At 39.3% G+C, this 105,718-nt stretch overlaps 1 long non-coding RNA gene across 1 annotated transcript; it reads right to left on the reverse strand.

The window, feature by feature from the left end:
• Positions 1–22,071: 22,071 nt before the first annotated feature.
• On the reverse strand, positions 22,072–67,203 carry LOC112951242. The gene is made up of 3 exons (XR_003250162.1): positions 66,911–67,203; positions 24,413–24,565; positions 22,072–22,896 (listed from the first exon to the last, which is right to left on the reverse strand). It is a non-coding gene; the product is annotated as an uncharacterized LOC112951242 (long non-coding RNA).
• Positions 67,204–105,718: the final 38,515 nt, after the last annotated feature.

Raw genomic sequence — 105,718 nt, forward strand, 5'->3', positions numbered from 1 at the left:
CGGCCGGCGCCGCCATGGCCGCGCCGCCAAGTCCCGCGAGAGCTGCCGCGCCCGCGGTCTCGGCTCTCGCGAGAGCGGCGGCCGCCCCCTCGCGGCGCGGAGGGGCCGCGGGGTCGAAGGCCGCGGGTTCGAGAGCCGCCTCCGCCCTGTCCTCGCCGTGGGGACGGCGGCGGCCTCGCTTTCCCTGTCCCCGCTTTGCGTCACCCCAAAATGACCGTCTGGCCACAGTGTGTGTGGGGAGCTTCCCCTCGCCTTGAGCAGCGAGGTGTGCGGGGACGCCTCTGCCAGTGACCACGCAAGGGTCGCTTCTGTGGGGAGAGCCGCCTGTGAGCGGCCATAAGGAGCTGCTCACGCCTCAGCGCTCCCTTCCTTTGTGCTTCTAGCTTTTCCATTTCCTTTTTGGCTTTAAAGAGCTGAGGTACCAGAGCTCTGGATAACCCGCTCAGGGCTCTGCTTTTCGTGTTCCACCACTAGATGATGCCATGACACTTCACTATAAGTACGGGACTGCATAGAGCCCCTTCCCTCACATGAAATCGCTTTGAGTCGTCCTTACATTACATTATTTTTCTCTATACAAACCCCTCACAGGTGACACCTCTCCTTGACTGTAGGTCTTCCCGTTAATACTGAGAACATCGTGTTGCTCTAGAAGCTGTATGTGCCCCTGTGCTGGGTATATGGTCCCACAGATGGAGATGTGCACTGCTTTGATGAAGACTTCGGAAAAAGAAGTCAAAGAGAACACACTTGAGATGTAATTCTTCCAGAGACATTTGTTTTCTGCCATAGAATTCCTATAGAATTAGCTAATACTGTGCCTTTAAATGCCCATTTTTGGAAATTGGGTTTTCAAAGGTGACATTCACCATTTTACTGATGTTCTTCCCAGAGTGTTCTCAAAAGAACAATATTCTTTCCTCACTTGAGCTAACTGTTTGCTCCATTTACCATTTTTATGAACTCCCACAAGTACCTTTGAATAATTTTTATGTTAATTCCTTTGTCCTTTAATGCAAAACATTAACCGTGTAACAAGGTTAAATTGGTAGGGGCTGTCAAAGCAAACATGCCCAGCCAACCTCCTCCTGCACAGGAATATATTGATATGATAACAGGTTGTTAATCATTTTGCCTCTGGACATAAACTTATTGAAAGATTTCTAAAATGCCCTTCCAAAAGAAATCATCGGACTCACATGGAGAATGAATATATAAAGTAAATATTCATAGGCGTGGAATATGTGAATTAAAAATCCCTAAATGAAAACATCCCTATGTGAAACATTTGACATTTCCCAAACCTTGACAAGTCTTGGGCTGTAACTGTCTTCTGTTTTGCATATATGTGATATTAAATTAGTGGCTTCTTACTTTCTTCTCTGTGTCTGGGCTCGTTTTTAACCAGAATAGGTATATTTCCATGTATTCTGATGGAACCTCATTGGTCAGAAAAAAACTTCCCCTCTGCAAAAGAAAAGTCACCTGGAGATTTATGGATCTGAATTACAGCAGCTCACTTAGCAGTAAAACTTAGCAGAGAGCACAAGGAGGATGATGAATTTCCTAGGGGAACAGAGTGGATTTCAACCTTGGCCATTTATTAATAGAAAAGCTCAAACAGTCATTAATATTAGATGGATGGAGGTATTTTATATATTGGCACCACCAAAACTCAGCCTGAGAATGGAGTAAAGTCAAGTTTAAGAAGTAGATCAGCAGAGAGGAACACACTAACCTAAGTAAAACAAGAACAAAAAAATGATCATTAGAGGTTAAACTGCTCCCAATGCAGACTGCACCATTGCCTCGTTTAAGACCTACTGTAAAATGCTGTATTTCCCCCTAGTTCTTCTCCTTGTACTACAATTAGTGTTTCTGCCCACGCTATATTAATTATTCTGAGTCCACTGAATAAGAGCATGCACTTTTGGAAAGGTTTCAAGTGCACAGCCACTCTCATATGTTTGCTTGCTTTTTCTGGCATTAGCAAACACAGTCATTCTTACGTTTATAGGATGATATTCATGCATTAATTTTTTCTCACTTTGAGAAAAATGTGCCCTTTTCCTATTTTTTTTTTCCTGTTTTTTTTTTTTTTTTTTTTTTTTTTATGTTTTGGAGGCATAAAAAGAGTTATGGGGAAAAACTGTGGGGTAACAAAGCCTTTTCTTCCTTTACAGCAGTATTTTCGCAGTACAACTTTGATAAAACCCACACAGCGAAGCTTCACGGTACCTTCATCTGCACATTCTCAGGCTGCCCTAGCAGAGGCCTTTTCAAGTGGAAAACATGCAGCCTTTCATCTCTATTCCTAGACTTTTTTTTGTTTTTTAGAAATAAAAAATTTTAAAATCTAGACTACCTTAGACCAAGAGCATGCCCTTCTGTACCACTGAATCCCAACAATATCAATAAAAAATTATAAAATATTTCAATATTACAGCTTGCCAACCATTTCAGCATGCGTGGTGCTCTGCAGTACTCCATTAAGCCCAAGTTACAAGTGCATTAACAGTGTCATTAATTCCCAGCCAGATGGAGGTGGCTGTGCCCAGCAACCCCATGGACCAGCTGCCATCTACAGTTTGCTAAATATTAAAGCGGAGGGTTCTTGCTAATCACTTGGGCCAGAAAGATTCAAAAATTAGTCACACCTACCAGGAAAAAGCAGTTATTTTCTTAACAAGGAAACCAATGCTGTACCTGAGCACTGCAAAGATTCCCATGCTCTCGGCCACCACAAATCTGCACTGGTGCAAAATCCCATGCTGTTGCTGTAGGGCACTAGTCACACTATTTTCTAGACATAGCCCTTTTCTTTGCAAATCATTTAATCCGTGTGGAAAATAAATGCTAGCACTTGGCAAGCACCGCCGGCATGGGTTTGGTGAAATCTTCTGATAATGTTCCCATATTTTGGCAGCCGCCTGATGGAAGGAGCGAAGCTGCCGAGTGACAGATTTTCCTATTTACACTTTGCATCAGCGTTGGTTCGTGTAGGAAGCTTCTGGTGTGCTGTGAAAGAAATGAGCTTGTCAAACGGCACATTTACGGCAGAGCACATTCTTCCAACTCATTAGTCATTTCAAAGCCTTGGCCCACAAAAGCCTTGTTGACATTCTCCTTTCTGTTGCTTTAGCTCTTTATTTTTAATTTGTTGAAACAGCTCGGGTTTTACGTGCAAATTTTGAAAGGAAAGGCTTCAAGTTTGTATTTCTAAAGTGCTTGTGTAAAACAGAACTTGGCAGAGTTATGTTTTTTAGATGTAACTGCGAGTATATACTGAACTCACTTCCTAACTCTCGATATTTTCTCTCACTATTCATTTATTCCACAAAAGGCTTCTGATTTATCTTGTGAGATAACTGATTTCTTTATGTACGCATGGACTTAGGGACCTTTGTTTTCATCAGAGTGCTCAAGAAAAAGTTCTACTGAAGATCATTGGTGCTGACTCACCATTCAGTGGTGAAACGAGCAAGTTGAGCAAAGGAAAAGATCCAGGGCCAGGAAGCTTCTATGAAAACAGGGGCAAGGAGAAAAGAAAAAAATGAAGGTTGAAGAGAGGGGAAAAAAGGGGCAGAAAATCAAGCAAGGAAAGGGAGGGATAAACCTTAAGAAAGATCATCTACCATCGCATAAGGAGAGGTGCATCCAGGAGTCCAGGCAAGCAGTGGGGAGTGGGCAAGTCCTTTACCCTTAGAAGAAGAAATGTGGACGTGTGGAGAGGAAGGCTGACCATGAATGTGAAGAGCTGAGACTCAGCAGAGCACCAGAAGGGTTGATGGAGACTAGAGAGGTGATGGGTGGCCAGCCTGCCTACCTTCTGTATGTCCTTTCATGAGCTGCAGGTCAATGCTGCACATTTATCACGTGTGAAGTTTCAGAAGGAAATTCCATGAAGGGAAAGCTTCACAAAGGACATTTTAAATGGATGCAAGGTCTCAGATACTATTAAACATTCTTCTTGTTCGGTGCATGCCGTGATTACAGATGCCAATTTCACCCATTCTGGAAGCCATCTTGAGCCTTAAACTGAATCTCTTTAATCATTTATTTTGAGATAAATGAGTCATTCAACACAACAAAATACTATCCTAACTGCAGTCCTCGTCAGTCTCCCTAAATGAACCTAGTGGAGGTAATAACATTAAAATTTATTTAAAACACAGCTTTAAAATGGACTATCTCCTGTGCAAGAGATATTTTTCAGATTTAGAAAACATTTTCAACTTGAATACACAATTTGGCATCTTGAAGGACTTCAGGGAGACCTGAAGTGCTCCAGCTCAAGAAGTCTGCAAATTGTACAAAGGGAGTAGAGCTGGTATGGTATTCTTTGGTTATATAATATGTTTATAGCTGAGTGCTGTCAAAGTTACTCTTTTGTTCCTTAATGATAATAGATTCAAAAACACTTTAACTCTTGGTTCATTATGGGATATGTCAGGTCTCCTTGAAGATCATTGTTTTTGGATTAAAAACCTGCATTTTAAATTTCAAGCCTCATTCCTGCTGAGAAAAATTAATGTAAACCGACAGCATAGCCAAGCTCCTGAGTCATGCATCTGCTGTCAAGGAGTGATGTTGTTTTCTTTTCCAGATTTTTTTTATAGACTCTTGTAACATCAAAGGTAAATCTCTATTCAAAAATTCTGCTGCAAAAATTTGTGATGGCTCCAGGAAAACATACCCCACTTCCCAAACTGACTTTGCTAATCAAAAAGCTAAAATGACCTTGACATTTGCAAGTCTTTTAAAATGTACCATCTAGCCTCAGGATATGAAATTCCATTTTAGAACTAATTTTTACATTAGGAGCTAATAGGCACCACTTCAGCCACTTTAAAATGAATTTAGCGTGCAGCAAAAATACTTCAAAGTATCTGAAAAAAGGGAGCATATATCAAATGTCACTGAAATGGAGGTGATAGTAGTAACTGGAACTGCATACAAGGGCAGGTTTTAGTCATCTGTTTTCTTTTGTGCTTTCTGTGACTACAAGTGTGGCATTAAAAGCTGGATACTTACATGTTCTTAGTGAAGCAAAACTCCCCCTGAAGTCAAGTGCAGCTGTGGAACTGGACCTGAAATGTGTAAAGGACACATTTTTCTTGCTGTGTTTTGAGTCTGTATAATGAAACCAGAGCACTTAATTCTAATGTAAAATGATTAGAAGGAAAGGTTTTAAGTAGTCATGGTGCAGTCATCTCCATGAAGTCATCACCCTCCATCTGGCACGTGCCACAGCTAAGTTCTTCCAGAAACTAAGAACAGCCAAAAAGCCCAGATGGTCTCCTGAAGGGAAGTAGAAGGCACTTTGGCTTTACATCCCATGTATTTGACAAAGAGGAACCAAAACCAGCCCTTCATCTAGATCCTAGAAAACAGGCCATTCCACTTTGCACAGGAGGACAATCTGAAGATGCTGCATACAGAGCAGATGTACCCAGGCTGTGTCAACACCAGCACAAAGAGCTGCTGTACAATAAAACTGGGCCATGCCAGTGTCATTAATGCCATGCAGTTGTTCTGCTTTTCCATCAAGATTGAACAGATAAGTCAAGCAAAGGCCTCAGTTTCCACTCCTGAAGAGGGATGACTCTTCAGTGTGGAGCATCAGCTGATAGAAATAACAGGTCACTGTGTGTCAGAAATACATATTGAACGGCTTTGAGAGAAGTAATGAGATAACTATGGAAAGGCACAGAGGATATATGAAAGACAGGGCATTTTCTTGACAGTTCTTAAATTTTCTACAATCCACTTAAGCCTTTTTTGAGCAAGCATTGATATATTTATGAAGGATTTTTTGTTTTTACTTAGAGTAGACCAGTAGACCATAGGAACAGCAAACTAAAAACTCCACAGCAACTTTATCAAAAAAAGTCTTTTTATTCAAAATTCTATCCTCCTCTTCCCTTAAACATTCATAGGGGTCATGCTGCAGCATGCTGAATCAACTATAAATATTTCCGGTGAGTTTGGTTTTATTTCCAAAGTTGCTGACCTGACTTCTATGTGTGATTTTGTTCTGAATAACCATCTGGAAGACATCTGTTCAACTGCAATCTCTCCCGGACAGGGAACATGTTCTACAGTAGGAACGTGAAGTGCTGAGTAACCTTTCTGCACAATACAAGCGTTGTTTAATGAATAACAAACAGTAAATAGCAGAAGTGACTGAAAACGTTGCTTGGATTCTGTGCATAAACTGTGAATAAGAAATATTTATGAACTTGGTGACCTTATAGTTGATAAAAATTCATCAATAGCTCAGCATTTTTCAGTATCTGTATGACCATTGTATATCACTATATCCTTAGAAAAATCATGTTGCAAACTGAATTGTCCCATTTCCTTAAGCTATCCCAGCAGGATTTAAGAAATTCATAGTAACTTAGAAAGTGACTGTATTGGGGTTTGCAAGATTTTCAACGATATATAATTTTCACTTTTAAAAAGAGTAAAAGTTATATTTTTTTCCCTTTCTCAGAGCAATGTGCAAAATAAAAGCAAAAAAAAAATCCTTCAGTGGCGATAGAGGCTTCACATCCATAAATGTTGAGTTTGTTTCTAGTGTTTAAAATCTCTGTTAGCTCTATTTTCATTTTAAGAGAGCCCTCTGTAGTCCAACTCATGTCTCCTCATTAAGAGTCCACTAATTTGGCTTATTTTATTCTAGCATTATAAAAAAGAACTAATTAGAAAAACATATAAAAAAATTGCACAAATTGCCTTGCTATACAGCAAACATTGTAAGGCCTAGATATATATAGATGTAGACCTACATAATAAGATGTATCTTTTCAACTAAAACAGCATGTTTTTAATTAAGGAAATCTATCTTTTGCTTGAGATTATAAACTTATGACCCATCTTATGACACTAGGTAGTCACTAAGAGCCTGGTCTTTGTCATTAACAGGGTATAATACATGTTTTTTCACATTTAAATCCTTCACCACTGAAGAGGGGTAATTCCCAATGAATATCATGGAATTAGAGTAATTCCTGAGTGTATTACATTAAATAAATCTGTCATTATTGCATTATTAGGATTAGAATCCTATGCCACAGAAGCAACAGACTTACTAAGTATGGATGATACTACTTATCACTTGAACTTCACTTTTAATATGTATAATATGTCCTGCTTGCTTGGCTTGCTAGGATTAGGAAATGAATTAGAGGAATATATTCTTTTTAGTAATTGTGCTCACATATGATTATGCTTAAATAAGGATAAATCCACAGTTGAAACATCTGTCAAGTTCTTTTCACATATAGAGACACTTTTATAACTTAGAGCAAGCACACTGCAATATCATTATACAGAAATAAAATATTATAAAATAAAATTATAGAGAATATTGTAAAATAATAAAATAACATTATACAGAAAGAAATAAAGCCATCCATCCCAAGAGGCTTGAAAATCCATGACGGAAAACTGATGTAGTTCCCTCTTATTTTAGAGCTTGACCTTATGGGCCACTGGGGAAAGCAGCAGTTTAGAAAAACATTATGTCTCATGTCTTCATCACATCTTCATAATGCGATGTAAAATCATTCTCAGAAAACAGCCTCTGTTCATATTCTTGAGGCAAATCATGCCTGAAGCTGACACATTGCCAGAATGAAAGCCTGTAATAGGCTTCATCTTGCTTTAATAGAGGGCTGAATCATCTCTGAAGTTTGCTGCTTTCGCATCAAAAATGCAATCAAATAACATATTCTGATCCATCCAGGAAAAGAGCTGGTTCTGCCTTCCTTTATGCTGCAGGCATCCAGAAGTGACAGGATATTGGGTCTGCAGCCCCGTCTAAACCAACGTTGCATCTGAAAACTGAGGGAGGCCTCAGGAAGCCCTAACTGAGTGAAACCAGACACATCATGCACCACGTCCTAAAATGCAACATCAGCTACAAACTCTCCCAAGAAAGTTGCATCCTGCTGGTCCTCGTCTTTTTTTTTTCTGACTAGGTCGCAGCCACAAAAATCAAAGATGTCTCAGCAAGATCTAGAAAGAGTTACTGCAAATCAGGCTCATCCATCAATGCCATTAGTTTGGGCCAATTGATGCTGGGATAAGTCTGTGCAGGATTAAAGATTGCAGGGGATCAGCACCTTACAACTGTAAGATAGATACATATATTACAACAAAGTACAGTATGTTTATGGCAGGAACACTAACCTAAAGGTGAGAGAAAAAAATCAGGAAGCAGGTAGCCAAGTCTGCTACTAATTTTTATTTTTCTTAGATACAACCTTAAATATAATCTCTGTTATATATAACTTCTGACCTTCAAAGATATACAGATACTCCAGATCTATATGAATACGCTGAATTAAACTTTGGGCAAGATCTAGGGAGTAAAAAAAAAAAAGAAAAAAGATTTACTATTTTAAAAACAATCTACCATTTCTAACTAGACATTATTTTAGCTTTAATAAAATAAATGTATGCATTTACAATATGGTTGTTCTCGAGTGGATATAAGTGAATATGTATGTGTCATTTGTCTTTGGATCAGAATATAACAGGTAATTTTACTCAGGAAAGTTGCTTTTACTGCTCTTCACCATTTGAAACAACAGCTGATGGAAAATGAAATTGATTCTCTTCTGAATTACCCATCCTCAGTTTAACTGATAAAGAGACCTGACAGTTTAATGGTATTTTAATACTGTTTGAATGAATATCATTGACCCTGACTTAAAACTGCTCTCCCATTGAAAATGACTGTTTTGCATGAAAGAAATTGAGCGTATATTCTGATATCAGAAAGTAGTTGTTAGTGGCAATGCAGATCCAGAAAGAATCCCAATTAGGATGAATCCATAGGGTCTGGAATAAGCAAGTTAGATCTGCATTGCTTGGAAACCTTTCAACACTGATATGCATATCAGAAGATATAGTAAAGCCATGCCAATTTTAGGAGGATGAAACTGTAATAGATTTGCTAGAAAAAGTTAAAATGAAAAGTACAACATTTTTATTCCTCATAATGAACACAACTTTTTACATGCTGATTTGATGCTAAAAAAAAATCAAAGAGGATGTTCTTATTTTGTGATCTGTGAACCTCATTTTTAGATCAGAAAACGCTACGTCAGAAAGCTTGTCAGTCCAAACAGTCCCAAGTAAAGAAGATTAATTTCTCTTCATTTCTTTTCTGACACTTTGACAGAAAAGGTGATTCTCTGTTCTCAAAGTCCAACTCTGCTTAGCTGGACAGCATAAAATGTGAGGATTGTCACACTTTTCTTGGCAGGGATGATTGTTCGCTGGCTATTATGTATATATGATCTGACATTAAGGAGGAATTAAAACACATACGTTATAATACACATTACTGCTTAAGAAGGAAAGTGAGAGGTCAGTTCAAGAATGATGGATCTCTCTCTGTCAAGGTCAAATGAGCACAAATAAATATCTTTACAGTGAATATCCGGACTGCTACAGTTATGCACATATTCTCCTCAACTGCATCATTGCACATATGTTAGGATGTCTTCTCTCTCTTAACATTTCACTGCTCAGTTTTAACTGCCTGAAATTTAAGACTTGCGACTCGGGGTGAAAAGAGAGCGCCTGAATGGGAATCATCTGTATGAGCAACTCATGTATGTCCCTGTCAAAGAACATATCGCAGATAAGGACCGATAACGAGGCTGGATGAATGAGTGAAGTCGCACAGAAGTAATGCAGGATTCAGCAGCAAAGATGCTGCAGACAGAAGTACTGTTCATTGAGGAAGATACTGGGAAGCCCCATTAAGAAAACAGACCACCCTGCTGTTGGGCCTCTCTTCTTGCTTGCCGTGCCCTGCTCTTCAGTCCACCAGTCCAGCACCTTCAAAGAGGCCAACATTGCTCTCYTCAAAGCTACAGTCTTGTATAACCTAATAGTTACACCACAATAACATAAAATTTGAGTGGAAGAAAGACTCTGCGGCACAAGATAGGCCAGTGAAGCAAATGTTTAATTTCTCAGCTTTATTGGCTGTGCCTCACATTTTAATTATTCTGGGATGTTTAATTACAGCTAAGATTTTTTTGGTAGTGAGGACAAAAATCTGAAAATCTACCAAACTATGTAAAGCAAAAAGCAGGACAGACCCAAGTCGGCTTTTAAAATTTGCAGTGACCATTTATGCTTGTAATCAACTAAACCAATTAACATGCTAAACATTTTGATTAATCTTCAGGTACTCTTTAACTACAGTGCTGAAACAGAACAGCAACAATACAGCTAGAAATAAGCTGTTTAAACTATGGGGGTGAAAATTAAAGCACATTGGTATATAAGCCTGTTCATTTAGGATGTTACAATGCATTTCAGCTCCACTAGTGGGTTTTTAATCAACATCTACAGCTGGTCCTGCTACAACTCTACAGTCCTGGTAGGGGGGATTCCTCTGAGCAAACGGAGCATCTACTTGTCAGGGAGTTAAAGTGATATTTGGAAATGAAGAGGGTTGCTTAGAGTTGGGATACTCGGACTCTAATCCTGCTTCCAGAGAGAAATAGACCCTAAGTTTACAGTTGTCACACACAAGTGTATGGGGGGAGAGCATTCATTTTGACAAGCAGGAGTTTCTTTTCCTAAAGGTATCACTGATGGATGTTCATATCCCCAGCTCCTGTAACAGTGTTAAGTGAAGGAACATTAAGGAAATGTAGCGATGAGAAGATGCTGCCTTGTCAGTTAAACAGGGTTCCCTGGACATCAAGAGCTTGAAGGAACAGCTCTCAGGCAAGCAGAACAAGCAGGTTTAAGCTCAGTCTCCATTACAGGCAGGTCGGGGCCTGTTCCTGGTGGCACGAGCCCTGCTCCAGCCCCAGCAGCGCGCGGGGTCCCTCGCGGGGCCCGGCCGAGCCAGCAGCGCCTCCATCTTGGCGCAGGCCGCGCGCAGCCTTTGCCAAGCGCCGCGTCCCACTCGGACAAGCCCTCGGGCGCTTCCGTGCCTTCCTGTCCCTGCCAGCGCTCCCACTTTGGCAGCAGCAAACACCACACTCTTTTGCGCGTATGCCAACATATCATTAGAGCCGTTTCAGCAGGGTTTATGGCAGTGTGTCATTGAAACACGGTTTCTTTTCAGGGAGCCTTTTGGAATGGGGCCCTCCATGCAGGACAAGCTAGAGCGCCAAGAGAGGCTGCATTGCCTCCAAAATTCTCATAGGAGCTCAACAAGTCCTTCGGCTGAGCAAGCCACCCCAAAGTAATATTCTTTATAAGTCACACAAGCAAAGTTGATGACAGTTTCAGCGGCTCTGCTATACAAAGTCTATATTAAATTTGTCTGGCTGCCTGTGGATGGATTGATAAAGATAAAATTTTCTCTTTACTGACAGATGAGATGTTCCTGCTCTGTATAAGGGCATATCACATTGGGAGTACGCTTAGCATTAAACAAATTTTTCAGTCAAATGCATTGTTTGCCTTTGTTATTGCTTATATTACTTAGGCAACACAAGACAGAAAAAAACACTAAGGATTTCAGTCTTTTGCCTGATTTGCCTCCAAAAAACTTTTATTTCCTCTTTTTTTTGACAAAAAATACCTTATTAGCCTTATTAGGCTGTATTTTTTAAAAAATATATGTTTAGACATTTCTTTGAATATTTGTCTATGTAAGTTTTGGTTTTATGGTTAGAAAACTGCATTATTTAGAGTTTACATTTTAGGAGTTTAAATGCTCTCTTAAGCTTGGCTTTGCAACTCTGATATTGGGTGGCACTTAACTACCACTTAAGATCTATTGTCTCCCATGTTTCACAAGTGTTCCAGTATATGGCACCCAGAAAGCACTTTGGTTGTAGAAGTCCATAATTATCTCATTTTGAACTTCCCAAGGCTGTAGACCCTCCTGTGAATATTTTCAAAGCAAAACATGTTTTGTTACAGTTTAAATATCCTGAGATCTAAAGTTGGTGGCCACACTCTATGCTCCTCCAAGGCATGATTAAGGCTTATTGTCTTCAAACATCATGATTGAATATTCGCTCACATTCTAAAAACAAAGATTGAGGAACAGAAAAAAAAATCAAAATTTGAATTCTTCAAGCCAGAGCCCTTATAGGAAGTTGAAAATAGATAACATCATTAGCCCTTTTTTCATTGCTAAACCTGTGTGTGCTTCAGAGAAGATTTGTTGAGGGAATTTACCCAGAATTATCTAGATCTCTAAATTAGTCACTGATCTTCGTCTTCACATATAGAAATGTCCAAGTTACTTGGGCTCCTCAGCAACAGAACCTCTACAGAACTTCCAGCATAAGGGAGTAGATCTGGGTAATGTTCATGGAAAATATTGCTAGCATTCCCTGTTCACACTGTTTCAGGATTGAGCTGAAAAAACATTCTATAATGGTGCAATAAGCTGTGCAGATTCACTGGATTCCATCTCTCCAAGAAACGCTGCACAAAAAGTAACAAAAATCCATGCAAAACACTGTGGGAAACTGCAGCTTAATTCCTGCTCACTCTCCCGAGTGCCTGACATCAAAGGTAATCCATGGAAGACATTTCAAGAAATCCTGCACATTTCAACAGGAGCTGGATCAGTACCTGGTTAAACAGCAGTTTTGTAGCTTCTCCTGACAGAGCTGTCCAGTGTTTTATGAAGCAGCTCGTGCTCCATATAGTATCACAGTGTCTCACAAGCTATGGGCTTACTTGGTGGGGTGGAAGACCCTGAGCAGGACCCCAGACACCTCATGGGTTTGCAGCAACATCTGAACTGGTTCTTTCACTGCCAAAGGTGACAGGAAGAAAAAGAACCACCCAAAGCCCACAGGACATGGACTTCATGGGACTATAAAAAGTGCTCATTGCAACCAGTGACAGGGACTGGCCTTGCATCAACCAACCATTCAGCCAACTCATTAAGAGCATTTGCTGAGCACCATCACTCTGCGCACTGCTGGGCGCATGAGGTTGCTGCCCATGTTCCAGGTCACCAGGTCCCGTCTATAGAGGACAGAAACATTCCCACCATATGCTCCTTTACAACTGTTTCAGCTCCGAACAAAAGGAAGATTCAGCTTTATAAAAAGGACTTGTGTAAATGGGCATTAAATAGATTTCAGCTGATTTCTAATGGACTTAAATAACCTGAGAAATATATGAAAAGTAAATTAGCTTGCCCCCCTGCTGGTTTTAGGCATTATCTTAGAAACTTAATCATCAGAGCATCTGTGAAATACCATTTTACTTTAGATATGCAAAAATGCTGATGAGGAAAGTAGATCTTTCCATGTTTTCTCCTCAGTCTGTGTTATGATAAAGAATTGACAGACCTCTCACTATTAGTAGTCTTTTATCATTTTTCATGTTTTATCCAGGTTTGCATATTCTGCTTTTAAAGATTTTTTTAAAAATAATAAATGCAGAGCCTCAAGTCAAAGAGATGCCTACACTTGGTAGGAAAATGAGAGATTTTTTTTCCCCCACTCTGTTATGTGATGGGAGAAGACAGGTAAGCATACCTTCTGCAGATTGCTTAAGGTACCACCTGGAAGATCCACCATGTAAACGTGGTGCATTGTTTATCATGCAGTTCTAATTGAAAAACTTAGAGTCATTTCTCTAGGCAGCATCTTTCTGTGTTTGGAGCCAGAACTTCCTGCTCACCTTGCATCTGCACAAGGAGAGTCTTATGGTCTTGGTTTAACCATTGAAAGGTCTCATTTTAGGAGCACTAGGAAGAAAGTCCTTTAACAATTCTCCATTTATTTATTTAATATATCTTCAGCTAGTGGCTAGGTTGGCTATAAAGAAGTTGTCCCTTGGCAAATCCCCAAGGAAGAATATTCATCAATATGGAATGGGGATCTGATTCCTCAAACCCAAAGTTTAGGGTGAACTATCACCGACAAAAGATGGCAAACAAGGTTATAGGCTTCTTGAATGGGATCAATCTGGCTAAATATAGGTGTCTACTTATGAGCTAGCTACCCAGACTTCTTAGCCCATGGAGATCTAGATGGAGCTGAGGGTGCAATTTGTATTCCTATGCATTCACTTTTAGCAGAGAAGAATTGCATGGGAAGCCAGGTTGATGAAGCAGATGGCCAGAATTAGTTTTGTGGATTTGAGGCATGTTTTGCTGATTGACATTCCTCATGCTAATCTATGTTAAATCTCTCAAAAGAAAGGTGTTGTGCGCACTGAATATTGTTATTTTCATGTAACTGTTCTTAGGATCTTAAGACCTACTCAACTGTGATCTCATAAACAATTGTAAAACTTTCCTTTCATTGTGTTCTCATTAGACTGAATTATAGTAAGAGTTTTCATATCACTAGTTGAACCACTGACCGCAAACGTTGTGCACTCACCAGTCCTAACGACACAGTGCCGGTACTAATCACATGAACTGCATTGCTTCACAACATGCAAAGCAAATCCGATCATCCCGTAATATGTAAAACTTTCCAGTTTATCTGTTTTCACTATGTGTAACCTATAAACTTGCAGAACACATTTCCAACAGCTACAATAAAAGCATGCTGGCAGTTTGGAAGAAAACTAATGTGAATTTTATGCACAGCAGCTATCCACGAAGCACAGAAGATTTAGACCGTGCTGCCAGCCAGTTTTTTTCTGCTGTGCAGCAAGAGGACCACTTTGCTAAGAAGAGCAGAGTAGAAGTGAGCTATGCACTGGAACACAGTTAGATTGGCTTCTGTTGGCTTTTTTATTTATTTATGCATTGCATTTTTTATGCCAATGGATTTGTGCCAATTTAATATTGCCAGAAAATCTAGCTCTGCTATATGTCTTGTATATCTTTGGGTTTCCTCTTTTTCTTTTTAGGGAATTTGAATGTCAGGTGCACACAAGATGTAAAATTGCAATGAATATGAAGGTCTATGTATATTGTTATTGAATATCTTGCAGCTTACTGGTTTTGAATTGAGATTAAGTTATGCATATATCCAAAGTTATTGCTTCATTTTTAATATATGTAGTGTATGTCATTTGTTAAATCAAGGAGCTCAGTCTATCACAAATAAATTCTGATTAGTCCTATCCTGCTTATTGAGATGACAGAGAATATTCAGATCTCCCTAATTCTCATGCAGTTCTTTAATAGCAAACATATTTTTGTGTATTATTATGGCCTTGCTTGGAGGAGATAAATTATTACTGCTGAAGCTCCCTCAAGGGGAAAATGTAACTAAGAAGCCCAAAAGTACAAAAAGGAGTATGCTACCATAAAGCTAACTCAGATGCAGTATATCTACATACGTTATGTGGTCTTGTACATTAAATATATTCAGATGCAGTATTTCTTTCTAGATCTGTCTGGTACAGGTGAAATAATGAGCCCTGCATTACAGTATCAAACAAGGTATAGACAGGAAAAGAAGGGAGTAGGTTTTTTTCTCTAATGTATCTGCACTGAATATCTTACAGATGGGCCGTTAAAATTATAATACCCTTAATAGTTTCATAAAGTCAAAGGAAATAGTGAAAGCTGTCACCTTGAAGGAAGCAAATTAGTAAAAAAACATTTTTTTCTGTGATCAGCGAGATAAATTTATACCTTATTTCATACATTGACTAGTCAGAGAAAAGGCAAAAGTATTTTTAAAAACTTTCAATAGTCCGTATCTCTGCCTTTCAAATCCCTTGACAAACTCCTCTTCCCCAATGTTACTGAAGCCCAGGTGATACCACCACAGTGCAAGAAAAGATTGGTCTGAGAAGCTGGTCTGGAGAAGCTTTTTCTTATGATTGCCCATGACTATTTGCTCGAACACATAAAGAGGCTGACTTAGCATGAAATACTCAGACAGCAGCAACATATCTCACCTCAAAGAGAAGCATGACCTCTCCCAGCACATGATCCCAAGGTGAAAGGAAGGCTTCCTTCTGTGGCAGGGTGGATTTAATAGCAGTCTCATTAGCTTCTCACCTTCACAGGTGGCATTGATGGCATGGACAGCCCATTCCCTTGCAATTTCCTAAGCACATACAGCCATCCATGTGCTTCCTTTTCTTCTGAAAGAGTATTCTCAGAAAATCCTTTGAATCTGTGTTTGCATTGAGCAATTTGCCTTCTGAGCTCTTACTTTGGTTGCATCATAAGAGTTTAAATTTTACTTTTGATCACTCAGAATACCCATATACTTTACATAAAGGTCTCTCAGCCCTCCAAAGAACAGTTCTAATTATCTTTATTTCTTCAAGGAAGACATGAAACTTAAATGATCATCAGTATGTTTTATTTATTTAAAAATTCTATGGAGTATAATAAATATTTTCATTAAAAATGCCGGAAAACTAACTAATATACAGTTAACAAAATACCTCTGTTTTTATACATAAACTGTGACTATCTACAAGATACTGGTCTCAGATATTTTATAGGACCTGTACTTAAATACTAATATTGAAGAATATTTATCTCAAGAGAAGCATATATTAACAAGATAAAAACAAAAGAAACAAACCTCATTGACGTGTCATATATAAATGTGTGTTTGCTCATGTATGTCTGTATAGGATATACTTTTCTGGCGTTCACAGAATGTTTTAAGGAATAATTTTAGTGTGAGACAAGAGAACTGGAGCCAATGGGGATGATTAATACTGAACTCCAGTTCCAAGAGAAACTTTATTCTAGGAGAATATCACCCTCTTTACAGAATTTTTAAAAGTTTAGCCGTTAGAAAACCAGGAATTTACTATGCAGTAGTATTTTATTTTGCTTCAAGCCCATGCATCAGATGTCTTCCGGTAATTTTTCAAATACTACACGCTGCTCTTTTATTGTGATTTCTTTTGAAAATTGCTAACGAGTCTTTTGCAACGTCTCTGGTAATAACTGTAGGGTACAGCAGCTGTCCCACTTGGAAAAGAAATGTGTGTCTGCTTTGAAGAGCTCTACAGAGACTCCCTGGAGTTCAAATGGGAAGTGGAGGAGTCTGCTGGACTCCAAAAATCTCCCTCCCAGTGGCAGAAAGTGTTTAAGCATATGGAGCTTTCTAGTATTTTCTCATGTTCTGGTTTCCATGAAATTCTGCGGGAGGAGAAGGATGAGGTGAGAGAAACTCACAGGAAGATGCATTTAAAATGAGAGATTTTTCATTGTACCAGCTAGTATGAATATAAAATAAAATAAAATAAAATAAAATAAAATAAAATAAAATAAAATAAAATAAAATAAAATAAAATAAAATAAAATAACCTAGTTTAGGCCACAGGCCACAAAAAATCCTTCTTCAAACCTAAGCCGGAAAACCAGAACTCTGTTGTTTCACGAGCTTTTCATTGAAAAGTCCCTCTCTACGCCACCCCCAGGACACTCTGCAGCTGGTTAGATGTTCTCACACAAGCTGAGGAAATATGAGCAAGAATGGAAAGAAGGAAAGATGCAAAGCTCCACTGGTGGTTAAATATTTTCAGATTCTGTTTATGAACTCTTAGGAGATTTAATTTAAGTAATAGACCCAGAGGAATGAGGAGAAACAAGAGCTATAGAGTACATACTCATGCAAGAAGTTTGTGACAGAAACAATATATTTTATACAAGTCATAGAGATGTAAATATATGCTCCTTCTTTCAGCCACAGGAAATGTCAAATTTGTCAGTTCTCGGCACAAAGACATTCAGGAATTTCTAAGGATCTGCATGTGACATTTGCCCTTCCAAATGTACATCCTATTCAGGAGCCAGTGCAAGACATAAGAGATTAATAATCACTCCCAAGCATCAATAAAGTATGTCCCAGTAAACTGGACCATTAATTACAATGGCCACAAGCAGATGTGTACTAAAGGTAACTTTGCTTGTTCAGACACAAAAACTAAATAATTTGGCATCTTCTCAACTGAGGATCAAGCTCATAAACTCACACGTGCCTTTCATTTCCTGCGATGAAACCTAATCTTTTAATTCATGGCAAATGTGAATGTTTGTAGAAAATGACATCTTCCCGTTATTCCAGGTCCATATAAGTCATCCTGTCCCCTTCTCAGTGTTCAGAACAGATGATGCAAACAAATTCTCAGAAGAGGCACAGGACACATGACTTCCTTGCACAAGATTAAGCTGAGTTAATGGAGGATGAAAGATCAAAATAAGGCTCTATTCTTGTGCAGACTTGAAAGAATCAAGGGAACCCAGGGTTCTTGGGGACTATTCTCACTTGTTTGCTAAAGTCCATTTAATAGCAGAAAGTATGCCTGTTCTTCCAGCTGAATTGATGACATTCCCTGGAGTACATCTACATCTAAGTCCTACATCTAAGTCCTTTAAGCAAGACCACCAGCAAGACTCAAGAAGAGGAGTTTTGACTAGTGCAGGTCAAGTCAGATGCTTTTATCTATTAGACCATCTTCTGTCAGAGGAAGCACATGCAGCACTGCCAAGAGCACAGAGAAATTGCCTTGAGTTAAATAATTTCAGCTATTGTTTCAGTTTTGTAGTGCTCCAGCTGATAAGAAGCAGTATCACTATCATTAATACTTTACCCGTTCTGGAAAGACGGAAATGATACTGCAGAAGTTATTGTTAGGAAGTGCCCAAATTCCTTCCTGCTGAGAGCCTGCAAAACCAGCATAATTTCAGAGACAGTGATTTGTTCAGAATTTGCAGTGACAAGATAAACTTCTTCCTACTTCTCCGCTCTTTTCTTCCTCTCTGTTAAATTTTAGGTTTTTTTTTTTTTCCTTTTTCCCTGTTTTTCCTGATCTCTCTAGGCTTGGCACAATGCTGTTCTCCAAAAGAGTGCAGTTAAGTTGTGCTTAGCATGATCGCATGAGCTGGCAGCACCACGAATCACCCAGCGACAAGCCAAGCCTCACGGTTCGGAAAAGATGAGTCCTACTAAAAAGTATCATAGAAATGTGTTTTCCAATCAACAGGCATTCAGCACAATCATAGGCAAGAAGATATTTCTGCTGGGATATTAATATCCCTGGAGTCTTCCTTGGGGTATTTTGGTATTTTCAGACCTATCTGCTTTTCCAATGTCTGTGTTTATGAATACCATCTTTTCCTTATGACATTTCTCACCTCAGATGTAAAATCATACAGCTGAAATAAAGAATCCATTTGAACTATCTTTTGGATTAAACCAAATACACTGTTAACTGAGATGATGTGAACAGTGGCTCCCAGATAAGTAGTAACTGCATTGTATCATCTCCAGTTTTGTGTGTGTGTGTCCATTTACTTCAAGTATCAGCTAATTCAGAGCCATCAGAAACCAAGGAAATGTCTCTTTGCTTCCTTACCTCATCTTTAGGAAGGAGGAGATAAGAACCCTACACGTGAACCCCAGCAGTAACTCGCTATTGGAATCATTCTCAATTTAGCCTGAGCCTCAGAAGTTCACAAATCCTCATTAACATGATTTTGAAATACGAGGGCATCAGAGAAGCCAGGCTGCCATATTCCTATGGGCTTGGCAGCTGTGATAAGACTTAAAACAGCCTGTGGTTATGAGATAACACGTCCGCATGGGCTGCAGTGGTCATTGCTGTTGGGCAAACGCTGCCTCGGAGCTGCAGAGTTCTGTGATATTCAGATGTGCAACCATTAGAGGTCACTATTAGCAGGGAAATGCAGGACGCTCCGGGAATATGGGGAGACGGGGCTAACGGGGGGTTCAGTGACCTCGGCTCGGCCACATTTGGTGTTTGTGGGGCATCACAGGGGTGTCACCCTGCAGGACCGCACTGCCTGATCCTCCCCTTTCTCACATTTAATGTTTGAACCTGCAGTCCCCGAGCTTTTTGACTTTGCAACAGTTTCGGTGAGTTGCTTCTCTTTGCATAGACGTGCCCGGCTCTTGCAGTCCATTGGTAGGAATGTTGCTGCTGTGAACAGAAAATCCGGGAGGAGAAGGAGAGGCAGAGAGTCAACGAAGAGCTGGAGCAACAAAGAGCTCATCCCGGGGACTCCTGGGCTGGAGAGGAGGTAGAGGGGACCTCCTTGACCACTAGCGTTACTCAACTGTTCTCACACTGAAGGCAATCTGTCATTCTGTGTAAATTCTCTTCTGCTTCTATAAACACAGCCGTAATCAATTAAAGACCTGCTAGTGAAGGAGCTATTGTGCACAGCCCCATTCAGCCTGCGCGAGTCCTCCCGGAGGCAGCCTGGGGGAAACACTGCTAAGGTGATGGGAAAGTTCAAAGTGCCCAACTTTTCAATGTGGATTTTGTTATTGAGACTTTTTTTTCTCTGTGTGTTTTCTTTTTTCTTTTTTTTCTTCCTGCCCAAATCGCTTATCATAGTCAGGGTGCAAAAATGGGAGGTATCTCGCCGTGCATCTAATGTTATTAACGTGCTGCGGTTGGGAGGATCTCCAAATATTTCAGAGATTCCACAGTGTAATGGCAGCAAATCAGTTGTTTGCTCACAATATTGAAGGAACAAACAAATCCTATAAAAACTATATATCCATATGTTTATATATTTATGATTATGCACATAGGCCTAGTTCTCCTCTAACACAAGGTAGATGCCATTCTAATAAAATTTCCTTCAGCAAAATTTATCTTTGATTTACAATAGCATGAAGATGAGAAATAGTTCCAGTTTGACACACAGGCCCTTCAGAAGTCAGTTAGATTTTCTACTAAAAAAAAGTTAAAACAACCATTCTGACTCAAATTAGGTCATTATTTTTGTTATCTCTCTCTTGCCTTTCATCACCTGTAACTGCAAAGTCCATGAATGCTTGACTGAAGCAACAAAAATAAACAAAAGAATACTTGAAGAAGAATTTTACCTTGGTTAATTTATTTGTTTTGTTTCTCTCAGTGAAGGCAAAAGTAAGATTAAACACATAAGTACACGTGTATGTCAGGAGATCAAATCCTCACCTATGTTTTAGCAACTTATTTTCCCACCCTGAACTTCCTCAAGGATTTTAGGGAAATGAGTGAGGATGAAAGAAATGAAAGAAAAATGGAAGTAAATTAAAATTGCTTCTCCCATTCTTCATGTTTCTTTTAAGAATAATTGGCATGGAATAAAATAAAAAATAAATCTTGTAAAAAGAAACAGGAAGAGAATTTAGAGATAATTGTGAGAAGAAAAGAAAATAAAAGAGTAGAACAACTCTTTTTGTAAACCATGTGTAAAAGCTGCACTTTGGGATTTCTGCAATACTTGCTTCTGAACCCAAACTCCACTGGACAGTCTGGTAGGGATAAGAGACCCACAGAAAAATATATTTATTTCATGGCTTTCCAGAAATTCCTCCATTCTGCCTGAGGACTCAGGAACGACCGGGAAAAGCCACTTAAAACTTGTATTAGGCCAAACAATGCTTTGGCATGTTGCGGATTATTTTGAAGAGGTGGTGAGTAAAGGAAGAGATCGGGATGATCATAATGACATTCTTTTCCAGAGAAATGCAGTAAAAAGTAAAAAAAAAAAATCATAGACTCGACCAACATACTCCCCTTGCAGTGCTTTAGCATCTATGAATCAGCAGGAGAAGGAACAGCTGCTTTTTCCAGGGGGCTCGGGACAGGCTGAAGGCCAGTGTGTGCTATGCCATCCGTAGCCAGCAACATTTCCAAACTTCATTTTTCCCTGAGCGACAGCTTTTTGGAAGGCAGACAGGAGAGCCTTGGTGCCCAGGCCAGGCGCTCCGCAGATGAGTCGGGACACCTTAAACTAAACCCATTCATTGCCCCGTCCTCACCGGGACACGCGAGAGCTGCCAGTTCAACGTCGGTAACGTGGCTGCTCCAGTCGGGAATTGGCTGAGCCTGCCAGAATTCATTCCTGAACTTTAGCGGCCACAAAAGAGTGTTTCTCCGTCGTCTGCAGTTGATTCGGAGCCAGGTCCTAAAGGACAAGCTTCCTTTTGTGTGCCATCTATACCAGGGTCTAAGGACAAACAGTGCTACAACTTTTTTTTTTTTTTTTTTTTTTTTTTAAAGTAGATCATAGGAAGCATCTTTAAAAAGGACAGAACAAAACATCAAAATGTCATAAATTATTTTCCTGACTTTTTGAGGATCATTATTTATCAGTTTTATTAGCCCATGCTTATAGAAAAGAGTCACAGTCAGTGTGTTTTAACCTGAATATTTAATGTCAATAAAATCTTACTGCTTTGAGATTAAATGAGGTCTGAAATGAAAACAGAGAAGAAACGTATTTGTATAAAAAAAATAAAATTTCCAGAGTTTCGGCTCACTGAGCACAGTACTTATTATCATCAGTTCATATTCAGGTCAGATTCCTCCTTCCTTTGAAAAACAGGTTGGGAAGCCTTTGAAGGCTTCGCCCCTCGTCCCCTTGCCCGAGCCGGTTACAGATGGACTGAGATTATCCATCGGTATTGTGTCTCTCACACGGGCACGTCCCGCATCAGGGTCAAGCCTTGGAGATGCTGGGATGCTGGATCTGATGCTTCCCACCAGGCCTGGGACAGAGGCGAGGATGGTGCAGGCCGTGTCTGCAGGGTTCATCCTTGCCTAGCGCCACGTCTTGGGACTCAACCTTCCTCTTCCTCACCAAGGAGGCACCAAAGGGACCCAGAAAGGAGGCCCAGTTGCCACAAAGCTGGGCCCGACGTCCAGGCGGTTCCCGTATCCAGGGCAAGGCCTTCGCGGGCAGGCTCCACATTCCTGCTGACATGAGGACTTTCTTCCCCGGCCCGGCCTGACATTCCTGGGAAACAATGGCCCTTTTCAAGGAGCCTCGGAAATTTCGCAGGTGGAGGGAACGAACAGGGTGGTCATTTGATCCCATGCATGAGGACCCTGCTAGTGCCCTGGGAAGCGAAGGCAGCGGCTATCGCGGCCACACTGGGTTGTGCCTAGAAAGGCAACCTAGATCCACGGCCTAACTTCAAGCCTGTTCAACAGAATGGCCAGCCTGGGTTTCCATCTTGAGGGTGAAACCTGTTTTGAGGCAAATCTCTATGAAAAAAATGAAAGATTTCCACACATACCCACCATCACCTTATTCCTACCATCCCAGATATCCCTCCCTGCTCCTGGCCTTTCCCTGTACATAAATATTGCACTTGTCATCAATAAGACATAAAACCGCACTGATATTTGCAATAACACTTAAAATCTTGTGAAAAGTACCCAAACTTTCCAAATGGTGACATTCTCATGCCATGAAGCTGCATCTGCTTTCCTACGCTGAGCTGCCTCAGCATATATTCTCCCCAGATTTGTTTGGCTATATAAGTTCCTTGATGGGCTTCACCAGATTATAGAAACCAGTATCAATTTACCTACACACACAGCTTTGGAGAAAGTGTCTTGCTGTGCACACAGACACTAACCCTCTGAAGGCTCAATAATTCACCATAAGAGGTATCTGTAGCAGCAAGTACCTCTATCTAGGACCCATATTGGCTAATTCACTGTATTATTTCATCCTTCAGTCCTGAAAGCCTCATGGCAATAGCTCTCTGGTTGAAGATGTTTGAACAGAAAATGAGGTATTAGCTAAGTCTTTTGGTTAAAATGGACAGAAATCACTACTCACGTCTGGCAAGGCAACAGGACACAAACAAGTAATGACCTTGTTCAAAATCAGTATTTTATTCCTTTTCTATGAGGAAAACTTTGTGAGCTGAAGCTGAAATTCTCTGCATTTCTCAGTGGACTTATTCCTATTATTAACATTAATACATCAGCCAAAATGCACATGGCATCATTTTGCTTGCACTGTAAGTACATCACCTTGCTGCCTCACTGCACAGCAGGAAGACATACAGTTAGTGTACAGAGCTGGAGGCATCACACAGTATTTTGCAGATCCGTCTAAAGCCCAAGAGTGCTGATGAGCAGCACAGAGATGCTCAGGCTACCGTGCGGGAGATGTTCTGCAAATGGTAAAAATCTGCAAGATCCGGTTCAGCTGTTCTACAGATTTATGAGTATTCCCGGGGTAGTTCACTACTGGATTTGGACTGAAGGAGTTTCCTGAAAGGGGGGTAGCTGTGAGAGCAGAAGCATGAGGAGAAGCTGCTTCTTGGAACAGAAGGGCACAAAGTCTCATGGAAAAGGCTGGCACTCGGAGGTGCTCCAGAGGGAGAGCAAGTGCCTCGGCAGTGACACTTCTCCATAGGTTGTCATAGGGAAGGGACACTTGGTGCTCGGCTCTGCCTGGGCAAGGCTGGCTGAACGGGGCAGGCACAGCTCCTGCTGATGGAAACACCAGCACAGAGAGGAGCGGGAGGCAAAGCCTGCGGCCACAATATTTATCTTCTCAGCTTCAGAATAGATTTTGAGACTAAGATAGAGGGTAACACAAGGGGTTTTTGAATGAAGTGGATGGCTCTTTTGGCAGCCTTGGTCTGGAAATCCTCAACTTTTACATCACTGTCACAGCTCCCTTTCAGTTCCCGTTTTCTGCAGGACTCTCCCTTAGTGCCGAGGAGAGCAGGAGGCGGCGTACCTGGCTATCTGGAGCATCATGAGTCCCATTCAGCTTCTCTCTCTGCATGGGTGGAAGCTGGGGTTTGCTCCTTTACTGGAACTCCCTTTCACCACACTGCTGTTTTAGTTGGCAGCATTATCCTTTCTGTTAGGACAAATGCAGGTCCAGAAACTGGAGAAACATAAATAGAAGGTTCACTGTAGTCTACCCTTTCCAGGGAAAATAAACACCATAGGATGTTAAAAAAAATAGCCCGATGGTATATCTTTCTGATTAGCAGCTAAAACCTAAATGACTTCTCTTATAAGGTAGAGTAACCAGAAATATTATGCAAAGTTTTTTTTGAAAGAAATAGTCTCTTTATGACTCTTTCTATTTTATTCCCTGTTTTTTCACAAGTTCCTACTACTTCCCATACCTTCCTTTAATGCTGTATGTTTCTATAAAGTTCATTAATTAGAGAATGAAATTCTTGCAGCAGGATTTTAAAACGTAGCTTCCTGCAAGGAGATTTCTTTTCCCTTTGCTTTTCCTTTATCTTCCTTTAAAGAGTGATTTTCTTGCCTTTAAAAGAAGGAAAAACATCATGCTCCATTTAGCCTTAAACCCTTAAAAAGCTACGTTCAAGCCCTAAGGCTCCATAGGAACTACAACTAGCCAAAGATAAATATCAGAGATGATATCAGTAATAATTCTGGCACAGCGCACTGTACATTAGTGTTCTCAGGGAGGCACAAACGCCTCTCTGTTAGCAGCCACTTTGGATACTCTCCTTCCCCGCGGTACCCAAGACCAGCTATTCTCACTTTGGAGAGCCAGCCACTAGAGATGGGCTAAATTGGTAGCCCCCGTTACCTGTAAAGAGAACCGAAATAGCCACACGAGGCAGGAACCACGTGGAGCATGAAGAAGCCAGGGCAGTGTCTGCTGCTGGGACCCGCAACGTGCCCTCCTTTCTGCCTCAGCCCTTCCCCTCTCTCACGAGGGTAAATGGGGCCATTCATGCAGCAGAGACAGAGCAAGAATTCTGAGAGCTATAAAAATCCCCTAGTATGTAACGATACCTCCTACAGCGCTAACCACTATCCTAATGATGAAAAAGCTACACCCCTGCATGGCAAACTCACATCCTTTCTACTGTAAATTACTTTTTTATACTTCCATGGGGTTTAAAGACTCCCATTTAGTCTAGTTTCTGTTAGATTCCTGCCACCACGTTTAGACTTTAAATATACATAGGCATTTTTCAAGCACAGAACTGGGACATGCAACCAGTGCCTTGTACTTTAGTTGCCCCCTCCCTTGCTCTTTGGATACTATTTAATGGGTTGCTCCAGAGCCACTCTGGATCAGGCTGCAGTGTCTCCCTGCATGTACATGCAGGCAGCACTAGGCTTATTGTGAGCAGTGCCAAAAATCTTAATAATACACCATGCAACAGAAATGTCTAGTCTAAGATTATATCAGCCTAAGCCTGTTATCTGCCTCACATGTGGGTTTGTCCGGGTTGGTCTAACATTTTGGCCACAATGAGCAGAGAAGGGCTCTGCTCACAAGACCAGCTCTGTTTTCTACAGAGATGCTTAAAGCTTAAAATAGCTGAGTACTTTTCCCTTATTCTTCCTCTCAGTCCTTTTTCCTTCTTTCCCCCTTTGGTAGCCACTCAGGAAGTCAAGTCAGGTTAGGGATTAATTGCCATCTTACTTGCAAATGTTGTATTTTCAGGTCTTAAAAAGTAGAATTTAGATGATCTATAGAAGAAAATACAGGATTAGAGCTTTTCTTTTAGCACTTAGAAAGAATATAACAGCTGTGATTCAGAAATTTTGTTTTTAGGGGGAGGAATATTAGCTAGAGGGTGGGAGAGGTGTGAGGAATAGAGCAGCCCTTTGAGCGAGCGCTACAGGCATGAAATGAAGCACTCGGGAGCAGGGAAGGGAGGAGAAGGGGAATAGTTGCTTCATATGATGATCTCAGCATAGATGTTATCTAATGGCTACACAGGTTTGCTTTTAAAGCTAACTTTTCAAAAGGAGTGAGTATTTGGGCTTTGCTGACCAATTCTTGCCCAGCTTTGCATTAATAATTTACGAGCGGATGCCCATCTTGGTGTCAGGCACTGGATACAAAGACTTGCAAAAAAGAACCACCTCCCACCCCACAGAGAAAAAAGGAAAAAGGGGGGAAAACGGGGGGAAAAAAGGAAAAAAGAGGAGGGAGAGGAGGGAGAGGAGGGAGAGGAGGGAGAGGAGGGAGAGGAGGGAGAGGAGGGAGAGGAGGGAGAGGAGGGAGAGGAGGGAGAGGAGGGAGGAAGAAAGAAAAAGAAAAAGAGAAAAGAACGAAGGAGGAAGGAGGAAGGAGAAAGAAAAAAAAAAGAAAAAGGAGTTGTTCAGTCTGAGTTGTGTTGGTAACTCAAGGAAATCTGTTGGAGGATGCAGTTAGCAATTACAGCCTGCCCAAACAATAGGCCAGGAACAAACTTGCAGGACATAACTGATCCACAGAGCAGCTCACATCCGTTCCACGCAAACAACATCAGACTAAAATCCTTTTATCCCTCTGCAGGAATGAAATACTTAAATAATCTCCGAATCAACTTAAAATGTAAAACATTCTTAATTTATTACAAAAGCCCAAGGACATTTTGACTGAACTTCATCCTTTGTCAACAGCAGAAACTGCCTCAAAATTAATTACGAGAGCCTCTCTCATTTCAAAAAAGCTAGTGTAAAATTTAATTATGATGAAACTACAGGGAAACTGCCATGACTGTCCAAGAAAAAAGAGGATTTAGAATACGTTATTGTACATGATTATAAAACATCAGTGGGATCTCAAATTGTGATCAAAAACTGAATTGGAAAGTTCTGTAAATTCCACTCAAACATAAGCCTCTCATCCACCATCCTGCTTTTAGAAAGCAAACAAGTAATCTTTTCTTAAAGCTAGTGTATTCCAACGTTGAACAGTAAACAATAGCTCTGTAGTGCAAGAAGGATTTATGATGCTCTAGAAAGATAATGTGGGTGGCAATTCTTTCTGATCTTCTCCTAAAAATGAAGCAATACCTCATTAGATCATTCCAATAGGGGCTTTCTGTGTAAGATATTGTTCCCTGAGATTTATACACTTATTATTCTTACCCTGCAATTTCATCTGTTTCTTATTACATATGATGTGAATTTGGTGACATCAGCTATAAATGAACAATTAACACTGCTTTTAGCTAGTTAATATGACATTAATACTGTATTGCAAGGCTGTCGTAATGGTATAATGGATTGTGTCTTTTAAAGGAAACACTGTATTGAGGAGTGGGAATACTGTCCAACCCTGGAAAATGTCTTCTAAAGCACTAGAGAACAGGAATGCAAACTAAGGCTAGATGTTTTCTTCTTACCCACACGAGTCCCCTCTTGATTACATCAGATTTCAGTGCATGTCATCTCTATTAAGAACAGAAAGGCCATTGGTTTCCAGTGACGCAGGTCTTTAGAAAAAGCCTGATGCAAAACCTACTTTGTTCTTGGGGCTCTTATTTTGTCTCAGGTCAAGGAGGTCAGAAATCAGTACAAGATGTTAGAGTCACTGCCAGCTAATTGCAACTGAGAGAGCTGCAGAAAACTGAGCATCCTAGTGCTATCAAAGCAAACAAAAAGTGGAACATTGCATATCCTTCGCCTAATAGGAAATAGAGAGGCTTTAGCATAACACATTTCAAAAAGATCACATCATCATTCTAACCTCATGACCACATTTATAATCGCTGTCATGCATTAAAACTGAGGTTGTTGTACTGCAACCTTGCTGTCAGTAGAATTAGTGCTGCAGGCACAAGTAATGACCATAACCATTTTAATGAAGCACCTTAAGACCGAAGTTGATTATTCCCCGCAACAAAATATCTCAAATTTTGAAGCCATCTTCTGAAGGAGAAAGGAGAAAAAACACAAGCTACCTTAACATCTTAAATATTCACAGAAATCTCCATGCTTCTAGATACATAAACAACAATAATGCTGAAACAAATTAGTGCTATCAGCATTAATGCTAGAGGCTATTTAAGTGACAAGAGCTCAGACTGAAACCACATTTCACATACGTAAGTATTAGTACAGGCTTTAGTACATGATGAGAACCATAATTTCTTGATTAGCTGCCAGGAGAATATCACTCTCTGTAACCATGTTTCTCTATATGGGTAATTGGTTTTACCCTGGGAATTGTGAAATCATGCAGCACATACATCTACCATGCAACATTATCAAAGCAAATACGCTATGTGATCTATCAGAGTGCTGAACTGAATGCCAGTGTTTTATTGCTGCTTCTCCCAGCACTGTGCTCTCGGCAGCCTTGTGATCCTACAGCCCTGGACACGGACATGGCATGGAAAAGGAAAAAATCCCAGGGTTTATGTAAAACAAAATTATCTCAACCAAGATACTTCTTACATAGACTGTATCCCAGGTTAACAAAATATTTTATGCTAAATTGATGTATTTTTCAGAAGTCCAACATCCTGAACATGAAAAATTATTAATTTAAACCCCAAGTTTTCTCTGGTTTCTCCGCATGTCTAAACTCCAAACCATTTACTAGCTTCCCAACTGTATATTTGACACAGTTGAGGCACTGTAATTCAAAAGTTTGGCCGTTCTGTCTTCTCCAAGATAAACCAGCTAGCCTGAATCAGAAGTAGGAATAGAAGTAATGCCCCAAAGCCCCTTTATTGCTATTTTCTGGTGATACTCTTTTGACTATTCTATGCTATCTATAAAGGATCCTATAAGCATTCATCTAAAATACTGGATGCCTCTTTGACCTCGGGAACCATGAGGGTTGTCGACTCGAATTCTTCGCAGTCTGAAATTAGGCAGCAAAGGCCTGGTAGGACGTTGTACCCGAGCGAAGACTGCAGTAACCCCGGTAGCCCATGGCACATTCTCCTCATTCATAGGCACGTGGCAGCCTCCATGGCCAAGAGAGGAAGCCAAATCTGCTTTTCTCCAAGAGAAGCAGGATTTTCCCTCAGCATCCTCTAGTCTTGCAAAGCTCATTCAAAATCCTTCAGATATTCCACCTTCATAGAGCCAGCTGAGCTGGGAAATTAAATAAGCGTCTCTAGACTCTCTGTTCTCCAAGCTTGCAAGGAGAAACTGAGCCAAGCAAACACTGTTCTTGCAGTATTAGTTCATGATGTATCCCTATTCCATAGGGAATTCCCTTGAGGGAACACTCTGTGGGCAGCCAAATTGTAGGAAACCTTAGACTTTTTCCTCTATAAAATTCACAGTTGGGCTTTGAGGGGATCCTGAGATAACACAGCAGCAAAGCTCAAACGCTGCGTCCTGGTAGTGAGGGAATGGGAGTGTAAATTAGCATAGATAGGATCAGAAAACTCCTTTTAAAACACATTTTTAAATATCACAGTCCCCACCTTCACCCCTCCACAACTTGGCTAGCTTTATGAAAGCCATAGGCCTGAATCAAAGAAAGTACAGATTTTGCTAGGCAGATAATGCACAAATGACACACCTGTAACTAAACCAAGGTTCCAGAGAGCAGCATGATGAAATGTAGTGTCTCCAAGGGGAGATGGGGACCAGGAGTGCAGGACACTGAAGGGACCCTTCCCTTCTGCTCCTGGGCTGGATGGGCCCCTGAAGGGAACAGGCTGGAAGCCACATCCAGAGCCTGCGTTGATGTGGCCAACAGAAAGATTCCACTTCTTTTTTTATGGACATTCAAGACAACCATAGATACCGCTAAAAATCACAGTTTGATTGCCAGTTGAAAACCCACACATCACCAGCCTTGGTCTGTGTGCTTTTAAGTTACCTCTATTACAATCTCCTTGGCTCATCCATATTTCCTTTTCCATGTTAGACTATGTAGACCTCTTTCTCTTGATCTGTAAGTCATATCAGCAACCAAAGACGGACACAAACCCCTTGTAGATGTGGTAGGACATCAGGCCTGCCATGCTGCCCAAAGCATTTATAGCAACATGCTGCGGGTGATTATTGGTCAACCCTCCAAAGGCCTCAATTTCACACCAATATAACCAGAAAGCAGGAATTCACACCACAACCACCTAATTCTTATAATTTTGCTAAATAAATCCTCATATGGTTTGAATGAGGAAATAAATCACAGCGACACCAAAACTTCACCAAATTTCAATTGTGTGCAACCAAATTTCACTTGTATGGTCTATACCCTTATGAAAACCATCCATTTCTTAAATCATATATGCTGGAAGGAAAAACAAAAACAACAACAACAAAAAATTGGGTCTCTGAACAAGATGCAGGATGAAAAGGGCTTAGTCCTTGCACTGTCATCACTGTCACTGCTCCAATGTTCCTTGGCAGAAGATCACCCGTCATCAGCAGTGCATACGTGAGGGTTCATGGATATAGGCACCCCTCACGGGTGGGTGCTAAATAAACACCCCTATAGCAAGGGAGCACAAGATTTCACTGACTGCAGAACGAAGCACGAGGTTATTGGCAGACTTCAGTGATGCCAGACAATAAAACACTTGTACGTTTTGCTGCAGACAGTCTGGCTGGCAGTTTCAGCAGCTCTAATTTATTGTGAATAAATAATTTCCTGGAATCTCAGAGGAGTCGTTTTAATGCTCTGAAAAAAAAAAAATCTGGCTCACCACTACGGTTGTTTTCTGTTGTTTTGAACCAAAAATATGTCAAATGAAAGAATAACACTCCCCACCATGTTTTAAAGGTAGTGTTTTGCAAATGTCAAATCTCCCGGTTTCACATTTTTTTACACATAAATAAGTTTGTGGGTGTTTCGTCTTAATATTTAGAGCATGCCAAATGCCATCTGTTTGCAGTTGCTTTTTCTGTGTGTTAGTTCTCAGTGCCAGGCACAGAAACTGCCCAGGTTGAAGAACTCCCACATTTCTGCAGAGTATATTTAGACACTGTTTGTGTTTCTATCCCCCATCAATTGATTGTAACTTGTAGCACAGCAGTGATCAGACCCTTTTCTAAGGCAGTGCATTCTTGAAGCAGAAACAGCAATTCAGAAAGGCAGGGTAAAAACCAACCTTTAGAAGCCAATTGTAAAAATATAGATGGAGTCAATTACCTGATTCAGTTTTGCTGCTGTCAGCAAAAAAAAAAAAAAAATATATAATAATAATACAAAAAGCAGCTTTAGTTTCCACAGTTGGTTGCTCAAGCCCATGCTCCCCTTCCTGAATACTCCAAGAATACTCCTCCTCTCTTGCCCTTTGCCAAAGCACTTGGTAACTACAAGGGCAGATTTCACTCCGGGACGTCCCAGGGGGACTTTAGGAGGCAGCACGTGTGCTGTGGACTCCATGTGGGTCCCACGTTCCCTCAGTTCAGCGCAGCGCGGGATTAAGGCGCTTGAAGGTGGAATGTGGATTGGCAGGGACAAGCACTGCCAGCTGTGGCTTTCCAGGAGTGTGTTTCTGTGTTGCTTCCAGCATCTCTTGATGGCTGGGGCAGTGGCACCCGGTAGCGCTCAGTAGTTTTCACCTGAAAATCAACAGCTTTCTGGACACAGCAAAGTAAATCTTTACTATAAGTGGCATCTAATCTAAATTCAAATTAGTTTGAAAACATGCATTAATGCAACTATTCACAAGCCTAATATTCATATTGGTGATCAACATCCTTCACAGATGAACGATTCATATTAATGTTGTGGAATCTGAGCTATTTCTAGGTAATGAAACACTCATGTTCAGATACAAAGTTTCTGAACCTTATCTGTCAAAGCTGGCTCATTATCCTGATTTTTTTTTTAAAAAAAATCTGAATTATTTTGTCAATTTATGCATTAACATTGATATATTTTAAATTCTTGCATGATACTGCAAATGTAATACAAGTTGTACAGATGGATCAAATAGAAGCAGACAAATCTCCGCACTGATAAATTCCTGTATCTTATAATGCAGTGCACTGGCTCTGTGCTGCTTCATTTCCAGATATTTTGCAGTCAATAAGCAAATTCTTTATACGAACTGTTAGCTTGCTATTAAAAGCTATTTGTATAAGCTTGTAGGACACTTGCATTTGTTTTAAGTTACAATGTGTACCGTATTGAAGTCCTACGAAATCCCTCAGTTACTCTGATGAGTTCCTGAGACAGGGTCTTTAGGAGAACTTCCTCTCCTTGTCCTTGAAGCCAACACCTCAAAAGACACCAATTTGACACCTTTTCTTGTCTTGCACAGCAGCTTTTGCTATCAGTGAAAAGATCTTTGCAAAAAAATGCTCTCAGATCTTATCCTTGAGTTTAACCTATCCCTGTTAGCATCTTCCGTTGTGTCACAGTACTCATTTTTCTGACTTTCTCATCCCAAAATTCATGCATGGCCTTTTTATCACCCCTGCAAAACTACACAAGATCTTCTGTTTCAGAGATGAATCTTGTCAAAATATTTGCTTTTTGATACTTTTTTTTTTGTCTCAGAAACATGAGCGCCCCTGTTTGCATTTAACATTTCAAATTTGGACAGGGTCTTCAGGATAGTGAATTGTCATGGAACAATAACACAATAAATGTTGTTAAAAAAGAAAAAAAATGCTGGTTAAGACCTCCACAGATGAAAGACATCAAAGTGTCTTTGGGCAACAAACCCACTTTTGAACCTGAAAAAGATCATCGCCTGAAAGGTCACAGATTAAACGCACCCTCTTGATTGCCAAAATCAACATTCCTTCCTTCCCCCCATCCTGATACTGCGAGAAGAGCTTCTATTATGGCTCTTCACCAAGGCATTTGCTGCAATAGCAGCAATTGGTTTATATTAAGGAAACACTTCTAAAACCTGGAACTTGGGAAAAAAAAAATCAACTCCAAACTCACCAATTGCTTATTTAATAAAAAAGATTAAAATTAGCCTGAATTCAGGAATAAGCCCATTTTCTAGTCCAGAGTGAATTTTCCTTTCTCTCATTTAGCTGCTCTGTTAATTGCATTCTTTTCTCCTTTATTCTGTATAAAACATAGTGTAAAGCATATGTAAGTCTATGGATTGTCTATTTGATACGAGTGATTTTGCCCAAGGCAGTGTCTCTTTACAAATCCATTTGCACTGCGGTGCCTAACTGTATTCTTTACCAAATGCTATGAAAGCCTGAGGTGTTCTGAATACGTTAATATGCAAAGATTTACGCTGGAAAAGGTGAATGAGAGCCCTAAGAAAGAGCAAGAGTTAAATTCTTGAGATCTTTGACTCTGTCTTTGAAGTTAAGCTCTTGCCTTACCATGACTGGAGCTGTGCAGAAGGTGGGTGGGCCAAGAAGCAGAGATATCAGAAGGGCAGATTTAGATCTACATCAACTCAGATTAAAATTTTAAAAACACAAAGAAAAAAAATCTTTCTATACCATTCCTATTTATTAGTTTCAATATTTCCCCCAAAATGAGAAATAATCCTGTAGGTATACAGCTAGGTTTCGTAGTCCTGTCAAGATATGATATTGTCTTAAATCATAAGGATCAGTGTGATCAGTTTTGCAAGGAGCAGATAAAGCAGCTGCCTCTCCAAACTTACAAATCCTAGATCTTGGTATCAGTCAGGCTAGGTTCAAAAGGCTGGAAGGGAAGAGCTAGATTAATTCAGCCTAGAAACAAGTCCTTCATTTTAACCAGAAGATAATTAAAGCATGGAACAATTAAGCAAGGAAGCTAATTTGGAAGCTAAATTTCATCATTGGAAATTAAAAACAACAACAAAAAAAAAAACCTTTTTTTTTTTCCAAAACAAACTAACAAAATTAATTCAGGAAGCCCTTATGGCAATGCAGATTAGCTAAATGAAAAACTCAGTTTCTCAGTTAACTGAGGGGAGTGAAGTGCCTATGACTGGGATTAGGGGAGTCTTTGGCAGACCTGCAAACTGAACCCCCACATCCTAGTTTTCTCTTCCATGCCTTACCTGCAGATTTTCTGCACTTTCCCCAAAATGCAGAGAAAACACCTCATCCTCCTCCCTCTCCCAACCCCTCCCAAAAAAAAAAAAAAAAAAAAAAAAAAAGGACGTTTGCTGGCTAATATCACTTCCCAAGTATGAAAAGCAGACCAGAACAGTCACGTTGTCTGCTTAATTTAACGCTGAAACCCATAGTCCTGGCACTGCAAACTGGAGCCCGTGCCTAGTGCCTGAGCGTGCCACCTACTAGCATTTAATAGCACGGGCACTGGTCCCACAGGAACAGAAACTGGGACCAGGGTAAGATCTGGCCCCAACTGGATTTCATCGCAGTGACGTACAGAACTGACGGGGGTATTTCTGAAACTGGAAATTACAACCCACAGGAATTAGAGGCTTTTAAAAACCCTGGTGAGAAGCAACGTTTCTTAAGAACAATAGAGTACAACATTTTCCTTTCCTGTTCTGCTTTGGATAATTAGGTTAATAAGTCATTTGGTTTGTCATTCATGCACTTAATATGCACATTGTTTTCTTATCATTATTTTTTAATTCAATAAATGGATAAAAATCCCTTTCCTCCAGCAAATAAACTTGAGTAGAGATGACTGCCAATTAGTAATACATGGCCAGCTCCAATGAAGAAACGTGCTGAAAGCAGATACCTTTTGGATGACAAAATGTTTATTTCCACTCTTTATGGAAATAAACATATTTCTGGTTTATTACATGTGGGAAAGAAAAAGCTTGTTCCATCTTCTCCCTTCTACCACTTCATGTGCAGCTGTTGAGTAGAGCCTCAACACAAGATGTCTGTGTAAATCAGGATCTTCACTATGTCTGGCAGGTTACATTGTGGTTTCAGCTACACTGAGCATGCTTAGTTGAAACGGGATGTTCTGCATCTCTGTATCTGTATTTTATAATAAATAACAAGCGCCCACCTCAAGCCTCTGTTGTCATTCCCTAGCAAGGTGGTCCACAGATGCAAGCCAACAAGTTTTAGGCCATACTCCCTTCCCTTCTGCGCTAAGAGAAAGCATGATATGGTGCTATCTGGATGATAAGATCCTCAGTTTTGTCTGAAAAGCAGTTAGAAGCCCCTTAAGTTCAGTCGGACACTACTGTTCAAAGCAGAACTGCCATCGCTCAAGGTCAGGCCAAAATGGCTCAGCAGTTGGTACACACATTAACTTTAGTTGGTGGTCTGGTAGTTACAGCATTTTCCTCCAAAGTTTCCACCAAAGCCAACAGCTTCCGGATGCTTTCAGAGCTGAGATGCAGATCCCAAGTTACAGTCTCTCATGGATTATTTCTTTTAAACGTTTAAATCCAAAGATTTTCTTTGTGGAAGTTCATTGCATTTGTTACAGACAGAAACACTATGTTCTGCAAGGCTAATCCCACGAACTACCCTTTCAAACCACAGCTGTCATTCTCATTTCTTCTTGTCTATTAGAACAGAATACTTTGTCAACCACTAAAAAAAGGGAAAAAGGAGAGACAGGGATCAGCAGACAAGCGGAAAATAAAATTGTGAAATTCTGCATTCACAAAGAACATAGTAAATTCACCCTTTAAAAGCTCCCCCATGCTAACACAGCTCCGTGCAAATGACCTGCAGGCCCTGCAACATTCACTCGTGCTGGAGCTGGTTCAAGAAGTCCGCTAGCAGAAACACAGCACAACTCTGCACCCGCACACGTGGGACCTTCAACCGAGGTGACCCGCTTGAAATTGCCAATTTACAGACGTAATGTCAGTCGGCCAGAGGCTTTGTAGCGAGTGGGTAACAAGGTATGAATACTTGGGCTGCGGATGCGCTCTCCTTCCTACCACAAAATAACACAGAAAGTACATTTCAGACATACCTTGGCAACTGGAAATAGAAGCACTGCATGCCAAATATCTAAGTCATTGCCAGACTAGGGCCTTATGGAGCACTGGTCTTCCCTACTGCAAGCGCTTCCTAAATTGGCAGAATTGCCCTGACTCTCCAAAGCTTCAAGCTCAGCCCTGCTAGGCTCATACTGAGCCCAGCTCAGTGGAAGCAGAGAGCAGTTGCTCAGGGCTGCTCTACCACAGATCAGCTCGAGCTTTTGCAGCAGTGTGGTCTACATTCCCCTCCCTCCAGACTAAGCCTCCAAGTACCTCAAAAGGAGGCAGGGATGATCAGTGAGGATAATAGGCAGCAGAAATCAGCCTCTTGCTTTCTACCATCTTCCTTGGTCTGAGGAATCTGCAGCTCCCCTGTTAGTAACATATTAGGCTAAATATAGTAATAAGAAAAGGGCTTTACCGTAAGTCAAGGATCTTGTTTTACTACAACCACTGTATCATCTGCTTGCAGTACAGTGAGAAACTAAAGTTCATAGTCTCTTCAAGCACAAGACAAAAGGCACATCTGACAAAATAAGGAGGGAATAGGATCAGACCAAATAGAGCAGCAATTCATCAAGTCCATGACTAAAGGGCCTTAGCATGCTGTGGACACTAGAAATCCACACATTAATCAGTGGAGATGAAGGCCACAAATTTACACAACTGCTGTTCATATTAGAAGCAATAAATCATCCAATAAATTATATTTAAATATCAAGAGGTTCCTTCACTCCACACTGAAGGAAAAAAAAAAACCTCTTTTGGAATACATGTTTGCCCAAAAATATTTTGATGATAAACAACAAGTGAAATAGCATTAGCAGAAACATGTAACTTCAAGGCAGGTAAGCTTTAGAGATAAAAGATGCTCCAGAGATTAAAGATACCATAGGTCTCACACCTCTTCCCTTTGATTAAAGGGTACAAAGAAAACCAAGTCACATCAGAGAGATTTGTGCCATGCAGCTGCTTGCTTAGAACAAGCTCCAGCTCTCCAACTACTAACCCAGTTTTGGTTAGTTTTGACCTTCATGTTCTGTCCTCCCTGTCTGCCAACATGAGTCACTCGGGCCACCAGAAGACCTTGAGGATTTAGGCCCTTCAGCTGCCTGGCAAATACGTGTTTCCTCAGTCCCGAGGAAACACATTTGAGGAGCATTAGGCACAAATGGAATTACTGCTGCTCTTGTACATGACCCCCTTGTCTTCTCCTGAAGGAAAGGACCACTCCATGGCTCTGCTGCTCCCTCCTGGTGGGTCCACGCAGGGATCAGAAGGTTCAGCCTTGGTTTCAGTAATGAAGACCAAGAAAGGGACCAAGGGAGAGCCAGGAGGTCTCTGCCAGGCCACATGTCACAGCCGAGAGCCACTGACCTGCGTAGCCAAGGAGTCACATCTGCTCCTCCCTGCCATTCCTGGATATCCCTTACCACCCGGCATGAGCTTCCCACCGCACCAGCCCTACAAGGCAGCCTTGTTCTTCTCCAGACTTGTTGAACTTCGGTGCCTGTGAGCTTTTGTGGAGCGTGCCTAGATTTAGGACACCTCATAAATGCTCCGTTTCATTGCAGGAGGCCATCCCAGTGCTGCGCTACCCATGATGGGCACAGAGGGTGAAAGAAAAACCTCTGCAGCCAGGAGGCTTTTTGCCCTTTCTGCCCTTCTCCATCATTGGCCCTGATCTCACCCTTCAGCACTGATGTCTTGTAAACCAAATAAATCAATAAATGCCAGATTAGTCCAGACAACAACTTTAGCTGTTCTCTTTCGCCTTTTCCCCACTCCTTTTGTCTAGTTAATAGTTCAGTTCTACATTTCACTGGGAACAAAATAAGACAATCTTTAACTTTGGAAAGTTAGAACATTGAACTAGCACAGTCTACCTACCATTAAAGGCATTCATTATATTGTAGGACTGAATTTTACACCCTATGTAAGTTTGTCCACAAAATAATTAATATAATGGCTGAAGTGCAGGAAGCCCTTTAATACCAAGAGAGCCTCTAATAATTTCACCATTTTACTTATTGCTTTCTGACTGTGCTTTTTAATAATATTTGTAAGTTATCTAGGAACAAAACATCAATCGTTTTGCTTTTAAATTACTAAGAAGTCACACTCAGGGAAAATATGATATTAGCAGTGTTTTCTTTCCTAAATGAAACTGAGCTCATAAAAATTGTGGTTCGTGCTGTCTCACAGAATGATTCCTTCACTATGGACTGCTGCTCTAATGTAGCTCTCTCAATCTGATGGCAACTTCTGTGAATAATCAGCTTCTCCCAGTCCGTCTGAAAGCCCAAAGCCCCAGAGGCTGCCCCAGAGACATAGATGAGGGCAAAATGTCACGTTGCTTCCCACTGAAAAACAGATTTGAATACAAAGCAATAAACACAAAGCACATAGACAGTATGTGGAGCTAATGGTGATCAAAAAGAGGTTGTTTTTGAAGCCAGGCTTTTCTAAAAATTTGCTTTGATCATATAATGGTTTAAAAGAAACTTTAAAAGAAAGCACAATTTTTTTTCCTTAACATCCCAGTTCGGATACATGAATCCGGCACATGGGACAACAATTAGTGAACAGAGTCACCATTATCCTTTGCAATCCCTTCCAAGCAAACGCAGAAGGAAAGCGGCCGAGCCATATGGTACATATATTATCAGGTAACCTGTTCCATTCAGTGGACTTGCTCTTGCCGCTTTTGACACAGCTACAGGAAATAAAAAGCTCCAGGAATGCAGAGCGGGAAGGCCTATTCCCGGCAGGCTTTGCAAGCCCAGAGGCTGGAATCCTTGAGTGGAAACAGACTTTGCAAAGCAGCCTCCCAGTCCCGGCAGCCGAGAGGGGCTGCTCGGAGCAAGAGGCTCTGCCCACAGCTTGGAGGAAGGAGAAGGGGAAGGAGAAGAGGAAGAGGAAGGAGAAGGGAAAAATCACGTCCAACATGCCTTTCAATCTGTGTGTGCTGAAGAAATTAGCAAAAAAACTCTTGCATCTCTAATCATAAATACAGCTTTCCATCAACAGTAAAAATCTTAGAATGAATCATAGAATGCCGAAGGTTGGAAGGGACCTCAGAGGTCATCAAGTCCAGCCCCCTGCTCACGCAGGGTCACCTAGAGCACGTGGCACAGGGCTGCATCCAAGCGGGTTTTAAAGATCTCCAAAGAAGGAGACTCCACAACCTCCCTGGGCAGCCTGTGCCAGGGCTCTGTCACCCTCACTGTCAAGAAATGTTTCCTTAAGTTCCTGTGGAATTTTGGTGCTTCAGCTTGTGGCCNGGGTCACCTAGAGCACGTGGCACAGGGCTGCATCCAAGCGGGTTTTAAAGATCTCCAAAGAAGGAGACTCCACAACCTCTCTGGGCAGCCTGTTCCAGTGCTTTGTCACCCTCACAGTGAAGAAATGCTTCCTTAAGTTCCTGCGGAATTTAGGTAATTTTGATTAATTTAGGTAATTTTGATTAATAAAATATACATTTCCGTAAAGCAGTAATAGCCTGTACATGACATTGTTATTGGGTCATTTGTCATTAATATGTATTGATAGTAACACAAAGCTTTCCAAAAATGACCACAGTGCCAAAGTTCAGGTTCTTTATACGTCCACAGCAAAGAATTTAGACTTGCAAAAATGGAGATACTTTGCTGACTTATTTAAATCCCTAATCAGGTTTTCCACCTAGTCAAGCTGGTTCAACAAGCTAAATGAAAATGATTTGTCTTGACCGTTGTACACCAAAAGCCAACCTTCACTGCTCATTCCCTGGGGAAATGAGCCTGCAATATATCAAGACAGACAAAAAATGGGAAGTTCAGCTACCCGAGGGTGAAGGAAGACATTGGGGAGCTCTCCTTGGGAAAGTAATAAAAAACTTAAAAAGAATTTCATACAAAAAAAAAATTGTTTCCCCTTTCTGTATTTCCAAGGGGAAAATAGGAAGGAGCCCATTGCTAAGCGTTATGGGAAGGAGAAAAGCTAAGATAGTAAAGAGGAGGCAAATGGAGTAGTAACGAGAGATGCTAAGGAACAGAAAAGGAACTGGAAGGAAAATCGGGCACAGAGGCAAAAGCAAATTCTGTTGTGTGCAGCTACTTGAAGGTAAAAATAGGAGAAGGAGGTGGGAAGTAGATGGAAAGTAAATTAATGGGTTCAAGATGGTGCAAAGGTAAGGAATTTAGAAGAGAAGATTACAGTGATGATTTTGGCAGCAAAATCTTAAGTGGACCAGAATGGGGAAGAATGCAGCCAGGAGGAAGGCAAGAGTTGTCAAGGAGATGACAAGGATGAAGTAACAGCACAGAAAAATTAAAGAGAGTAAGTCTGCAGAAACCCGTAACACTGGCCAGATTCGAATCCACTTTCCTGGAACGTATCCTCTGGCTTCTGCGGTTAACGTGGATCTGTGTCAGGGCAGAAGACATTACTCTTTAGTAGCACTTAGATTTATTTTTTATAAAAGAATCCCTTTTTGGCTGTGCTTCTACACTCTGTGAAAATGGCAGCAAAGACCTGGAAAAGTGTGTATTTTTTCAGTTAGTGGAAAAAATTCCAGTAGGACAGATGTGTACAAGTTTACCGTTTGTTCAAAGGAATGAAGTGTCACCTTCTTTACAACAAAATCTCAGATTGCAAAAAGGTGAAGTTTCTCTTGCTTGCCGTCAAGGAATGCTAGTGATAACTAGCATTTTATTTTTGCATCCATACCCAGAGTTAGTAGGTCAGAACATCTGCTGCTCTTGCTCATATTTCTTCTCTTATTTTAGCCACTGTAGCCCTAGAGGTGCCAAACCAGCTTCTCTGGCTAAAAAACCTAAGCCTGCAAGAAGCAGAAGCTATAAAACCTTACAGCTAGTGATGGGTGTCTTGGGTCTGATCCTACAAACACACATGTAGGTAATTTTACTTATGCAGTGAAACCCACTTACTTTCCTGGGATTGTTTCTGTTAGTAAAACGCCTCCTATAGATATAGAGCTTCAGAAACCTGGACCCATTCCTCACTTTTTCTGCCACATGCTGGCAACATTTTAGTACAGGAGACTCTTTAAAAATAACTTAAAGAGGAGCTTGAAGTCAGGGGGGAGTAATTAACAATGATCCAAAGCACAACCAGGTCCAAAGGTCCAAGGTAAGAATCGGGATGAGAAGGTTTGCTCTATAACTGGAGTCGGTGACTCTTGCAGGAGATCCATAGGTGGACGGAGAGCCCTTTTCCAGCTTTGCTGAGCCCTTTCCCTCCTCCTCGTGTATGAATGGGCCTATTCATGTCAATGGAGCTTTTGTGCTCTGCTTGGCTCTGGAAAGCCGTCAGTCTGTCTGTCTGAGCGGCCGCTCCAGGTAGCGAGCGCGCGCAGGGTCGCAAGGCTGGGCTTAGCCAGCCTCTAACGCTGCTCTGGATGGCTGCCGCACAGAATGTGATTCAGTGCTGATCGCTGGAGAATTAAGGGAGGCAAAAACAGCACGAACAGTCGTGGCACGTAGCTGGATAATTTTAACACGTCAAAAAAAAAAAAGCCTCAAAAACAGAGAAGGATTGATCTTCCCTTGCCTAAGCCAAGGTGCAGCAGGAGCAGCAGAGCTAGGAAAAGGTTCACAATTTCTAATGGTAAGTGTCAAGAAAGAAAATCAATGCAAGGAAGCCTGTCATTAAAGATTCAATGGAGTCTTCAGTAACTCAATAAAAAAAAGGCTCTGTAAAACTAAGCGTTTACCCTCAAATACAGCATAAATTTAAAGAGCTGACTCTTGCTTCCATATGTACTTAAATTCAACAGTCTCGATACCACTTATGAACAGGATTTGATGAAACATTCCTTAATCTCTGAAAAAATCACCTCAAAGGTTATCACAAATAACTCCTGCAGTGGAACCAAGGGCCCCTGTAACTTCACATCATTTGTTCATCTTGCTCCTCATAAGCTGCTGCTGCTGTTTCACATCTAGTTAAATATCTTCATGCTTCAAAGCCAGGAATAACCTGCCTCTCTGTCCATCATTGCCTCAATTCATGTTGTCCCTTTCTGGTCCCACCACTTTTGGCAGCCTCTCCCAAACATTTGTCATTTCCCTAAGGCCAGCCAAGGGCTTGGGGCTTTGTTTCCTTTGCTCCTCCCAAATCTTGGAAGTTTTCAATGAGGACAGGTCCTCTCCGACCTGCCACTAAAGCTGGTCACTAGTGACTAAGAGGTAGAGAGAGCTAAAGAATGTTTTAAAAAAAGTTAATATAGCACGGTCAATACTCAACAATTCAATGTATATGTTGAAATAACCTTTATTTCCTAACTTTTTTTTGTCTGTTAACCTGTGGTTTCCTTTCTGCCTGTGTATTTCCTAATACACTGCTGTCTTTACCATTAAAAGCATATTTTGAAATTACTTCAGTTCTTAAGTTATTCCTTTACACAGGAATATTTTCCCCTAATATATAATTGTCCTGTAAGGAAAAACACTGAAGTCCCATGAAGCAGGAAAAAAATAGCATCTTCATGGAAATAGCAAAAATACATAAATAAATAAATGTTTTCTTACTAGATCTTAGCTTGATGGTCACTTGTGCAACCATCTTTCTGATACAGAAAGGCACCTGTTGTTCCAGTGAAAAATGATACCTTTTGTATTCGCAGTTGGCTTTCAGTGGAGCAGAATTTAGTTACTTCCAGCGAGTCTTTGCAAGAACATGAAGAACTTTCCTCCAAAAGGAATCTAGGGATATTCAGGAAATAGCTTTAACAAACCATAAATGGAGGCCTGTGAAAGCTGAACCTACTGGGTAGCCTAAGGCTGAGGGGACAGAGGGCAACATGGGTTAAAACCAAACAACTCGCTGTGCAAAGTGATTCAAAAAAAGCAATGATTACTTCAAAAATTGTGCTGAAGCACCAAGTACACGAGACCCAAGGAAGGTCTCTTCTGGGGTGGGCACATGCCTTCCTCACGTGTGTCTGAAGTGGAGCAGACAATGCTACATGCACCAAGTGCCATGTGAAAAACCAGGCAAACACAGATGTCTTGACGTATTTTGCCCAAAGCGGCTGCCTTCAAGTTCAGTCCCTCCTGCTGGCTCAAGAACATCCATGTTTCCTACGGAGAGGCCAGGAGCAGCTCACAGGTTACACACAAAGAAGCGCGAGTCCCACAGGCTTTTCCTGCCTTTTTCCATACTATTGCGGGCCTGTTTCTACCCTAGTGAGGAACAGGCAATCTGCTGCTGACCTACTGCAGAAGAGCTGGTGAAAAACTACTGCTTTCCACCCAGAACTTGCTTTTCAAACTATTGATATTCTCAGCATATGAATTAAACTCCTAAGATGCTTTAAAAAAAATGGGGGGAAAAATGGACATTTATAAAGAATATATGTATTTTTTTTATATAAGAAAGGAAGATTCTTCTTTCCTGTAAGGCGAGGCAGGAGGTGAGCTCCAGCTATCCCCACATAACCTGCCTGAACTTGATCACTGGGGTCGCAGTGCCGCGGGCCAGAGCAGCGCTTAGCCCACTGTGTAAATTTTGGGAAGAACAAACCTTCGTCACAGAGCTCAAAAAGATCCTTGTGCTCTCCGAAAGGAAGGTATAAAGGGGTGCTTGTTAAGGTGAGTCAACACAGCCCGCTTTCTGGAAAAAGGGGGGGATCTTGGGAAGAACCTGCGACTCGCAGAGCTAGCGAGGAAGATTTTCTCCAAGAGAAAAAATAGCCAGCTAGAGTTTAAAAAAAAAAAATAAAAAGAAAAGAAAACACACACTATGTGCTCTGTACATCTTTAGAGTTGTATGACACGTTCCTACGGGAGAGAACTTCTGCAGGAAAAATTTAGCAGCTCCCTATGTAACCCTCCTATGCACTGCTTTCAGCTCTGCAGCGTATTTCTCCTTTAAATATATTCTTTTGGGGACTCAACATACAGAATATTTTTGTCTCCAAGCCCTGTTCAGTGACTAATGATATCTCATTCCTTCTGCAAGCCATCTAGTTCAAATCCTAAAAAATGCTTTGCCCACAGTCCTGGTGTGATGCTGGGGTAAGGGAGGCACAGAGGGCTCCCATGGGCACGTGTGTGAGGAAGGGAGGCCAGAGAAGCCTTTGAGATTGCCATGAGAGATTAGGACCAGAGTCCTGAGGCTCCCGGGACCGTCCGCACGGGACACTGAGTGCCCAGGCTCACCCCAGGTCCCGTTTGGTCCCGTTTTGTCCCTTGGAGCACAGCGTGACAGGGCTCTGCTCCTTGGGCCTCACACGCCTGCAGAGGGGGCCCCAGAATGTAGCAGTGGGTGACTCTAATCCCAAAGAGCAGCGTGGTTTAGGAGACCTGCATCCTGGGCAATGCTTCAAGCAGGTAGGACACAACCAGAAGCACAATGCACCTCATTGCCTTGATGAAACGTTGTCCTCTTTAAGGCAATACCCAACTTGCTGGTCATGTTTTTTACTCACAGAACTCTCTAGCCATTTGCAATGAATCTTTACAAAGTCCTCACTCTGCTCATCATCAAGTATTTAGACTTTTTTGCCTCAGTTTTTGTGGTGAGCGCATCAAGAAATCCTCAATGGTCATTACCGTTTTCAAAGAACTTTGTCAAAAGTTAAATGCAGTATAATTTTTCCAAAACAGTGTGGAAAAAGAAAAGAGAAATCATGATCCGTCTGTAAATTCTCTATGCACCACAGTCATTTATTACTTCATACTGAAATTTGAAATATGAGAACAAAGCAGAGGCTAAGCCAAATAAAAAGCCACACCAGAAAGGAACATCTGCAAAATTCTACGAAAAAAATGCACAAATGTTATGAATTAAACCTTATTTGGCTTTCCTCTGCAGCTGCACAACTTCACACTCAGCAAGAGAGGAAGGACTATCTAAATATTTCCTACTCAATACTACGAAGCAGAAGCCCCCACCACTTTTTGGAAATGTTAAATAGAAGTCCATGTGCCGGCATATTTAAGAAAATGCAAGAGCTGATAAGATAAAGAATAAGAAGGGAATGGCAAAATTCAGTCAAAAGTAATTTCAGCTTTCAGCTATAAAATAGTCTTTGCTATAGCTAACACATAATAAGGACCAGGGGGAGAGCTGAGGTATCTCACACTGAAATGGCACAAATTTTGGCAAAAAAAACCCGTTACTGGAAAACACCAACTGTGGTATTTAGAAGTGTTCACACAACCGGGCAAGTTTCAGTGACTTTTAATTTTGGAAGAGAGTCATATGGAACAGCCAAACATAGTAGCACATACCTTTCCAAGCACCTCACATTTTGACATTTCTAACTGTTGTTAGAAAATGGAACAACAGCTTCAAATGGAAAAAAAAAAAAAAAAATCAAATGTCTATTAACAAGTCACTTATATTGAGCTGTAAACTCTTTGAGGCAGTTGATTTATGGACCTTTTCCAGAATTTAAGCTTTCTCTTTAGGAAAGAAAACCTTTAAAAAGAGGAGAAATGCCCTAGATCGCCTGCTTCACAAGTGGTAACCGACTGTTTGCAGCAAGTGGCACACGTCACTGAGGTGCATGGGTGCAGAGTAAGGGCACAAAGCAGATGTCACAGCTCAAAGCCCATCCCAGAGTGGTTTTCATCTGGAGAGTTATTTCATTTTGGTAAATATTACCTTGAAATTTTTCTGATGCAATGTATTACCTACTTTTGATTGTAAGACTTGGCAAGAAGGTATTGTGCAATGCATATGGGCCCACTCTGTATCTGGAAGAAAAGTCTGAAAAGGAATATATCACCGAAACCACTGTGAAACCTCACACTTCTGATGGAGGAGGAAGAGTTGCTCATATAAACTCCACACTAAAGGGTACCTCACACTTCATGAGTGTCATGGCTTTTCCCTCAGTGCACATTGCTTCAGGGCCCTTTCTGGAAGAAAACATCTTGCCAACAGCAGCAAGAAGAAATGGGAAATCTAGCTGAAATCTTTCTAGGTAGCTGCCCAATCCCCAAGAAAAGTTATGCATTCCAATAGTGCAATATAGCTGTTGATGTCATGGGGATGAAGATAGGAGAAAAGGGGATTTCTCAAGAGTGCATCACTTCTCCGGAACGCTAAAGCTACTGGTGTTGCCAGATGTGACAGGCAACAGGGAGGGAACGTCACCAACTATCAGATAAACTTTGCACATACTGAGCAGCGCGAGTTTGTGTTCACACATTTGATTACTTCACCGTTGCCATTAAATACACTAAGTGATGAATTTGCATTTGGGTTTATGCGTTTGATAAAAATAGATCTGTTTTTAAAGCCAAAGGCTGAATCGTAAGTTTACAAGGACTGTGCTTTTGCCAACACTGAAGGCACATATCTTTTCCTGAAAAATTAAGCCGATGAAAGATTAATAAATGCATGCATCAAGTGCAAAGGCTTTCAGAATCTAAATAATTAAATACAGAGTGTAACAAGTATTTTTCCAACATATTAAAATCACACATAGAAAAGAGCTATCCAAGAGGAGAGGACTCCTCTTCAGGACACTGTATCACGTCCTTTTCACCATGGATGGGTGAGAAGGTGCTTAAGTGGCTGTCAACATACAAAACTGCTCAAACCCTCCATCTGCTACCTCAAATTTATTGTTGCTATAAAACAGCTCGCTGAGATCCAAGTAGCACCACATTAGGTAGGTTATATTTAAACCTGCACAAAACCACATTTAAAGAAGCAGAGAGTAGTGACACCTTTGTCACCAGCTGTTAGCTGCACCTTGCTCTATCATTCAGTGACCTATCTAATTCCTTTGGTTTATATGTGCTTTTAGACTATATTGGCTTTTTTAAAAAAGTAAATTAAACTGAACTAGTAGAGAAAAAAATTAAAAACACTTAAAAAATAATATTTTGTCCTCTCTAAAGCATAGCTTTCAAGTATTGGCTGTGTTATACCTCCACCATGCTGCAGCTGTGCTTTCTACTGTATGAGAACAACATATATGATAAACTTTTTCAGAGAGACATCTACTGTCTTACAGGTTTTGGTCCTGTGTCCGTATCCATCAGCCTTATGCTGTTACTTCCATTTCTTTCCTGCCTCAAGATTATGCAGCCTGAGCAACATTTAAATCTGGGTAAGTCAAAGAGAAATCTCCCCCCTCGGATATTTGCCAGCTGAGACTGACCATTATATATTGCCTTGCAGTCTCATGATATTAATTTTTTCCTAAAATCCTGGAGGAAAATTCAGTGCTACAGACTCAAGAAAACATATATAGACTGCCCGAGCTGAAAGGTTCACATTAATTTTCACGAATGGGGACATCCTTCAGCTGGCTCTAGGCTGACGTGCTTTGTGGTCAAGGGAAAGAGAATCGCTGTCTGTATTTGCAGCTCAACTTGGCACCAAAGCAGCCAATAAACTTTGCCTGTGGCTGCTATCCAAAATAAACAGAACTTTTATCTCTACTTGAAACTTTTACTAAAACAATGAATATCACTGCTAGAATTTCCTTCAGTCCTGAGCTCAAAGAGTAATATAGAGGGGGATCATTTGGGTAATTAGCTCCACCGAATCCCAGGACAGAAACAAATTTGTGCGCAGGGTAATGTGCTAAGGTGGAGGAAGGATCAGACCTTGGGCTCCCCTTCTCACCCCCTAAACTCGGCAATCTCCAGAGGAAACCTGACTCAGCTCCAGCTCTCCCGGGAACACTGCTCTTGCATGGCTCCTTTTCTTCCATTCACAGCAAACCTCCTATTTAAAGTCATAATCTCTCTCGGAATCTGGTTTCGTATTTGTGAGTCAGAAAAATACTAGCTTATTCTTTTACTTATTCCACAATTTGAAATAAAATTTTCCAGATGCTACCAGGTACACTTAGCACCCCATTGAAGGGCCTGGGGTCAAGCTTCCGAATATTTAACTCTTGGTTTACAGCTTAGAGTCTTCTGTGCGTAGAAAGCACATTCACTCACACTCGGGCCCTGGATATTTGACACTGCTCATACGCTATTCACCGTTTCCAACCACATGTGGACGGGATCCAGTATTTCCCCAGCACATGAATTTTATTTTCTTTGAATACTCTCATAGTAACTAGCAGCATTTTTCAACAAAGGGCCTCACTAAGGCGATATATTTGCTGAACAGGCTTTCCAAATAATTCTTCATGAGCCTGTCCTATACTACTATGTCCTGATAACACAGATGTCAGCACAGATATGTCACCAATAGAAATATTTCAAACTAAGAAATTGCCTGCCATTAAAAAAACAACCCTGTTTTATCTAGCAAGCCACCTTAGAACAGCTTATCTACTTTGACCAAGAGAGTAGTAAAGCTGAAATAAATAGTATCACACTTTGAAAATTAAGTCAAAGCAAACTGCCTGGTTTGCAGATGGTCAGGAGAAAGACTTTAGGGAAAGCCAGCTATAATTTCTTGGCTTCTCTTCCTTTATCAAAACAAAACCAGACATTTCAAGGGCAGACAGGCACTTGGTTTGCTCACAAGGTACGTTCTCCTGGCAGGACAGAGCTCGGCAGCGCCTGCTCCCTTTCACATGGCAAAAAAGCAGCAGGAGGGCTGCCCAGCAGCTTGTCCAGCCACAGCATCCAGGAAAGCTGGGCTGAAAATGCTCCCCAGGTCCATTGCTTTTGTCGGGTACTTCCTTCCTTCATCAGCCAGGTCATTTGGAAGGCTAGGAAAGTTTATAAAAGTCTTCTTTTTTTTTTTTTTTTTTTTTTTTAAACTCCAGAATTCTTAACTGCTACATCTATAATTAGCAATTTCCTTGTACCTGGACAAAAATTAATTTTGTTCTAGCTATAATCCACAACAGCAAAGCAGGGTCAGCACAGAATCTTTAACCGGTAGAGGCTCCAATGCTTTTGCTGTAAGGTGAGTGTTGCCAGCAGGTCAAGGGAGCTGATCCTCCCCCTCTGAACAACCCTGGTGAGGCCTCATCTGGAGCGTGGTGGCCAGCACTGGGCTCACCAGTACAAGAAGGACATGGAGCTACTGGACAGAGTCCAGTGTAGGCCTACAAAGACTGTAGCATCTCTCCTATGCAGAGAGGCTGAGAGAGCAGGCCCTGTTTAAAGAAGTCTGGTTATAGATAATTTATCAAGGTGCATAAATATCTTGAAGAAGAGTGTCAAGAGGATGGGACCAGGCTCTTTTCAGTGGTAGCCAGCAACAGGACAAGAGTTTTACAGTTACATTGCTTGTTTTTTTTCTAGAGGGGACAACTAAACTGGAAGGAAGCACAGACCACTTCTGTGATCTGATCCTGACAGTTTTTCTTAGAAAACTTTAGCATGAAACAGTCTATGAAGAGACGTTTTCATCCCACAGCTAACTGTACATGAAAGAACTCCACCTCTTTCATCATCTACTCTGTTCAACATAGGAACAGGAATTACCTCTGAATGTCACAGACAGATAAATAGAAACTACAAAGAGCACTGGCTCAGTTCCTCTTCTTTTGTGCAGAACATACAGCTTCTGTTGTCCTTTCTCCTTTGTGTTATGGTATTGCCAATACTGAATGAAAGAGCTTGCTAATATATAAAAAGATTTGGATGGAAACACAATATCTACATTTTTGTAGTTTGTCATTTCTAAAACCCCAAGCCCCACGCTTAGCCTTCTGAAATTGAAGTCTTCAGTTGTGCCCCAACCACAAAAACATGCCTACGCTATCATCTGGATACCAGCAATTACAGATTGTTTCTATGATCTTAACTCTATAAAATCTCCAAACAGTTATTTTGGACAAAACATATTTCTGTGTTGTTATTAAACCTTTTTCAATGGCTTTCTATGGATTGTGTTATTTCACACAAACAGGTTGGTATTTCAGAGAAGGTTAGAAAGTATCTGAAGAGCTTAGTAGTACCTCATTAGCTCCGTATTGAACGGTACATTGTTAAGGGATAGTCTTCAATAAAGCAGGTATTTAAATAAAGGAGATTTTATCACCACTGGAGAAGGTACCCAATGTCTCTTCCAGCAAAAATAATCTCTGGTAATGATTTATGGCACAAACTTTTCTATTTCTTCTTAAGTTTGCATCTACATACCCATTTTTCCCCCAAGAGAATCCATTGTTTCAGTAATGACAGATATTCTTAAAAGGGGAGATTTCTTCTCTGTAAGTAAATAAGATCTGCATTTGATAGGCCTGTTGCCAGAAACAAGGTAAGATTTCATTTTCTTAGTCTTGGCAGTGATCTTTTTAGAGGAAACGTGCATATATTTTTCTTCAACAAGGACTTTGGTATTTGCTTGCTCAAGGAAGTGCAAACTTTGGATAAATATTAAGCTATTTTTTATGCAGAGTAATATCAATATCTCTTTAATTTGCATTCTCTTATCACAGAATTTACCTGCAATCAGTTAGTCATGTTTCTTTCTAATCATACTATAAACTTGGACTTAATACCATAAAATAGTCTTGAATTAGGCATGCAAATCTGGAAGTATACTATTCATAAATACAAGTGAAATAAAAGGTGCAGACTAATAAAACTTCACAAGTGACCTTAAGACAATAAATGTGTATTTAACTCTACTCTTGGGAAGCATAAGATGGATACTACATTGACCTACTCAAGAGTGGTACCAGATCACCATACACACAAGCACAACACAGTACTTTGATCAGATACTCAAATACTTTTTGCCTTTTAAGGGAGAAACACCTGCCTCTGCTTTTTTAAAAACAAGCCTAAGTCTGAACCAATTAAACAATAGAAATTTTCAGATGAGTTCTTCTTAGCCTTTGACACTCATACTGTATTTCAACCTCATCTGACAGGGGTTTAAGCAAAGGCCCTCTTTGCTCTGTATTAAAAAAATGCCTGCATAGCCCATAAGCCACAGGCATCCAGGACTGAGTGAAGGAATAAGTAGTACCTGGTTAGGATGGAAAACAAACTGTTTATGAAAGGAATGATGAAGTTTTTCATGGTGCACAGTTTATTCAACTGTAAAAATATTAGTTGGGGTATTACTGAGCTAGCGCTTAGAGCTCTTTTGGCCTCTGACCAGGATAAATGGTCCAAGCAGAGGAGCCAGCTGCAGATGGGTCACCTCTCCAGGAGGCACAAGGGAAAGCAGCACAGTTCAGGAGTGGGAGGCATGTGGGCCAAGAGCTTAATCCAGCACTTCCCAAGTTAGATTTCCATGTCCTGCTCCTTAGTGGACTTCTTTGCACTGTCTCGACTAGTCTGGATGCAGTGTCCCAAGGGACACCACCACTGTTTGTAGTCACAAATGTTATCACATCCCTCCTGACCATCTCTCCTGTCCCTTTCATCAGGATGTGCCTTCATTTGAGAAGCAGGGATGTAATTAGTAAGAAAAAGTAACCTCAATAATAGCCAGCCACAGTGCTCAAGTATATTGTCCCATCTTTTCTTTGAAGAAATTTCAAATAAAGCAGGAATTACTTTCTTCAGTTATTTTGACAGACTGGAGAGTGCCCTGTGTTCTAGGATACTCCTTTGTACAGTAATATTTTGCCCTGCTCATGTCTGACTAAACACTTTTGTCACTACAAAGCCAATATCCTGCCACAATTAGCATAAACAATGCCTAAGTAAATATTTAAAAATACTTTAACAAAATTATACCCTAAAAATAAAAGAAAACTGATACATCCCAAAATCTATGTGGATTTCTTTTGTTGATGGATGGACCACAAACAGAATTGTAATTCCTCATGGGAAGCACAAAGGAAAGGACTTCGGAGGGAGTGTCATTATTGAAAATCTTCTTTGCTTTCCTTATTAGTTCATCCCTTTACTCTTCATTCTCAAATATTTGTTTTCTTGTGCAGTTACAGTGGTTAATAGATCCTTTACTGCACCATTGTTACTAGATGCATGATATTGTGAGTTTGGGTGTTTTTTCCAAGTGGAAGAAAAAATGGAATCCTCTTCATTTTCAACTTTTGAAGTTCCCTTTCTAGATTGCTTTTATTCAGAAAAGCTCATTTATTTTTCATACTATTTAGAAAGTTCATTTGAAAGGCCCAAATGAAAATTTGTTGGCATTAAATGTCTCCTCTAAATAGAAGCACACAGTATTCCTGCTTAGTAAAGCATCTTAGGCATTAAATTATTGGTTGCTAAATATTAAACCTGAAAAAGGAAGTGGTCCTTTACATATAGCTAAGGTTAGTTGCTGAAAATTGTGTGTTTGAAAGGTGTAGTTCTATATTTATTCTAATTCAAATCCACTAAACCACAAACAAATAGTTTGCTTGGGTCTGGTTTCTAGAAAAAAAGAGAAAAAGTAATAGAACTTGCAATTACTTGAGTTGGCACCACTTTCTACGACATATATATGCACACCACCTTTCAAAGGGAGTCAGAGCAACTAGAGGAAAAGGTATAGGCCTGAAGTAGATTAGCATTCTTGAAGCTTAATTTGTTTCAAAATAACTATTCTTGTTCAAAAACATTGTTTAGGCTGCTGGGGAATTGAGACAAAGTTTAAGATGCGGCAAGAGCTAGTTCTAGGACAATAATGAAATTTCTTGGGCCTACCAAATAAGCCAAAATGAGAGACATATAGGGAATCCTTCGGGCTCTTACTGTCAAGAGTCCTCAACACAGAACGAGAGTGAAGTTTTGCATTAACTCATCTGATTTGGATCCAATCTTTGGAAAAATAAGTTCTCAGTTTCTCCAGAGATTCTGGATTTTTTGACATCATTTAATAAGTTTGTTTCTCTTTACCTGATTACATATTCTTGAAAAGTTATTTCACCAAGTTCACCAGTAACAGTAGTAAAACCATGTAAAATTTAAGACAAGCAATGGCAGCTGCTTGCCAGTGTTTGGTTAGCTTAGAAAGCTCAGAAAAAGAGCCAGCAGCAGAGAAACCAGGTCCACAGGGGAATATCAAATGTCTATCTGAATAAATCAGGGGAATGGTCTCAATGACACAAAATGGCAGCAAAATATCCTATATTGGAGGCTTGGTTGGTGTTGGAAACGCCAAAGAAAATATGATAAATAAAAAAGTGTGATTGAATATTTACCAAATATACACACACAGGGATTGAATATATAGCAAAGAGTCAAACTCAAGATGTTCCCTGCTTTGGCTATTTAGTCTGACTGATATTTTTTTCTCTGTCAGTTAACCTGTTCTGTACCTAATAGACAATTACTTCAGTCTGAGATATCTTTGGGGTACCTATTTATATTTGCATTTACTTAAAAAATAACATGAGAATAATAGCAGACTCAGAAAAAAGTTAATAAACTTATTTCAGAATACAGAATTCTTAAAGTTCATGGAAGGACTAGAAAGGAAGGACTTTCATTACTTCTCACATATTGTATTTTCATGAATAATTCCAGGCTTAGTGCTCAGATTTATTTTTCTAAAAGTTTCTTTTCTGCATCAGACAAAATTCTTCACCTTCAGTTAGCTCATGGGTAGATCTCATAGAGATTCCACCACAAAACTTGATGCTATTTGCATTCTCTTTTTAACTGAACTTTTAAGATCTGGCATATTAGCAACCACATTCAAAAACTGGAGTGAATAAAAGAATCTTCATCAGCTGGGAAATCCCAGCATTTCAACACATAAATTGTTCCATCCTGATAATGGAGGCCCCAGTGGAAAATAGCTTCAGAAGGGGAAATTCTGAAGAAATTCAACATAGAAATATTAGTGTTTTCATACTATTTTTGTAAAGCTAAATGTTTTAGTTCAGCTTGTAAAATATTTTGGTGTTAAAAGGATTACTAAACTATAACTAAATATTCTACCACTATATCTGCAGTAGTAACTGCAGTCCAAGATCTTGCTAAAAATACATGTTCATAGAAATAACGTGAGCTGTAGTCCTCCAAGAAACCCTGCTTAAAATGATAAAGACTTATAAAACAGGGGACTGAGAGGGCAGCGCAGTTACATAGTGGAAGTGCTTTGAATAAAAAAACTTCGTTCAGAAATAAAGCTTTATATATATATATATTATACATATAAATACATATATATATTCTGATCTAGTCAAGCAGGTTTTAAGAGGTTGGATTTTTTTTGAGTTTTCCTCACATAAATCAAGGGGAGAGAGAAATCACACACTTACAGAAGAACATTGGATCTGCCTAGTTTACAGAAATTGCATCATTGACAGAGAAAATGCCATAAATTTCCAGCCATTTCCAGTTTAATCATTATATCAGACATGCATCAGTCCTTCAGGGCTTCCGCATGTGCTGCCCTAAGGCCAAAGGGATGGTTTTCATGGAAAGAGCACTGCGCTCGCCAGAGGGAATATTTAGTTATTCTTTAGGTAGTCATTTGTGGGTCTATGAAAGAACAAATGTTAAAAAGAGAAAGGCGTTCTCTTGCAAGGAGTGAGGGAGACAGATGATTACAATATAAAATTCAATATAATCATATATTTCCTGCACAGAGACACCCACATGAATATGGAGCAGAAATATATACATCCATTTTGAGAGCTACAGCAGATGTTCACCTACTTGAAGCACAAGCCAGCAGCTTTCTCCACCCCCTTAAAGCCCTGCCTAAGGAAAAGAAAAAAAGGACATTTTTTCCCATATACAGATCTCAGTTCCCCAACTCTTCAACTCAACTTTGACTTATAGCCTAAAATGACCTAGAAGAGCTGAAAATATTCCCAGAATCCAAGTAATTGTTTCCCAATTTCTCTGAACCATCACATTATAAAAGCCTAGGAAATTGCCAAGCTGCATTATTACCCTCACCTTCTTTTTAAATGTGGCCCACAAAGGAAAAAGTTGATGCTCCCTCTTTACGCCTTGAAGATTAGAGTGTTTGCCTAGCAAATTCCACCTAGTTTCCTCTTAAGCCACAGGAGAAGTCCAAGGGCTGGCTCCCAAAGGTGAGGGATTCAGGATCGTGTGGCTATGGAGCCCACGGAGCCCCAAGTCTCCCTGCATCACTGCATGGATGGTCTGCAAAGCAGCAATGAGGATTTATAAATGTCCCCAGGATTTGTTGGGAGCTGACTCCCAGTACAGCACACTGGGCTGATTCAGACGAAGCACTCAAGACTTCAGCTGGAAAAAAGCAGCTGCCCCATGAAAAACTCTCATATTTTAAATATATAGGTTGATATATAATACATATTTACAACAGGGTGCCTCATAGTTTGAAATATAGAAGTATTAAAAATGCATGAGCCGGATTCTAACTCAAGTGAAAAATATCTCACGTTGGCATCAGTGGGGCTATTCATCCGAGTGCTGCTGGTGCTAGAAATTGTCAGCACTGTATTTTTATGAGTTAGCATATGCCTTCGGAAACTGCATCTAAAACATGAACTCCCAAGTTGTATGGGATATTTGAGCTTTAAGGCACAGCCAAGAATAGTAAGAACCAATTCTAAGACCCTAAATGCTACTGACACATTTAAATAAGAGTACTCGTGCTTTTAACAGCAAGTTATTCGGAAGAACCTAAGAAAAAGGAGACTATTTTCCTCCCTTGTTTTAGTCTTTTTGTAGTCTGAACCTCAGTATAGTCTCAGTATAATTGTCTGGAGTGACAATGCTGTTCAGTAGAAGCAAACCCCAAACTTCATTAGTGCTTCTGAGTTGAGATTATGCAAAGCACATTAGCATCTCATACGAAATTACACGGATAAAGTTGGGCATTTGTGCAAGGGTCTCACAGACAGTTTACTGTATTCATACTCATTTCCAAAATGCTCTACTAGTCTCTACTGCCTATACCCCAGCATTAGCTCTGACAGGCATGCAGGGGGATGTTGCGTGCCCAGGTCTATATTATAACAAGTTTAAAGAAAAATCCAAAGTAATTCTAATTATTTCCGAATTTCAAAAGAGTATGGTGTCTTGTGCCAGTTCCCACCACAACTGTAACTCCTTCCAGCCAGCAAGGTCTGAAAATGATTCTTTTGCAAACCTAACTATTCCCAAAAGGAAGGGGGGACTTTTGCAGTAATCTGAGAGCTCTTCTGCATGATCAAGGAGGATGTCTTCTTTGGAAGGACAAAGGACAAATTCAGGAAAAAAAAATCTTGACTAAAAATGTGAGGGGAACATTGATGTGAAATGAAAAGGAGTGCTTTTTTAAACAAAATTTCATGTTTCCTTATTTTTTCATTTTTACAAAAAAGTGACAAGATGGGCCTGTTCAAACGGGTTAATGCATACTATGGTGCACTATAGAAGATAAGTCAGTAAAATACCAGTATCATTCTCCACTGCTTGCAAGCAACATAGGCAACTAAGAAATCCTGTCACTATTGCCACTGCCACCAAGGTCATTGGTAGGGCCTCAGTTGCATCTATGCAGGCCTGTAAGAACAAGAAGTTCCTGCACATTTTCCTGCTTTTCCCTATGGGCCTTGATATCCATCTCATTATTTTAAGACCACGGTGTACATTTACAAGGAATGTATTACCAAAAGTATGTTTTTCCCATGCTTGCCTTTACTTACCTGCTTTCCCATAAGACACAAATAATTGCAGAAACAGGTTGGACTCTGTTCATATATGAATCATGAGATATATACATACTGAACACTTCAAAAAATGGCTTTTCAATAACCAGTTTCAGCATAATCAATTAAAAGATGTTGCAAGACATGAAAAACAGAACATTTATTTGAAGGAGAAAAACTGCTTTCTTGTCACTAGCTGTTTCTATTGCCCTTTAAAAACTCTCAGAATAAAGAGTTTAGAGAAAAGGGAAGGCAGGAAAAGAGAAAAATACTCAATGTGGAATAGATTTTCTGAGCCAGACAGTGACAATATGCCATGTAAATCTAATTTCAGTCCTCCCTTCTTACTCCCACCGCCCAAAATGTGAAAATGCTGCAGTTGCAACTTATTCTGCATCTCTATTCCTACAGGAGAGCTCTCCCACTCATTAAGAGTGGTACCAATGGCACTACCCCAAAACACAGACTCTACCTATTCAGAGAAAAAAAAAATCACTCCCAAGGGAAAAATCCTTTTGGAAAAAAAAAATAACACAAATTTTGGAGAAGATAGTCTGGAAATACTGTCAGATTCCTCTTAGATTAAAGACAGAGGTAAGCACTCACATTCAATGAATCATTTTAAAGGGCAAGGAGTAAGCAGTTTCCATCTATAGAAACAGACTTTTTTGGACATTATGAGTATTAAATATGTCCTGACTGCTACAAAGCAGAGGAGGCAACAATCCATCCCAAAGTATTTAGCTACTTTACTTTAAAGCATGTACCCAATGTTAACACTTTGTAGACAGCATCAAGTTTACTTCCAAGGAAGATGATGCAAATGTTTAGGGTAGGAAGATTAGATCATATGCTTCATATTGCTTTCAAGAGGAGATAAATTAAGAGAACTTAATTTCAGGAGAAATTAAGTAACTCCTGCAAACTCTTGTTCATGTCAATTAAATGGTTCATTATTTGGAAAACACTTTTAGTTTTTCTCCTTTTTTTTTTTTTTTAACCCATTAGGTAGTAGCAGTGTCCTGTTATCAATGGATATTATTCCACCTCCATATTTCCTGTCTAATAAGACCAGAATACAGGTCCTCTTATGACAAAGCTGATTCTTTTTTGATTCCGAAAACTGCTTTTCACTTAAGAGAAAATCCTGACCACTCTGGAAATTAAAGAGGGGGTTATTCTAAACTTTAATTGGAAGGTTTTAACCTCAGTTGCTAAAGGTTTCTTTATTAAGGTGTTATCTAGAGAGCTGATACCTTTCTATAAAGCTAATGAAATAGGTTCAAACAGTTCTTAGATATGCAAAGCCCAAGAGATCAATTAGAAGCCGCTTACCCAACAAAAAATATTTTTTACCAAGCTGACACAGATATATATTATAATTTTGACAACCAAGCATCAAGAAGAAAATCTAAACAACACGATTAAAAAGAAAAATTCTTTAATATAGAGGACAGTTCCATTTTGGGGGCTTTTAAACTCCTTTCTCTATTCACATTAGCTGAATAAACCATGTAATAATCTCTAAAGATTTTCCTTAAGTAGGGAAAATAGCAGTGTTTATTTATGCTTCTTTTACTAATTTATTCTACTAATAATCTCACTAATGTGAGATGATGCTAATGGTGAAGGCCAGTAAAAGTTTACTTCTAAATGCGGAGAAACACACAAAAAATTAATTATTCCTTGGGCTAGGGTCCCTCTAACTTACAAAAGGAACCAAACTCAGTGCTGTTATTTGACTGCCTCTTAAAAAAAAAAAAAAAAAAAAAAAAACATTTCTTGGCACCTCTACAGCCACCTTATGCTCAGAGAATGAATGATCTCTAGCACGAGAAGCCCAGGCTGGCTGCACATTGGCATTACTTCAACAAATACTGGTTCCTCCTGCCAAGCTCACTTGCTCAGGTTTCTTCTGCTGCAACTGAGATGGAAAAATAAAAATAATTAAAAAAAATTGGATCTCCAAGCAGAGAGCCTGCAAAATTCAGAAGGTAGCCAATAAAGGCACATAGAAGATAACACAACTTTTTAGGTGAAAAGCTCAGCTGAAATGGAGCTCAAGATAGGAGAAAAGGAAACTGAAAGGGAGCAAAAAGACAGCTAGGGTGGCTACGCATATCACATAGGAAAAGTTATAATTATTATATCAATCATAATGAACAGAAGATGACCAGGGATTATGAGTAAAAGTACTAAATAAAGTACAGTTTTTACACATGATCAATAGCAAGGCACGCTTCTCTCAAACCCTTGTTGTAAAGTCAAAGTATTCTAGAGAAAGGCCAAATGCTAAATAACTTTTTGGCAGTTTGTTTGCCCTCCAAATGATCACTCCAGGCTTTCTAAATCTATCCTTCCCTCTACTTCTCCAGTGTCTCTTGTTGCTATATTAGTTACTTCAACCATTTTGCCATACCAAAGTCAAACAAATGTTATAATTTTTAATGTATAAGTTAATAAACTCGAAGCATTTCACATCACTTTTTCTCATTAAAAAAAAAAAAAAAANAAAAAAAAAAAAAAATGGAACTAGCATAGGATGTTTTTCCACAGAGAGAATTTGACTTCCTGGTGTGAGTTTTCAGGAGAAACATAGTGACTAACTCAGACTCAGACATGAGGTGAAATCAGATAATCTCCCAGGTAGGAAGAGATTTTAAAGCCCTCCTATCACTTCTTCTATGAATCATTATTTCAGAGAAGTAAAATATGTCAAAACAGAAAATCTGGAAATAATCACTGTCAAGTACAGTGGCCAAGCAGGTAATTTTCAAACCAGACTGTTGAACTGCTACTTTTGTCCTCTTCTCTCAGTAGTTGGATCTGGGCAAAGCGCAGCAAGTGTGTGGCGCTGGGACAGCGCGGGAATAATGAGGTGCTACCGCCCAACAGGGAATGTAGGTAAAGAATTTAATGGGCAAGAAAGCAAATTGTGAATGGCTAATGCAGGTAAGTCTGTCCGCCAGAAAAAGTAGTCGTCATGTCAGGAAAGGCTGGCCAGACCTCGCTCAGGAACACGGCCAGTAATCCAAGTATTTTGAAGTCCAACTTCAGTTAAACCTTTGGTAAAACCGAACCAACAAGTCCTGTTCACTGGGCAGTGATTTTCTCTGTTGTAGAACACTAGAGCTGTGGTATAATCCACCCCAAACTTTAATGGCTACAGGGCAATAACAAAGGAAGGGTTACTTATATCCTTAATAGGTCATGCCCTAAAGTTACTCATGCACCTATAAGAATCATGGAGCTACAACAGAAGATAAGTTGAGAGAAAAGGTTTACAGTAGCATGTATTAACACGGCAATATGAGGTATATGAAAATATTTATTTGGATTATTTGATCAGCTGAATTCTTCCTTCTTATTAGAAGAATAATATTGAACTAGATGGAATCCTGATGCAGATTTGGAAGCACAGGAAATAAGAGGGAAAGTAAGATCCTAAAGATAGATGAGTGCAGCATGGAGAGACAAAGATTTAGATCTACAGTCAGCTGAAAAGAAATGCAGATGTTTTTCTTTATTACCCTACCTCAGCTCTCAAATTCTGATTGGGTTCCTGAGGAACACAAATATGTTGGATGCATGTAATGAGTTCTCATACACGTGAGATGGGTTTGGGCAAACTTTCTGGGGGTGTGTGCCCATGGCCTGCTTGCTCCCAAGGCAAAGCAAGGAGCCTACTGCCTGCATTCAGGAATCATGCCCAGGAGAGGGGAAGAGCATCTGTCTATTTCCAAACAGGGAATTTTTTCATTTCCAGAGGCTCTGGTTATCCTTCAGTTCTAGTTGTTCACCACAATTTATAAATTATTAGCACTGAGATGTTATTGTTGCTAGGCATTAAGAGACAGGCGCTGGCTCTGTACTCTTGCACTCAAAAGCACCAAACAAGCCTAGAAACAAGTGCAGAGGGTAACATCAGAATGAGTAGGGCCACAAAATACCGAACAGCACTGCTACAAGCTTTTCTTGCCCTGTTACCCAAGTGTGCCAACCCAAATACAGCGATGGATGTGAGTTTTTTGGCACTGCCTAAATGCAGCTTAACATTGCCATTCTTGTGATTTGGACAGTCCAGCTGGCCTAACTTGGCATATTCTGCAGTGAAGCTCTGCAGAAAAACTGGTATCTGCCGCCGAGGTGGAGAGGGCAAACAGATTGCCAGATTAATTTTTAGAAAACTTGGGAAAAGAAAAAATATAAAACAAGGCTAGATATAAATGCAAATGATAGTGGGGATCTTGTAATGATATAACTTAAGTGACTTGGATTTGTGAGCTGAGCTGTACAACAGAAAAATAACCTCTCGTTATACTAGAGCTAGGGATGGAAATGGTTCAAGTGACTGCCTTAGGATCATCCCAAGAAACCATTTCATAGGAATTATTTTAATAAAGCATCTCCCCAGTTGAACAGGGCAGAGTCATACAGAGATATAAGATATTAATTACTATAATTGCAAAGGTATCCATGAATTAACGTTCCATACCAAAAGAAAACCCGTAACTATCCAGTTGCTGCCAGCCATCCCAGAAGCTGGCATTATTACAGAAGTCACTTGCAAACATTTTGCTACCCTACTGGAATATCAGAGGTGTGATGCCTTTCTGTGCAATTTACAGCTCTTCCAAAGAGCCCAGCACACAGAATCGTCTGCTTCTAACGTTGTTTCCAGATGTACTCTTGGCCAGCTTTCTTCTTCTATTTGAATGACCTGAACCTTGGGAACACAATTATACTCTGAATAGAGATAGAAGTGCTATTCCCTGCTAATAAAGAACAAAGGGTTGCAGGGCAAAGATGGCTGGTGACTTAACATCTAAGCTGTTCTTCATCCCAGGATAAAGGGCAGCAGGAATTTGGATGACTCCACCCATGCTCCAGTTTCAGTGCATAACACACTCCCAAATATCCAAGGGGTTAATCAGATGGCTTCAGATCCGTCTCACAGCAACGCATCTACTGAATTTCCTATATGTCAATGGTATTTACGTATGTATTATTGGGAAATAGCTGGAGAAAAACAGGATTACGGCAAATAACTAAATTGAAGCTGTAGATTGTATATTTGCATGGTGGTACCTCCCTGGTAGGGCAGGCAGGACACTTTCATGTTGTTATATGTTGTATGTTATATGTGATATATATGTATATATATGTTATATATACGTATATATATTCCCGTATATATATGGCAAATAACATATATGTTATATGTTATATATATGTGTATATATATATGTTATGTATTCATATGTTATATGTTGTCTACATATATATATATAACATATATGCTGTGCCCTTAGTGTGACGGGCTGGAGCTGCTGATGTGCCCAGAGCTGCTCCCAGCCCACACCCAAACCCCTCTGGCCCAGGAGCAGCAGGGGCTGGGAAGAGGCTGCAAGAGCCAAGGCAGTGAAACGTGGCTGCTTCCCAACTTCCATCACTCCCAAGGGCCCCACAGCTGCCTGCCAGCCCTGCCACATGGCCAGACCATCCAGGACACGATAGGACGGGACTGTCGGCTTCCCAGGAATAAGCAGCATGGATCAGAGACGTTATCCCACTGAGCCACAAAGACTCTGCAGGCTCGTTTAAGTAATATTGCTTTTGACTATTCACATTTCAAACAGCTGGATCTCATCTTCTAAAGAACCACTGAACTACAACATCTCTTGGTTCAGTGGGAGAGCATTTCTTTAGACCAAGTGGAGAAAATAGTCACTTGTAATAAAGAATCCTGTCCTGCACTTACATCACATTCCAGGTACTTTGTTTTTATCTAATTAGAAAAATAAACATAACATAAGCATACAAGAGATCATGCCAATATTGGGAGCAATACAATACCAAGTGCCAACTAAGGCACTTCCTCTAGCAAAATAATGAAATATAGACAACCAGCACTTCCATACACTACTAGACACTCTATTTGTGCCATTCATACTTAACATGAAGTGCCATTTTACAACTTATGACACTAATATCTAGAGAAAATTTGTGATCCTGCCACCTTAAGCTAGAGAAGGTAAGTGGTTTTTAAGAGGAGGTTGTTAGGATTTGGTGGTTAAACTCTAAAAATAATATTTAAGATGAGTGGCACTGAGATGCTAACCTTGCTCCTTCCCTGCTATGTGGCTTGAATTCATTTGTTCTCTACATTATTTTTGGCCTTTTTAAGTAAGAATTTCCCAGCAATGAAATTGTTCCTCACTGGTGTCTTTACCTCATGTAGGTGTCCTAGAGCTTCTGTCTTTTATAGCAGCCACAGCTATGATAAGCAATTCAAATTAAGGATTCACCCAGTAGCATACAATAACAGTGGCTGGTGTATCTCTTAGGATCTTTTGTGTAATTTTAGAGTGAATAATAATTTTGGAATGTTAAGCTAAAAGACATGAAAAAAAGACTATAACAAAGGAGGAGGAAAAAAAAAGATAACCATGAACATAAGGTTATTTACACCAGCAGTTAAATAAATTATTCAGTGCTGTTGATAACTAAATAAATATAATGTTAAGCAGAAGCAAGTATAAAACTGCTACATAATGCATCCCATAAAATGCTTGGCATTTAAGCTCTAATTGTGCTTTTCCTCAAAACTGTGTGGGAGACCAGTTTTGACTTCTAAGCTAATGGAGGTTTTTACCTCTGGCGCCAATAAATGCATACTTTAAGGTCTTTCATGGTCCCAGTTATTGGGGCAAACAAAAGCCAAACAAAATGCACTCAAGAAACATTGGCTCTCTGAATACTAACGCTTGTGGATTACTACCTTCAGCCACTTTCAGTGCATCAGTAGAACAAAACACTGAGAAAGAACTTCATCTTATTATTTCAGAGCTAGCAATCACTGGAAAGACACCTAGTGAGTTTGTACTGGATCTAGGACGTGCAATGAGCTCAAAGACAATACAGGAATTATTCTAAAAAATATGCAGCTCCCTAAAGGGGAAAAAAAAACACACCGGAGGAGGCAGCAAGAGCAGCAGTGAGGCTGGCAGAGCATCTCCCCCCAGCCCAGGCCTCATTCCAAGGACACATCGAGAGGAGATGCCCAGCACTGGAATTCCTACCCAGCATCTTTCCTCTACCCCTGCACACACAGAGCTGCCCGGAGCACCCTGACAGTCACAAGTCAGCAGTATTCAGACCTCTGACAACCAGATCTGCAGCTTCTGGCTTCCCTCACAAACAAGTAAATAGGAATTCACTGTTACATAAGCATCGTAAAAACCCCATGTTTAATACACACACAATGCACTAGTTTTTTGACAATTAACTTGAAAAGATGAAGCATTTGTTGCTATAAATACATTTCATTTGGTTACTTGAGCAGTTGTCCTCTGTGATTTTCGTTTCTTCAAACACAAACGCTCTTCCTTCCAGTGGAAGGTCACAGGGAGGGCAAACACATTTTGCCTCTCCCATTAACTACTGATGTTTTCTTTTCACTAAAGGCAAACGATAACATTTGATCACCATTATTTTTTCTAAATAATATTACTATTTAACTCCTTAGGAAAAGGCACCAAACTTGCTTTCTAAGCATTTGGGGAGGAAAAAAAAAAAATCCAAATCTAGTTGCTGAAAGTGGTCACTGTTCAACTTCATTACAAACTCAGGTGGCATTAGAAGTACAGAAGAGCCTCATAGCTCAATGTGTCATTTCTGCACCAGGCAAAACTGGGAAAGTTTCTGACCTCCTGCCAGCAGGACTCCACCATGGAGGAAGTCGGAGCCTACAGCTGTGCGCTCCCATATGGCTCTTTCTGAAGTACCTCTTATATATTCATTTTTGCAGTTTTGTTTGCTGCTTTTTGCAGGAAGAGCAAGAATTTCAGGAGTTAAGGAAGTTGTATCACAAGAGGGAGTTTTACTTACTAAAATCTACCGCCTTCACATCAGTTAGCTTCATCTAGAAGAAGGCAGCCTTTCACTCCCCAGACACAGAAGCTCTCACGCATCGGCCAACTGTTGCAGCATTTCACCTGGTTGTCTGGATTATATTGCCAAAAATAAGAGAGGCAAACAGCAACGCAACCCATATGGACAGGAGCCAATTGACTAGCGTGCTTGTTTTGCTTGGGTCTTTAGAAATGAAATAGGCAGATACGCTTTCAGTAGTCAGGAATCAAACACTAGAACAAAGAGTCCAAGTTAGATAAGTCAACAAAATATATCAAGAGAATCTAAGTCCCTGGCCGTGAATTCCAGTGGAGCTCATGTCTGGAAAATTGGACTCCAGGGCCCAAAGGGATTAAACTTTTCTTATTTAGTTTCCTGTTGCAGATTTGGAAGGTTGTGTTGTTAGGTCTCTCCCTCATTTTCTTCCTTCCTCCCTGAGCTGGATAGCAGCTCAGGAAAGAATTTTGAAAATATGTACTAATTACCCAGTAGCCTGAAAGAGCTCCTTTCAGCTTTTACTATAAAGAAAGCACAGATAGAGCAATGGACATTATTCACTATCATAAAGGAAATTATAATCTCTAATGAGTCAAGATACACAAGTATCTCTAAAATGGTATTTTAGGTGCCTAAGAACAACCACAATATATAATGAGTAACCAATTCTGTCACGGTATTGTCATTGAATATTATTTCACAGCATTAGACGCCTGTTAACAAATATTCCCACTAAAAACAAACAAAAGAAGTGAATACTTGCATATGGGAAGGCTATTTACTAACAAAGACTTGATAACAACATCTTTCTGGGACACAGGCCATTGTTTTGGGAAACTAGCAATCTCAAATCCAAACTGCAAATTATAATGACTGCTGGCATCCCATCAAAGTGAAGTCTCTGTTTGCAAGCATAACTATTTTGGTTTTGTCTATTGGATTATCAAAGCACTAGAGCGCTGGATCCTCTACAAAAATAGCTAATCGGAAAAAACATGACAACTTTCAGAATGACAAGCCAAAAAAAAAAAAAAAAAAAGGAGAATTGAGGTTCATGCTTTTTAAAAAGCTTCTATTATAATATCTGGATTTCTTAGGTACTAAGAAAACCTGTTTTTGGAAGTTTTATTTGACTGCTAAAAATTCTATCTAGTCCTTTTAGCATGCAAAAGCAGGAAAAAAATAGACTATCAAAATAGAAGTTTCTATACGGACTTCATTTAGCTCTCACCTAAAGCAAAGGAAACTCTTCACTAACTTCATTACATCCTGAATGCAGCTCTAAATGAATGCAAGTTGGCACTTGCTGTCGGCCACAAATGAAAATTCATAGTAAAAATAATAAATTCCTACAAGATGATTCACATGCATATTTGCATTCACTTAACTAAAGTATTATTTTTAAGCCAAGTTCAGGCAGAGGCAACACACATTATTGCACCCACCAGCTCCCTAACACAGGGGTAGTTCATTCTGTGCTGAGCAAAACTTCAATCGGCTGCCTAGAGAGCAAAGTCCTTCACCAGGGATACTAAAAACCAGCTCTAATCCTCAAGCTACCTTGCTAATTGGAAAACACATGTTGTCCATGTGTTGTGTTCATAACAATGTGTGAAGATTACCACACATTGACATAAATAAAGACTCTGTGCCATGCTCATAGCTTGTAGTTTTTAAGGGAAGACTTAACAGCTCCCTTACCTGCAGAGAATAAAATAGCCACAAAATATCCTGTCTTGGGACTGGGAGGTCCTCAAGAGCAGAGTTCTAGGCCTCAACACTGTATAGTAACTTAATCTAAGCAGACCCATATAATATAAGATTTGCAGCATTTCATTCCGGAAAGCAGCAAAATATAACCAAGCCTGCTACTTAGCTAAACGTAATATTCCTTATGGGTGAAGCCAATAAGCAGAAGAAGGAAAAAAGAGCAAATAAGGGAGCACTTTTACAAGCTAGTTTGCTGCCATTACACAACACATTGCTTTATCATTACAGAGCATGGTAGGGGCACAGTTATATTGCTTCTATTTTAGGCACTACCTTATACATTTTTGGGGGCCCACTTTTGTGGCTCACTGAAATCCTTGCCCTTTAAACAGGCTAGGGAAAAAAAACAGGAGGGCACAATGAACCACCATTAACATTTGCTTTTATTTTTTTTTTCCCCTTACAAATACTTCTTGACACTCATGATTTACTGCACCTCTTAGAATTAACAGATTCAATATATGTCTTACCTGTCCCAGTAGTTACTGTTTCCTTACAGGGACCACTTTGCAGGGTAGCGATGAGAAGCAGGGAGCAGAACTGTTGCTCCTAAGACCATCAACATTGTCTTAAAATCACTTACCCCTTTTGGAGTCCATGCTGCTTTGGCTGACAATACAGAAGAACTGCAAGTTTCCACTGCAGCATCCAGAAAGTTCCTTTGGATAATTCAAAGAAAAGTAGGGAATTCTTCAAAGGGAAAATAAAAGACAGCTATCAGCAAAGAAAGAATAAAGCACTCATTCGGATGATTCTGCTTGGCAAGCAGCTTCATGCTATTGTTAGCAAAGAGCCCTTTACAAAGGAAGAGCAAATGGCAGCTAGAAGGAACACAGGCCAAGCAATAGTGGTTAGAGAAGGAGAAGGAAAGAAAAGGCGGAAAGAAAGAAAAAGGGGGTGAGGAAAAAAATGATGGTGGATTCCTTCCTATTTGCACCTTTCCTATTCCCAAGGGGGGGGNGGGGGGGGGGGGGGGGGGCAGAACCCCTGGGAAAGCCCACACTTATATCCCCTACACAGCTGCACCAAGTTTGTCTGTACTTAGGTAACTAATTAATGCATATGTATTGCAAAATCACTTTTTCCTACCCTAACTTGTGATTATTTGAATCCTGAAATAAAAGCTTTTTTAAAAGTTTTCCTTACCAACAAGCATGATAAGAAATAGGGTTGTATGAAAATAACTGAATTTATTTTCTGTTTGCTAATTCTTCCCTTAGCTGGTCGAACACCCAAGCTGTGGCAACACTACTTAGCTTGGGCAGTTGAAAAATGTGATTTGCATGACCTAGAATGAGCAAATACTCAATGGACTGAGTGGTCCAATGTAAAATCCATGTGAAATACATGAGTACTTGGCAATGTATACTGATACTTAAACATCTACTGAATGTATACTTAACCTAAATATCTACTAACTTCCATTTTGATACAAGATTTTTCTTTAATGAACTATATTACATGATTAAGTTACAGAAACCAAAGGTAATGATGCTTTCACCATTACCTTTACAATCCAGTCTGCAATGAAATATCAAAAATCCCAACACAAATATCACCTGTTCCAACTGCCTGCTCTAATTAATGTTGTAAAAGCATGTCTGCTTGATCAGCTTGTCTAAGGGAACAGTCATCAAATAGTAAATGAATTTATAAGTGAGTGATACAGTTCTTTGACTATAATAGGGCTCTTACTATGTGCTCTCCTGACTTTTCTCACTCAGAGAGATTGCAAAACAGTCCAGGTTTATGTTCAGAAAAACATCTTCAGAGGAGTTAAGAAAAACATCAAAACATCAATAGATTTACAAATAAATTAATTTAGCAACACTGGTAATAAGGTGGCTTTCTTAAGCCAATTATAACTTTAATACAATAAGAACAGCAGATGCTCAATGAATTACCCACAGAATGGGTTTTTCTGCAGTAAGAACCACAAGTTCAAGTTTTCCCAGCTTTTGTAAAAAAAAATTCCTTTTAATACTTTTATTATTATTACACAATGTTACTAAATTCTGGTAGAAGCAATTGGCTGTTTCCCTCATGCCATATAAATTGTTTTCTTAGCCTTTGTCATGTCCCTTTGGCTACCATTTATGGTGAGTGCTAGATGGTGGCATTACCCCAAAACCAGATTATGGAATTGTCAAAGATGCAGTCCAGGTTGCAGCCTGTGTCTGATGGGAAACTGATAAAGTTTGCAAATTGTAACTCTAAATCTAAGATTTGTAAAACAAAATTGTTTAAGCTGTGTTCCAAGTCTCACATCTGAAACTTCTGCTTGATTATTTAAGAGGATCTTAATAGATTTCTTATGTATGCATCAGTGGCCTGTTGCCAGAAGTGAGCAGGACTGAAGGAGCAGGGCACATAGCTGGTTTCTTTGCCTGGTTAACATATTTCACACCTCTGGTCCATGCACAAGCACATCCTGGATATTTTAAAACTGGTGATATTTGTAGTAAGAATGAGTGTGTGTCCTTCTCAGTTTTTTGTCCCCAACTGTTGTGTGCCACACAGGTTATATGGCCAGTCTGAGGAGGCAGGAATGACTGGATGGTACGTGAAGGACAAAGCAACTTCTCTGCACTCCTTAATCCTTAAATACTTAAGCACATTGTGAAGAGAAAAATGAAGAACACTTAAGGCCATATATGCTTTTTCTCCCTAAAGTGTCTACCCCACTGCTTCTTGCAATGACATACCTTACACTCTTAGCTATATTTAAAATGCACCAAAGTACAGGGATTGTTTTTTAAGTACCATATTTAGTTCACACATTTTTTTTCTTTCAGTGATTTACTTAAAGCAGTTGAAAGGTACAGCAGTGGTTTTGCAGTAATGAAAATTCCACTTCTCGTAGCACTTGTGTCTTGGCTCAATAGTTGCTGATTTGCTCCAAAATATATTACATAATAAAATGGAATTTCCAGACAGAAGTGAGTATTTTACAGCTAGATATATATCAGGGAAAACCTCTTCTATGCTTTGGCTGCTAATTATATGCTATTGGTTCTTGACATAAATACTTTCAGAGTTACATTTATTTTTTGTTACCCTGAAGCCATTTAGGGAAGATTCTACCCTATAGCATACTTCTTCCATTTTATTTTCCACACTCCTGCTAATGAAAAATCTATCCTGTAACTGGAGCAAAGCAAAAATTTCTAATGAACAAGTAAATTCATACTCTAGACAAAGCAAGGTTTTCCCCCCCTCCCCTTTTTCCTAGAATTGCTTATCTGGGGGGTTAAAAAAGGTAATTCCAGAGGAAGGCATACTTAAAAATATCAGAAAGAAGCAAGCTTGGTGACCAGAACAATCCAATATTTGTTAGCTGATGGTATAGTAGAAAAGAATCATCATTCCTAAGGAACCATGGAAACCAGTGGAGTGTTCAAAGTTAAATATTGGAGCCATATGAAATTCAAAATTATAAACAAACACCCTATAAAAAATTAGTGGAACTTAATCAGATTTTGTATATCAAATACATCTAAGACATCCATAGGAGAAGAGAGAGGAAAATACTGATTTTACTTAATGTGAGAATCAATTATGTTTTAAACAAACATTTGTGTTGATCACAAGAAAAGCTGCTGCCTCTTCAAAATATGTCCCACTGAAGAGTCTTATAAGGAACATAGAAAAGCCAGAGCAAAATGGCATAATGTCAGCGTAAACGATCTAATTAACGGTATGAAATATGAAAGTAAAAATTAAAAACCCGAATGTACTCTAGCAAAATCACAGATTTCTGGCCTGAAGACTAATTAATTAACATTGGTAATAAGAATGAAATAAATCTACTACAAAATATTCAAGTTCAGGGCCTGGAAAAACTTATTAAAACTGCAATACATCATATATCAAATTGGAGTGTTACATAAAAGCAAATTTTACATCATCAGTTGAATCTTCTACGTTACCATCAGCCTTCAAATTAATTTTCTCACAAAAAGGATACTGTTACATTCTCATTGAGTGCTCTAATTTTTCTTACCGCAAACAAAAATCCATAAAGTAGGTTAGTTTCCTAAAAAATATGTTCTGATTATTCAGAAAACAAAAACAAAAACAAAAACATTGCTTTGGAATGATTTTCTCAGAAAAGCAACCGCAAGATACAAACTTAATGATAATAAAATCATCACCATTTTATTATATTATGAAATATATACCTTATAGCTGTAGAAAAAGTGTCATGCCAATAATTTTTCAAAGATTTTCAGGAAATAATTAAAATAGCAAAGGAGAAACTTAACTTCAAAAATTACGTGATCAATATCTGGTAGAAAAGAAACCAAGATATCTACATTTGTATCAGGAGTAAGACAATATTGGGGAGGAGAAAATCATGAAATTTTAAGAAACCTCACTTTATGATAAAACTTCAAACTTTCTGTATTTGTTTTTGTATTATTTATATTTGTCAATTTGATATTTCAACTTAAAGAAAAAACCCAAGTTTTCCTGGGTTCAGTATTTATATTGAGATCAGAGCTTTTTCTTACTTTATTAGACATCAGTTGACATCATTAGATTTCGTTTTTCCTGTTTCCATTTTCTTCAGGATACGCATCTTGTTTGAGATCCTTTTTCCTGGACATAATACTGCCGAAGGATCTTTCAGGACGTTCCCAGTGTGCAAGAAAGAGACTTGGCATTTCATCCTAGCCAAGGAGAAAAGATTCTCGATGATGAAAAGTCAACACTTTTCAACAGAACTTCCATGTGTAGCCACCCTCTCATACATCTTCTCAGTATAAGCAGCCACAGCAGGCTTTTAACAAGACTTTCTCAAATAGTTAACTTAAAATATATTTTATAAATTAAATTAGAATGTTCTAATCAACAGGAATTTATTCATACTACCAGCTCATTAGTTTAAATTAAATCTCCAGCTGTTCTAAGTACAAAGGGGCTGCATCAATTGGCATCTCTTGGAACAGGGCATTTTTTGATTGAGTAAAAATAGACATAATCCTTCAACTTGTGTGTGATAGAGAAAAGAGTTCTGGCCATTTTTCCACAGTTAATGCCATCTAAAATGCCATATAAATCTCTGGCATGCAATGTAATCTAAACATATATAACATAGTAAATAGGTCTCACTTTTAAAGAGGAACACTTTGAAATTGTACTTAATTAAAAAAATGAAAGTGCAATTCAGGGAATAGAGTAATGGAGCAACATTGGTAGATGCTGCTGGTGTGATCTCACATACAGATGACACAGTTTTTGCATCCTGTGCTCCATCTTTCCCCTTTTAACACATGGTACTGGCACAGGGGCCACGAGGAGGTCTGGGGGCTAACTACCAAGTTTATGTTTGTAATCCTTTCCTTGGGATTTACCATTATCTGAAATCTTCATGCATGAAACTAATGTACATTATTCTGAAAAACTCCATTTATAATAATAATGATGCTTTACAGACCCAGCAGCTCTCTGATTCTTTTAGGAAAACTTCCCTTTCTATAACCAGAACTCTGGTTCTCTTTTACCCCAAAGTGCGAGTCAAGAGGAAAGACTTTATTTTTAAATGTACCCAACTTCAAGTCCTCCTCACGTCTGAGAAATCTATCAAGAGTCCACACAGTGTTCCTTGAAAAAAGAAGTGAAACTTAAACATCTTTATGGGACCCAAATGTTTAATGCAAAATGATATTAAAAAAGAATGAGCCACAGAGATTTTCCATGCATGTTCCCATTCTTTCTCTTTTCGTTTGCTCTCATCCTTCAGCATAAGAGCCCGCTGGAAGAGCAGTCCTGCTGACGACAAATACAACACTGCATAGAATAATAAAAGTGCATTTACTTGGGATTAGGTCATGAATAAAGAATCTGAACTGAGCAAGTGACATCACATTTTGTGAAACCTCTCCATAGCCCAAGGGGCAGAAGAGGCAGCATTCCCTCCCACATCTGCTTTTCCTTCCTTCCCCTCTGAATCCGCCCCTTTGACCTCCAACCTGCAGCTGTCAGAAGCAGTTAAAGGCATTTCGGAAAGTAGGCAAAATTGATTTTTGCTTCCCTGGGAATTTGGACAGAGAGGTGATCCTGGCAACAGAAGAGGTAGAGGGAGCTCTTGCTGTGTGAAGAAACAGGTCTCCTTGCAGCAGCTACGGCACCGCACACCTTCATGGTCCATGTCTGCAGCAAGAGCAACAACCACCATCGTTCTGGAGGCATCTGGACTAGGCATGGATGTTTTTTTCCCCAATTAAGTACCCACTTCTGCTCACTTCTGCATTATCCCTGGCATTGAAGCTATTTAGACCTGGCAAGGGGGAGCCATGTCTATATTCCTCAGTTGCTTGTGTAAAAAAATAGTGAAAAAAAGGACTGAAATGGGGTTTTAAGAATATTTTCAAGATATTCTCAATATTGGCAGCAGGCGAATGTTTGTAGCTGAAGTATTTCCTTGGGAAACTGCAGGGTAGGATCAAACAAAATTCCTGATAATTTTTGGAGATTCCAGAGCTATAAGACCAAATAGCTCACAAAGAAAATCATTAATATAAATGAGAGGGCAGGGAAAATTAATATCTTTGGGAAAAGGAAGAAAATCTCTGGGATATTGATGGAGTCACAGAATATAAAAAGCCTCTTTTTTTTTTTTTTCTAGTTCAAGAAACAATGAGATCTGGCATCTGAGTAAATGAAGAATTTAACATGTGATTTCATATTTTTTCTCAGCCCTTGGTCAAGCCTGCTTCTGAGTGTGTTGTAGGCCCATTCTTAAAGTAACCTGAGAATTAATTCACTCTTGCTAGGTCTTGATATGTCTATTTTTAAAACAGAAGTATAACTTCATTCCTCATTTCAAGCAACAGAGATATCTAAAGAGCCTTTCAAAGTGATTGTGCAGGTTCTTGGTGGTAAGTCAGAGCCAATTTTGGTTTTAGATAAATAACAGTTCAGACCAGTATTCACCTGAGCAGATTAATATGAAAATTAAAAATATTTTGTCTTCAAGGAATGATTCTTCAAATGATATTCAAACATTTATCTTTAGACTGACGTGAACTTAAAACCTCCTGTTAATTTACTTCACAGTTCTTCTAGCACACAATGAATCCATGAGAAGGTACCAGCTGGTCCACTCCTGCTAGTCCAGTTAGTGCTGTGGCTGCTAAGCTGGTGGGAGCCGTGGAAGAGGAGTCTGGAGACTTACCTGTACTTTGGATGACTTCCACTGGTATCTAACATATGGGTCTCTGGAAGCTCTTCTGATCATTCAGCCTGCTGCTCTCACAGCATCCCTGACTGCATTAAGCCATTCCTATTGCCCATCTCATTGGTGAGATCTGTCAACTAAAGGAACAGAAACAGCTGTCAAAATAATTAGTCTTCAAAATGTTTTTTTTAAGTCAAAGACTCCTGTCTGTTCCAATGAGTTAGCAGGATTTTATCATGCCCTGCTGAGTTCATATATCCTCTAAATTTCTAAATAAGACCAGATTTTCTGAAGGGACAACCCCAAGCCCAGCAAGCCAAATTCTCTCTTCACCTCTGCTTCCCTTAGTCTATGGTGCAAACCACACTTTCTCATTGAGGTTTCATGAATTTGATGGCAACTTCTCTGTTGTCCAATAGAGCATGCTGCTTGATGCACCAAACTGAGGTAGTCAGCATTGCACTAGATGGCATTAACAAAATCACAGACTTTATACATCCTCAGTTACACTCTTCCGGTTTGTCAACTGGTTTAAAAATTCTGTATTTAAGTGTAATCATAATATTGAAAAAAAAAGTTTATTAGAATTACTAATTAAAATATTTGATTCAGAAATATTTCTGATATTATCATTTCTCCCACCTATCAATCACACCTACTTGAAAAGTGAGTGCTGATCTTAGGCAAGACATTAACTATTGATTTTTAAATGGCCTGTGTGTTTTGCAAGCTCATTTTATATGATAAAATACAAAAGTGCAACTAAAACGCACGTGTCACTGAAATTTTGTGGCACAGCCAAGCAGTTAGATATTTCCAGCATTGTGTTTACTACAGTCATGAAGCCTTTCTGCTGCTGGAATTAAACACCATTAGAAGATGAAAGAATGATTTTTGGAGTGCTTTCAAAATCAGGGACTGAGAATTATGTGGTCCATGTGCAACTCATTCAACAACTTTTCTTCTCAGCAAAGTAAAAAATAAAGCTGAGATAACTTCTTACTATAGTGTTACCTGTTGCTTTTTAAAGTACCAATTGTTTAGTTTTATCTAAGTAGCGCAACAGATTCCACAGATTTTGTTTAGTCTACAGGTCATCTTCTGGGCAGGAATTTCAAGAACATATGCCAATAGTTAGCTGAATAACTACTGTATGCCAGAGGCTGTTAGAGAAGAAAAATCTCTCGCCTTACTGTGACTAACAGAATAATAAAGCGAAATAAAGAGAAAAATGTACAGTAATATACTGAAATAGATATTTTGTGGTTAGAAATCAACATTTTTTGCATTCTGAATTTATCATAATCTCTGATTTATCATAATCTGCCAAATAGCTTTCAGATTGCCCCAGAGGGAAACCATTCAAAAGTACCTAAGGAATTTCAGATTATAAATTTAAGATTAAGAGTTCAACTTATACTGATTTACCTAAATTCGTAAGCTTAATCAGGTTGAAAACTGTATTCTGGATCATCCTGTTAGTGACTACATTAATATCTTATCATTGAAGTAAAACCACTCTGGGTATAAGGCCAAATTGCTTTGTCATTTGGTGAGCTTTTGACATCAGTACATGCAAGAAAGCTCACTCAAAATGCAACATCAGAAGAACACTGATTCTACAAAATTCAGAAACAGTTGGTTACTGCAGATAGCCTCAAACTGCTTTCATATGACTTCCTACTTAGTGACCCAGCCCCAATGACATAGGACAGGTTTTGATTAATGTACATTCTATAACTTCCAGTAACTCTTCTACAAAGCTCTCATTTTGGTTTCACTTTATAATCAACAATTGTGTTGGTGAATTGGTGGTGAACTCAGAATGAGTCAAGCAAATACATCCATAAAATATATAATTTGCTGATTGCTCTTCCCATTTCCTTTTCTCTTTCAGCTAACTCTGACTAGTGCTGCTTCTCCTGCTTTTATCTTTTCAGACATGTCTACTACATCATAAGCAACACTAAAAATAAACAAAATAATCACCATCCTCTTCCTCTAGTGATAATGTTGATAATTCTAGTCTCAATTTGCAGGTAGAAGTTCCTCTTCCAGCATGCATTCTTTAGTTAAAGATAAAATTAGAAGGGCTGCAGCAGCTTTTTCACTTTCCTAGGAAGCATCTGGCGCTGACCACTTGTTGGACAGGATACCAGACGCACCACTGTTTGCTTTCTGTAAGCCAATTCATATGTCCTTAAAATTAAAACCAGACTAATACAATTCTTGACCCAGCAAAATGAAGTTTGCCAACTTACCAAGAATGAATTTCAGAATCTGTAACATGTCTGTGACCACTTAGTGGCATTGGTATCTTCATCTGCCTGTGAACTTCTGCCATTATTACTGTAAAAAAAAAACAAGAATATCAGAAACAATAAGTAAAAGAAAAGCAATGGTTAGATGAGAGACCAGCCTGCCACTTCAACCATTTCTTTGTCTCCATTCACCTGCTGCCCATGCAGTGTTTGCCAGACCCTGGGTGCTCTCACTGTCACCAAGAGGTTTAGAGAAGCAGAGGCAGCAGTTGCTTGCAGAGTGGGCAGCTTTGGTTATGCCTCAACTTGCACTCAGCTTCCTGGACTAGCAGCAACAGCCAGTTTGTACCTTTGCTCCTCCTTTTCCTGCCACAAGAGTGCCTGCTCTTCCTCCTCCTCTTCCTCTGTTTGCATAATCATCTGCTGAGAAGACTTGAGGCAGGTCTCCATTGAAGAATATGTCAGATTTCCAGTTTCATTAAAAGGGCTGAGTAATAAGCAGTTGTAAAGGTCAGGAATCATAATCTGCTAGATTTTATTTTCTATTTGATTATCAAGGTAGATAGCAAGATGTCTTGCTGAAAGTGACTTAGAGACATTAGTCTACTAGACTTTGTTCTAGTCATCCTAAGCATCTTAACAAGAAAAGAAACCTTTTTTGCATCAATACCTACAAAGTTTATTTAGCATTCAGGAGAATTTCATTGGAGGCAATAAAAATATTCCCAGGGAAAGTTTAGGTTCACGTTTTACATTGCAATCCAGTGCAGTTTATGGAAAAATTAAAGTTGTTAAAAAATATATATATATTTCTTGATTTCTTGCAGTGACTGCTTATACTAGTGGCTTTACTATTAGGAAGATAATAATAAAGTAAGAGATAATATTAGGACAAAAATGTGAGAGGGTCCTTCCAATGCTGCTGGAAAGTGCTAAGGCAGCAGCCAACTGTCTCTTCACGAAGTCACTAGCCTTTGGCAGGCTCCCTAGAGCTCTCTCTCCACCTCCTTTCATGCCATGCTCCATCCTGGAGAATTCCTGCACACCAGGCTGTGTCCCTGCACACATTCCTCCGGGAGCTGGAGCCTCCAGTCTTGCTCTTATGGACCATAAAGCTTCCTCATGCACCATTACCCCACTCACTCAGCTCAGGTGTCTTCATTTTTGAAATAAGATGCATAATAATCTGGTATTTCACATACGGCTTGCCTTACTACACATGGCTGCCTGCACGTCTCTATGTGTGTGTGTACATAGAGGTGTGCATGCATGAAGTCTGGAACTTGTGCTAACAGTGACTGTTCAGCAGAGAAACACAAAAAGGCAAATGAACACAGTAAACGTCCAGAAAAAGATGACATCTAAATCTCTTCTCTGTGTAAACTGGGAAATCCTTAATTTAAAAATTCATGAAATTCATTTTTTTCCTCTGGTAGGTTTATTACATCGATTTGGGAGTTTGATTCCAATCTCTGAAAGGTAAAAAAAGAAATAAATATAAATTTTAGTGTATATTGAACAAAATATTAAGCAGTGATGCTTCTACAGTCTGAACTATACGAACCATGGAAATATCTACTGCTTATAAACACTGATATTAACATTATCTTTTCCATGGGACAGAAGGTTAACCCCATCTTGATAAGCAACTTAAGTGGTGTTGGAATGAGGTAAATAACTTGACAGGTCCTATTATGTCTAGACCACAAGTAAAATACAGTTTCTGTTTTTTCAGAGGTGCCAAAGTGGATACCAGGTGTCCAAAACCATTAGTCTACTGTTGTGTAAACAGCAAAAGCATCTAGAAGTCTAATGGGAAAAGAGAGGTCAGTTTGATGTATAGAAGCTTGCATGTAAGTATTTTGATAGTTATTGTTTCTGTAACTAATAATTAAATAGACCAGGTGAGTATTTTGTGTGTTTATTTTTTTAAATATAGGTCATATTTTCAGATGAATATTAGACTGCCATTCGCTTAGAGTTCAAGGTGGTTTCTTACAGCAGAGTTTAGAGAACAGCTTAATCCTTAGACATAGCTTTTTTGATGCTTAGCTTAGTAGTGGTATGTGGGTGTTGCATCTCTACTTCAGGAATTGTCACTTAAATAGAACTTTCATGTTAAAGTAAGTGTTCCTTTTGCAAAGCATGTAGTGTCATAGCTGCGTGGATGAGAGGTGCATAGCAGCTGATGACACTGACAGAGTGGAGCTAGTACACGCTACCTCGTGGAATGAACCAGTGCTCTGCATCCAATTCTGCAGCAAGTTCTGAGCATTACTGCTTAGTCCCTGATAGCCTTAATTTCTTTGCTTTCTTTGCAAATGTATTTGTAAATTTATAGACAATGTTTGCAATTTATATAGTTCGAATGATATCATTAGAAATGGATTACTCCTTATAAAACTTTCTAGTTAATGAATCAGAAACTGAGTAAAAAAGAGGCATATGTCTCATCTGCTACAGACATACTCAATCTTTGTATGTCCTTCCAAACACAGGGTATTCATTTCAATGAAACAACAAGAATTTTCATGAGGTCACTAGAAATTAAGGTGATATTTCTATTCTATTTCTATATATTCTATATATATAGATAACATTTCTATTCTATATATATAATATCTCTATTCTATATATTCTATTCTAAACTCTTTGCTTAAACATTATTACATCTTTATCTTCTGAATTATATGTACTATCTGTTCACAGCAGAGTCAGCATCAGTGCTCTTCCAGCCTACAGCTCTGCATGTTTATGTTTGCCCTCTTGCTGGTCTACTTGTTTATTCTCGTGGAGATGCAGCATCTGTCACCTACGCCTGGCCTGTCTGAGCTGCAGCTTATGTGTGTTAAGCAGCAACTTCCACATGCTGTGCACAGGCCAGGCTCACTTCTCCTCTGCTCCAGGCAGCCTTCCAACTTTTTCCCCTGCTATCCCGGCAGCAGCGTGGGAGAGATCTGCCTATAAATCCCTGCTTGGCTTCTAGTCGATGTCCATCCCTAGCACCACAAATCCAAACACCTTCATGACTTAAGTAAAACACCGTCAAAAGCTACTAGCGTATCACCCTTTCTATGCTGCTAGACATAAGCTAAGTCATGAAAAAGAAAACATTAACTTAAAAAGACCTGCAGAAAAAGCTACAAATAGAATTTACCGATGTTCGGGTATTAATATGGTAGGGTATAGGAAGCATGAAATAAACGTAGCAGTTTAAGTATGCACTCTATCCATAAAGGAGTTTCCACTCACTGCATCTGAGTTTTGTTCATGCTGATGTGAATCTTGAACCACTCCACTGTTTTCACATACAGCTACTCCGGATTTGCCCGGCTGCAGCTGAGATCAGTACCTGGCCTTTGAACTCCCTCTCTTGCTCAGGAGCAGCTGCTGATAGGAAATCTCTGTTTTTCTCCAAGCTCGCCAACCTTCTGTTAGCTCTTTCATCTTCTGGGGAAATGTATTCCTTGGACATCACTTAAGCTACTATTACTGCCTTCCCTGGGAATCAAGATGTCTGTCTAGCAAGGGGAAGAAAAACAGCGAGCAGCACAACTCTGCAGCAGGTACTTTCCTCTGCAATGTCTAGTGTTTATGGACACGAAGGTGTAAATGTAGCTTGACATTCCTGCTGGCTCTTGCACAACACTATCCAGCCTTTTAGCCTATACGGAGACATCAGCTGAAGCTGACAGGCAGCTCTTCCACTGAAGAAGCTTTCCATGAAAAAATGTCAGCCTGGGATCATTTTGCTATTTTAGTTTTCTGCGTCTTCACTAGCTCAGGACTCGCAACAATGAAACTGATGCGTCTCCTGTTGAAACTCAGAAACATGCAAGTCAGCACCAGTGTGGTTCTTAGCTCCACTTTCTGCTGGAGGAACCGAACTGTGGTCACTTGTTCTCTGTAACTACCAGAGAATGCAGGAAAACTGTCAAGATCAAATTATGCCTTTTCCAGAGCAGCCAGCTCACGTGGTAATGTGCTGAGCCACCACCCAGGAATGCTCTGGCTTCTATTAATACAGGGGCAATTTTGTAGAGTTTTCTCTAAATATATAACCTTACAAAAAAGCCTTATTTTCATTTAGCTAACACAGTGGAAAATGTGGCTAGAAAATAACTAGTATAAGCATAATAACTTTGGCTTGAATAAAAGGAGAATTATTATAAAGCTTATAATTCAGAAATTTGCAGTTAGATCATAAAGTAGTCTACTGGGAAACACTAAGCATTAAGAATCACAACAATACACATTTCTCTGTTAGTGACAGAAAGAGACATAAATAAACAAAGACCACTTCACTAATTGTAGCATGTATATGTGAAATGATTAGATTGTATAAGCACATATCACTTCAAAGGAACAGCTCCAACAGAAAGTTTCCAAGATGATGACTTCAACAGTCTTCTTTCACACAGACCAGCATACAAAAATTCCGACATATGCTGAAATGTATTAAATAACCTGAGAGGAGTGTTACATTTCTTAACGGTATATTAAATGGATACCTCAAAACCTGCAATCCAAATTCTGCTTTCCTCGCGAGAACTGTGAGCTGAGATCTGCTCTGTGATGGTTAAACAGAGGATCCCTCCCGCTGCCCCTGTGCCACACACATCTACTCACACAGACACAGAGTTCTGATCTAATTTCACCATATAATGGTGATGGGACACTTAAGCCTTTGTAAAGAGACCCGTGTATTTGAGACTGAATATAATACTTTAAAATAAACAACATCATGTTGGAGTTTGTACAAATTATTACTACTCACTTAAGAAGTACTTTGGATAATTTTCTGAAAACTGCAGTTTAGTAGTCAGATGCTGAGAAAAAGACAAATAGAAGTTAAAAAAGTTAAGGAATGAAATAACAGAAACAGGTGAAAATCATTGTACACTGACTAAATCCCTAGCACATTTACATCCCCAACACTGTTACTGGTTCTCACCTTTCAGACAGGATGCTCCACTATTATACTAAATAGATGGAAGGTAACCATTTACACAGAGTTATGGAATGGTTTCTGGAGAAGAACAAATGTCAAAGATCAGGACTTGTCACCTTTGAATGAACTGACCTAGACATAAGAAAATATATAAGATAATATAGAAAGTGGTCTGGAATTATTTCTTACTATTTCTCATAACAAGCATCCACCTGAAGAACCTGGAAGAAACTATCTAAATTATAGATTTAAATTTTAGAAAGGAAGCACTTTTTCCAGTCTTTCATCTAGACACGGTAATACTCGCAGCTGCAATATTTTGAATGCCAAAGGTATAAACAGGTTCAGAAAGGAATCACACAAATTTATGTTGAATATGTTCATCATTTGCTTTCAAGCATGATGATGCAGATGTTTCCATCTCATAAAGGCTTTCAAGAGCAGATTCCCAGAAGATGGAAGTACCTGGGAGAGGTCCTTACCCTCCTGTAAACTTCCCTACCCTGACCACCATCTCAGACAGGATGCTGGATTAGACACAGTGTTGATCTCACATGATATGGCCACACTTATTTTTGTTGAACTGCATTGACTTGAACAAAAAAGAAAGGAAACAAACAAACAAAAAAGAACTGACTTGACTTGTTCTGCCTTGACCACGCTGTTCTTCCTCCACAGACAGGAAATCTTCTTTAGCTCCTGAGCAGACAGAGGAATGGTCCTGAGGAACAGCTAGAGTTTCAGAATGGAAAAAAAAAAGAGAGAATTACCAATGCAAACAATCCATTTCCTGCCTTTCGGGAGTCTCGTGCCTTGCTGCATAATACAGTATAAACATGAGCTCTCTGCTTTCTCGTAACATTTTCCTCTCAATTCATAGTAAAATCATACTTAACCATAAAAAATCCAATTAAAACCAACTTAGTGCATTACCTTGGAAATTAACTTTATGCCAGTGATAAAAACAGATCTAAAACAAGTGCTATTTTTCCTTCTTTCCATTACATTATTTAACAGAGTTATTAGCACCATGGACTATGGGTTGTTTTAACCTCAATCCAACACATCAGACTGACACACTGTAACAGTTAAAGCAGAGCTTTAGTGTCTCCTCTTTCACAGTGGTGGCCTGGGCACCATGCCTGCTGTTCTGGGACACAACGAGAGCTATGCGAACAGCTGTGGAGCTTCTAAGGAAAGTCTTGCCAGTGCCCTGGCACTTGGAGGCTTGCTAAGAGGTATCCTACCAATCCAAACAGCCAGGCTGCTGGAGAACCACGGAGAGGTTTGGGTTGGCAATGATATCTTGAGCACCTCTTAAGCCAGGAATCAGGAACACTGAGTATTTTCTAGTTGATTTCCTATGGAATAAAGACTTTGGGATTACAGTGCATTTCTCTGTGCCCGTCAGATCCATTTTGTTCCATTGCTCTTCTCCCTGGTCATGGTGGCTGAAGGTTTTCATGGGAAGCTCTAGAAGGCAAAGCCACAATGGGACTTTTTGAAGTTGTTGCAGTCGAAATAAGGAGGCAGCTCTCAGTAGGCAGCTCAAAGCGGCATGTTTTTATAAACTGAACTGAAATAAAATAGACTTGGACTTTCAGCAGTCTTATTTCCCATCAGCCCATCCAAAGAATCTTCTGCTAGAGCAGGGTTCAAACTCCTCATCTCTCTCCTGTGCTAGGCCTTCTTCCTCTCATTCTTCGTTCTCTCCTCACATTTTCCAGAGAGGACCCCTCCTCCCCACGAAGAGAAAAACAGCTCAGTACCCTGAGGTCCTTCCTTGAATTCATTTGTAGCTGGTCTCATGGTTTGTGGTTGTCATTACCAGAGCAACATGAAGTCTCTGATTTCTCCAAAAAGTGGAGGTGAGACTGCAAAATGGGATAAGTTATCTCATGTTTGAAAATTTAAAACTTCTTCAGAAGATTCGTGGATTTAATATGTTTGCATTCCTGTGCAGATATAGCTAAATTTCTAAAGTAAACGATGGTTAGGAGCTATGCTCAGGAGATTTTTTTTTAGTAGGACATTCCCCTATTGGTAAACATTTAATTTCTGAAGGAGAGCAAGGAATTTCTCTTAAGTTGCACAGTTTACAATCAGGACTTTATATGCCTAAGACATTTTATTCCACTTTCAATGTTTCTTGGACAAATTCTTCCATAGTTTATACCATGTGGAGATCTATATTGCAAATGCTGGGACTGTGCCAGTGCAGTTTCTTCTTTTCTTTAAAATGAATGTTTCTATCCTTTTTTTTTTTATATGTGTGTAGTCTATGACTTCAGCATATTCAAGCTGTCATTAAAAGAGCTAAGTACCCGTAGGTCTATAATGCTTGCCCAGACAAATGCACATTCCTGTCTGTAAAGACCTAGCCGGAATGTCTAGCATCAGAGTTTCACATTTTGAGCAGTCAATTCTGCTTCATATACTGAGCCACAAGCCCATTATAGTTGAAAACAGCAGAAAGTCTGTTTTAAATTAGGTGACGCAAATACAGTAGTAACACAAACCGTGCAAATAGAATATATATGTACATGCAAGGCAACCAAATGTGAAAGGCAAGTATCAGCAAAAAAAAAATACTTTTGAAAGGATAAAGCCACTATTTTTAGCACATAGTACTTAAGGATAAAGTACTGTGTTAATTGCCCAAAAATGCAGTGTTTTACATTTCACTTTTTCCATATAAAGTATGAAAGCAATAAAAATAGGTAAAATCCCAGAATCTCTTCTATGAAGATATACTGTATGCAAGCAGGGGATTCTTCCTTTAATGAAGAACTGGCATAGACAGTGCAACATGAGCTATTAAACAATATGGTATGGTAAGTCACTTCAACTCACGTGAGACATGCTCAATAGCCATGAATAAAACAGAGGGAAACAGTATGATGTGAGTAGAAAATTAGACACTGTTGCATTATATACCACAAATCTAATTCCTTGAGATAGCTGACTGAGATAGCAGGTGACTGCTGCATCAATCTTGTTTTTATCACCAGGAATACCAGAGAGGGATCTACATTTAATATGGAAACAAAAGCAAATAGACTGCTATTTTTTAACCTCATTTATATAGGTGTTCTGTTCTCTGTCATTATGATTGATGTTGAAATTGGATGTAACAAACTTTTTATTTTCATGATCAGACTAAATTTATATTAGTAAATCAGTGGTTTAAACTGATGCAGTCACCAATTTAATACAGAAGTGGATCTAATTATGAGCTCATTAGCAAAAAAAAAAAAAAAAAGAACTTGTGCACGGACAAAGAACAAAGTTACTCATAGGATGTTAGTGCCTACACAATCTACACGTCTGCTGTGGTTTCAGATTCTTTAGGTCAAGAGAAATTACCTGGTTCTGGCAATAAAGCCTTGATTTGTATTAAAGAAGTTCAGTAATTCAAGAGGATCTGGCACAAGGAATAAACACGCTGTGGCTGTTCTCAAAAAAAAAAAAAAAAGAAAAAAAATACTGAAGAAATATTGTAGAAAATATTTTTCAGTTTTAAAATCAACTTTGAAAGCACCACAGAAATGCTCTACATTTAAGAATGAAAGCAAGAGAATCATGTTTTGCATGATACAGATCTGTCTTAATGGACATCACGAAGGAAGAAGCTAAATACTGATAATGCGACAGTTAAGTGAAATGGCTATTGTACAGCCACCAGTTGGCTCCCATACAACTGAGAAACCAGAATCTTTTCTGTTAAAAGAGGCAAGGCTGGCTACATAAAGCAAGTAGCTTCTCCTCTCCTTAAAAGGCGCCAGAGGGTTGTTATCTTGCATCAGTACTAACACTAGATACAGATAGTACAGACTTCGCTTTAATGTCTTTTTTGCACCCCACATAGAAAAGAAGTCATAGTAAGCAAGTGTCCAGAACAGTTTGCTCTGTATTTATCATACTGCTTTGTCTTTCCTTCTTCCCACATTTCTCTTTTCTAAATGTATTATTTTACTTGTGTTAGTTTGTTTTTCCTCCCTTTCATTATTTTTTTAAAGAATTATTTACCTCTCTTTCTCATAATCTACAATGTTTGTTTAAAAATCATTTCTCCTCATAAATATTATTCTCATAGATTCTTCCAATCCATGTGCCAAATTAGTATGTTTATTTTGGATTGATATGATGCCTTAAGGATACAGTCTTGTCATAAGTAAAATGGCTCAGAAGTGCAAAAGAGTCAGCAACACATTAGAGTATTCTTAAAACTTGCATATTTTCTGATATGCCAAAATCATAGTAGTGATTTTGTAGTAGTGTGGGTGAAGTTAGAAGTTAAAAATTAACTAGTATTTGATGTTTAAAATAATGTTTTGGCAATATCAGATGGGGTATATTGGAAATAATACGCACAACAGGATTTTTAAAAAAAAGAGTAAATTAAATGTTCTCATATTCATATTTAATGCTTAGCTTATATATTTTTTCCAAATGCACTTGTAAAAAGCACTGAAAGTACAACTTCTGTACACAAGATTTGTAGAATTGTTTTCTTAACACAGTACGCTAAACCTCCTTATAAAAAGAAATGCCCTAAATTTCCTAAAAAAATCTGTTTTTAAACATGTCTTTCTTAGCAAATGCAATTCATGAGATTTAAGCCTAAAGCAATATCTTTAGGTTCTGTTTATAGCTATTTCCAGAGACACATAGGTCATTTGGAAGCTTGTATTTGTATTTGTACTTATTTTCATTTTAACTCATTCCTGCACTTTAATGAAGTCAGAGCATTACCCTGAGGAGATTAGAGATTTATCATTTACATTTACATAGAGTATGCTGCAAATCTGGAGCAACTGTTAATAAATATGGACAAAGACATACTTTAGCAACCATCACATGGCTTTCTCCTTCAATGTGAAAGGCTCAGAAGACATGGGACATGAGTTTACTTAATTTGATGCGAACATGCTCACTTTAATATGCTCCTTTTCAACTAACACATCAGATGAATGAAGTGCTGGATGGAAGAACAATTATGCATTTGCATAGACAATATATGTAAATTAGTTATGAGAAAGTGTAGCCTACAAAATAGACCATTAGGTTTTTTTTAACATTAGAGGAGAGATTTCTGAAACAGTCTTTCAGTTGTTGTCTTGGGCAAGCAACCAAACTCATCTCAGATGAGGCCTGTTGAATTTGTAAAAGAGACTGTATGGAAGAGTTGCCTGAAATATCAAGGGACTAAATCTGGGGAGGCCACTTGTAATCCTGTAGTTCTGTTTTCACATTATCCTGTTCCCTACATATTGTAACATTCAACTTGCTCTCCTGAAGCTGGCTGTACTTTGAGTGAAGGACTTAATAACTAACTGTCAACAGCGAGTTTTTTAAATGAATGCTCTTATTTTGCTTGTACTTCTGTTATTTGAATTACTTGCATCCTCACTTTCCTTTCTTACCCTGAAATGCATTCGGTGTGCATAGCTTCCTTTCTCTGCTCCTTCCACTGTTGTCATCATGGTGCAGTGACAACACGCCCAGTAATGTTTCATGGCATGTAGAGTTTCATAAATTCCAGCTGTTGACCATATGCTCAGTCTCAGGAACACGCACAGAGGGGAAAAGGTTCCTGCATTACGTATCTTATTCCTGCTAGACTTAAATACATTATCGAGCATAACTGTCGTTTTATTTAATGTGTTTGGAACCTCCCTTATTTTCAGGAAGCTAACAGAAAATGAGTATCTCAATATATTAGTTTTAGCATATTCTTTCTCTAAATATCAGATTTTATGTTGTCAGCAGATGTCTTTGCCGTGTGTCCATCAGTGAGTTTGCTTTGTCTATAGTTTCGTTTCTCAAAGAAATACTTGTTAACGGAACATAGTTACCATCTTTACTATCAGGAACCTCAAACAAAGATTTTAAAAACTTTCAAGAGTCAAATACAAAACAACCAAAACCCTCCAGAAGTCTAAATCAGTGTGTTGTTGACCAAGAAAATATGACTTTGGGACACAAATGTGGAATCAAAGATGCTTAATTCCTTACTAATAAAAAACTCTCTAAAGCGCTTATCTAACTATACTGAACAAAAATATTTAGCTACCTAGCTGCACTTTCAGGTTCTGTCTGGAGGACAAAACTTCTGAAATAATGAAAGAGGTTTTCTTTTCCTCCCACAAGGAACAGAACAATTCAATTGTCCTCTTTCCTCTGCCTGGCCCCATTGCCTTGCCCTTCTCTACAGGATGTCCAGCTTATGTTCATTTGAGTTATTTTATGATGTAGGTTCACTACACTCTCAACAAAGCAACTCTTTCTCCACATTATTCCTCTATTTACACAGTCGACTTTCTTTCACGTCTTTCCTCCTTACCTGTTTTTTTGGCTGGAAATACTGAAGTTTGGGGAGGGGATCTTTTTAGATAAAATTTTCTAGTGCTGTCTAAAGCATGCTCATTACATTTCCTGACCATTTTCAACACTTAAAAAACTTCTTTTGTTCTCCTTTCCCAAAATATAGTTGAATCAAAATTGTTCTTGACAGATATAAAAACAGATTTTCAGTTTGAACTTTTTTCTTGCATAGCTTTGATTATTGCAAAATAATAAAAGGGCTAATGCTGACTTTCTAATTTACGTTATTTGCATTTTACTATTTTATATTCTTCCTCTTCTTTTTTCCTCAATTAATTTATAAAAGCAGTCTTAATATGAAGAAATTACAGAAGTAATTAAGTATTTATTTACCTATTGAGTACAAATTGCCTAGCTTAGAACACACAATTTAAGACTTTACAAGAAAGATGGTCCTAGAGTAAAGCTGTTACACCTAAACCACACAGTTCTTTGCAAGAAAGGAACAAAAGGAGCTGCAAGAAGTCAGAGAAATTAACTGTTTTTCCTCCATCATTCCTAGACATTTATTTTCAATCAGTTCTAAAATAAAAATATATTTATATATATATAAAAATATAGAGAGATGTGATAGAAAGAGCAGATGATACATCTAGCAAAACTAAATAGAAAATAGAGAACTGGACTCTCAGTCCATTGAACTACATTGAATTCTTGCCACTAAAACCAGCTAAAGATCTGCTTTTAGTGAATTTAAGTTTCTTGATAAACTAGACAAATGCAAGCACATATACATGCATTGAATCCAAATTTATATACTGTTGTTGGCTTTTATTCTATCCAAAATTTCTAAACTCTTTCTTTTCAAAATACAGAATATTTTCTTTGAGGGAGTAAATTCCACTTTGAATTCTAGCCAGCTGAAGACTTTGAATTCTACACCCTCAGAGACTACCCTCGGAAAAGTTATGAAAAGAGAATAATTATGCATCTAATATTCAGTCTCTGAAAGAGGTCTTGAACAGCAATATCAAACAAAATGTAAAAATTCCTGAAGGAAATTTGTGATGACTTTGAGCAAACGTGACTTAGTTGTTCATAAGTAAGTTTTCTTATTGCAGATAGTTTTGTTAAGTTCCTAGCTGAATTCTTCCTCTGTCAAATTTCATAGTAACTAGGATATGATAAGACAAAATTTATTTAATAAGCATTCGTAAGTTATATAAAGAGCTAACTAGGCTAATCAGTAGAGCAGGTGTCCTCCTCAGCATCTGAACTGCTAGGGCCTGAGTGACAGGCTGGAGTCAGGTTTGACTTACAGCTGAATACGGCTCTGCTTTTGTAGAAGTCCACAGAACTCACCTGTAGAATTGCTTATGCCAACCTGCATGTAGGCTCCTAAAATTGTGACCTTTGTAGGCTCTTGTGCAAGTGTTTTCAACCTTGAAGGGCATTTTCCCATCCGAAGTCAGGGCTCTGGCCAGGTCCGGGTCGTGGATAATAGGAAAAGTAGGACATACCAGATATTAGTGCTCACAAAGAAAATGCAAGTCTTGCTGATTTGATTCAATAAAAGCTGGATACTCTTGTAGTGACTTTGGAAACCTCACTTACAGGTTCATGCGCCACATAAGACCTCCCAGTTGCCAGGAAGGTTCCCCAAATCCTCCTGCAACAGGGGCTCCCCAGCGACTGTGGATCTGGATGATGGTAACCTATTTAGGCAATTGGTGATGTGTCTTTTTCTTAATCTCTATTCTCTTTCTTGTATAGTAATTTCCTTTATAGCCCAAGAAAATAGTTTACTTTGTGTGTATATATATAATATATATATATATATAAAATCATCTAAAGGCATTTGAAAATAATTGAAATATCACCTAGAAGTATCTGAAGACATTTAATCTTTCATACTTTTGTACATTGAACACTTCCCCACAAAGCTAAAAACCTCAAAGAACAGCACACAGCCTGGAAGGCCTCTTCCTTCCCCTTCTCTAAATGAACCAAGAGTCAGGATTCTCAGGGCTGCTGTTGAGAAAGTAAAACCAAAGGATCTTGCAACAGATAGAACACAGAACAAGACAAAACGTAAAAGACAAATCACAGCATTGCCCTCAGCCACCACTTCAAGATACATTTTCAAACCACTCAAGCCATATTAAAAGGAATTTTGCTGAGGGGTAGCTGAATGATGGCATTCTCTGTTATTTTCATTCTCTGTTATTTGTAAATCTTTAATCAGTTTGACAGAAGCAGTAATGCAACTATATTGTTTTCTAAACATAGTTCTCCATAACTAATTCATCATCCTTCAGAGGTGCGACATCCTTGAATTACAATTACTTACCTATATGCTTCAGAATATCATTCTTACTTTTGAGATACTTTTCAGCCCACATAAGAAGTTTCTTATTTAAGCTGGCCACCTTAAATGGTTTATACTTAGGTCTTCACCAAAGTTTATGAGTTATTTTAACTGCAGAGACCTAAATGCTGATACTTCTTCACATCTCAGACTACTAATGAGTTATGCTTGAAGGAAACATCAATCTTTCCTAACACAAAGGACAGATGAGGGCTGATGCTGCTGCTCTGTTCTCAGCTACAACAAGAGATAGAGGGAAACTTATCTCAGTTACAACTCTTGTGTAAAATTGCTTTACTTTCATGCCAGGCAACATATACATTTTATTTGGTTTAGATCACTCTTGCTTAACTCTTGTTCCATAACAAGCAATTAACATTTTAAGGGGGAAAAGAAAGAAAAAAAAAAAAAGGTAATATCTAGGAAACTTTTAAAATTTCTTAGTGGCTTTACAGGTTTCTTAACCTCTCAAGCTCAGGAATACTTTCCTAATGTTTTAATGTTTTTCTTGCTTAATGTATGTTTGGTAGTGTCCATTTTATGTTTTATGATAGTATAAAGAAAATGCAGGAAACTATATAATGATATGACTCCAACACTGTAATTCTGGTCTTGTGCATCTGAGTGATCACATTCCTTTAATATGCCATAGTAAGTTTTAAAATGTTGCATTTAATGGTAAGTCGGGTAAACCGTAATTGTAGAGCTCAGTAGTGCTTGTTTTGGCTTTGTAAAGTAAGATGTCAAAGTGGTATAAGATCAACTTGCCATATTTGGCACCATCATGTTCAACTTAGACTTGTATCCTAGGTGAATGGCCAGTCAAATACAATCATCCCTCTGAAAATAGCAGGGTACTGTATATAAACTAAAAGAATTATTGGTTGTAAAGCAGTCTGGACTGAATATAACATAAACTCAGCTGGCTGGAGCTAAGGGAGCTGTTTCTTTTGCTCCATAACAGAGCTTTTGTTTCCGAAGCTGGAGCCCCTCTGTTTAGCCCTGTGACAAATTCTTCTCAAATGAATTAACTGTTTGTAGATTTGATAGTGTATTTACCACAACTTCCAGACATATATTGTTGGCCATGTACCTTGTTTGGGACTATCTGTTAGATTTTGAAATATACTAAGTCTTTTCTTTAAAATCTCTGACATGTTTGTGCCATAAAAGTTTCCTGGTCATCCAGAAGGCTCCTATTGTAGTCCTCATAAAAAGATGGGTCTGCCCCCTATAAAGCTGTGTTTGCATCAGGGTTTCCCTCATTCTCACAGTGGACACAGGCTCTGGGACCAGTTCTCAGTTCTCTGTTTCAGTTATCAACATCTTGCTTTTCCCATTGCCATGCTTATCCTCTTTCATGTCCTAAAATATTTTATACAAATACAATTTTTATTTATAACAACAACAATATTATGCTTCAGCTCATTAGTATTTTTAATAAAGTATTTTTAATAAAACACCCTGGCATGAATATAACTAGTTGCATGTGGAAGTATGATTGAAGGTATCTTGTATCTGTGGAACTTACTAGCTAAAATGTGAATGCATATTTGCAAAATCTTTATCTTGGAGATAAAGAAATTATCTCAATTAGCTCAATGCCTGAAGCAGTCAGTTAACCAAATCATATGATCTGTGTTTACATGCTTATTTGTAATGATTACTGAGAATGTTGCTCAGGAACACCAAAAGCAACAGAATATGGACAGCAGTAAGTTCCATCTTTTTCATCTGAAAGGCCTGTAAACCGACTGTGACTTCATGTTCTTGACAGTACCAGGGATGCCTGGGAAGCTTTACCTGTGTATCCTGATCACTCCCAGGGAGAAATGTGATCTGTCATCCAGCAAATTGCAGCTTGGAAGGCAACTTTCCAAACACAGTGCAGGTCCGCAGAAAGCCCAGAGAAGAAGGAATCTGGGGTGCAGATTCTGCTTCATACGTGATGCAGCATGAAACATTTGTCAGCCCTGAGAAGAAAAGCCAGTTAAGATCTGGAAAAGGGAGAGAGTAATTTTTCTAAAACACAAGTTCAGAGCACTCACTCAATTACTTTGAATGGAAGCCTGCCTCATTTTACTTGCTTTCGCCACTACCTAACTAGGCAAGAATCTACCAATCTCAATTCCTTAATTTCTATCTTGTAGTCATCACCTTTTATTCCTCTTCATATTATAGTAAAAGCCTATACAAGCCATCAAATTCAAACAATTATCCCTGCTTGCAAAATAGTCACAATATCAGTTTGTGGCTCTGCAGTTTACTACGGTTTCACTTTATCCTTACATTTCAACTCTCAGCTTCCTTGTCCTAACTTTTATCTTCTCCTACAAACATGATGGGAAAAAAAATGTGCAAATTCCAGCATATCTGCAAAAAATACCACTTGATTAGTTATCTTGTACATTTTCTGGTGTAAATTATAATGGGCTGAGGCAATTAATACACTGCAGCTGCAACAAGTATTTGCTTATGTATCATTCAGCAGTACTACAGACAGAAATAATGTTTTGTTAATGATTCACCTACTGCTTGTTCACTGGTATTTTTGTTTGTCTAGAAAGCCTCTAAGAGAAGAGGTTGTGCCTTGCCACTAATGTGACAAATGCCAAATTTCAGTGATATTGACACTTAGGAAAGTTTTAAGAAGAAGATGCACCCAAAAATATGGAAGAAAATATATAAATTCCACTTGCCTCAGGATTAAGGCTTTGTTACGTAATATAGTATTAAAATCTTCTCTTAGCTATTTATGTTAGAGAATTCAAGTTTGTCATTAGCCATCTTTTTTTCTGCCACCAATTTCTGAATATTAACAGGAGAGTCTGTATCCAGATACACAGAGTAGAAGTACAGTCAAATTACGCAGGTTATAGCCTACTGATTAGTGATAAAAACTTCATGCTACGCTACCCATAAAAGAACTCATATTCTTTCTTAAAGGCAATTCTATTGCCTTTGTAGCATTTTAAAGTATTTTCCTCAAAATACTTAATTTGAGTTATATTTTCAAATTCCTCTGACTACAAAAGAGGACGCCTTAGTCTGATGAGACTAATTTTGCAGACTTTGGAAGAAAAAGAAAATAGAAAACTCAGAAACTGCATTTCCTGGTTGCTTTTAAAAACAGCCAATCTGTTTATTTTGCATAGGAATGTTAGGCTTTAAGTTGTGGCATCTTAGGACTCATTAACTCTGTGTAATTTCCCCTTTTTAATGACAGCAGTTTTCTAGTTCTAGCCCTCACTGCTTGTTTCTTGCTCTAACAGACTGTTTCACAGCAATTCAACACCAGTCAAATATGGAATATTGCCCTTCTGGGCTTTGGGTCAACATAATTGGGAGATGAAGCTGCATCGCTGGCAGGGGAAAAAAAAAAAGAGAAGAAAAAAAGGAACATTTTTGTGGCAGGTTAGTTTCAAAAAAATGTCAGCAGACGGAAACCATTCGAAATTTTGGAAGGCTACCGGGATCTTGTGGGAGGTGGGTTGAAGAGGCAAATGCAGGTGCAGTTGTCAGAGATGTTTGGTAAAAGAAGCTTTTCACATGGTGCCACGAGTCATCCTAGAGACGCCAGTGGCCACACGCTGTAGTAGGCAGACAAAAAGGCAGTTCCAGCTTAGATTTGTCATGAAAATAAACATATTTGCCTGAGAGGAGTCTGGTTTTTTAGCCTCGTGTAACAGGATCGTGGGCATGCCAGAATTTTGAGGCAGAACTGGCTTTTCCTTAGAGTCAACGCATCAAAACTGGCAATACAATTTGCAGTCCCTAAGCATGGCTTCAGTGGAGCCCACACGGACACAAGGCAGCCTTTGAAAGAGAGGAAATTCAAATCTGTTGAAAGTGGCAGGTTCACGTCAGACATTTGGTAAACAATCTCCTCCCTCAAAAATTGTAAAATAATATGAATATTGGATTTAGGCTTTCATAGTGTAGCAGGATGTGTGTGTATCACTCCCTGCTCATTCACCCCGGTAGTTTGCAGAGCTGTGAGGAATCCTTGAAAGTTCTCACAGATGGACCTGTACAAGGCTCTTGTTCAACATATACCTATAGCAGGCTTGCATGGCCTTTATTTTTTTATTAATTTCTGGTGCTTAACTTTTCCCCAAAAAAATCAACAAGATTTTGAAAATCTTAGGTTTGAATTAACTACCAGAATATGAACCCCATCATACACAATTAATCTGATCAAATAAAATCAGCAGGTCTTCAAGAAGTGCAGATCAACATATTTTTTAAAGCAAGAGGCTTGGCAACTTAAGAGGAAGCACAGCATTGAACACCCATTTTGAAGGGAATCTTTCAGAGACAAAATAATTCCTACATTTCTTCCCACTGTCTTCTTCAAAGAAAGAAGACACTGTTTTACAGGCCAGACCATTTTGCCTTTGGGAAGGAACAGGGAAACTCCCTCTTGAAGGGACAGCAGCATTCCCATGCCTGCAACCCATTCCTGTGGCTCCCACAGCTGGAAATTCAACAGAAAAAAGTGGGTAATGCAAACTTGTGGTCAGGTTTCAAAGTCAGCACACTGTGTTAGCCTGACATGTTTGAAATCAAACTGTGCATTCTTTCATTCTGTTTTTTATTGTTGGCTCTGTCTAGGTGTTTGAAATATTACAAATATCTGCTGTGACAATGTACTATTACTCTCTCAATCACCAAACTTTCTAGCACATTGTTTCTATACTGTTTCCTCTTTCTCAAAATAATATTGGATTAAATTTTACAGCATGATTTACAGCGTGAGGGTAACTAATATGAAGTAAATTAGCGGCTTCATTTTGTAGGGCAATTTTGTGGATGTTCTTAAATTATTTTCCCCCCCCTAAAATAGAAAGTCCGGTAAATTAGGGGACATACCTGCCATCACAAGTGATGTTTCTAAACAAATAACAAGATGAGAAAACACCAATTCTTTCCCAATATTTTTTATAACACAGAAACAGACTCAGTATTTTAGGGGGAGATTTAAGACGTATTCAGAACAGATAGCAACATGTAAATTCCTTACAGGCTAAGGTAAACCATAGGGGAAATGATGCCTTGGAGACAAAGCCGTTCAGAAAAATCAACTCCGACAGAGACGAACAAAGTGACAGACCCACAGGCAACTCCCAAGCCTCTGCTCTGCTCCCTGTGAAGGCTGCCAAGAAGCAGAACTTGCCCAGGTATTTCCAGCTGCCTCTTTGTCATGTCATTATTCTCATTCTTGTCAAAATGCATCTTTCTTTCAACACTGTCTGACATTCACGAAACAGCCACTTTAAGCTCCAAAGGAGCCCACTGCTTTGTGGTAGCTGGGTCTATTCTCAAAGAGAAAAAGATATACATATTATATATCTTATGTGTGCATGTATTATATATATATATTTAATAAATATATGCATATCTATACACATAGCACAATTGGGTACACATAAATACTTACACACTTAAAAATGAAGCACCTGAGCAAATACTAGCAGGCTCAGAGCCATAGCTGGTGTGCAGCTGCGGGAAGAACACAAACAGTATTTATATGGTGAAGATAGACTGGATGTTCTTATCTAGGAGAAAGTAAAAGACAAGATTGCTATATAACATCTGGAATACATTTTGAACTTTTGACATACTAAAAATAAAAACAGATGCATAAAATCCTATTGGCATAACACAGGCCAATTTTGAAAAGACTATTGTCTGCAAATGCAATGATCCTTAAAGCTTACTTAAAGGAGGACTTAAGCATTCAGAGCAATGTAGGAAAGATAGCAAGGTAGCTAAAAACAGTACTTGGAGTGAAATGCACTTTTCTGTCTATTTTTCAATCTCTCTCTCTCATATCTCCTTATATATGTAGAGCATTAGAAGACCAAACTATATAATACATTTTGGGAAATATCTGCAGTCATTATCTGGAATTGTATATACAGACATAATACATTAATCTTTATCATAAGTTAAATATTGCCTCCTAGGCTTCATTTACTGCACATATACAGTGTAGATGATATATGCAGACATAAAGCTTCATTTCTCCAGACACAGAGAATCTATAGTTTGAATCTGGATTGTATAACCTGACTCTAGCTTTTGGTGCTACCACCTTGAAGTGGTACAGATAATCACAAGAGTGGGATGTTTTTGTATAAGAGTAGTAAAATACATTACATTATCTTCAATATTAAAGAAAATCAGGGTGATAGTTAGAATAATTAGAAACTAACAGGCTATGAATAGATTATACCCTTGAAATCTGGACTTACTATGTCTCCTGTAGATTCCAAGCTCATACAAACTTTACTTAACACTATGATAACTTTTGAATCAGTTCCCTCATACTTTAGTCTTAAATGCCAGGAACATATAAATCAGTGTAATAGTGGGAAGAGCAATGTATTGGATCTTAAATTTCTTTAACTGATAAGCCAAATGTGGACTTTCATATTTCCTCTTTTACAGTATTTCATGAATAAATAAACTGGATTTTATTGTACAGTTTTACATTTTGTTTCTAAGAACCTTATTTTATATATAGTTTATTGTTTTCATCTTTGTTGATTTCCCCACTCGAGTAGACTTATATACTTTTTGTTTCAGGCCAAACTGACTGAAAAGGAATCTAAGTATTTTATAGTTTGGGCAACCTGCCTGCCAGAAAGCAGCACGTAGTCACCAACCAGTTGTTAATGTAACTTTGAAGGTGTGCATTAATTTCTGTTTTTTGTTTCTAAAAAAAGATGAGAATTTGTATGGTGTTGATTCAAATAAAATCAAATCACTTCTGAAAAATACAATACAATTAAATTAAAATTAATTAATAAAATAAAATAAAGGACAATTACAGTAGACTTGAGAATAGCAGAGACTACAGTAGAATTACTGAAGCATATTGAGCATTTCTATGATGTGCTTTAAAGTGGAAGCCGAGAGGAGTTTCAATAGAATTGAACTGAAGAGTAATCAATATATTTATTATTTGATATAATGAATATTATGCACACAAAAGTTGAAGCACAATTTCACAGTATCATCAAGTGGGACATGGTATATGCAGAAATGTCCTACTAGCCCTTCATTTACACATTAGTTTATAATTCCGATTGAGTTGCTATTTTCTGCTCAGTTTGCGCTCACTTGAGGAGTTAATATTCACATTATATTCCAGCAAACAATGGAAGAAAGGGTTGTCTTTTACAAAGCACCCACTTATTGCAGATTCAACTAATGCCTTTCAGCATACACAGAGAGAGAAGTGTAAATAATCTGCTTTTGAGAGAGGAATTACAAAGGATCTGGGCTCTGCAGAAATCCAGGCCCATGGACAGGACGCCCAAGGCAGTTTGGCAGTTTTAGTGCAATCTTTGCTTTGATTTTCCCTGTGGCATGAAGCACTTCATGCCTTCCAGGAGATGCTGTTAACATGCACAAGCTACCAGCCTCCTGGGGCTGGTCCTGAAGGCTTTGATGGGTCTTATGCACTGAAGGTTGCCCCACATTTCAAAAAAGACATAATCAGATGTAAAGAGAAGTTTGAAGCCTTAAACAATCATAACGCACCAAATCAAATGGAGAGCTTTACTATGTCTTAATTTTAAAACTATTGCACATAACTAATCCAACCCCTTTCATCAGAATGTTTTCTTTATTCTGTGGTAATACAGAATTATGACTTTTCTGAGGAATCATTGTACTGACTGGTTATGCACGCCATTCACTTGTCATCAACTAGTGTGACTCAAATGTAGGTTTAACCCTCTTTGGAGGTGGAGGATGGGGATGTTCAAAGAAGCCTGCAGCAACTCTCAGCTTTCATGGCCCTTAGCATTCAGCAATCCAATGAGTCCTTTGACAGGATATGTTACTGGAAGGAATATGAGTTTAAAATAGTTAATATGAGTTTAATATACATTCTATCTTTTTTTTATTATTATTATTTTCATCTGCACAACATGTTTCTGCTCCCCAGGTAGGTACCCTGGCCGTTACCTATGCACTTCTCAGTTCTTTCCCTGCTTTAACTTCCCCCCGCATGAAGGAAACCGTGAGGGAGGTGGCATAAGTGTTGCCTGAACCTAACAAACAGGCTGCAAGTGTGTGACACATGCAGGCCATTAGTCTGGGCCTGCACTGCCTCCTTGTGTATTAGCTCAGCCACCAGTGCTCCCCCCCAACAAGAAAATGCTCCAGATCAAGGCAAAACTGGGGCCAGTAGGGGCCTTTTATACTTAAACATCTGAGTTCTTGACTGGCCAAAGGTCATGCTTAAAAATGGCCTATGGTATGTACATGCTGATCCATTTTTTCAGGAACAGAATAATTAAAGCCAAAGTGATCCCTGAAACTCTGATATTAAGATAAACATTTGGCATGAGAATGATTGAGTCCAAATTAACCACTGTTATCTCAGCTCCATTCCAACTGGCTGGCAGCAAAAGTAGTCTTGGATTTATTGTAAAAACAAAAAAATGAAGGCACCAAGCAGGTCCAAACTATTAATGGCAAACATTAAGAAGTTGTTGGGTTGAAAAATCACTGTAGACTTCTACTAATGGTAAGTTTTAATGAGCTCTTGAATAGATTCAGGACATAGTTTTTCGACAGTTCTGGCATCTAATGGCAATATTAAACCCACACATAGACACACACACAAACCCACATGAATTCCTACTAATTCCTAAAAAAACCCCACCAATTCCAACATCAAATTTGGATGTCTCATTTCTAGTTGTCTTAAATGAGGAAAATTCAGGCATTCTTTATAGGTCACTCATTCTTTTAGATGTTACTTTCAAAGACACACAATCTTTTTCATTTTTGCATCAACTGTAGTTACAGTTACCAAAGGTTATAAGCTACCTAGGTCCACAGCAGAAATGTATGCACATGGAAAAGGAGTGGTGGGCTGCTGTATCAATTACATGGCACTGTGCTAAGGAGTAACAGTAAGGGAACATCAAAAGATTTGGGATGTGGACTGAAATAAACACCAAAAACTTTATCCAAACTGCCAAGCAGGTCTGACAACGCTGCGAGGTACTTGCACCTTCTGCACTTACAGAGAACTGAATAGAGATATTACTACCTGAAAAGCTATTTCATCATTTTAAATATGCAATGAGATTTTGTAGAAGAGCAGGGTGTTTTTGTTTGGTTGGTTGTTTGAAATGGCTCTCCTTCAGGGTAATTTATAGTCTGACAGAGTTGTAACATCCTGAGGCCAAACACATTTCCAGAGCAACCCCCATCACAGCATCTTCCATTCACAAATCAATCGGTGGTTCTGTGGATCCACAATCCACACATTAATTCCCAGCTATATGTCATTATGCTGTAATTTCAAAGACAGGCTGTCTGTGTCACTATCAAAAGACAGTGCTACTGTCCATGTGCTTACACTTGGGTGGACTGTATGGAAAGCAAGAACGAAGGAACTTAACAGAGAATTAGAAATTGTCAGACTAAATTTAACAGCAGCAACAAAAAAAAAAAGAAAAAAAAACAAAGTAAATGAAATATTGTGCTCTTTAACAGTGGTAAGATTTTACTTCAACATGATCAGTTACTTCCTGCTCTGATGTGATAACAGATGCAGCCTGATAGAGCAGGCGTGCTGAGGAGTGGAGCACGTGAATGAGCTTGACTCTGTTTAGTCAGACAGAGCAGAATCAAGCCATAATCTAGGTTGCCCACTGTCTGTTTTTTTCCAAACAACCTTAATCTCCACTTTGACTTATTAACAAAACTTACAGAAGAAAAACAAACAAATAAAAATAATGTATTAGCCCCTCATAACAGCAGCTGTTTTCTTCTCCCTTTAAGGCACAGAGAATCCACCATGGAGTGGGTTCTTCTGGACTTCTTTTTCCCCACAAAGTCTGGGGACAGCAAGACTCTTGAATTCAACATAACCCCAGGCCTAAACCTTACTTTAATTGCAGCAAAGTCATGGTCACACACAGACACTTCAAGCCTTAGGTGTAGTCTGTTTACACTCATTCTGAACTAAGGCAGTGGCATCAGAGCTGTTCTCCTCTCTTGTGCAGAATCCAAAAATTCCCCAAGGAATCTGGGATTCCCCAAGGCCTCATCCACCAAACCATAACATATTAACCACATCTCTAACCCCCCAATTATTTAGGTCTATGTGTGTTTATCAAAAAGAAAACAGTCATGAATATTCTACCCAACTTTCTATTCCTGCAAGAGGTGCTGTGTTAACTATGGGTCTGGAAAATAGCATTTTTCTACCCTAATCTTACCCTCAACCACATCCCTAACCTGTCAATCCATTGACAGCAACAACCTGTGTCTTATTCCCCCCAGCAATAACCCAGGCTCTGGAAGTCCTCTTTTTTACATTGTAACTTTCATGACAAAATATACAAGCTTAGCTGAGGGAGAAGGTAGTAAACTGAAAATAAGACATTTTCCCTTGATGAAACCGAATCACTTTCTATATCCACATCCTGAAATATGCAATAATCAAGTCAGTTGCCTGTGAATTATGTTGTTGAGTCCTAACCTAAACCTTAGCCCTCTTCTCCTGGTGACAGCAACCTCCCTAACTCTTCAGATCTATTAAAAACTGATGCTGAGGTGGAGGCTGGACACTTCCTAATCTTAATCTGAAAGATAGAGAGTTGTCACTGAAAGAGAACAAATGGAGAACAAAAGAGACACATCATGGGTCTCCTCCCTGCCCCTAAGGGGGTACAGTATATTAGATTCTGGACAGTAAAGCTGATCTCAGGCTTATCCAGGAGACCGGTTGCCTCAGTACCTTAGATCACTCCATTCCTCATTTTATTTACTAATACATATTTAGCCTAAAGATTCCCAAACCTCAATCCTAATTCCAGTTTCCATAGCTGCAACCATAACTTTTGCCTTATTAATAACTAGAGGAAGAATTACTATGGGAAAAGTCATCTGCTTGTGTTCTTATCAGCTGGATCCTTATTAATCCTTACTCTGTAAGAAATATATTCTACCCTATTCTACCCCTCTTGATGCTTGAGCTTCTAAAACTCCAGCCTTAACCTGCTTTCAGCAGCACCACCATTCTTATTCTTGCCTAGGTCAACAATTCTACAGAGACTGACATAGGAAAAGACGGTGCAAAACTTGGGCACTTTCTGCTCCATTCCACCTCTGCATTTTTTGCAGAGTCCAGTGCAAATTTATAATTGCATAAATTGTATAATTGTATTCCTGGAAGACCAGAAAATACCAGTCTCCGGCTTTCCACAGTATTGTTTCTATACTTATCTGCAGGGGACCCTGTAGAATAGCACATTACCCAGGGATGCAGACACATATTACAAGTCCTACCCCCAACTTCAACTGTAACAAAAGCCTTGTTCAGATCTAGAGAATGAATTCCAAGTGTAAAAGAGAATAGAGACCCTTAGTTTATTTCTACATCTGGTTTAGAAGTATCATTTTCTCTGGAGGAAGAAAACGACTAAGGACTTTGGCTGCTAAGTATTCAAGCACAAAGCTTGCTGCCAAGATCTTTGCATTTATGAGAAATGAATTTACCACTTGATGCTTTATTTTCCTAAGCCCTAACCTTTTGCTTAACACTAGCCTTATTCTTAGCCTACGTGAAAATATAAAGCAAGGCACTGGCTTCCCCAAATGCCTGCCTCTTCCCTATCTCCTTGTTTCCCACACGTTCCGAGTATAACCAAACAGTTCCAAATTGTGACAGCATAGATCCCAATTCTCAGGCTTAAACCCATTTCTAATAAAAGTTTTGTTTCTAGGAAGGGCATCGGCTTCTACAGCTTCACCAAAACCCTAACCATCATAACACCTACCTCCTAGACAGCGTAGCAGCCCCCATACACAGGAGACCTGTACACATACAGACACAACTCAAGACACAGGTTTCTATCAATATTAGCATATTTCATATGGAGCAACAGTCTTGTTTCTTAAGACTTCAACATCCTCAGTCCTAACCTTAAACCACATTTTTGCCCTTTGCTTCTTGTTAGGAGTGACATAAATGCCTGCAGGGCATACTACCAGGTACATTTGTCTCTGGACATTCTGCAAAATCTCTTACTGAGCTGAATACAACAGTAACAACAGAAATTTTCCCACATCTTGACAATACCCCATATATAAATTATATCTAAATTATGTAGAGGCTCATATATAAATTATGGAGAGGCAGAGGCTAATCACTAGTATAAAACTGTAATGAGTAACGGCTTTCTTGACCCAGGCCTCTTTCAGTTTCTGGGGGAATGCCAAATCCACCACAGAATTCTTGATGCTTTAATTTACAAACCCTATCCTATTTTAACCTTATTTATTACTAGGGGATCATTCCTGGCAATAAAACACAATTTAAAGTTTTGGATTCTATCCATCCTGGTTTTCTTCTTACCCCTGAGCTTTTGCAGAATCCACTGCCAATCAGAGACGATGATGCTTTAGATTCTCTAATCCTAACCCTAAGCTCCCCTCTAAATGGGGAGGACAAAGGGAAAAGGGGGCGATTTGTGGTGAAAAAGGGTCCTGTTGGATTATGTGTCTTTTCTAACCTTCTTTATAGCTAAATAACCCAATCCTTATGCGAAAAAGTAACATAAGATTCTAGCTTCAATCACCATCTGCCACAGGCGATCTACTGAATCCTACAGTAAACTTAGAACTCAACACGTTCTACTCCAAAACCCTGACCAAACCCCACCCTAACCCTAATTTTGTGTGAACCTGGTAGGTGGGTCCTAAAGCTGAAGTCAAACCTCATACGCTCGATCCTTTAAATTTCTAACCCTAACCTTAACGTGAACTTTATTTTCACACAGGCCGAGAATTTTTAGTGAAATGTGCTGCTGTTTCTGGCTACCACTCCTGTGGTGTTAAGAAACTACACCTGTAGTTTAAAAATGTAAAGAATTTTCCAACAGAAACTGTGGAAATTCAATCCTCTATATATATATGACAACTAAAATGAACTGAACTTGCAACCACCCCATGGCTCTGCTTTTGGAGGTATTAAACCCAGTAGGAGTAGGTCAAGGATGCCAAGTACAGCTCTGTCTAACCTCTCCAGCTTTGTCAGTATCAATTGAAGATGTTTCTTTACATTCTCAATAGAAAAAGAATAGTAAAGTTAAGGTTGCTATACTGCTTTGGCATCTGAGCAAATAAGTATTGAACCCTACTGCTTTGCATTGAGTGTCTTTTACCATCACTTGTTCTCCCTGATTCTTAGGTACCTGCAAGAATCATGGACACTGAGATGCTCCCTAGTCCCAAGAGTTTGGTGAGGGACAGAGAAAGTCCTCTCTGTGCAGTCCGAAATATCGTCCTATTATTGAAAACAACATACGGTAGAATATTACACTTCTTGAGGACAGAATCACAGAAACAAGTATGGTTGTTTTTTGGTCTTTTTGAGATGCATACATTCATCTATTTCTCTCCCATAAAAATACCACAAAAGTTAACATGACTTAGCAGGAGTCATTCCACTAATCTCCATTTGCAAGAGATCTTTTTTTTATTATTTTTATTTTTTACAAAGTTTGTTTCATTAATTCACTGAAGCAGTATAACTTACTTTTTTTTTCCTGCCAGCAGTATCATATAACAAAAAATCTCTTCAAAAACATAGATCTGTATGAGAAATGAGGGAAGAATGAGAAGTCCACCTACCAAAAAAAAGAAAAAAAAAGTCATGATGGAGGCAGTGAGTGATGAAACACATCAAATTTTGCTACACTCATTTTGTAAATTTTGCAGATTACTGTATTTTACAAATAGCATGTTGTGCTGTGAACTGAAGTGGAAAAGGAAGTTTTAGAAGGCATCAACATCTGTGCAAAGCTAGAAAAAATACTTCAAGACAAGTCTATGTTCCTGAGATACATAAACAACAATAGCAAAGAATATTGGCCTCTCAGGAGGTTTAAAATATCCCCTTCCTTACAATGCATTAGTTATTCCCCATGAAATAACCTCTTTATATACAGAGAGAAGTCTCTGCATTTGGTTACATGAGGGAACCTGCTGTTATTGCAGGATGACTGCAAGACAGGAAAGAACACCACACTTCAAGTTACATTTTCTTTTACAGTGCTTATAGGCTGAGTAATGTGAAAGTGTTGCTGAGAGCTTCTTGTAAGTTATATTGGGCCAAGGAAACATACTCTGCTCTGCTTCCTAACCCATCCCCCTCTCTGCCCCCAAATACAACAATGCTCCATCTGTGCACATGCAAGAGAGCAATTCCTAATATTTAAACACGGGCTAATCGGCCACCATTGATGTATCAGGGACAGAACATAATGAATGTCACAGTGCTTGGGCTTTCTTTTCACTGAAGCTGTCCTGAAGAGTAACGAGGAACAAGAAAGCCAACAGATAGAACAAACCACTGTGAATCACATTTGATATTAAAAACATTATTCACTTCTCATCAGTTTTTCACATCGGTTTCAACTCCCTCTCCAATTCAGAAATAATATGCAAAATTATCCTCAAGTGGTGAAATGTTCTACCAAAAGTCTTTAATTATTATTTTATGCTCTTCATAAAGTTAACCTGTCCCCAAAAGCATCTCTGTTCTTTGCTGAATTTTCATTGCATCTAGACTATGATGATTGCATTCTGTGACATGGGCAGTTCAATGATAACCAATAATCCTCAAATACCAAATTTAAGGTAAGTATTTAATTAAAGTTATTAATGATGTGCTGGCAGATATGGATCACATCCTTTCAAACATCTAAATTGCATATAATGTTTGGCTTACGAGAAACTACAGAATCTTACGGTAATTTATCACACATCTATGTGGCTTAAAGTAGCAGCAACCAGAAATAACTGAGTCAGCTCCAGAAATTGTGCTTTGGTACTAGAATTAATATAGTTGTATAAACATGGAACCCCACCTGGACTAACATGTTCTCTATTTAATGTCTAACAGTGTTGTAAAATTCTGGTCAGTGTGGCCAAATATTCAGCACTTGGACTCATCTTGTTCTGCTCAGGCCTGATGCAAGGGCATGAGAAAAAGTGAGTATCTTTCCATAGACACTTTGGGGCTGAACTACATCCCCTAAAATTTAAATAGCTCTCCAAACACTATATTAAGTTACTCTTCCCTACACAGTGACATTAACCACCCGTTTTTTCTCAGCATCTCTCTAAAATGCTTTGTCTTCCTCTCTTGGCTAGAGACAGCCCTTTTCCGTTAGGATCTCCTCTAGCTCTTCTAGGCTGATCTTCAGGCTCAAGAACTCTTATGACAGAAATGCTTGCATAATTCATAAGCAGCCCCAGTAACTTGAAACTTCACAGTAAAGGAGATCTTCCAGCAACAAAGTGTTAAGCAAAAGCAGTGCACTGCCCCTGGGCTGCCTCCTGACACCGAAGGAGAAGGAGGACGAAACACCGAAGGAATTAGACTGATTTGTTCCCATCTGGCAAACCTCCACGGACTCACACGAGGGAGGCAAGCAGGACTCACTAGCCATTCCTGGTTTTTAGGTAGCTGCATGTGCTTAGTGTTTAAGAGGGACAGATCCACAAGGAGCTCTGAAGGAATAAGCTCAGATAGAGAAATACAATACGGACACGGTATTTTGGTGCTTCCCACCATGCTACTGTGCCTGGACTGCTTGAAGCCCCAGAATATGCTGAATGTTAACTACTGAGAGGCGTTATTTTTGAAGCAGGAGGGCAAGCCAAAGTGTTTAAATGTAGTATGCACCTGCACTAAAGAGCAAGCGTGGGTTTCTCTCTTTGGAAACCTTGGTCCCCAACTGCCAGGATGAGGCAGGGAGGTTCCCTTCAGCGCCCCGGGGGTTAACGGCGCCCCGGGGGCACTAACGGTTCCCTGAGGGCATTAACGGCTCCTCGGGGTCACTAACAGCTCCCCCTCAGCGCCTCGCGTGCACTAACGGTTCCCCGGGGCACTAACGGCTCCCCCTCAGCGCCCCGCGTGCAGTAACGGTTTCCTGAGGGGGGGGGCACTAACGGCTCCCCCTCAGCGCCCCGCGTGCACTAACGGCTCCTCAGGGGCGCTAACGGCTCCCCCTCAGCGCCCCGCGTGCACTAACGGCTCCCCAGGGGCACTAACGGCTCCCCGGGGTGCGCTAACGGCTCCCCGGCTCCCCTCGGGCGAGGATGGCGCTCCGCGTGGCGGCCCCGCGCGCTTCCCGCCGCTCTCGCCCCCCGTGCGGTGCCGCGTTCGTTTCGCGCCGCCCGCGCTGAGGGGCACCGGGCCCTGCGCCTGCTCGGCGGGCGCGGGGCCCCTCAGCGCGGCGGCGGCGGGGGAGGGG

The sequence above is a fragment of the Nothoprocta perdicaria genome, unplaced genomic scaffold (assembly GCF_003342845.1).
Source record: "Nothoprocta perdicaria isolate Ctin4 unplaced genomic scaffold, notPer1 scaffold_34, whole genome shotgun sequence".
NCBI lineage: Eukaryota > Metazoa > Chordata > Aves > Tinamiformes > Tinamidae > Nothoprocta > Nothoprocta perdicaria.